This window comes from Carassius carassius, chromosome 42 (genome assembly GCF_963082965.1).
Source record: "Carassius carassius chromosome 42, fCarCar2.1, whole genome shotgun sequence".
Classification (NCBI taxonomy): Eukaryota; Metazoa; Chordata; class Actinopteri; order Cypriniformes; family Cyprinidae; genus Carassius; species Carassius carassius.
In genome coordinates, this window is record NC_081796.1 from 5,229,086 (window position 1) to 5,373,264 (window position 144,179).

Below are 144,179 nucleotides of genomic sequence, written 5' to 3' on the forward strand. Positions count from 1 at the left end.
TTGAGATGAGATGTAAAGATGGAGATTATTGATCAAATAACGTTTTACTTTGAATTAGGAATGTCATATAAAGACATAGTGCGGTCTCTTGATTTAAAACACGGGTACATTATAAGTGAAAGGCAAGTAAAGCGCATTCTTAAGTTTAACGGCTTTGCCGTCGGAAATTTGCTTACTTGAATAAAGTTCTCGAATTCATCATTAACCAGCTGAATGGTCCCGGTCTCCATGGATAACACTGGATGCATAAAAAATGCCTTGAAAATGGCTTACATGTACGAAAAGAAGATGTTCGAATAATTTTGAAAGAGCTGGATCCAGGGAGTGTATTACTTCGTCGTTGACGCCTTGGCTAAAGGCATTTGCCGGTGTTGTGCCCAATTTCGACCCCCTGCCGAATTATTACCCCCCTTATTCAAGTCACTACCTGATTGCCTAATTCCTAACCCCACCCCTAGTCCTATCCCCTCCCCTACACCTACTCCTAAAACTACCAATAGGGGGGGGGTAATAATTTGGCAGGGGGTCGAAATTGGGCACAACAACTGTTACTTCGTGGAAAGTGTACTGCAAACTGGAGGATGTCCACACATTGTGAGATGCGACCTGGGAACAGAGAATGTGATCATGCGTGACATACAGATGTTCTTCAGACGAAATGATGGTGATAAGCGGGCAGGGCCCCGCAGCTACATCACTGGCATCAGTTCAGCAAACCAAAGAATCGAAAGTTGGTGGGGACTGATGCGCAAAGAAGGGATTGAATTCTGGATACAGTTTTTGGACAGCTGAGAGACGAGGGACTGTTGTCTGGAGATTTTCTGGATAAAGCTTTGTTGCAGTTGTGTTTTCGAAATATTATTCAGGTAAGCCAAATAGTATTTTAAATGACCCATTAACTCTTTTTCAGTCCCCATGATTTATCTGCTGATTGATTAACAAACATTAGCTAATTATTTTGCATTTAATCACTTTTATTAATACAACTCTTTGTTTTGATGTGGCGAAATGCCTTTTAATTCTCCGCAGTGGGACTCGTCAACTCATCAACAATTATCACACTGTTGTAATTTACACTAGTAGATGACAATATCAAGTGTGTAAGTGACTTAGCAAAAACAAATATTGAAGCCTATTAGAATGCAGGAATTCCTATATAATTCAAACTAAAAGAAAAAATATCCCTATGTGAGTTTTTATTATTATTATTATTTATATGATAGGCTATAATAACACAAAAGAATCAGCACGTGTGCGTGATCGCAAATGTTTAATTTTATACAGCACTTCAACAGACAAAAAGTGTTACATTTTGTCTTTTTTCTTGTTTTGTAAATGAAATAGCTAACAAAGCAGCAGAGCTGTTGTGTATTTCAGAGCAACACTACGATGTTTCTTTCCTGAATTAATGTTTTTGAAGAGTGGAATGAATAATCTAATTGATTAGCCGTTTGAAAGAATTGTTTGAATTAAGTATTCAATGAATCATTCAGTTTTAGAGTCATTTATTCCTGACAAGCCTATATTGCATAGGCCTAAGTAACTACAGTAAAGCAAGGGACAGCAATTAGGTCACTTGGCGCACAGACACAAAGAAATTGTGTGCAGGCATTTGTGTGTGCATTGGTTTGATTGTGATCCTCACAAAATATATAATAAATATATATTATATAAATAAAATAAATAAAAGCAAAATTTTCAACATTGTGGTAAATCGACTCATAAACAATTAATTTAATAAAGCTTTAACATATATATATATATTTTTTTAATTAGACAATTTTTTTAAATAATTTGTAATAACAGGACCCCCTGCCCCACGATTGCCCTTGATTATAATTATTATTTTTTTTTTTACAATTTGATCAATCACTAAGTTATCACAAAAAAAAATAAATGACTGTCAACATGAATCAATTTTGTTATTTGTCTAATTTGATCAAATGTTGTCTTTTTTTGTTTTTTTTTTACTTTATTGTAGAGCAGGACAGTGATGATCTACAAACAGCCCAAGAGGCATGCTTGTTCCTGACAGCAGTGCCTCGTGATGAAGAAGTGTTTGATCTATGTACAATCCTCATGGAGGAGCAGCAGTTAAGCTTCACCAAAGACAGACTCAAAGCATTAGAGCTATATCTTGAACTCAGGGATGCAGTCTAGTGATGCGCGGGTCGTCTCATAACCCGCGGGTCGGGTTGGGGTGGGTTAAGAAATTGGCACTTTTTTTTTTTGCGGGGCGGGTTGGGGCGGGTAACAAAAAACAAAATTTTTAAAATCCATTTATGTTGCATGGAATTTAGTGGTGGAAATTTTGATTCTTTCAATAGATTTGTTGATTTTCAGTTCGTTCACCAAAATGATTCATTCACTGATTCGTTCAGTGACCATTTCTTCATATTACACAAATACGCCAGCAGCTGGTGAAAAACAGTGACTTATGTGTTATGTCTTAAGTCAACGAACGTATTTACTTGTGACAAAAACTGATTTGGCTTTATTAAGAGTGTTTGCATGATCGTATACATAAAGTCCAAATAAATAGTTCAGATGAACAAAGCACGAGGTTTTATCGGAGATTAAACGTGGAGTTATGTTCTGTATTCCAAATATGAAAACAAGCGTATATGTGCACCAATAACTGCGCTTTGTATCTGCTGATTGCTGATCAAGATTTACATGCTTGGCCGACTGACCCTGTACAGGTCCTTCTCAAAAAATTAGCATATTGTGATAAAGTTCATTATTTTCCATAATGTAATGATAAAAATTATACTTTCATATATTTTAGATTCATTGCACACCAACTGAAATATTTCAGGTCTTTTATTGTTTTAATACTGTTGATTTTGGCATACAGCTCATGAAAACCAAAAATGCCTGTCTCAAAAAATTAGCATATCATGAAAAGGTTCTCTAAACAAGCTACTAACCTAATCATCTGAATCAACTAATTAACTCTAAACACCTGCAAAAGATTTCTGAGGCTTTTAAAAACTCCCAGCCTGGTTCATTACTCAAAACCGCAATCATGGGTAAGACTGCTGACCAGAAGGCCATCATTGACACCCTCAAGCAAGAGGGTAAGACACAGAAAGAAATTTCTGAATGAACAGGCTGTTCCCAGAGTGCTGTATCAAGGCACCTCAGTGGGAAGTCTGTGGGAAGGAAAAAGTGTGGCAAAAAACGTTGCACAACGAGAAGAGGTGACCGGACCCTGAGGAAGATTGTGGAGATGGACCGATTCCAGACCTTGGGGGTCCTGCGGAAGCAGTGGACTGAGTCTGGAGTAGAAACATCCAGAGCCATCGTGCACAGGCGTGTGCAGGAAATGGGCTACAGGTGCCGCATTCCCCAGGTCAAGACACTTTGGGCTACAGAGAAGCAGCACTGGACTGTTGCTCAGTGGTCCAAAGTCCTTTTTTCGGATGAAAGCAAATTTTGCATGTCATTCGGAAATCAAGGTGTCAGAGTCTGGAGGAAGACTGGGGAGAAGGAAATGCCAAAATGCCTGAAGTCCAGTGTCAAGTACCCACAGTCAGTGATGGTCTGGGGTGCCATGTCAGCTGCTGGTGTTGGTCCACTGTGTTTTATCAAGGGCAGGGTCAATGCAGCTAGCTATCAGGAGATTTTGGAGCACTTCATGCTTCCATCTGCTAAAAAGCTTTATGGAGATGAAGATTTCGTTTTTCAGCACGACCTGGCACCTGCTCACAGTGCCAAAACGACTGGTAAATGGTTTACTGACCATGGTATTACTGTGCTCAATTGGCCTGCCAACTCTACTGACCTGAACCCCATAGAGAATCTGTGGGATATTGTGAAGAGAAAGTTGAGACGCAAGACCCAACACTCTGGATGAGCTTAAGGCCGCTATCGAAGCATCCTGGGCCTCCAGAACACCTGAGCAGGGGCACAGGCTGATTGCCTCCATGCCACGCCGCATTGAAGCAGTCATTTCTGCAAAAGGATTCCCGACCAAGTATTGAGTGCATAACTGAACATAATTATTTGAAGGTTGACTTTTTTTGTATTAAAAACACTTTTCTTTTATTGGTCGGATGAAATATGCTAATTTTTTGAGACAGGCATTTTGGGTTTTCATGAGCTGTATGCCAAAATCATCAGTATTAAAACAACAAAAGACCTGAAATATTTCAGTTGGTGTGCAATTAATCTAAAATATATGAAAGTTTAATTTTTATCATTACATTATGGAAAATAATGAACTTTATCACAATATGCTAATTTTTTGAGAAGGACCTGTATACTCTCATTCATTTCATTTACATACGAGATGTATCAGTTCATTCAACTCTTTCACCTACGAGAAGATCGTATTCGTTCACTATATTCAACAAGTCACATGCTCCGTCACATCGTGAGTAACTCTTTTTGACAGGATGAAACCGTTCACAGAGCTGTTCACGATCTGCGCATGCGCTGCTAATAGCGACATGCTCGCGCGCTGCTGTGGGAGGAACTTCATTGAACGAGAAATGAGTCTTTAGGCTTGTTCGACTTAATGGAGCTCTGCGCAAACTGATCGTCGGCTGACTTGAAGCAGTGCATGCCGGTTAGAAATTTTGTCCGACTTGATACAGCGCTGACCCCACGTGACTGTGTTGTGTGCCATCAAAGTACCGCGAGAGCGATTCGAGAGTAGCCGGAGAACTCAGCCAGCGCAGCTTCTGAAGAGCGGCTGCACAGGTTCTGATGACGACACAACTGATCCACGATTGGCTGGATTCACTGATGACACCGATGACGTGCGTTTCAAGTTTATTGGAGTCGACTTCAGTTTCAGAAATTCTCATATGGACTTTTAAAACAGTTCAATACGTTTTTATGCCGTCTTCATCTTATAAATCATATTTATTAAATATTACTGTATTTACTTTATTGTCAATATAAAGTTTGTGTATGTTTATTTTGCATGACTTTCTTTTTTATAGAGACCTTTTACAGTATTCAGCAGCATAACCTATTCAAATGAGCATTTTTAATAACTAAAATGTTAATCTTAAAAACATACAATCTAATGTGGTCATAAATGTATGCTCCTATACAAATGATATATTATACATTATGTTCCTCCATTTGTTTGGTTTCTTCATATTCTCTAGTTTATTTTGCTGTGTTTATACTTCACCTGCATGTGGTTAGCAAACTGCTAACAACTTCCTGTAACTTCAACTTAACATCTTGACAACATTCTGTTCACTTTCAAATAGTTGATCTAAATCACAATATAAATCCAACAGAATTGTGCTTTTCTGTGCATCTGTATATGAAAATCAGTGGTGTTATGTTTAAAATGTTAAAAAGAACTCAGCAGGAGGGTACTGTAAATCTTGTTGCTGAAACCTTCTTAAAAAACACATACCCACCAGGGAATTTTTTTATAGGTTACTTTTATCATTTTGTATTAGCAGAAACACCCATGTCATACTGCTAAAGTATATATCCAATATGTTATCTTGTTTTGGAAGACACCCTTCCAAAACACCACTTATACACACATAAACGCGATCAAGTAAGCAAACGCCACGTGATCTGCCATGACTGACGTAATTGCAGCAAACTACGGGAGCCACAACGTGTCCGGCTTCATATCTCCGTTTGCAGCTCCTCCCCACCTGCACGCGGCTACTCTCGCAGATCGGTTGCATCCAGCCGCAGCCGATGTCGAACACACCTTTTTTACTGTCTATGCAGGGGCGGATCTAGAAAAATATTGATGGGGTGGCGAGGAGGGGGCAGGGATTTTTGAGGGGTGGCATCATATGGCAGACGTAGCCTATATATACTGAATTTAGTCACAGTTATCACAGTTTGATGATAAATAGTACATTTACGCACTACAAAAGGGAACAGGCTGCCATTTACAAACTTAATCTCATGCAATCAATGTATTGCATTTGAAACAGTTCATACAAGGAACTAGGGTGACCACCCGTCCCGCGTAGCGCGTGCGCGCACAGCGTTTGAAGCCCAATTCATGCGTCCCGCAAATTGAGACTGTGTCACGCAAAATCAATGATTGCTCAAAAAAAGTTGATGGCTCTATATCCTCGAGCCCCAGGCAGCCAAACGAACATTACTTGACAGTTCAGCATGCTACTGCGAGAGCGGGAGCGAGCGAGTTTGAATGAAAGATGAAGTTTACATCTTTATTATTTCTGTTTTAACGTTTTTCCTACATTATTTATATTAAAATATGTTATGTAGGCAATAACTCAGTTTACTATTTGACTAATTTACTGAGGTGGCATCGTTGTTAACTTACAAAAATTATAATTTGGTGGATAATTGACATTTTTCCGTTAAGTGTATTCCGATGTAAAATTAACAGTCGCGTGTGGACGCTCAACAACCATCTTATCTGAGCTCAAAACGCTGCTTGAGCAAGTGTCAAGATACTAAAAGTAATAAATACATAATTATGAACGTTTATGTGTGTTTATTTTTGTTCTCAGTACGTTATTTTAATAGCAATTAATGATTATGAACATAAAAGCATATATATATATATATATATAATTATTATTACTATATACTATCGATGAAACCACAAAGCTGACGCGGGAAGTATGTATAACTGCAATATAAAGTAATTTTGAGTATTATTGCTATTAGTATTATTTTCTAAAATTAAGTAGATGTAATATAAAAGTACACATGGCAATGTTTTTGCAACAGCTCCAAGTCTCACGCGCAGTGTAGGTGTCACTGTCCGAATCCGTTCACTTATTTATTTATTCACTCCTTCCTGATATAGTGAACTGAACTGCCATACACTATATAGGGATTAGTGAATGAGTGAATCCCCTTCCCTTGAGTTGTGATGTCAGACTTTTTTTTTTTTTTTTACTTTTCCTGTGGTGTTGAGCAACTACAATTCATTTTAATCCTATAATTTTATATTATAATTTATTTAAAGTGAATAAATTGTAATGAAAAATTAATAAAATAGCTAAAGTAAATCGTAAGTGGAAGTGCATCTGTCAATTCTGTCATGAGCATACATCAGCAATTACACATGTTTAGGGGAATAGGGCATTATTAATATACCATGTAAGGTGGTATGTGCTAGAAATGGGTAAACCACTATCAGTGAGTCTGCCCAAGGGGTGTCCCACATTGTCCCTCAGAAACGTACCCCTTGTCCCCCCTTGGGCTTATTAGCAGGTGGTCACCCTACAAGGAACAAGTGATCATACTATGTGATCTCACTTAATAGAAGATAGAAGTGTGATAGAAGTAAGGGGCATTATCACAGGAGAGGCATTAAGGTTAAGACACAGGTGATGAGTGGCCAATGTGTGAGAAGGGAAGCAAACTGTTTAGCTGAAAATAATAATAAATAAACATTATAGGCACAAATACAAATGTACTTTTAGAAATTGTTTTTGAAAAATATGGTGTTATTGTTTTGGCAAGTTTAAATTAAAACCTCTAGGAAAACTTGGGTGATATTCCTTTAAAATAACGTTTTAGTAGATCTTTTATTAATTATATTTTACTGTGCAATTACTTAAATTTTTTTTTTTTCATTAATATCGAACTTTTATTTTGGTGGGTTGTAGACATTTGTAGTGGTGGGTTGTAGACAGAGTTTGTGTTTTTTAATAAACTATTTTTATTATTATTATTATTAGCTATTAGGCCTACTTGAAGTATAGCATACTCTACTGTGTAATAGTATTATTTACATTTAATCATTTAGCAGACGCTTTTATCCAAAGCGACTTACAAATGAGAACAATAGAAGAAGTCAGGTCAACAAGAGAACAACAACAGTATACAAGTGCCATGACAAGTCTCAGTTAGTCTAGTACAGAACGCATAGCCAGTTTTATTTATTTTTTTTAATAAATGAAAAGACAAGAAAAGATGGACAAGTGCTAGTATTAGTTGGTTAAGTGCTGGCGAAAAAGATGAGTCCTTAGATGTTTCTTGAAAATGAGTAAAGACTCAGCTGTACGAATTGAGATTGGGAGGTCATTCCACCAGCTGGGCACAGTCCAGGAAAAGGTCTGTGAGAGTGATTTTGAACTTCTTTGGGAGTACTATATTTCTGTTTAAATTTCTTCAAGTTATACCAAAATTCTATTTTGACAGGTTGTCGTAAAGACATTGCCGTTTCTGTCTGTGTATACGGTCCGTGCATCGTTTGGTCATTTGACTTTCTACTTAAAAAGAAATAAAGATAAATGAGAAACGGATTGGTTTTCGTTTTTCTGTTTTGTTTAAAAAATGGAAAACAAAAATTTTGCTGGATTTTTCATATTTTTGTTTATGGGTATAAAATGAGATTATGCTTTAATATTTGTTTGAATGTGTGCCGCCCCTTTCATCCTTCTGTTCTGCACCAACAAGCAGCAATGAGAGCTCAGTTCATCTTCAACAGCAGAGAAGCGGCAGACAGCAGAGCTTATTAATCCTGCCGAGTCTTTGCTAGTGGTGCTTGCAAGATAAAATAATAATAATAATAATAATAAATAATAGTATATTTTCAGGCTGCTGCATGTTATTGACAAAGCAGACTTGACAACTTTATTCATAAAACGCCATTTGAATTGTACTTTAGCCTGTGATCTACAATGACATGGAATAAAATATACTACAAATGTTTTGCCTACTTAATTTATTCTAGGCCATTCAGAAGAAAAAAAATAATCGGAAAAATCCAACCCACATTTATAATAAAATTTAAAATAAAGTTAAGTTTTCCCCATAATTAGTCTGCTTTAAATAGGCTATAACCTACTTAGAATTATGAACTGAATTCACGAATTCCGTAGATGACAGTATGAATATAGTGATGGTGTGACATAATTACAGATAATGAGTTCAGACGGGAAACACTGCACCTCTCTTGGTTTCATATGAATTACATAGGCCTAAACATAAAATTAGTATTATTACTTTTCTATTTAAATGGCTTATTTTAAAAGTAGACATGTCCAGTTAGACATGGTTCGTCTGATGCATAAACATGGTTAATTTCTGACGTTTCAGAAAGAAGTTCATGTAGACTGAGATGGCAGAAAGCACATCGTGTTGAGTTTTGTAAGGTTTTCATGTTATTTAGGGTGTCTTATGACCAAAACTGACGGAGCTGAAGCTCTTTCCTCTGTTATCGGGATGGAGAGTGTGGAGAAGTGCAGCAGACTACACTCTACAAGATAAAGCTTCAGTTGCTGTATGTAATAGTGAATGAAAACATGTTAGGCTACCTGTGAGGTCTTTCTTAAATAGGCATAGAATAAATTAGTAGGCTAAAAATCAGCTTATTTCATGTCGTTATAGATCATATAGGCCAGTAAAATTCAAATGTCATAGAATAAAGTAATTTCTGTTTTGTCAATAAAAAAATAAAAAATCTCTCTCTCGTTGCTGCTTGTCGGTGCAGAACAGAAGGATGAAAGGGGCGTTTCAGCGCAGCCCACACATTCAAACAAATATTAAAGCATAATCTAATTTTTGACCATAAACAAAAATACGAAAAATCCAGAAAAATTTTCGTTTTCCGTTTCTTAAACAAAACGAAAAAACGAAAATCAAACTGTTTCTCATTTATCTTTATTTCTTTTAAAATGGAAAATCAAATCACCAAAAGATACACGGACCCTAGTCCATATAGAGATTTGATTAAATGTACAGGCTAGTGGTGGAAATTATGATTCTTTCAAGAGATTCGTTCATTTTCAGTTCGTTCACCAAAATGATTCGTACTGATTCGTTCAGTGATCATTTCTTCATATAACACAAAATATGCCAGCAGGTGGCAAAAGAGTGTAGCTATTATGTGTTAAGTCTTAAGTCAACGAACGTATTCACTTGTTACAAAAACTGATCTGGTATTATTAAAATGTGTGCATAATCGCATTCAATATATAAAGTCTAATTAAGTTTTTCAGATGAACAAAGCACAAGGTTTTCTTGCCTAATTAGCATTTTAATTGTTTGGTCAGACAGTTTGTATTATATATTCACATTCATATAACAGCGCTTTGCATTTTGCTGATTGACATGCTAAATGGCAGACTGACCTGGTTTACTCTAAATGCTAAATGGTAGACTGACCCGGTTTACTCTCATTCATTTCGTTCACGAACGAGATAAGCTATGTACCACTTAATTTCATTCACGAATGACATGTATCCGTTCATTCAACTCGTTCACGAACGACATATGTGCCAGTTCAGTCATTTCATTCACGAACGAGATGTATTAAATTATTCAACTTGTTCACGAACGACATGTGTACCAGTTCAGTCATTTCATTCACCAACAAGAAGATCTCTCGAACTTGTTCAGTGAAGGGCGTATTAGTTCACTACATTCGACAAATCACATGCTCCGTCACATCTCATACTCGAAGGCTATTGGCTCGAGGTTGAGTAACTCTTTGACAGGATGAAACAGTTCACGAAGCTACCCGGTTCACCGAGCTGCGCATGCGCTGCTAATAGCGCCACGCTGCTGTGGAGGGAGGAACTTCAGTGAACGAGAAATATGAGTCAGTGGATTGCGTGATCGAGAACGATTCGTTCACCTAAAAGATTAGTTCAAAAAGAACGATTCGTTCACGAATGACACGTACAGGCCTACTTTTGATTTATTCAAAAATGGCCGAATTCCGTGACGTTCTGCTTTATACAGCAAGTTCCATTTGTGACTGAATTCCGCGATTCAATCCTTGTCGCTTTTCAAACACAGACGGGTGAATTTATGAATGAAGGTGTGAAAGTTCTGACACAACGAAGTTGTTACGTATCCTCGCGCTTTTTAAAAGTGGGTAACGTATCACGTAGTAGACTACACAACTATGCTAGCACTGTGCTTTCATTATAGCTTCATTTCTTGTTAGATAGATAATCCATTTTTACCTCTTTCCTCCTGTGTCTCCTCTCGACTCCTGGTTCCCATGTGTCGCGCGTGCTCAGAATGTTTTCCAAACAAATCGGTCTCTTTCCGCTCTGTCCTCTCGTGAATTCACTGCCATAACTTTTAATTCGTTCCTGCAAACTGGGGTGGCAGCAGGGGTGGCAAGGCTTTCTTTTAGGGTGGCATTTGCCAACCCATGCCACCCGGTAGATCTGCCTCTGTGTCTATGGTCAGTGGATTACGTAAACGAGAACGATTCGTTCGCCTAATAGATTTGTTCACGAACGAACCATCATAGTGCAATTACCTATAGCTTATTGATAAGGTTACGATACGAAGGTCTAAGTAGCAACGTAACTTCCGTGATGTCCTCGATGCGCGGGGTGGGTAAAGGAATTTTACTTTATTTGCGGAGCGGGCTGGGGCGGGCCAAATAATTTCCTAAAAGCGGGACCCGTGGGTTGGAAAAAACCCCGACCCGCGCATCACTGATGCAGTCCGATCCCAAATAACAGAATAACAGCCTTAAATTGGTTGGACAATTATGGTATTGAAATTTGCAAGTAACAGTTTTGAAATGATCCATTATCTTCCACTTTCCTCAGTGGCTTTATCACAAAATAAATGTAAATGCTTATGCAAACTGTAGTTGCTCACGTAGTTATACATGTAAACAGTTTTAACTTGGTAGACATGATGCACTGTCAAAGTTTTCCTAAGCAGAACCAGACTTACTGTGAGCACCCTGAATATATTTAAAGAGATAGTTCACCTGAAAATTCAGTCATCATTTATTCAACCTTCAACTATTCAAAGCATCAATGCTATTCTTATGGATTTTTCTTCTGTTGAGCACAAAATAAGATATGTTGAAAAATAATGGGGACAACAAAAAATCTCATAGTTTTAGAACAAGTGTAGGGAGAGTACAATTATGACAATAAACATTTTTGGGTGAACTATCCCTTTAATGTTGCTTTGTCTAAATAGTCTATTTCTACATGCATGTTATTCTACATGTTCTCATTTATTTTCTTTGAAGTTGATTGTTACGATCAAATAAAGAAGTCAATAAGAGAATGTCTGAATGATTTATACTTTAGAAACATGATAATTGTTTTTTTATAAACTGTTTCACTTAAATTGGTGCTAAAGCTGCTAGATGCTTGGTTGTCATCTTGGGCACTTTCATTCAACTTGACATCTGTTTAAGGATTTGTGACAGAGTTTTCTGTATTATTCTGTGTACTGATGCACTTTGTAAAAAGATAAAGTCTGAGAATTTTAACCTGACTTGTTTCATACAAATCTCCAATGGTACATTCCGATTCAATCATTCTGTGGGAGAAATCTCAAATCTTACAGTCCAAACTTTTTTTAGATCTAGATGTTTGGATTTACCATCTGGAAAAAAGAGACCCTCTGCTATTTCCTGCACATCTTTCATGGTTGAATTCACATTATTAGAGACATGACTGGTTACACCACCGTTTGAAGTCATTGTCTCTTGTATTAAAGTTCATCCAGCCCAGTTTCACACGCTTGGATATCTTCTTGGCATTTGTGTTTCCAGCATATTTTTTTTAAATCTGTCGTCGATGTTCTTCTTTGCCTCTTGGCCGTACATACTAATTTCCTTAATCTTTCAAACAAGTTACTTTTCCTGTCAGTATTTTCGATGGAATACTGTTTTTTTATTTTTTATTTTTTTGCATACAGAGATGTCAAAAAAAGCTTTATTTAACCTCAAAATTATAAGAGGTGGAATAAAAAAGTAAAACCTTGATGTACTGAAATAGGTATAGACCCTGTATAATTTAATTTCTTTCTAAGCTGGTTTTATGAAAATAGTAATAATACAGATTTTCTCTTCTCCATGCTTGCATGTGACCTTGATGCAAATAAACAACTCAAAGTAGGCCTAATCCAATTTAATTTAATTTAGTGTTGTTCAGATTCCTTTAAATTATTTATTTGATTTAGCTAATTTCAGAATATCATTTAAATTTACATTTAAAATGCAATTCACACAAAAGCAACTTGAAAACGCATCTTCTGAACATCTTTTAAGTTTAAAGAGTGTTTAAGTTATCCAAAGAATCTATGCAATGTATGGTTGCCCATCGGAAATCATAAAAAAGTACATAGGAGACTCAGCATGACTGAACAGATTTACATATTATTAACACCCCCCACCCAAAGATCAGTTTCGCATTACCGAGCTTTTTACCAAATGATTCAGTGTTTTAAACAAATCAGGTGAGTCATTGATTCAATGACCTTTTCATAAACTAAGACAGGCAATTGATTCATTTCCGTTTCCTCTGCATTGGAAATATGTATTTTATTGATTAGCCTACTGATTTTATGTGACTGATAAAGGCTATATTTTATCACATTGTCTTATTACGACTGAAATTTCGAATACAATTTAAGGACTTTGATATGACAAATGACAGTGGCTGTCAAGCCCTGCACATGTTTATAAAAACAAAAAATGACAACTATTTACCTTGTCTTGTTCAATTCTGGCTATGTTTGCCTCTTTGATGTTGTGTTCCCATAAAAATGTCATAAGATCTGTGCTGTGCTGATCCATGGAAGTCACGTTAACCTTCAACGATGTTCCAATGTAACTTGTGCAAGAAATTTTTGAAATACAGTGAGTTATTATGAAACAAAGAGACCATCGAATGCAATACAAAACACATGTAAAGGTCGGTTCCTTTAAAACAAAACTCGTGGCCATGAGAAAAATATGTCGTTCCCTCAACATAACATCTCGAGGCCATGACATAAGGATGTCGTGGCCACGACATAATATCACGTTCCCACGAGTTAATATCTTGTGGCCACAACACCAGTCCCAACACTGTCCTTGAAATCAGTGGGGGATAGATTGATAAGAATGTTGTTAAGTCCCTAATCCTTGAAAAATCTGGTTTATAGGAATGCTGTTCCAAAACCAACAAAGATGCTGATCCAGCAACATGTCTCACTTGGCAAAATCACAATAAGCCACCCAAAGCAATATACTTAAGTGACTAGGTCCAGGTCTATGATACAGTGAATTATAGTATCATCCTTCATGAAATTAATATAACCAAACACATCCATCACTTTTCTTATTAAATTAATTCCGCGATAGACAACACTCCTAGCCGAAACTAAAATACCAGAACACCCCTACACAAGAGCGAGAGGTTCACATGACCTCAGCTCCATACGCTGTGCACTTTATCTAGATTTATAAGGTTTGGCTGAAGCACACGTTTCAGAAATGACAGCAGTGTGAGTTTTCTTACTTGAATGTAATTTGTTTCCAACCTCCAGTTAACTGAGGCTGTATGTAAAGAATGTTTAGGGATGTGCTGGCATACTTGCAAACGAATTAACTATGTCATTCCTTACATATACAAACTTCAAGGAGCCTTAGAAACATCATACTGTATTGAATTTCCTGTATCAGTGTGTGAAGACCACACATTCAAACAGAGGTCCTAAACACATCTGTGCAAACAAAGCTTGAAGATAGTCTCCAGTGGAATGGGACACTGGGCACTGGATGAATGAAATCATGAAAATGATGCTCAGTCATCTACTCCAGCAAAGTTAACAAATGCGGAAATCTGTTCTTAGGTCTTGTCCACATGTGATGTGCTCCTGTGAGAATTTCTCAAATATTCGTGAAATGGACCATACAAATACTACTTAAAATGCATATTCCTCAAAAGGTTTGTCCTCTCTTTTTCCTCCGGGAAATGGAGATGGTCAGGGTGTATAAATATATCCGAGCATCTTATTTCAGGCTGGCCTCTCCAATGATCACTTTAGGTATTACTCTAATGAGAGACTGCTCATGAAGCTCACCCTGTATAATTAACTTAAAATGAAGAATTCTGCCAAGAGGACAACTAAAGTTGTCCAATGGAGCCCCTACTGGGACCCACCTATGTTTTAGTTCCTTTATATCCCTCTCTTTGGTCAAAATTATGGTGCCATTGTGTGACCATGTCTCGTACTGTCGCTGAAATGTATGGTTTAGAAAGAATTACAGGAAAAGTCATGCTCATGTTTTTCAAAATCCAGTTGAAGACAAAATGACATGTTTAGCAGAATGTTGATGCTGTTTATTAATTAAATCATACATTAATTAGAGATTGTCAAGCTCCACAAAGCACCAAAAAAGCACTAGAGTAGTCCATACTTACAAAGTAGGACACTAATTCTAAAAGTGCAACCGATTTAGTATGTATTTATGTATGTTTTAATGTACAGCATCTAGTCACTGTAAACTGAAGGGAAAAGAGCAGCATTAACTTTCTTCACAGTTGTTCATTTGTGTTCTACAGAGAAAAAAAACACTTGTTTGGAACAAGATGAAGGTGAGTAAAATACAAAAGTTAATTTATTGGTGAACTTTAGTAAAAAAAAAAATAAATAATAATAATAATATTGAGGTAGGCCTACACACTTTTAAAAAGGAGTACCTTTTGAGGATATAATATCCATCGATAGAAAAGTGCGAACTGAATGGAATGCTTTTTGAACACTAAAATTTATTATAGTTTTAGATTGAAGTAAGACTGATTTATACAAGCATTTATGATGAGCTAAAATATACTTTAATGTAATTTCATTTAAAACGTGTATAGCATGTATTAATTACAACTTTGTGTATGATTGCAAATATATTATTTTAAGTGCATTTAAAATATATTAACTAAATATATCAAAACATATTATTAACTTAATATTGCAATAACATTAATAAAATTACAATTGCTTATTTACATGTGCTTTAGTCTGTTAGTCGACACATAATACATGCACTTCTTTAAAGCATTTCAAAAGATTATTAACACTTAATGATTTAAAGTCTACTTTAATGTAAAACTTTTCCTTTGATGTGTGGTATGTTTTGAAGCAGTCATGAAAGTTTACTCTAAGTGGCCTTTTATGTCACTGATATAATATTATATGTAATTAAAGTTTTTATAAACCAAAAATATATCGATTTTAAGGACACTACAAGTACACATTCAATACAGTTATGCACTTCTTTTTCACAAGGATAGTCTTTTAATGCAAATTACATTTCCCGCATGCATGGCCAATAGACTCCATATATTCCTCCCTATATTCTTCTTTCCGATATGTCCGTGACCAACATGCTATCTGCCTGTTTTCAGTGTTGTGAAATGGCGCCATTGCGGATGCACAGATTGCCTCCTTTCCACCCATATGAATGATGGGTTCTTGAGGATGCTTATAGAGTAAGATGACAAATGTGTTTTCCTGGAGGTCAAGTTCTCTTTGTGATTTTGGCTGAAGTGTGGGATTTCCCATCTTAACTTGACTGAAACCAGTGCACAGATGTGAAAATGAGGTGGTCAGACTGACGGGGGTTGGTCTATCAAGAGGCACTGGTCTTCTATCGTTGCCAGTTTATAATTAACACGAAGTGGCAGGTTCAAAGGCACGCATTTGAAACAAAAAAAGCTATTATTGGAAGTAATTATAGCAAAGGATTCATCAGGTCCATGAGATCATGTCGTCGTGGATGGGTGACTCATCATCGTAATCGAGAAACCATTTGCCAGGCATTGCCAGTACCACAAATAGACTTGTATGTATTTTCAGTTTGCTCCATGGGAAGGAAAAGAAAAAAAAACTAGCTGGACAAAAACTTTTAGATTGTCATACTGTGTGATTCAAGACACAAGGTCTGTAAAAATGTTTAGTCTTGATTCATTTATTGGTTGTACTACTGCCTGACTCTGTCATCCACTGTACTAGACATTTTCGATGAATGGAAATATAGATCGAATATCATATTCAGCTTTATTGCCTGCAGACTTTGACATCTCTTCAAACTAATGCCTTTGTGTTTTAAGGAAACTGTGACAAACTTACACTTATAATTGTGTGTGTTCTCCCTTTTGGGGGAACATCATAAAATATTATAAAAAAGAAACTACCTGTAAAAGAAACCATAATTTATGTCAACACCATGGTGCTTTGCATTCAGATTTATCTCCATGACAATTATGCATATTTTTCCCCAAATTATTGTTACAGTATTGTTACAGACTTTTTTTGTTTGTGTTTTTGACTCATTATAATATTTTAATGTAAATATATATTTTTTTTAACTTAGCATAAAATACATGCTATATGTCATAAAATTATATATATATAGTGCTTTTTTTTTACTTTTTTTTTTAAACTTGTTATACTGGTGGGAGTTATGAAAATGTAATTTTCACAATGCAGAAAAATCTTGGAAATAAGCTGTTTTCTTAAAATAAATAATAATCTTTAATTACTAATAACCATTTTTTTTTTAGGCTGTTATGTTGGGTTGAAATATGAAATATGGTTTTGTGAGATTCACCCTTTTACCACAATAGTAAACAAAGCTTTTATTTCATTTTTCAGATTTTTCTGAATCATCGTCAGTCTTCTGCCTCTATTTATCAGCATATCCATTAGCTTCACTGCACTTTAAAGTTTATAACAATGTAAAAGCAATATCATACTGTACACTTGACTGCCCACACACTGGCGCTGACATTTTCTTGACTGTTTCTCAGTTAATAACCAAGACCAGATGTGGCAGATGAATGCAAAGCCATGTGTTTCTCACTGTATAATACAGAAGTGATTTCAGCTGTTCATGTTAATAGCCCCCGCTTCCATCCCCCAAACATGTCCAAACAATCCCCTCTGTCTCACAAAGCCATAAAATGCCTAGGGATGCATTGAGTATATCTGCCTTTATTTATCTCCACTCCTGTGCTTTGAAACATCTTCTATCTGCATTGACAAAGACTGCGACAAGACAATTTAATGGCCCACAGAGAAGCGTGAACCTGTGGTGAACTGATATTTTGAGTATTTGTAGGCTACTACTCATAGATACATGCATGAGTGAAACTGAAACTTGTAAAAAGAATGAATGGGAATACATTGGCCTCTGTGACTTCAATCAGTGGCTATTAAGAGTGTTGGACGTGAACCAGATTACCTCATTATCACACTATGTGCAAAAACACCATATGTCTGAAAGCCTGAGACCACAATAAATGCATAAATTGCATGGTCAAGATCCAACTCTGCCATATAGCTTTTGTTTGGCACAGAGGATCTTTCTTTTCAATGTACTGCAGTGTCATTGTGGTGTAGTAAATGGCCTTCAAGTAAAATTATACTTAAAAAAAATAAAAACAATAAGTACAGCAGTAATCAAGCGGTCAGTGGATGTATGTGGGCTGTTTTAACATGTTTGTTTTTCCAAGTTGGGGATTTTCTTACTTCTGTTGTTTTAATACTGAGTTACTATTGTATTGTATGATTATTTAGTGTGTTTATTAAGTTTACACTACTCCCTTATGAGGGCTGTTGATTTCCACAATGAATGCACTCATAAAATGAAACATTTAAATATCATCTCACTAAGACATATTATTGGGAGATATAGTGTGACAATCGTTAGGCTATGTACTGCATATGCATTTTATTTAAGTAGTTCTGCTATACTGTTATAAAGATCTCATTGATTTGCATTACAAGCTATCAGAATTTCATCTTATTTTTTGGATAAGAAAATATTAACATTTGTACCACATTACACAGGAAAGCTTGTTTCATGCTGAGCAAAATGATCAAAATTCTGACATGTTGGTGTTATCTGTCACTTGGATATTATGAGCTGCACTGAGCAAATACAGCTGGATAAAACGAAAAATGTGTATGTCTTCTGTCCAGGCTGCAAAGCAACAAAATGTGATTATTTTAAAGTGAGGTGATTTTTTTTTTGTCTAAACATATAAACAACAAATGGCTCCTTAAAGGGGGGTACAATGGTGTTTTGTGTATTCAGAGATGGATTCTCAGGCTAAACATGGCCAAAGTTTAAAAAAAATTATTTAGAAGAATGACTGAGAATTTCTGTGGGTTCTTACTTCTGGGTTGGTACAAATTTCGGCTGATTTTTTTCGATCGTGGATCTCATGACGTACACGAGAACGGAACTCCTTATATGAGCATTTCTCCCTGAAAAGCACGCCCCCGGACACACATTGACCAGAGGAGAGCGAGACCGCGCACATTAACACGCTTCAAAATCGTCGGCAGCGCTCCATAGGATTTGTTCGAGAATGCCTCCAAATAAGTGAATTTTGGATGTGAGGGAAAGTTTACCGTGTTCAGCTTCCCCAAGAACCCAGCGTTACATAAACAGTGGATGCAGTTTGTTTTTCCGGGGCAGCAACAGAGTGTATCAAGTGCATTTGTCATTTGAGTGATGAATGTTTTATAAAAAAGGCCCAAGTCGACGCTGGATTTGCACATCATTAAAACATGGAGCTGTCCCTGTGATAAAAGACCCCATTCATGTAAGTACAATTGCATCAGATTTCTATATTTTGTTGAAAATCAGCACATAAGTGAATATATGTTATTGGAAACAACATGAAACATCAGTATTATAGCTCCGCTCACGGCACGCCTCCAGGAGCTCGGAATTTTCCGGAAAGAATCGGAAAGCTGTATTTTTCTTTTATAAATATGATAAAACTGAAGACTTTTTGGATATATGAAGGATGCAATACTACTCTCTCTCTCTGTCTCTCTCTGTCTCTATCATATATCAGACTATAAAGGGTGAATTGCCTATTTTGGACATAATGCACTGTCATAAAAAGATATTTTTAATACGTTTTGCTAGTAAGTCACACACACACACACACACACATATATATATATATATATATATATATATATATATATTTTTTTTTTTTTTTTTTTTCTACCACAGTGGGTACTTTATACTGTATGTACCTTCCCTTTTTTACACTGAGCCAATTATATTTTCTGCCCTAAATACTACCATAACCCATTTTTTTTCATAACCCTTGTATTTCCATTAAAGCAATATTTAGTATGTTTATTAAGCTTTTTTAATTCTCACATGGGCTGTTGGCTGCTCCTCACAGGTGATTTCAGGTTTTACAGTCCTTGTGGGGACATTTGGTACACAATGGAAAACCTGACCCACCCACCACACATACATTACATTTGTTTTATAAAATTATGCCAGCCTCCCATTCTACCGGTAAATTACCCTCACATATTGCCATTTGAAAGGACATTTAGTTCATTTTAAAAGCTTTTCCTTTGGCAAGATTTTTAGGTTTTATATAGTCTACTATAGCTTTATCAGACTAGCTTTGACTTATTTTGATTTAAGAAATAAACAGTCATTGTAATAATATCCATTCAACTTATGTCACATATACAGTGTTTATTGTAACATCAAGGTATTTTTTTTTTCATGTAACTTGTCACATGCATGTGAATGAGGGCGGTGCCAGGGGGCATTATTTGAGGACTGCAGGAGGAGGGGTGCTCAAACACGGCTGTCCTTGTTCAATCATACTCACTACTGTCACCTTGTCTGGGAACATCAGGGGCACCATCACAGTCAGCTCGTTCTTGCGGGACTAATCAGCACAGTTATACTACTGATATTCACTAGAAATGACTTTACTTAGGTGATCTACGAGAGGTTTTATTGCTGACCCCGGGGCTTCTCGGACTCACCGCGCGCTGACCAGCAGCAACTTCGCAAACTTGTTCACATCGTCTCTGAGGACTTCACCGAAGCGGCGATGGAGCATCATCTGTGCTTGTACGCGCTTATTTTAACGCTGACGTCCTGTGTTCATTATTCCCTGAGCATGGAGAGAAATAAGGATATTCCAACAGGTAAGAGCCCGTTACATTGGGACCGCGCGCACTCTGCTGCGTCATTCCCAATGATCGCGACGCGACGCAACTGGTCTAGAACGCTCACGTTTGATTATATAAAATAATAATGATCTGAACAGTTAACTAGTGTGATGATAACACTTAATTAATAGTAATAAGTTGTTTTAAAGTGATTAACCAACCGATCAATAAATGTGCGTTCAAATGTTCATAAACTGAAAATATAAAGAAAAATCCATGCCATTTTGATTTGAATGAACATTAATGATCTTTAATATTTGAAAATTAAAATGTTATCTTTCCTTCTGCTCAGGGGCGGATCTAGTAAAATATTGATGGGGTGGCGAGAAGGGGGCAGGAATTTTTGAGGGGTGGCAACAGATGGCAGACGTATATATACTGAATTTAGTCACAGTTATCACAGTTTGATGATAAATAGTATATGTGCACACTACAAAAGGGCACAGGCTATCATTTACAAACTTAAATCTCATGCAATCAATGTCTTGCATTTGAAAGAGTTCATATAAGGAATAAGTGACCATACCCCATAAGCACCACCACACTCACTAATGCTTACAGTATGCATCGACATGTAATTATGAGCATTATAAAAGGTTCAGTGTTATCAACATGTCAATTTATTATAAGAAACACAAGACTTTAATAGCCAATGACATTTACAGCTGGGGAGGCTCAACTGATTTTCTACTGTTTAGTGTTAATCACCATCTAACTCAACCAGTCAAGAGCTACATTTAGCCTTAGATGTTATATGAATATGGTCCCTGAAGCATAGGTTTTATTAGCTGACAATAATAAATAAATAAACATTATTTTGTTTTTGAAAAATTTGTTGTTATTGTTTTGGCAAGTTTAAATTAAAACTATCTATGAAAACTTGTGTGATATTCCTTTAAAATAACGTTTTAGTATATCTTTTTATTTAGTATATTTTACTGTGCAATTTCTTACATAATTTCTTTGAGTTAGACCAAACTTTTACTTTGAGTTGTAGACAGAGTTTGTTTTTTTTAAATAAACTATTATTATTAGCTAATAGGCCTACTTGACGTATAGCATACTCTACTGTGCAATAGTACTAGATTTCTGTTTGAATTTCTTCAGTTATACCGAATATTTTGACAGGTTGTTATAAAGACATTGCCGAATGAATGACGATAGTTTTATCAAATGAAATGGTGAAATCCTCTCATAACGTGCTTGCGTGCACATGTGTAGCCTACATTATGCGTCAATATAGTGAAGAGCTGAAAACACCACGCGTGCTTCAGTGTGCGTGTAGTAGAGCACACATTCCCAGAGACGTGTATAACAACACCTTCAGGGCCGCCGCTGGCCAAATGGGTGCCCTAAGCAGGACTGTATTGTTGTGCCCCCCTTCCTGAAATATGATGATGAAAAAAACACCTACTATAGGGGTGAAAAAATAACTTTAATCAAATAAAAAAATAAAAATGAAAAAATTTTATTATTTACAAATTACAATTGTAGCTCTCAACATCTACCTATGGCTATCACTTTATTATGACTAATTTATTTTATAGTGTCAAGCATAAAGAAATAATGTAAAAGGAAATTAAGCTGTTTTACTATAAAACCATGGCTTATTTTTGTAAGGGTTGTGATATGCTCGTTTTTTGTTGAAGAAATTATAAAGGCTGTGTCATCTATAGCAACAAGGTGGCCAAAAATGAAAGATTAAGTGAATATTTGAACTAAATGTTTGGTCAGTAGCCTAAACAAGGATTTGATTGTCCTGTAAGTGTAACAGCAGCAGTTACATTTGGCTCCCTTTGCAGGCATTTGTAATAACGTACATACATTGATTATTTTGTATTTGCCTACATTATGTATTTTAACAGTGTTATTATTAACCAATAATTATTGCCTCATTGTTTTTTATATAATGCATTTTAAGTCATTTTAAAAGCTATTGATGGCTTAGGTCTGTTTTTATAGCAACGACAACATCAAAAAAATATTAAGGATGATTTGTGGTGTTATTGTTAAAACCATGGGTAATTTTCGTAAGGGAACCTGAAAAAAAAAAAAAAAAAACCTTCACAGGAATGTGCCTGAAAGTGATAAACGGACCTTGTTTTTACCTAAATGATTTATAATTTATTTTAATATATATTAAAAATTTATAAAATGTGCATTGTAGCTGACACCTAAATGAACACATTACAATTGTTTTATGACTGCAGGTCTTTCTCCTCAAATGCTATTGAGCTTCAAATTTGCGTTTGAGCCCAGTTGAAAAAGTAGCATAATTTACATATGATTTACAGTTTATTTTAATATCAAACATTCAATTCAATTGTGCTTTATAGCTGACACCTAAATGAACCATTACAGTTGTTTTTATGACTGTAAGAAAGTCATTCTCCTCAAATGCTACTGACGTTAGAAAAGTGTATATCAATATCGCATGTAACTTTAGAGACTGTCCCTAAATTTGAAACTCTCTAACGTCCAACGTCAAGCCAACTTTATGCCTGTTTTTTTTTATTTTTTATAACTTTCTTTAGTTTTCTTTTCTCTGCACCGGATTGCTGATGTCCTTTACCCGGGCATAGATGTTCATCCATCAATTATGAACATTCAGCCGAAAACATGAGGTGTTAGTGGTCGCGAGCACGGATAGATACAGACGGTTGGTCTAAGAACGCCCCGTCACGTGATGTGAATTTAGCCCGTGGGGGGAAACATTGCGTTGGCGCCAATTGAAATCATGCCAAAGAGGTGTTGTGTCGTTTTCTGTACCACCAATAAACTAACAAATTATGAAATGAAGTTCTACATCATTCCTAATAAACATACAGAACCGGAAAGGATGACAAAATGGCTACAAGCAATAAGTTGTGAGGATGATCAAGGGAAGTTGTGGAAATGTGTGCAGTCAGCATTCATCACAGGCAGGCTACGTTAACATTGTGTTCATTATTAACGCTATCAAAACTGTGTAAGGTTGTTTCAGAAAGTGGCATGTATATATAATTAGCCTTATCATTCTACCTTAAGCAAAACTATGTAACGTTAGCCTAGTGTCGAACATAAACACGTTTACCCACTTAAAAAAGCGTGGACACGTAACAACTTAGTTTTGTCAGAGGTTTTGTGTCAGAACTTTTACACTTTCATTCATAAATTCACCCAGTCTGTGTTTGCTAAACGATTGAATCGCGGAATCCAGTTAAAAATAGAACTTGCTGTATAAAGCAGAACGTCACGGAATTTGGCTATTTTTGAATGAATACATCTATATTAGGGCTGTAAAATGAATCAAATATCGATATGGACTTGTGTATATGAATATTAAAGTTAAAAGAGACTAAAACGGTTCTACGCGTCTCTGGGAATGAGCGCTCAATATGTGCATTTTTGTCATTCAGATACACACGATGTTCGCAGTGTTTTCCCCCACGCCGTTGGAGATTCGCGCTCGTAAATTTTCAAATTGGCCATAACTTTTAATTCGTTTCTGCCAACTGGGGTGGCAGCAGGGGTGGCAAGGCTTTCTTTTAGGGTGGCATTTGCCACCCCATGCCACCCCGGTAGATCCGCCCCTGCTTCTGCTACTCAGTCATTTACTGGAGACCGGGACTATAGTCACATGAGGAAGTTGTCACAAGGGGGTCATTTAGGACAATATTTTAGATAACAAGTGAACACACTTAAATGCTATAGTCTAAAAAAACTGAAAATAAATAAATAATAATAATAATAATAATAATAATAATAATAATAATAATAATTCTCTGAGACATATACACTCAAGTAAAAAAGTGTGACTACTAGCCCAGTTTCCTCTCTTGTTGAGATGTGAGGGATGTCAGGTAGACTTTTTTTTATTTCACACAGTCATGCTGTGAGGGAATATGAGCCTGTGAGATACAACACTATGCTGTTCAGTCTACAAAGTGTATAGCTATGCAGTGTAATAACTAAAATGTTATAAAAATTGGATTGCACACAGTTAATGCACACCCTGAGTTAAGCATTTCTTTGAAGCATAAGCATTATTATTATTTTTTTTATTGCTTTCTGGATTCCAATTAGGTTGTACATTGATTTATTTGCGATGGTAATACAGCCTAAAAGCATGCTTAAATAATAAAACACCTCCATGGTTAGTGAACAGTTGCTTGTGCTTGTTAGTGTACAGGAATATAAAGACTGTTGAGTGTCAACAAGCCTAGTAAGAGGGGGAAAAATATAACCTACACCGTTCTCATTCATTTTTGCATTCATCATTTCCATGCAACATGACTGCAGTAATCTTTATTCTCGACAGTTCTAGAATTGCATTTACATTGAATATACAAGGAATAAACCTAGCCCATCTATCAAACCAGCTCTAGGACAAAGTGATGCAAGCTTTACTATTTTCTAAATTTACTATTTTCTAAACAATCCTGTGTGCTCTGAATCATAATTAAGAATACAATCAAGCTGTGTTAATTTCCATGCATTATTTCCTTCACTTCATATGCCAGTGCCGTTAGTCACTGAGCAGATTAAAGTCTAAATGGGTCTCTTAATTGCCCCTGATTTGAGGTTTTGTGCACCTCCAGATGACGCATGCTGTCCTGAACACAGTGGATATAGAAAGAAATCTGCCTCTTGACTCTTGAGGTCGTCTCTATTAAATTTCTGTGGGAGAACTATCACCTCCTGTGAGTTTTCAATGTCTGCCCACGTTTAGACCTCTGTGAACACTTCACAATGAAACATTGGCCTATGAGTTGAACGGCAGTGTAAGAATTACGACTTCCGAGTACCAGTAAAAGAGAACATATACGTTTGTCTATAGTGTTGACTGCTGGACCTGGCAGCACTAGCCTGTAATCGGTCTTTTGCAACATGGTGTCATTCAACCGCACACTTGATTAAAGAAGTCTGGTTTATATAAGCAGTTTAGACAGATGGCAGCTGTATTTTTTTAAACCGTTAAATGCCAAAACACACAAACAGAAGTACAGTTGTATAGTCACATCCCCAACGTTTTGTTCTCTAGTCCCTGGTTTTACTTATTCTCTGATCAGGTTTTGCAGGCAGCTGCCCAGATTTGTCAGTGGCCTTTTGTTTGATTAACTATGAGATCTAAAGGGGGTACTTCAGCTAGTCTTTTCCCATAGACAGAGAAGCATGTCTGGGAAAGTTTTAATGTCCAAAGTAATTTTTATATGCATTATTTTATGCAGTTAAGAGGCCTGGTTTAAGGACTGGCATGGAGCAGATTTATCTGGCTAATCCTTTTTTTTTTTGGTGAAAATACAAAAAATGTTCTTTGGTGGGGTTTATGATATTCTGGTCACTAGAGCAGGCTTGTTTGTTCCTTAAATGGAAGTCTGTAGGATTTTACACCTGTTTTATCCATCAAATCAGAAAATTAATGTGCATCTCCTTAACTAGCCATACAGTTTGATGTATCGTGCATGCCCGTACCATGTGGTCTGGAACGAGTTGCTTGTCCAAATTTGAGTCATCACTTGTGGGAATCTTCAGTTAATTCCTATGAGAGCTGTGCAACATGCTCATGTGGGATAATAAGAGATTGATAGTGGCACAGAGAAAGTGTTGAGAGCGATTGAGAGCATCTCAAAGTTGAGGAAAGCTCAACTTTATGCAAATGAGAAGCTGGACTGTTGTAGGTAGTAACATCTGTCATGTTATTACTATACTTATTAGTGGGGTGGCCATATGCACCGTTCATATGGGACATGTCCCGGCCAAGATTGTAATATTGCCTAAAATATCCAGGTTTGGCTGTTTGCACTGTGCAGGTTGATCATTGTGTGATAGGCGGCTGCATATAAGAAAAAAAAAACCTAACCGTAAAAAAATTCTAACAAAAGGTTTCTCAGCTGTTTTTTGTAGTATTAGGTGTCCTTAATAACATACTAAAAGTTTACCAAAGTTTGACCACTAGAAAGGTGTAATTTTCAAGATGGTGTCCAAGATGGGCAGGGAGCCCTTAAAATATCCTAACTCCTTCATTATTTGACTTAGTCAAGTAATCTTGGTGTCTAACCCTATGTTTTCTGGGTCTATGAATCCATTGGACCTGTCTAAATTGCATTGACATGATTACATACTTATGGAATACATGATTTTGTGAGAATACTGTAAGGTTTTATCATTATTTGGGGTGAACCAGAGATGTAAACAATTTAGCCTATGTCATGTAACTCCTACTCAGTACGTGTTTTTTTGCTAAAACACAGACTTACATTCAATGTAAAAGTTATTGCACCCAAAAGTAACTTGAATTGGAGTTGTATAACTTTGATCATAACTTTGATCATAAACAACCCTGTATTAGCCCGAACAGAGGCCTGTGTGTGAAACCTCTAAAATGGTCACTCCTTTCAATTTTAATAAGGTAATATATGTAATGCATCCTCTATAGATGTTTTTCAATATAAAGGTGGCATTATACTAATCCCAACAGAACTAAATTCACAATTTTCAGCAATTCAGAAGATGGTAGAAGAGAATACTGACATTTGATATTGCTTGACTCATTGTAATGTTGTTGGCAGCACAGATATCATTTTGCTCAAACAAAATTCATCCTTGACTACTTAAAAAAAAGGAAAAGTTATTTATTTTTTTGTAATTTAATTCAAAAAAGTAAACTTTTGTATATTCTAGATTCATTGCACACAAACAGAAATATTTCAAGAGTTTTTTGTTTTAATTCTGTTTAGTATGACTTACAGCTTATTAAATTAAAAAATTCAGTATCTAAAAAAAAATTAGAATATTCCATTTTGAGCTTGATTAGTTTTATTAATTATGAGTATAAATACTGGGTACTTCCTGTGCTAGTTCAGAACTAGGGCTGTCGCAATAACCGCAATATTGTAATACCGTGCTATTGACACGTTAAGCCTTTTCCTCTCATAGAAAACCATCATAAGGCTTAACGTGTTATTAAACGACTTGCATTCATAATCAGGGATCATCTGTTTTTTTTATTTCTTGTACATCGTATACTTTATTAGTATAATGTTTAGTGAGTTTGGTTTTTAAAAATCACTGTCTTAGTACATTAAGCCACATTAAGCGTTTTCTTATAACGGTTTTCTATGGGAGGAAAAGGCTTAACGTGTTATTAAATGAGTTACATTAATATTCAGGGCTCATCTGATTTTTTTATAGATAGTATATTTTATTAGTATGATTTTTTGTGAGTTTGGTCTGTTAATATCACTGTCTTAGTACATTAAGCCATGTTAAGCGTTCTCTTACGAGAGCTCTCTCGTACTGCGTCTTAGCTAAGACGCTACGGGAAAAGTCTCTTTTCACGAAATACTGAAGCAAAAATTATCCTTAATTTTGTATTTTTGTAAAGCGCATTTGCAGCAGTACACAGCCATAGGCGAGACGGCTCGTTCGCTCATTGGCTTGTTCTGCGGCAACTGCATAGCCTATCGAGCGCAGGCTGATGCAACATCAGACCAATAAGGGCGCTTCGCGCCCTTCTTGCCACTTCCCGCCGAAACGGGTGTGGCCCAACCTATAAAAGGAGCTCGAAAAGGCTGACTCACCTGATTTTTCATCTCTTCAGCGAAGCTCACGCATCGCTGGATCAAGGAGGAAGCAAGCGCCGTCTGAAAGAGCATATCAGCAGGACGAGCCATTCTGAAGCTGCAGGCATCGCCGCCTTCCACTGCCGTTCCTGCTGCGCTATCTGGCGCCCATATCCTTTACATCCTTTATCTGTTATATCCTGTGTGTGTGTTCGCCCTGCGATGCACATTCACAAAAGAGCTGCGTCTTTTTAAAGATGCCCTCGTGCGGCTCGTGCAGAGCCCCGCTCAGCGAAGGAGATCGTCACGTCATCTGCGTCTCCTGTCTGGGTGAGGACCATGCAGCGCTCGCGCTCGCTGACGGTGGATGTTCTCATTGCGAGTTAATGCCTATGGTGACTCTGAGGACTTGCCTGGCATCCTTCTCGAAGCCTGCATCATCCGCTGCGCCGCAGCGCCGTAAGAAGCGCCGCTTGCAGCGCCTACCAGAACCGCCTCCAGCTCGGCCGAGCTCGCCGGTTCCCTCCGCTTCACCGGCCTCCCCTGCATCGCTTCCCGATGTTCAGCGTCCGCTGCTTGCCGACGCGTCATCTGAGGAAGTGGATCTCAGGCCCGCGTCGGAGGAAGAAGACACGTGCTCTCTGCTTGCTTCGGGTGCCCGCTTGCCTGCACACAAAAGCCGTTATCACGGCTACCCAGATGTTTCACAAAAAGAGTGTTTTTTCTGGTGTTCCGGCCATGGCCAATGGTGCTATAAATGTAGTGACGATGCCCACTCCTCAGTGCCCATCTCCACATGTAAGCACAGCCCTGCACACAGGGCCTGCACCCATAATGACGACTCAAGTCGGTCGCGCACACTGCATAGTAAACGTGCCCACCCCTCAGTGCCCACAATTACTATGTCACACGCGTCATGTGGTTTCTGTAAAAACGAAACCCGTGCACGCTCGTCCGGCCACGGCCGATGGTGCTATAAATGCAGTGGCGATGCCCACTACTCAGTGCCCATCTCCACATGTAAGCACAGCCCTGCACACAGGGCTAGCGCACATAAGATCGACACAGATCGGTCGAGCGCGCCGCATAGTAAACGTGCCCACTTCCCAGTGCCCACATACACTATGTCACATACGGCGCGAGGCTTCTGTAAATACGAGGCCCATGCACGTACATTCTGCACAGGCAGACAGCGAGTTGAAAGTGGTAAATGTGCACACATGCAGCCCACGGTTACTCGCAGATATATTGAGTCCCACGGGACCCGCTCAGCCTCCCCCCAGTCGGTTAAGCGCCGGGACGGGGTCAAGGAAGAGCGATCTGCCCGCTGTGATCAGCGCACTCCCCGCCTCAGATGCGCAGCACACTCGAGCGTCGCCGTTGCCCAGTCAACAGAGCGCGCTTCGCATCCAGCCCTTAGCCATTCATGCAGATGCATGGTCAGCGCTTCCAGGGGTTTCGGATTGGGTGCTAGGCATTATAAAGAGAGGCTACTCGCTACAGTATTCTCGACGCCCACCGCGCTTTTCAGCGCGCGTCGAAACTACAGTCAAAACAGAAGTAGCACACATACTTCGGGCTGAAATATCAAAACTGTTGAGCAAAGGGGCTGTAGAGCCTGTGTCTCAAGCTCAAAGCGAGGGGGGGCTGTACAGCAGATACTTTTCTGGTGCCCAAGAGAGACGGGGGTCTCAGGCCCATACTGGATCTAAGACAGCTGAACAAGGCATTGATGAAACGCAGTTTCAAAATGCTCACGACCAGGAAGCTCCTCACGCAGATTCGCAGAGGGGACTGGTTCATGTCAATAGATCTGAAGGACGCGTATTTTCAAATACAGATAGCATCAAACCACAGGCGATATTTGAGATTCGCCTTCGAGGGCCAGGCATACCAGTTTTCAGTCCTGCCATTCGGCTTGTCCGTAGCTCCTCGTACGTTTACGAGATGCATGGATGCAGCGCTCGCTCCTCTCAGACTCAGAGGCATATGAGTGCTGAATTATTTGGACGACTGGCTGGTTCTGGCCCAATCACGAGTGGAGCTCGTGGACCATAGGGCCGTTTTACTCGATCACCTCGAGAAGCTCGGCCTCAGTGTCAATTGGGCAAAGAGTTCGCTGAACCCCAGTCAGACGATCCTGTTTCTGGGTATAGTTCTGAACTCGTGTTCCATGACGGCGCGGCTGTCACCACAGCGCGTGATGGGCATTCAGCGTGCAGCGAGTTCTTTCCGCTGCGGTGCGACCGTGTCAAAAGATGCTGGGCCTCATGGCCTCAGCATCACCGGCTCTGCAGCTGGGCCGGCTCCGCATGCGCCCCCTGCAGTTCTGGCTGAAGGCTCGGGTCCCGCGCAGAGCGTGGGCGTCTGGCCGGCTGCATTTCAAGGTCGATCAGAGCTGTGTTACGGCTCTAGCACCTTGGACAGCGAACGTCTGGTACCGATCAGGTGTAAGCCTGGGGACTTCCCCGAATGTGAAGATGGTGTCGACGGACGCCTCCACTTTCGGGATGGGGAGCGCTGCTCGAGGGCAGACCGTCCTTTGGCCTATGGTAAGAACGGGAAAAGCTCCATCATATCAACTGCCTGGAAATGGTGGCAGTGGAGAACGCGCTGACGCGCTTTTGTCCCCATATCAAGGATCACCACGTCGTAGTCCGTTCGGACAACATGTCCGTGGTGTCCTACATAAATTGCCAGGGCGGTCTCGGGTCTCGAAACCTGTGCAGGCTGACGGAACGCCTCCTGGTTTGGGCTCAGCGCATCGTGCGCTCGCTGAGAGCAGTGCATGTGCCTGGGCTGCAGAATCTGGGTCCAGACAGGCTGTCCAGAGGTAATGTTCCTACGGGCGAATGGTCTCTACACCCGCAAACAGTCCAGCTGTTGTGGGAGAGATTTGGCAGGGCGGAGGTGGACCTCTTCGCGTCCCACGAAAACGCTCACTGCCCCGCGTTCTTTTCCAAGAACGAAAGCGCGCTGTCACGGAGATGGCCGTGCTGCCCGCTTTATGCTTTCCCTCCCGTCTCCCTCCTTCCGCAGGTGATAGAACGGGTGAGAGAAACGAGATGTTCATTACTGCTTGTAGCACCTCTTTGGAAGAACCAACCATGGTTCCCAGATTTGATGCAGTTAGCAGATGTCGCCCCGTGACCTCCGTCAGTCCCTATGTGGGACCTCGCGGCGGTTTTGGAGGCCTTGAAGGGTCCCCCTTTTGAGCCTATCCAATCGGTTAGCCTTCAGCATCTGTCGTTCAAGACAGTATTCTTGTTGGCTCTCGCTTCGGTGAAGCGTGTGGGTGATTTGCACGCGCTCTCGGTGAGCCAGTCGTGCTTGGAGTTTGGGCCCAATGACTCAAGGGTCATACTCAAACCTAGGCACGGTTATGTGCCGAAATCCCTCAATACACCGTTTCGGGCTCAGGTTATTGCCCTGTCTGCCCTGCCGGTGTCAGGGGAGGATGGAGACTCGAGTCTTCTTTGCCCTGTCAGGGTTTTAAGAGCTTATGTGTCTCGCTATGCTGCCTTTCGGCAGACGGAGCAGCTGTTTGTCTCGCTCGGTGGACGTTCCAAGGGAATGGCTGTTTCGAGACAGACTCTATCCAGATGGATAGTTGACGCCATAGCGTTAGCTTACGCTTCCAGGGGCCTTCAGTGCCCGTTGGGCGTCAGAGCACACTCCACAAGAGGTGTCGCTTCGTCGTGGGCGTATGTCTACTGGGATCTCCTTGCAGGATATATGTATGGCGGCAGGTTGGGCCTCGCCGTCTACATTTATCAGGTTCTATAACCTGGAGGTTCCCGCCTTGCAAGCAAGGCTGCTGTCGGTATAGTCGAATCAGGGCCCTGAGGGGAATTCTGAATTCACGAGCGCTATGCGCTGCCGACTGTTATATGGGCAGTATTGCGTAAGACCCGCATTGCCACATTGGTCAGGCCTTGCCTCGGCTGTGTGATGTCATATTGCCGCATCTACGGATACTGCTAGATATAGGACGGAGGGCTTTTTCCCTTTTCTGTCCTGGACTCTCTGTGAGTCCCTTAGGTGACTGTGCACTGTAAATCCTGGGCGTTGCTTCAGGTTTATTGGTGTGTGATCCCCGCGCGCACGGCGTTTTACATTGGGTTCCCGTAGCGTCTTAGCTAAGACGCAGTACGAGAGAGCTCTCGTAAGAGAACGTACTCGGTTACTAAACGTAACCTCGGTTCTCTCTAGAAGAGCGAACGAGTACTGCGTTCTCTGCCGTGCGTACGATTCACTCTGGTTCGCTTCGGCGATGAAATAAATCAGGTGAGTCAGCCTTTTCGAGCTCCTTTTATAGGTTGGGCCACACCCATTTCGGCGGGAAGTGGCAAGAAGGGCGCGAAGCCTGCGCTCGATAGGCTGTGCAGTTGCCGCAGAACAAGCCAATGAGCGAACGAGCCATCTCGCCTATGGCTGTGTACTGCTGCAAATGCGCTTTACAAAAATACAAAATTAAGGATAATTTTTTGCTTCGGTATTTCGTGAAAAGAGACTTTTCCCGTAGCGTCTTAGCTAAGACGCAGTACTCATTCGCTCTTCTAGAGAGAACCGAGGTTACGTTTAGTAACCGAGTACGTTTTTCACGGTAAGCGTTTTAGAGTGTCCCCTGTCATCCAGCGCAGCTGCCCCCTCAAGCATCAGGACGCGGAGCAACATCAAAAAGAACAGCTGAGACCGGCCGACAGTTAGGAGTAGCTGAAGCCTTTGCGAAATCTGTAAAATACAGCCGTGAAAGTAACAGGCATACCTGCTGAAGTCACGGACAACCTCCGCGTCAGTGCCCATACCCAAGAGAGCGTGAGCAGATAACAAGCTCAAACACGCTATCTGCTTGAGGAGTGCATCGACTCCAACACGAATCCACTGTCCTGGTGGGCCAGTGGTGGCGCGATAATCAGTCTAGATTTCCGCTGCTGTCCAAAGTCGTGCGCAAATACGTGTAATACATGTTAGAACTCTTTGATTTCTTAAAAAGAAAATGTATTGGAAAACACATGTTCTTGTTGCTGTTTGGCATTTAACAATAAACAAAAATGTTTTAAAACGTGTCTCTCTGTCAGTTAAAAAAGCAACAATATATGCTACATAACTCAATGATAGAGCTTTGTATGCAGCAAAATCAGGATAAATTAGGTATGTTAAAAAAAAAAACGGCGGTAATACCGCATATCGCGCTATTGAGCCACCCATAATAACCGGTGGGCAAATTTCTTAACCGCGACAGCCCTATACAGAACATGCAACCACAATTATGGGAAAGACTACTGACTTGACAGTTGTCCTGAAGACAATCATCAAAACCCTCCACAAGGAAGGTAAGCCACAGAAGGTCATTGCAGAAAGGGTTGGCTGTTCACAGAGTGCTGTATCAAAATATAGTTATAGAAAGTTGACTGGAAGGAAAAAAGTGTCGTAGGAAAAGGTGCAAGGTGCACAAGCAACAGAGATGACCACACCCTTGGGAAGATTGTCAGGAAAAGCCGATTCAAGAACTTGGGAGACCTTCACAAGGAGTGCACTGAAGCTGGAGTCAGTGCATCAAGAGTCATCACACTCAGACATCTTCAAGAAAAGGGCTACAGCTGTCACATTCCTAGAACCAAGCCACTCCTGAACCAGAGAATAATGTCTGAAGCATTTCACCTGGGGTAAGAAGGAAAAGAACTGGACTGTTGCTCAGTGGTCTAAAGTCCTCTTTTCAGATGAAAATAAATTTAGTATTTCATTTGGAAATCAAGGTCTGGAGTCTGGAGGAAGACTGGAGAGGCACATAATCTAAAGTCCAGTGTGAAGTTTCTGAAGTCAGAGATGATCTGGGTTGCTGTGATGACGCCTGTTGGAGTTGGTCCATTGTGTTTTATCAAATGCAAAGTCAATGCAGCCATCTACCAGGAGATTCTGGAGCACTTTATACTTCCATCTGCTGACAAGCTTAATGGAGATGCCACAGACAGTAATTGCAAAAGGAGCCCCAACCAAGTATTGAGTACATAAGTAAACCTACTTTGGAGATCTCGAACATTTCTGTTTTGTAAATCTTTTTTTGAATGATCTTTGAGAAAATATTCACATTTTTTGAGATACTGAAGTCGTAACCATCAGAACTCAAACAAAAAACTCTTTAAATATTTCAGTTTGTGTGCAATGAATCTAGAATATAAAAAAGTTTGCTCTTTTAAATTAAATTACAAAGAAATAAAGAACTTTTCCATGATATTAAATTTTTTTTTACATGTACCAGTACTTAAAGGAAATTGTACTTATTCTTCCCATAAATATGCTTGTAATCAATTGCTTTAATATATAATTGTACTTGTAATCACTTATCTATCATGCAAATATGCTAATTAGAATATTACATGGCCAAAACATGTATCAGGCACCAATATTTCTGGTCTAGGAGGAATACAAAGGAGTATTGGTCATTTTAAGGCCCTAGCGGCTGCCATTTTGAAAATGGGGCCTTTCTTGGAGTCAAACTTTGGTCAACTTTTAGTATGTTTTTAAGTACATTTGATACTACTGTAAACCACTGAGAAACCTTTTGTTAGAATTTTTTTGGGGTCAAGACATATTTGCAGCTGACTATGACATTCATGAGAGCTTTAGAGAACAGAGCGGATGGCTCCTTGTGCTTTTGAATCTCTTTCACACCTACTTTGGTGTCTTTTTTGATCAGTGCGCAGCGGCACTTCAAGTCAGTTGAACGAAACAAAAGCATGCGCATATTTGCATCGCTTTGATCGTTCCCTGTAGATCTCACTTTCTCACACGCAGCCCTACGATTGGTTGATTATGTACAATACCTGCATGCTATTGTTCAAACTGATTTGGATGTTTTAGGCAATATTAAAATCCTGGCGAGGACGTGTCCCGTATAAATATGGCCACCCTGCTTATTAGTATAATAAATGCATTTTTCAGATGTAGTTTGGATTTTTTCATTGTGAATAGACTGGTTGGGATAACAAAAGTGTATTAAATTGATTAATTGCATTTTGAGTAGCACTAATGACATGCTGACATGCACCATAAATCTCAAAGTATACATTAGTTTTGACATTAATGATAAGCGTATGCATGAGTCCAAGCTCTAAGGGTGTGTTTCCACTTGTAGTTTGTCTCTCCTGATTTTTCTGGTTCGGACCCATAAGTAAATTATATATTTAGTCCTGGTCATTTTAAAACCAAAACTAAAGAAAAAAACAATAGGCATAAAGATACAGTTCCAACCTGATTGGTCATCCTTTATGACTTATATTTATCGAACTCGCTGTATGCTGGGCTAACTGTGCTTGTTGCATGTGTGTACTTAATATGGCAGTATTTTAACAGCTGCTAACTCACAAAGAGCGTACAAAATATGTAAAGGAGTCAAACCAGCACCAGGAATTCATCCATTGCACACATGCTGTAATGATGCTGTAAGCAGGCGGTAGTTCCTACACCTGTACTGGACCTGTAATGGGCAACAGCTTCTATGATGAGAAGAACCAGTTATACTTGAGCATTCTGTCCTTTTTACGCCCGCATCTCATTATATCACGTACTGTTTTTGCTTTATGTAGAATTCTTCAGTTGTGTTTATATTTCAGTTGATCATGACCAGGGGGGTTTTGGTCCACTTAGGTTTCCACCAAGGTTCAGATGACAGTGTTCACACATATTCAAATGAACTGCATTAACAGAGCAATCGCCTCGGAGTATATTTTATTCAAACCAAAACTGCCAAGTGTAAACGCAGTCTAAGAATGACCAAAAGTGATAGCTTGCATTCGTATTTCATATCCTTGTCCAACACCTATAACTGCGTGTGGTCTTCAAAACTCGATGTTATGCGGGTTTAGAGAATCAAACAGAAGCTGCTCCCGGTTTGGCTTGTTTAATTGCTCTGGCCAGTAAAGCATTCCATCTCAAACGCAATGCTCAGCTCAGCTCTGCGCAGGAAGTGACCAAAGTAATTGCGAGCATTAGACGATGGCAGTTTTGGTGTTGTCAATCAAATGTCCCCCTTCTTTTTCACTGTTTTTAATGCTTGTTATTGTTTTTCCAGACATAGAACAACAAATAAGAGTTACTGGTAAGTTAAATACTCAACTGAACTATTGTGGCTAAGCCCATGTTTAACCAGATGCTGATGACATCATGCAATGTTCCATTCTAGAGGCATTTTAATATGCACTGGAGGGGTGCAATCGACACACACACACACACACACTTTTTTGTGAAAAGTGGGGACATCCCATAGGTGTAATGGTTTTTATACTCTACAAACTGTATATTCTATGGCCCTACACCAACCCTACACCTAACCCTAACCCTCACAGGAAACTCAAAAAAAAAAAAACTCATTCTGTATGATTTGAAAAATGGGGACATGGGTTATGTCCTCATAAGTCACCCTCTCCTTGTAATACCTGTGTCATACCATGTCATTATACAGAGTTGTGTCCTGATATGTCACAAAAACAAGAGCACCATTGCCAGTGTACTACTAGATTCTGGGGTTATAGACACAAGGGCATGTTTAAACAAGCAAGGAAATGTCCAAGCCCCAAAAGAGAAAGCTTTTCTATTTTAGTTGTGGACAGCTGAAATAACGTGTCTTTAATAACCCCACCACCATTTTCCCGCTAGTTTGTTCTGCGGCCAGATTTAAAATTTTGTTTCTGGTCCCAAAGTGGCTAAATCCACAGAGATTTAGAAAGTGTTATGGAAAATCTGCATGTCTGTGTTTATATTCAAGTACCTCATTGTCGAGTCACAGCTACCTGTTGTTACATATAAATTCTTCCGATGTGACGTTGGCCTTTGTTTTTGCAGTGTAATGAGGCATAAGTATGAGCTCTAGATATCTGTGTGTATATATGTTCTGGCAGTTGATTCTGGTGAGTTTGGTTGAGATTGTGTTAACATGCTCGTGTTAAGCGGGCTGTACAGGGTACACCCTTCACCAATTCAGAAGTGCTGGTCTAATGGAGAAAAACAGTGACATACTTATGGTAGGAATGAATGGGTGCTGTGGTAGAGTCTGGCTGTTGAGGGAACAGACCACCTAATGAGGTCAGTTATGTGACTCAGTAGTGTTTTCATATTTCCCAAAACTGAACTGAAATGAGATCACTTCACTTAGTATCTGACTTATTTGCTCCTGGTATTCGGTGCATATAGAAATTGTCTTTGCTTGAAATTGATTATTTAGTTGATGTTATAGCTGATGTTATGGCAGGAAACAAAAAAACAGACAGGTTTACTTGGCTATATTTTTATAGCATAAAGCCTCACTTCAACTATTCAATGGATTGGTTTCTTCTTTAAATAATAATATAAAAGTAAAAATATCCATGTCATTATAATGTTACACTAACACTAAAATTAAAACAATGGAAAAATCCTTAAGCAAACATCTTACGCACTCAGAATAACATGGACTTTGAACGATTAATTTCCGCTTTGATAAATTACATAATTGTGGCATCCATAGTTGTAATCGCAACATGAACATCTCTTTGTAAAAAAAATCTCTTACATTAGCTGCTTTTCCACTATCGGGCCAGTGAGAGCCAGTGCTTTATACGGGCCAGGTGGGGCTAATAGCCTCGGACCTGTAGCACAGAGGCCAAAATAGCGCTATGTTTCCACATTCCGGCCAGAAACTCTTGCTGCGCTTCACTAAAACCCACCCTTTACACTCCTCTCAGGAACAACTTCATGCAACGTCATCATTTCACCAACAAAAAGAAGTTGTCACAAAACTTATTAGAAATAAATCACTGAAACTAACGTGATCACAAAACAAACATGATAAAAGCAGCCATTTGTTTGCATGCTTTGTTAAATATTTAAATCCAAAAGTATAAATGTTTTACTATAATAAGTGAGACATTGATCATAATGAATACATTTTTCAGGATTGAAAATTAGTCACACAGAAATAAAGCGTTATGAACATAGCCAGCTAATTCAATCAAGTCTGTTTATGATCATTTGTAGTCACAGTAGTCTATATACATCACATTTAGAAAGAATGATCATTTATATATTTTTATAAAAGCTCCCGAACACGAAAACATTGTTATATTTTTATGACATAGGCTACGTGGAGCTAAACTCTCAAAACACTCTCCGGACACGGAGAAACTCTGCCTTTGTTCATAACCACTCCTCTAGCCCCAGCTGGTCCGCTTTAGCCACGAGGAAGCAACGGCGAGGCACGATCAAGCCACGGAAGTGACAGTGGAAACGTGACTGGCCCTGGCACGACCTGGCACGCCCGCTTTTGGCCCAACAGTGCAAACGCGGCTATTGATGGCATGCAGATTTGTATCACTTTGAATAGACACATTAAAATTAAAATGTTCATATTGTGTGAACAGACTTTTAGGCTGCAGTATTTCTGCAGTTGATGGGTTAATAAAATGACTGAGTGATTGATTGTGAAAGAGCCAGTGTTCACCTTCTTTTACAAAAACAAAAGCAACCATTGTAAGAACAATACCCCTGCAGCAATCTGGGGTTTAACATTTCTTAAAAAAGCACAAAGATTGTGATCTTATTAAGATTGTCATTCTCCTTTCCTACAGTGTCTTACTTTGAAAAGAATCATTGACTTTTGTTCAAGAATTACAAATCCTCAACTTATGAGCCAACCATTATAGCACATCCTTCAATATATGATGATGAGAAAACTAGATAAATATTATCATTATTATGTTATATATAGTATAGGTTTAGGTTTTTAGTATATGTTTTTTTTTCAAATGCAGCCATTCTAGCCAGTTCTGCTACCTATTCCTGAAAGAAACGTGCATTCTCTGACCTCCAGCTTCTGAGAATTATTTGTCTGCCAATCAATAAACTGGTTTGAACCAATGATTTTATCAGTTCTTTTTTTCAGTTCTTTTATTTCGTAGTTTGTCCAATGTCCACCCTATAAACAGAAAAGGACATGGTGAAATATTCAAATCTAAAACCAAGCAAATGTGTTCATGAACTCAAAAGCATAGAGCATGTGCTAAATCACCATCCTCAACATAACATCTCCAGAAATAAGGTGTATCTTTAACCCAACCCTTGCTTGCACAGTTCGAGATAAATGTGTAGCCTACAATACCCTCCACATTTAAGCAATCAGAATCAGCTTACAAAAACGAAAACTGTCTCACCATGCAGACAGTATGTTTAATAGGATGCTATTAGCGAGCACAATTGATCCTTTGTTCATTCACCCAGTATGATTTACCCACCTGATGTCTGTCAACCCACAAGAGCTGATCAAAAAAGTGTGAAAGCCCTCATGTTATTGTAGGCTGAGAGCTTTCTTAAACATACTTTGTCTCCAGAGTCCCAAGAATTACTAGGAAGATAACCTGAGAGGGCCACGGAGAAACCAAAGTGTGTTCTCTAGTTTCCAGTCTTTCACTTTTTCTTTGACTCTCCCACACTTGAGTGTTCTTTGTGGTAGAAGTTCTGAGTGTACAACGGTGGCATTCCAGGGCAGTGTGAGAGTTTACATAGACGGCCCTGACTGTGTGCCCAGGAACAATTTTAAAGCTCCTCTCTGAGAAAAGAAACAGCTTGACTGTCTGAAGCAGCATTCCTGAGGACCTCAGCAGATCACACCGATCTGTCAAACACTGTCTCCTTAGGTCGGCCCAGACTGTGTACTACATTAAATATAAACCATCTTTTGAAAATCCAAACTGCTTTTTCCACAATTTTTTGATTCAGTTCTAAAAACAGTGTTCCTACATCAAGGGGCGGAAAATGAAATTCTTCAGGGTGTTGGACAGTGACCTCTCTGTCTGCACTGAATGTCTGCTTGCACTACATTTAGCCCTATCTGTAGACTCCATTAACAGACATTATTGCCCTACAGGGTGCACACTTCCATAATATGATTCCTCTGGTTTTGTAATTATTTCAGTTTTGCGTATAAAGAAAATGCATCTTGATAGAGAGCATTATTTTCTACATTTTTAATCACAGCTGCTGAAAGTGATTACACATTGTGCGGTGGCTTGGTTTCTGTCTTTGAGAAGATACTTTAGAACCACTAATCATGTTTTCTGCTTAGTTGCTGTGAAGATGACTTTCTCCATATGGCAGACAAGTCAAGATTCAAGACATATCAATAGGCATTATTCATTACCATTTACCATTTCTAAAGTAGCTTTGAGAAAGAAATACGAGAAACAGCACATATTATCATCACATAAGTTTGAGTTATTTTATCAAGCATCACTATGACTGTTGCTTACCCTGACTCTAAAGGTGCAGTCAAAGTACTAAAATTTCAAAAATGTTTGCATCTTTGCAATCGCACATGAATGCAACTGCTACTACAATGCAGCACAAGCCATAAGACAAATCTTCTTGTCTAAGTCATGCTCGTAAGCGGAATGTCACCTGGTTATCTTCACACGATTGCAGACGGTGACGTTCGACCACCACAGCAGGAGTTGTGTGTCATCACATGCTTGTGTGTATATTTGTTGCCATAGCAACTGATTCTCTCTAAGTTTGGTAGGCTGGATCCAGCCCTCAATTCTTCGAGCACAAAGGAAGACATTGGCTAGGGCACATTTTGCCGGCACCCGCAGTTGTTTGTTTTTTGCTGTTGTCTTAAGGGATCAAGTGAAGGTCAGGTCACTTGCAGGTCAAAGCAATTTGTGTTTATTTGTTGGCATTAGGGGAAGACTAGAGAGACAATGTAACTGTCCACCACCAATCGCCCACACTCATCCATTACGCAAAAGTTTCAAGATGCTGGGAAATAGCCTCCAAATTTGGCAATAGAACAAAATAAATTAGGTTAATCTTTGGTGTGGCTTTTTAGATATCTACAGCCACAATGGAATAGAGTCAGATGGATATTGTGTTGTGATTGATTATACACTGAAATGGATTAGTGTGAAACGTATGATAAGTACAAGGAGAAAGTATTGAAAGATGCATGAGCACCTTAAGAAACACCAGTCCCAATGGTTTAATAAATTCGAAATTGGCAAAGAATGGTGTATATACAAATTAAACATTAGCGTGTCCAGAAAATAATGACATTTGGATGTGGATTATAACCAAGAAACATAGCTCATTGCATAGCTCATCAATCACTGATTTGTCTGTGATTTACAGATCCTAGAGGAAAATGAAAAAGCTTGCTTTTCAAAGCTTTAAAGATTTAATTGAGACCTTATGTTTCATTGAAGTGCATATATTGCATGAAATATTTATCCTGAAATCTCATAAGATAAATAAAATAGATACACATTGGATACTTTTTGGGAGACAGTGAGAAAATTGAGCTAAAAATGTATGTGACTATCATAGAATCATAGATGTGGCTCAAGAATTTTATAAGAAATGTCTGAGTTCATATTCAGATCTTTTGATAAAACACTTGGAATTTGACAAACCTGAGCACATCTTTTTTGAAACTCCTAAATATGCATTTGAGTTTACTGGGGTCTTGAGCAAGTCACTATGTGGTTACTATTTAGTCTCACTGTAAAAGAAATAAAGAGATTTGTTCTTGCCTATGGGATTTCACAATGATTAAAGACTCTTCAGATTTTCTTTATCATGACCCATGTTTAAGGCTGACGTAACCACTAAACGAGAACTATGTTAAGCCTGGCAGATATCACATTTCATCAATACTAGCAGTCCAGACATTTTCACTATATGGATTTTCCCAGCTGTTATTTTAAACCCATTCTGCTCACAGAAAGGGGCTTTCTCAGACAACAAGGCTCAATGAGACCTGGACATTTATAGGATGTTGTGAACACATGGCGTGACCAGCATGACTCTCTAGCAGCCTTCAGTTGGATATAATCCCGCGTTTCCACCTACGTAAATTACCCAGAACAATTGTACCAGGAACTTTTTTTTTAAGGAATTTTTTACCCAGAACTTTAAAATCCTGGTTGCTCTGGTGAAAACACACTAAGTACCAGCCCAAAGACCCTAGTTCCTGGGTAAAGTCCCAGCGGTGGAAATGCGGCTTAACATTACTGTCTTAATCATCCAGATGAGCAGATGAAACAATTCCAGCATGTTATAGAACAGCATATAGCAAAACCGAGCCTTTCTATCTGGAGCATAGACAGGAATCAGATGTATCATGCTCCAGTTAAAAAAAAAATAATAATACATGAAGCATTTTATCAGTCTCCAAGGTTTTGAGGCTTTTCTTGAGAAGTATTTACCCAGTGTTAAGAGTTCATGTTAGTCAGAACATGTTGGCTCTTTTCCTAAACCTTGACTCATACTTTATGTATGCTTCCATGGAAGCTGTGCATTTTGAGTGCGGATTATGGAGGCAATTCTTTAGTAGTATGGTGCAAGACCTCCTGAAAATATATGACCTGGGAGGCTGCCATCCAGGCCCGGCGCCAGAGGAGGGGCTGGGGGGGCCTGGCCCCCCAAAGATATCCCTGTGGCCCCCCTTCGGATGGAGGGAGACGTTCGGACTTGAGTTTAGCGTGTATTATAATCTTACTTATACAACTGCCTGCTGTTGCTTCTGATTGCTTTTAGATGGAAAAGCTGCCCATAACCCCTGGTCTAGGATCTGTTTTATTCATAATAAATAGATTTGGCAAACAATCCAGTGAAAGTGACTTGACATAAAGCCAAGTATGGTGACCCATACTCAGAATTCGTGCTCTGCATTTAACCCATCCAAAGTGCACACACACAGCAGTGAACACACACAGGGAGCAGTGGGCAGCCATTTATGCTGTGGCGCCCGGGGAGCAGTTGGGGGTTCAGTGCCTTGCTCAAGGGCACCTAAGTCATGGTACTGCCAGCCCAAGACTCGAACCCACAACCTTATGGTTGGGAGTCAAACTCTCTAACCATTAGGCCACAACATCCCCCAGAAGTTGTATCTGCCCTTTTGCTTTGGAAAGTGTCAAATGATTTGTGATGCGTTTTGCAGAGGTGAGCAATGTAGCCAATCACAGACATGTTTGTTGAGCGGCCACGTACGAAAGACAAGCACACTACTACACTATATAGAAAAAGATAATAATTTCAGAAGCAGAAATGTGATTCGAGCCTGCTCCAAATGCAGGATTTATTTAAGGAAATTAGGATATTATTTGTATTGGGCCAATACTATTGGCTGCCACATCAAATCATGCACACCTGCTTGCTTTTCTGTTTAATTTAACAGTGTTTTTGTGAACATATACATACTTTAATAACAAATAACTGTAATACTTTACAATAAGGTTAGATTAGTTAGATAATGTATTAAACTGTATTAACATGTTAGTTAATTATTTTAAAGCACTTACTAATTCATGTTTTTTTGTGCGTTCACTTGAAAATATTAACTTATTTAGCATGTACAATTAATGTACAAGTAGTTTTTATTCATTGGCATTAGCACAGTCATTGCTAATATAGAGTCAATGTAGTGTTTACTACAGTTGTAGTACAAGTTGTAAACTAAAAAAAAAAAAAATCAAGCAATACTTTTGTGTTTAAATTACACACAATATTAAGTTAATGTAATGATCAACATTATTATGTCAACTGAAGAAATTATTAAGTTAGAATTTTTAACCTGCGATAACAGGTCCCTGAATCATTGTTTTAGAGAGTACAAACATATGAATATTTCATGCTGAGCCACAGAATGCAAGCTAAAAGCAACAGGCACTAGGAGAAAGTCTCTGGACTTTACTTCAGTATTCTGATGTAAAACAGAATGTTGAAAAAGAAAGCTGGGGCTTGATTCTTTTCACATCCTCACCATCTCTACACAGCTGATGGTTGGACACAAAGTTTAAGGATGTTCTGTCCAAGAAATCGAATCGTAATTAGGCTTTTTTTCAATTATTTGTTAACATTACATTCCCATGCTTGGCTCGGCACATACTGAGTATTCACACTCTATAATGAAATGGTTCAGTTGAGCCATTTTATGAGGTGAGGAATCCTGTAGCTCCTGCCATAAATCCCCATTTTATTGCTAAATGTTTAATAAGGTTTTCCATTCAGACATGAATGAGGGAAAGACGCTGACCTGTTGTGACTTCCCGTTCTATCCGAGTCCAACCAGAGATATTTAGAAAATTACCCATGTTGTCCCTACCGTAGAGAAAACATTTCAAGGAGCAGTGTTTATTTTTTCAGTGGTAAAATATTTTCTTCTAACCCAGTTTAGTGTGCAAAGACAGCTCACATTTAGACACCTTTGGACTTGGGCTCTTCATTCTGTGTACCACTTTAAGTAACCTGAACCCCAAAATGTAAATCAAAACACTGAAGCATTTTATTATTATTATTATTTTATTTTATTTTTTTTCTGGGGGCCACACCATCACATGCAAGAGCAATTGAGGTTTTATTATACATTCTTATCATTTGTTTTTTTAATCTGTAAAAAACCTGCACTGTGTACAGATGACGAACACACATCCTGTTTCTCTCTCTTAAGTTTGTTTAAGATTTCTTTGGGGCTGTTTTCCAAACCCAAGAGATGACGGACGATTGAAGTTAACCAGCCCTTCACACCCCAGTCTGGAATTTATTTTCCCACACTGCTCTACTAGAGTGTATGTACCTGCTCAATGGCACGTCCAGCGGAAATGTAGTGGGTGTTTGCGACACTAAGGCCCCTTTTCTGCTAACTAGCCGTCAGCACCCCTGTTACCAGCATCATATGTAACATTACTACTCATTATATAACATATCCTGCCAAATCCATTTCAAATCATGGCGATTTTAACTTTACTGTGCATTTATTCTCACAAGAGGAAGGGATGATCTTTGGGTATCAGTTTTGCGAGTGTTGACATAGGTTTGAAGTTTGGTTTGGAGTAACAAGATACACTCTACATTATACTGTAAAGGAAATAAAACGACAGGATGTGTGACCCTACTTGGAATTAGGAATGTGGGAAGTGAACAAACACACACCGGGAGCAGTGGGCAGCCAATGCTGCGGAGCCCGGGGAGCAGTTGGGGGTTTGGTGACTTGTTCAAGGGTCTCACTTCAGTTGTAGTATTAAGGGTGGAAGAGGGTGCTGGACATTCACTCCTCCCACCTACAATCCCTGCCAGACCTGAGGTTTTTAGGTTTTTGAGGAATACAATCCAGGAATAGTAATGTTTCTACACTTAAACATTCCACGTTCTGAAAAAAAAAAATTCATACTGGTTTACTTTACTAGACATTTCCTCTTTTTTTTCTAACATTTTTTATTTCTCAATTTTCATGTCACCAGAAAAGCTACTTGTACTTACTGTTGCAACACAGGAGACGGATGGCTTCCACCGCTTCATGCAGTCAGCAAACTACTTCAAATTCAATGTGAAGGTAAGGTTTATTTCTCAATTTAACCAATCACACAAAGCTAGGTCGCACATGCTTTCATCCGATTGTGCAAGACCACTGCTTCTCGCCTGATGGATGCTTCATTTCGTCAAGCTGATAGTAGTATGTTTATTGAGATTGAGTTTGAACTGGTTCATTCTGAACGCAGGTGCTGGGGATGGGAGATGAGTGGAAGGGAGGTGATGTGGGTCGATCCATCGGTGGAGGCCAGAAGGTTCGACTGTTAAAGGAAGCCATGGAGTCTCTGGCTGACCAAGAGGACTTGGTGGTCTTATTTGTGGACAGGTAACGTGCTTGTCATATGAAGGGTTAAAAAAAATGTCTGGATGATCTTAAATGGCCATGAACCTGGTTTCTTTTAAAGGTCCCGTTTTTCGCGCTTTTTTGAAGCTTTGATTGTGTTTACAGTGTGCAATATAACGTGTTCATGTTTCGTGTGTAAAAAACAGTATTTTTCACACAATTCACCTATCTGTATACCGCTGTTTTCACTGTAATAAAAACGGGTTGATTACTTCCTTGTTCTATGAAGTCCCTCCTTCAGAAATACGTAACGAGTTCTGATTGGGCCAGCGGTTCCTGTGTTGTGAGCAAGCAAGTGGGCAGGAGCATGTGCTGGAGATGTACTTATAATCACAGGAGCGTTTTTACTGATGAGATGCGCATGAAAATCGCATTCGTTTTTTTGCACAGCCCTAACATCTAGTTAACAAAGCTAAACAGCGTTGCCCTTTGTGTAATAAGTTACAGAAACTGGTAAACACACCAACTTAAATAATAAAATACACCGGTTGTGGTCCATAAACAACGCCTTCTCCAGACAAACAGGGAACTGCTCCATCTTTCAAAATTAATCTTTGTGCGAATCCGTCATTAAACTGATTGAGATTGAGGAAGTTGTCCTCAGCAAGCTGTCCTCAGCAAAATGTGCTGCACATAGTTTTACATGTGGATTATAATTTTCGGGAACCAAGTTAAACATAAATTGTAACCATAAATCTCCAAGTACAGCGTCCCTGGGAAGCTCAAACAAAGGTGATTGGACTCTGAGATGAAAATAACAGCGTTTCAACGACATGGCGACAAACACAAAACGCAGCTCTTCCTCCTTCTCCGTCGGAGCGCAACAAGACCATGCCCCCTTTTTGTGAATTCATGTGGGCATAGGTTAGTCAAAAAACAGTTTTAGTGAAGTCATTACTGCAGGAACTAGAGGGATGTAGTCCAAACGGGTCGTTTTTTAAAACATGGGATCACGAAGAAGGGGACCTTTAATAGATTGATTGTTTTATAGAGGTTTGAGAACTTTTCAGATGGACAGCTAAACCAAATTTAAACCAGCTAAGACCACATAAAAAAAAAAAAGGGTAATCTGCAAATATGGCCTTTTTTACTTGATTCAACCCTTATTAAATTTAACTAGCTAGCTATTTATATTTTCTTCTTTTTTTTCAGGATGCTCAGCCAAGATATACAGCTGGTATACTTACCAGACTTCTCACCGCACTAAATCTCGGTTTAACATATTGTTTTGTGTTTTAAGCAACTGGTTTAAGAAACATTTAAACTAAATCTCTCACTTTTGGGTTAGCACCACTTTGGACTCTGTTATCAAACCTGTCATAACTCTAAACTGCACTGCATAGCAACTACCAATAGTGGGTTAAGTATGAACAGTCTGAAACATGCAGGATTATGATCGCCAGGATAGCCCAGGATTAAAAAACCTTTCTTAACAATCTCATGTGTGAAAAGCCCCTAATTTAAATGGATTTAGATTTTTACACGACAGTAAAATTACTGGTCTATACACCAGAGACTGAAAACAATCCAGTATTAATTTCTCTATGTGGAGACTAGCTGTGAATAGACTCTAATTTGCCACAAAATACATTTTAGTAATTTCCTGTAATTGAAAGTAAATGATGCCAGGAAAATATCTAGTCTAGAAATAGGCAAAATGACTGGCTAAATACATTGCTTTGTACAATGTAAAAAAGTATTTTTTCATCAGCTATAGCAAATGTGCCATGCTTATACTGTACATTTTCAACAGCCTCAGTTGGAGAATTCACTGCAAACTCAATGGGAAACAACAGGAATCTGTGTGAAGGCACACTGGTTGGGCATTTGTTCAACAATTTTACCTTTATAACCAATGCTCTTGTTGAAATAGTGGCTATTCACTCAATTTATGATAATCAACCATATTAAATGGCCTGTTATTTAGCTTCTTAATTCAAGGGGAATTATGGCATTTGAGTTAATAATGAAAGTAATTTTTTGTACTTATGGTGCAGGTCTGGGTGTGTTTTTCACAAATGAGCGATTATTATTATTAAAGATTAGTGTTTACTTCAAGTTAACTTCACACGTACATACCACGTTCAGTGCTATTTTATCAAGGGGTCATTTCTATAAAACACTTTGAGCTTTATATCAGCTATTTATACATACCCATATCTGGAATAACACATATTTCTAGGTCTCATAAAGAGTGTAGAGTTCAGAAAATTTAGAATAACAACATTTAGGGCTGCACGCAAGACAATACAGCCGTGCAAAGGCAAAAGACCGTAACTTTGATTTTTGTTAAAAATGAGTTATTGATATTTTTGGGACATTCAAGACGTCCTTTATCAGGTGTATAAGTATCTTGAGTCAATGTCATGGTTTTTCTGAGAAGTTAATAGGTCTTCTCAACCGTAACTTCGAAAAGCCCCAGAGAAGCCAATGCAGAACACAGTATAACACCAGTTACTGCTCTTTCACTTTGTTTGGAACGCTCAAATCGAGTTATGGCATTCAGACAATAATAAAAAAAAAAAACCTTAATATAGTCACATTACTACATGCAATAGCAAAAAGGAGACAGCCCATTATCACTTGATTTTATATAGGTGTTACTATAACGATTTTGTAAATGGTGATCAGCAACCAAATATTGATAATGTGAAAGTTACTGCCTTTTGCCTTGGTGTGAATTCTCACGTTTTGCTGACAATGCAAAGGCAGAGTACATTAACTTCAAAATAGGGGTAAAATTAAGTTTGAGCTCTCAATTTTTTATGTAGAACATTTTCATTACTAAAATATCTATATATCCTAGAGCTGTAGTTCAGACCATTTTGCCACATTGAAGCAGAGATTAATTCATGATTGAAAAAGGGAAATTAATCGTGTGAGAGGGAAATCATGGTGCCTCCCTCACAGTTTACTTCCTCTGATGACATTTATAGTTACTAATGTTACCAGACATATTAATAGTGTCTGAAATGGAAGACCTAGATGCCTATGAAGTGACCTCCCCTCCTTATTAGGAGTTTAGTTAAAATAGACATAGCTGGTTAAATAAACTCGTCGTGGATTAGTAAACATCGTCTTGGATGTGAAAATTGTTGATCAGCTGGAAAGTGCAGTGAAAAGGATAACTAATATACTCCTCCTTTTCCTTCTTCAGTTATGACCTCATCTTTGCTGGTGGACCTGAGGAGATTCTCAGAAAGTTCCAGCAGACTAATCATAAGCTGGTGTTTGCCGCTGAGGGAATCATCTGGCCAGATTCTCGACTGGCAGAGAAGTATCCTTCTGTCCGCAATGGGAAACGCTTTCTTAACTCTGGAGGTGTGTAAAAATGTGAAATACCAACTATATAGCATGTTCTGTTTTGATGTGAAAGTTACTTCATACTTAATACTCATCAAGGTTTTGGCCCAAATAAGCAATTGAGTTATTGAGATTTTAAACTCATTCAGTTCAGTTCAGTTCATTTTGACTTTAAAACTAGTCCCTGTTTTTAGACTTTTTTTTTTTTTTTTTACCATTGGCATGTTTTTCAATTGTAAATGCATTTTGTAAATGTAACATCTGAAACAAACCTTTCATGTATATGAACACAAATGTTTCTAGCTTTTATGCATCATTATCTTGCCACATTGGAGCAACAGTTAAAGACAATTTTGCTGAGCAAGTTAGTTAAATGGCTAGCGTGTATATTACAGGCTGCCTGAATCTGGTTTAAAGGCACTGGTATGTTAAGAATGAGCACAATTCATTTGTGCACATGTTTGGTTTTTCACAGCTTATAATACATAATGGTTTATAATCTTTTAGCATTCCATGTTATGTATACACATTCACATTTTTTCTTCGTGCATTTGGGAGTTCAGGCTTTACAAATTCAGCTCAGGCAGCATATCACTGGGATAGGTCATGGCCAGCTGCCATATTAGCCTTATCATCATAGCACAGTTTGCACCAGACACTTCTGAGTGTGTTTGTTTGGTCTGGTAGGATTTAGAACAATGCAAGCAGGGAGATTTAGGAGAGAGCAAAGGACAAACAGGGGAATTTCATTATCGGTACAAAATGATAGAGAAAATGTTTTTTGTGTAAACTAGCAAGCAGCGGTCACTCATCCAGTGGAATTTCCTGAGGGCCACCAGGCATAGTGCACTATTCATTCAGGGGTCTTCATGAATGGTGCTTTCATTTGAGTGTGTACGTGAGCATCCATCTTACGTAGTCTCTCCATTGAAGAACAGTAATGTCAGCCCCTCTTTACCCAAAAGCCCTGTAGTCATTGCTCCTCTAAACTCTGTAGTACTGATCCCGTCTTTTGATCTGGTCAGTTACTGCTTTTTCTGTGTTGGTCATTTTGTCTTGTCTAGTGTCCTGTCAGGATGTTGAGTCTGGGTTATTAAAAGGACAAGTTTGTTTGTGTTGGACTTACTGTTCTATGGTCTGTACAGGTTGAAGGTTCAACCTTTAATTAATACAAAATTTAAGGTTAATTTTATCCCTTCGGCTGCTCCATAAATTGCGGTGGCTACTGTTTTGTTTCGGTTGGACCAGAAATGTCATGTGGACCAGTGTGCTTATGGAAATAAAAAAGACTGCACGGCCAGTCTCTTTCCAATCATCCCTTACTTTGCCCAAATTCAGTTTTGTTGAAAGTAGCATTTTTTCGATCAGTGGAAAAAAATAAAATAAATAAAATAAGATTTTGGATTCTAGTTTAAAACCACATGTCAAAATGCTTTACATCTGGCTTCAACTATTGCTTTCTAACCTGGGCATTATGTCAAGGGTTTTGCTTTATTGCACTGTAATAAAACAAGATTCATGTCACCACATCTGAGGTGACTGCCTTCAGAAAAAGACCATCCACTAATTTAGTGAGTGAACTTACATTTAAATCATACTCGCCTGAAAATTGCCTTGTTTATCTTCTTCTGGCTCTTGGGGGACTGAAAGATCTCGAAGTCTAGATTTCCAGTAAAATCATTAGATGTGATAGTGCTTCTGAACAGATTTGTAATGTCAAGAATTCCTACTAAAGTCATTGGAAACTGTGTTGAAGATGTTTTTTAGATCAGCCTATGAATGTAGGCTATAGAATAAGGTTATTAGGAGTTAAAAATGTAATAGTCTAGTAACCTAACATAGTTCCTGTTTCCTGCCAAATGATGGTATCCTAAGTATCCAAGCCCTAAAGTTTTAATCTGCAGTCAGAGAAATCCGTAAGCAGGTTGCTACAGAAACACAGAGAGCCAGCACATAGCTGAGATCCTATACTGATTACAGTCCTTCGTCTTGAGTAGATGTAAAAAGTCTATGTCATTTGAGGTTAGACGTGGCCAGATGTGGCCACACGCAACACTTGTTGCTGGTTGGTCAGATGCTTCTGCCAGACATCAAACTGTTCTGAGGGTTTGAGGAACCACACCAAAATTGGAAGTGAGATTTAAACCTCTCAAAGGAGATGTAATTGAAATTGGAACTGTTGTGTCCAGGCATCCCATAATGCCAATGCTTCTCACATTCCATTACATCCTATACTTCATTTTACAACACACAGTCTGTAAAAACATTGCAATGTCTTTCACAGGCTTTATTGGCTACGCTCAATACATTCAGAAGATTGTGAACCAGTGGGACCTTCATGATAATGATGATGATCAGCTATTCTACACAAAGGTCTACGTGGATCCACTTCAGAGGGTGAGTGGAGAAAGCCTTTGCACTCTGTGAGAACATAAACATGCTTGTAACTTGACCGCATGTACTTATAAAACGCCTGCAAATGTATCATACCACTCAAAAGCAAACAAACTGTTTAAAAATACACAACTATAAACAGTCTACATGAGGGCAAAGGTCACATGGTCACTTTTACACAAACTTGAGTGTGTTCTGTTCTTTATTTTAGGAAAAACTTAATATGACCTTGGACCACAAGTGTGAGATTTTCCAGAATTTGAACGGAGCCATGGGTGAGTCAATCCAAAATGGTGTATAAATCTCGCTAGTAAACAACCCTTCCTTTTTTCATATATTGCATCATAACTGATGAATTAAGGGATGCCAAAGTGATTTATTTTTCATCAAAACAATTTTGATCTTAGTTTTACTTTTTCTTGGTAGGCAGGCATATAGGGATTTGAACAAATCCATACGCATAACTTATCGTGCACCTTTTGTACTGCAGACATGAGTGACACCTCAAATCATATGGCCTAGTCGAGGGGAAGTCTAGTCTCAGGGCCCAGACTTACAGTTTTTTGCTTGCCAAATAATAATAAAACACTAAACAGAATTATTCAACAGAAGTACTGAATGTCAAAATTTTCAAATCTTATTTTGAATTAAGATGAAGTTCTCCTGAAGTTTGGGACTGAGCGAGTGCGAGTGAGAAACACTCTCTACAACAGTCTGCCAGCAATTATCCATGGAAATATGAACACCAAGGTAAATGTTGTCTTTTTTATTTTCATCAATGAATAATGGAAGCAAGGAAGTAAACCTGACTCAAACTAACTTCCAATTTCTGTGTGCTTAATGTTATGACCTTGGGAAAAGACAAGCACAGATTTATAGGATTTATCTATTAGGACACAATATAACTAATACTGAGGTCCTGGAAGTCTTCTAAATGTAGATTCAGTGGGGTTTCATGTGGTAGGTAGAAGTGTCATTTAAATGAACGATAATTGTCACTAATATTGTAAGTAAAACACACATATTTCCATGTCTAAAATTGTGTATACATTCATTCAGTTCAATTTAAACTGAAAATGTTGTCATCTACCTTACCTCTTGTTGATCAAAACTGATTTTCTGTATTCTATCTTTCGCTAGAACACAATTCCAATAGCAAACTACAGAATTACTATCACTATACATCACTGACTTTAATTGTACAGTTGGTGATTAAATACTAGACAGTCCTTTGGCCAAAAATGTTGCAGTCATTGCCCAGTTGTTGTTGCCTAGCTGTAGAGTTTGACATTTTAGCAGGATGTCTGGGTGATAATGTCATCCCAGACCCGTAGAGTTTTTCCTTCTGCACTTCAGTGACGGATTAAACAAACACAGCACCGTGTGGAGTCATCTTCTCCTAATACTCAACCATCTGTGCTGTTTCTAATGAATAATCATCCATCCAGAGCTTACCCTTATGCTCTATGATTCATTCAAGCTGCCCCGTGTCCATCCGACAGGATTTCTCTGATCTCCAGCGTCTTTAATGTGCTCTAGGGAATACAGATGTTCTCATAAACACTCAAACAAGATCCAATAAAAGTAACAAGGCTTAAGGATACACAGTAGTAGCTTATGACCAGAATGTGAAGGCAGTGGCTTGGTTTATGGCTTCTCTTTATTTGGAATCAGTGAGAAACTGCTAATTTTTCTGTCAGTAATGTTTAACCAATTGACCTCACAGCACTTGAGGTCACGACCTGCATCTCCAAGAGGTTATCAGTCCTAGCAGCCAACTAAAATGTTAAATTCTCTAAAACTATCTAACATGGCTGAAAATTGGGATGAATAAGAAAGATAGCATCTGGGTACCATGTGGATGTGATTGAATTGAAGATCTCCTCCTTTCGATTACATTCTAACTTCCTGTAATCGAAAACAGCATGAGAGTGTGCACAGCTGTTCTTCCAAAACCTGGATCTAACAGCCAGTAAACAAAATAACAGGGAATACAGACTTGTCTTCCAGGAAACAAAAACTAGGCAATGGACAGTTCTGAATTAAAAATAAATAAATACATACATAAATCATATTATCCTAATATTCATGACAGTATTCTTCTGTTTGTGTGTTACAAATGTAATGAACGGGCAAATATAGTCTATTGGTGTAAATAATATTTGGTGTGGTGTCCCATGGGCTTCACAGAGGGGGAGTCCCTGGAAAATGCACACCTTTATCGCATAATTTAAGATAAATACTTAAGGCTTACTTTTTTGGCAAAATTTGAGGCAACCTGTTTATGGTAACAAGTAATTTTGTTTTAGTGTCCTGATCTAAGATAAAAATAGCTGTTGTTTCTTATAAGCTAATATGCTTTTTCAAGAAAAAGAACATCATTCCCTGCGGAACAGTTAATCTGCTTGATCTGTCACACTATTTAAATACACAATTAACATCAGATGCAACATTTCCCTCCCTGCAACGTTGTCCTAAAAATTCCTAAATGAGATACAAAACTCATTCTTTGATGTATGTTATGTTATAAATCTAAAGTAACAGTCCAACAATAATTACAGTTTTTTTTCTGTAGGTCATAAAAATTTTTGGCAGCAGGATTCATGTTTGGTTTGTTGTCTTAAGCAAGACTGAATTTATCTACTACAACCTGGGATTGAATATGGGTGTACATTTCCTGTTCTAGACCATAAATCATGTGAATAATAATTGTTTTAAAGGCTATTTTAAGGTGTCATTTTATTTATTTATTTATAAATATTATAAAATTTATAAAACTTAATACCTAAAATGTAATTTTATTTTCTCCCGCAGATATACTTCAATTACTTGGCCAACTACATCCCCAATGTTTGGAACTATGAGCAAGGCTGTACCATCTGTGACCAAAACATGGTGGATTTGTCTCATCTTAAAGTGAGTCATCCAATAAAAGCCACAGTAAGCACTAGAATGTTATACATCATTGATCATCATTATCCTTTTGAGTTTTCATTTAAAGATAAGCCAAGAGAAAGTGGAGCTTGGAAGTTTTGTTCCGTATGCGCCCTATGTCATTTTACACATTCCTTAAATTATAAATGCCCATAAGGAGCCACTTGAGGAAGAGGAAGTTGTTCACTACTGTGGTGCAGGAAATGGCTTTTGGTTTTAGGACGGTTTCACTTACTGGGGTGTTGCTGTCAACCAGACCTCTCTTTAGCGGGCTGCTCAGTGTGGGGTTATATCCACAGGGTAACTTAAAGTGGTTGTCCTGAAAATTTGTTGTGGGGTTCAACTAAGGTTGGCAAAAATGGCTTTGAGTTATTTCCAATAAGATGGAGTTACTGATGTGGAAATAACACATTTCTGCTTGTAGTATTGTCAGGGCAAAATTCACTGCAATGTTGAGCTGACCATTTTTCTTTTATAATGAACATTGATGTTTATCTCTGCTAACACTTTCTGAGTGGTTGCTAGAAACTTATTAAAGTTGTGATGAAATGAAAGTAGCGACAATTTCTTTCATATCAATAATAAATTAACTGGTTGTTTCAGGCTGGCTGACTGGTGTCGTTGCTAGTTGGAAAAAAGGTATAATTGGGCTATATCTTACATTAAAGCACAAATGGAAGAATCTTTCATTTTGGTCACTGGTAAAACCTCAGATGACTGGTCAAGTGAAACAAAAAAGCCTATTTTTTTAAACCATTCATTTCTAGGAAGCATTGGAAAGGATGATGAGACAAAACCCAGAGTCTGTTGTTTGTCAGGACGATAGTGGCTAGGTCGTACCAGTCTCATCTGCTCAGTGGTTTTGGGTTGTTCTTGAAAAAGGAACACAAGTAGGGCTGCAACTAACGATTATTTTGATAATCGATTAATCTGTCGATTATTTTTACGATTAATCGGTTTATGTACTTATATTTTAGTTTTTTCCATTTTTTCCTCAAGTAAATTATTAATAAATGGTCTTTATCCTTCAGCATATATTTTTAAGAGATTTTAACCATTTTGCACTGTCATATCCTCATCAAAAATATACCTGGAGTTGTTTTATTATGTGTTAGTAATCCTTTTGTCGAACTCTTCTGCAATCAAAACACTGACCCATACTCTAGCAAATTTCACAAGGAGATTTCAAATAATGTTTTCACCATGGCAGTCCTTAGAGCTCGTAAAGTAGTTTAACATCCCGAACAAAGCTTATTAAGGAATCTTTCAGAACATATTTTCACGAAGAATAAGGATAAAACAGAATAAAATTGCAGTGCATTGTATTTTATTATTTACTGGGAAACAGCTTTATAGCTTTTGCTGTGAAATTGTAAACAATCCTTCGAATAAAGTGCCAATGGCATGAAACCTGAATGGAACTCACAATTTAAAGTAAAATCCATCAGAAGGTTGTCCAGAAAAAAAAATTGGACACACACAAAAAACCTGCTGTGTGAAAAAGAACAGTGAATACTTAAAAAAAAAGTGCATTTCAAATATCTTTAAAACTTACCTCTCTCATTCAGTCATAATTAGGCTGCACGAGTGAATTTTGAACTGGTAAACGACAAACTGATCACAGAACATGTTTGTAAAGCTTTAAATGTTAACTGTTAAAAAGCAATGTTATCAGCTTTTACGACTAAACATTTGCAAACAACATTGTTCTGGAGAATCTGCACAAATGAAAGTCTTAGGGGCCGTTCACAAATCGCGCCTAAAACGCGTGGAAAACACTAGGCGCACCGCTTTCTCCTCCTTTCCAAAGCGCTCGGGCAGAAGCGCCCCTGAGGCATCTGCCTTTGCTAAGCAACCATGACGTGCTCTCTCCTTGAAGACGCGGAAATTTCAGCAAAGTATAAATGGATTTGCAGCTCAAAAAATCGCTTGCAGTAGCTCTGCTACTAAATTTATTTCAAAATGGAAATCCATATACAACTATGATCAGCAGTTCCTTTCATCTTGACTGAGCTTTTAACGTTGTTACGGGAAAGGATGAAGCTGATTGGTTAGTTCTTGTCACATGACCCGCGGTGCGCTTGCGGCATTCTGAAAAGTTGAAATGTTTTTAACTCGGTGCGGTGTTTGAAATAACGAACTTGAGTGCGCAAAATACGCGATATGTGAACGTCCCCTTAAACAGTTCAGTAGTGCAGAGTTTACAGGTTACTCTTCTCTTTTGAAGGCTCAAAGTAAAGTACTCCGTCTCCCACATCACGCTGAATGCTGCAGAGACGCTGTTTGGGAAGCATGTGACATAAAACGAGGCCAGCTATTGGCTATTCGCTACTTCTCCTGCTGTACTGGCTGAGTAAAACCTCCGGTGGCTCATTACTGCCACACTTTGGTCACCGCAGATTTGAAATATGCACGAAATGAGCTGCTTACGGCAAATAAAAGTTATTTAGCAACGAATCGATGACTAAATTAGTTGACAACTATTTTAATAATCGATTTTAATCGATTAAATCGATTCATTGTTTCAGCTCTAAACACAAGTTTACATTCTCACACTGCTTATGCTGAGGTTGAAAAGGCCCCGTTAAAGGAAACTGTCCCGGTTTAGACTCCGCAGAATCCCCTGTGTCTCCTGTTTAGTCCCTGCTCTTCTGTCGGTAACAATTTAAAGACCTCTGGCTCGATTCTAGGACACTCCCTTCAGGAACCCAGAGCCAAGGTCGGAACTAGGAAATTAGATGGTGCCACTCAGGTCCCGTTTCATCTAGTGAGCTGTGTAGACTGGTCAAGAACCACAAAAGTAGTGGTGACAGAACTGTGTAACCTTAAGCTCAATGTCATGGGAAAGAAGCTTGTACTTTTTCTCAGACCTCCAGCAGCGCTTCTGGCTATGTGAAAAATAAGACTGGATGGTATGTGTTATTTTCTATACCATTTTTAACCATGCTAGATATATTCATTATCCCATGTACACATTATTCACATGTGAGAAAGAAACAAGTAATGTGAAAATATACAAAACAAGCCAATCACTGGGATATGATCTGAAATTCCCAAGACCCTACAGAGAACAAACTCTTTTGAGAATGGATGGATGAACCTGGTCACTAACATCTAAATAATATTTAGTTGGGCTCCCATCAAAATATGCATATTGTGATACACACTTACTGTGCAATAAAAAGAGTCCTACAGTAATAATTTTTGGGGGGTTATATCCCCTACCCTAGGTGAAAACATTGTGAATAATTTAACTGCGTGCAAAAGTATTAATGTTTGACCAGACTTTTCTCTTTATCTAAACAGGAGTTTCCACAAGTGACTGTTGGTATATATATTGAGCAGCCGACTCCATTCCTGCCAGAGTTCCTGGAGAGGCTCCTGAGTCTAGATTATCCCAAAGATAAACTGAATGTCTTTGTTCATAACAGTGTGAGTGTCTGGCTGACAAAGCAATGAGAACCATTTGACCGTTTGGATTTTAGCGTCTGTCTTTGACCGTGCTTGTTCCATGTCTTGTTCTTCAGGTGGTTTACCATGAGAAGCACATACAGAAGTTTTGGGAAGAGAACAAGGATGTTTTCCACAGTTTTAAAGTCGTTGGCCCCGAGGAGAACTTAACTCAAGGAGAAGCAAGGAACATGGGAATGTAAACATCCCTTTAATTTCAGAGTCACTCTCAAAAATATGCAAATAATGAAGTAAATTACAATGCAAATCTGATGAAGCTCAAACTCCTGATCAAAGATAAACGCAAACCTTTGCCACATGTCAGCAAACTTTTCAACTCCTTACAAAAAAAAAAACCCAGAAGCAACATCCGACTCGCCACAAAGCAGTAAATCTTCCCATCCTTTAGAAATGTACCAAAGAAATACAGAAGAAGCTCCTGTGAACCCTTTTATTTGCTCTTAGTTTAGCACTCATCAGAACACTGCTGTCTTCAAGATTCCCATGCCAGCTTCAAAACGAATCCACTTGTACATGTCTGCTTTCAAACATTTTCCACAAAAGCTATCACAATATCAAACCAAGTGGCATCTGCAAACACATGCTGCTAGACACGCTCACTTGATTTCTCTGAGCTATTTTTACAATTACTTTTAACTAGCTGGTTCAAATATTAATTATTGCTGCTTATTTAAGTGTCACTATTACTATCTTTTATACTTAGGGTTAGTAATTTAAATAAACCCCTAACTCCACATATTAAACTTCAGTGTGTGACTTGTTGGATTGGGGATGAATTTTGCACAGACAACCAAAAATAACTGAGATCTGTAAGATTTTAGTGGATAAATGAAGTTATACTATCACATTTATTAAGGCGTATACAGGATGTGCAGTAGACATGTTGATTCTCTGGTCCTGGTGCTGTTTTCCTACTGCATGTCTGTGTTTGGCATCAGTAGCTGTTGACATGGTGATATCACTCAAGTTGTTTATCTTAATTACTAGGTCCAATAAATGCTGGTTTGCATAAGACGTCAGAGCAGACATTAAAAGATGTTGGTTTCAGACGGTTTCCATTTCGCTTCAGAACAGAGCATTCTAAAAAAATTTAATTAATATTAGGACAGTGATGCTCAGAATCACATCACACAGAATGATATTCAGAGGAACATTATATTACCCAGATATATATACTTTCATAGCCAAGGACACAGCTATGTACTTTATCTCAGATGTACTACAGATGGGCTCATGCAGTTTGTTTTTGGGCGAATAGGATACGAAATGTTTGTGTTAATAATTGGATCTCTGACATTTGATTACACACTTTGGTATGTGCAGTTTGTCACCTTTCAGGAAATAAAAAGTTTAGCATTAACATTTAACATGCCCTGAATTTTGCTAGAATTAATAATGACACCCTTACTATTTTCTAACAGTGATTTGTGCCGGAAGGATCTTTCTTGTGATTATTACTTCAGCATTGATGCAGATGTGATGCTCACCAACCGACAGACCCTAAAACTCCTCATCGAACAAAACAGGTAGTTTCCCTTTAATCAAAGTCAAACATTTTTAAAAACCTGGAATCTTCCACAGTAACCATTTTGTCTGAGGAAATTAACTTGAATCTCTCATGTGCTAAAACCACAGGAACATTATAGCAGACTGAATGCAAATCCCTCAAGGTTTAAAAATAAGCACTGGTGGCTTCCTGTTTTCCCATGGTGCATAGAAACAGTCTGCTCTTCATTGCATGTACTCTTATAATGCCACTTGACTTTAAATAAGAAACAAGTCTGAACTCAGTCACATTTAATATGAGAACCTAAAGCACTCTTTCGCATGACTATGGAGGAAGCCCTTTTCAGATATTTTAAGAATGCTTGGGAACTCTCTCTGCTGGCTTCTGGCTTGTGGAGTGAAATTGGTACCAGTAACCGTACAAATGTGGAATTTTACTTGCTTTCACATTGTTGACCAACACTATAATTTCCACTAAAGTGTTTTGAATGGCATGTTTACCTCAATGAAGCGATATTCATGGTTAGTTGAGTTTAAGCTCACAAGAGAGGTGAAAGACTTGACTATGTTACTCCAGGGTCACTCTCACGATTATAGGAACAATACCATATAAAGCTGCTCTCATGTGCCCAGATAAAAAGATGCCTTCTTCACAATCTCACAAGTATAAGTTTTCACATAGGTCATGGTAACCACTCATGTGGTATAAACTTTCATTAAACCAATCTATTCATCCCAACTTTTTTCCAAACCACTTACCTCTCTAGCTTCACGGAGATGCTGGAGCCTTTTCCAGCAACTCGGGCTGCATTCAGGGTACATCCTGAATGTATCATAAGGCTAACACACACACACACACACACACTCTCATCTACAGGCAATTTATTTTGTCCAAATCACCTATACTGCATGTCTTTTGGATTGTGCGTGAAACCAAGAGCAGTGGTTTTCAAACCCTGGGTCGCGTCCCTTGGTTTGGGTCACCAGGATGATTTGAGGAAAATGTATATACAGTATATTAGGGTGACCATATGTCATATTTTCCCCGGACATGTCCTCTTTTTGGACCTAAAAAAAAAATGCGTTGGGTTGGGATTTCTTAATTGCCCAAAATGTTTGGTATTCAGCTGTTTTCTTGATCTCGCTCCTCCTGAATTTCTGACCATTGCCACCTGCTAGTGCAAAATGTGTTTCACTTCCGCAATTTTGTGTCCACTCCTTTAAACATTCTAATATTGTATAAAATGTTGTTGAATCAGGGATCCGCTCTCAGTATGCAGAGTATTAAAATCTCTTTTGAATTAGCATTCACGCTGTTCACTTTCGATTTAACTCTGTGTAAAGGGAGCACATCTTACAAGATCAGATATTTGTCAATGAGCTCAGGATCTGCTAAATACCCCAGCATGGTCTTGTCCACCATCTCTTCATATTCTCGACCTGAGATCAGTCAGATCTGACTCCTAGCTCTTTTTGGATGCAGGGCTGCCAAGTCCAAGCAGCTGAGCCCTTAATAATTTTAAAGAAACGGCTGAAAATACATCTCTTTCATCTTCATTTGACCCTCACTGTCTATTCTATTTATATTCTAACTACTTGCTTTATTTAAAAAGAAAAGAACATTTAACACTAGCATTCTCTATTCTTTCTCTATTCTTTCTACTTATTTTATTTTTATTTAGTATAAATAATAACCAACTAGCTCAAGCATTATTTATTATTTTTCTGGGGTGCGTTCTCCGAAAATACCTTAACGCTACGTCGTTCTTAAGTTGTACCTTAAGAAGTACCTTATCGTTAATACGTGGTTTCCGAAACCTTCTTAGTTAAGTATACCTTCTGTAAGTCATACGTTCGTAAGGTTGGTCTGGAGCGCTCTTAGCTATACCTTATAGCTGCTGACGGTTCATACCGCTAGTGGCCACCACTACGCAAAAAGCTTTTTTACATCGCAGTTTAATTACACATAGAAAATTTTATATGAACATTTAATATAAAATCTGATTTAGTATTAAAATTACATTTTTACTTTAAATTTTTACACATACAATACTTAAGTTGTTATAGCCTACACCCAGTGTATGGAAGTGTTTTCATTAATAAAGTTTCCATACACTAATGGTTGTTAGCTTTTTTAATTACTATCCTAAGGCACATCAGCTGGCGAACCATTTGACAGAAAAGGCTTAGGAGTCTATAAAGAAAGATGAGTTTACACAAACTTTATAGCTATGGCAGCGAGACAGCGAGTACTTGTTTTAAATCAAAGACGGCGCCGTCCGCGGAGGCAGTTAGTGTATGTCAATTACTTTATAAGAGAACACTTTAGTCCACTGACTACCATGTCAGAAGAGACCATTGTAAAAAAATTTCGCCTGCCACGGGAGCAAATTCTGCAGCTCTTGCATCTTGTTGGCCCAGATTTGTCAAGACAAACTCGACGGAGCTACCCCCTCAGCCCCGAAATTCAGCTGCTGGCGGCTCTTCGTTTTTATGCCGTGGGGAGTTTTCTGGAGGTTGTTGGGGATGGATATGGGCTGAGTAAGACCTCAGTGTGGCTGTGCGTTCACTCAGTCACAAACGTACTGCTTCGCCACGCCACTGATTACATACGTATGCCTTTCACAATGCACGAAGTGATGGAGACACATCAAGGCTTCCATGCCATTGCGGGTATCCCGCGAGTAATTGGCCTTGTGGACGGGACACTTATTCACATCTCCAACCCATCAGCACTCGACCAGGCCTTCATTTGTCGCAAGGGCTTCGCGGCTATCAATGTCCAAGTGGTAGTTGATCACAGGGGAGTGATTACAGACGTAGTGGCAAAGTGGCCTGGTAGCACACACGACAGCTTTGTGTGGGCCAATTCAGCGGTGGGTCAAGACGCAGAAAGAAGAGTTTTTGGGCAGAGCATTTTTTAGGAGACAGCGGCTACCCCCTAAGAACATACCTTCTTAATCCAGTCACCAACCCCACCACGCAGTCTGAGCACAGTTACAACGCTGCACATGCTCGTACCCGCAACTTGGTGGAGCGCTCGATTGGGTGCTGGAAGATGCATTTCCGTTGCCTTCATAAATCTGCTGGAGGGTTGCGTCTGAAGCCACAAAGATGTTGTGCAGTAGTAGTAGCTACAGCCATGCTACACAACATTGCAGTTACTGGAGGTGCAGCTTTGCCAGAAGAGGTGGAAGAAGAGGAGGAAGAGGAAGCAGGTTTCCACAACCCACCTGAATTACGAGATGCCCTACACGCTGCTGGTGTGCAAACGAGGCACCAAATGATTCACTCTATTTTTGGTTAATATTTTTTCAAGCAATTTCTTTGTTTAAATCGACCACTCAGGTTCCTCATTTATTTGTGTTTCTCTAATAAATTGAAGTTGTGCACACAGTTCATTTGTCACCTATTCCCATGCCATTTCACTTAAATGCTGAAACCCCAATCACCTTATTTTTTTACTTTAGTACTTCAAAAGGTGGTGTCACAATACCTAGGCTACCCGATCTCCTTGCGCTGTGTACCTACTATATACTGTAGCATGTGTGCTATTTGTACTTACAATTGGCTTTGCATGCATATATATAAAAAATAAATAAAATACACAGCATTAACCTCGTAGTGAAAATTGATGATGTGGATACGGGTATATTATATACTTGGGGAAAAGTGTCACTCATAAGGTGCTTTTTGCATGCCTAAAAACACCCCAATTAAAAGTAATGTAAACTTCTTACACACACTTTCATGAGATGGAAAAGGATATTTCCTTTAAAGATGATCTGCAAACCCAACATTGATGACAACAGTTTTGCTTTTAATCGTGTTTTATTTGAAAATACTTTTGAAAGTAAATTTGAAAAGGCACACCACAGAAAACAGAAAAATGTGAATAAGCCTGTTACTGGGTCGGCGATGGTTCACCTGTAACGTAAAAGAATAGTTAGATTAAAAACAACACGACACTCATAAACATCATAAAACCTTACCTTGATCTGGGAGTATTATTGGAACGGAAATTGATGGCCTTTGAAACTGTGCCTCGGACAAAGCATACTGCTTTTCCATAATATGAACCTTTGCCTTTTCCACCTCCAGCGTGGCTCGGGCGATGTCGTTTGCCTCTTGTAGCCCTTGCTCGATTCCCCGCAGAAGTTGTAGCTTCTCTTTTTCTAGCTTCACCAGCTCATCACTGCAGTCGCATCGGATTAAGGGACGCCTTCTGGAGCCGGATTGCTGGTGCTGGGCTACCTCAGTCAATGGTAGTGAAGGTGCGGACAGGTGTGGTGACGCCGGTGCTGAAGAAGCGCTGTCACTGCTGGCAGGGGAAGAGGGTGTGTTGGGTCGAGGAGGTAAAGATGAAGTGCTCTGCGGCAATGTATCCACACCTGCTCTCAGATCAATCCCCCCTGAGATACCCTGTGAGGCCGCTTCTCCGAGGATTGCCAGGGCCCTTTCCTCATCGCGACTGAGTGCAGGCACAGAGCTGGGTCCCCCACCAGTTCTTTCCCGGTCTCTCCGGACTGCTGCACCTCTCGCTTTGGCAGCGCTGGCAAAATCGTGCCAATTTTTTACGGATCACGTCCCACTGTCTCAATGGGCAGGAACCAGACGCTGCCAATTTCATGGCTATGCTTTCCCAGAGTTCTTTTTTTTTTTTGTTGGAGACCGTTGTGCGGAAACTAGCGAATAATACACCTTTGTGGTGTTCCACCTCATCCAGCAGTATAGACATTTCGGCAGCAGTGAAGCTGGCCGATCTCTTTTTGCGGACTTTTTTTCCCGACATAGTGAATGTCGGTATGTCTCTCATGTTTGCGCTTTTATTGAGGAAATCATCCAATTACACAAATGAGCGATTTACGCCAATAATGTGATACGGCTGGTGGATAATCAGCATACGTTGTGGAGAACATTAACACACTTATGGCCATGAGGGTTTGGGATTGCACACTTGCTAAATTATAAACACATACTCATATTTATTTCTGCATGTATATTTCAATGAGCCCCGATAAATGCAGTTTGTACTATTTCTAAATAATACGCTTCTTTATAAAGAACATTGTTTTCTCAATACTTTACCTATACCGCTGTGAAGGAAAGAGCGCACAATCGATCATCGAGGCATCGATTTCAACCTATTCAGCACCTCCACCATGGACAGCACCTGCTAAGGTCGAACTTAAGAAGGTTTACCTTAAGCAACATCCTAAGGTATAGTTCGGAGAACACACGTAGGAAAGGTATACATGTAGTTAAGGTGTACCTTTTGAGTCTTCGTAGCGCGCTAAGAGACAACGTTATCGGAGAACGCACCCCTGTTCTATTCTCTTAAGACCCGAGAAAATAAGTTTTAGGATTTTTTTTTTCATGTCTTTACATTGTTTAGAGCATTAAAAATTATGTAAAGAAAAAAAAAAAATATATATATATATATATATATATATATATATATATATATATATATATATATATATATATATATATATATATATATATACACAGTACAGACCAAAAGTTTGGACACACCTTCTCATTCTGAAGGCATCAAAACTATGAATTAACACATGTGGAATTATATATGGAATTATATACATAACAAAAAAGTGTGAAACAACTGAAAATATGTCACATTCTAGGTTCTTCAAAGTAGCCACCTTTTGCTTTGATTACTGCTTTGCACACTCTTGGCATTCTCTTGATGAGCTTCAAGAGGTAGTCACCTGAAATGGTCTTCCAACAGTCTTGAAGGAGTTCCCCGAGAGATGCTTAGCACTTGTTGGCCCTTTTGCCTTCTGTCTGCGGTCCAGCTCACCCCTAAACCATCTCGATTGGGTTCAGGTCCGGTGACTGTGGAGGCCAGGTCATCTGGCGCAGCACCCCATCACTCTCCTTCTTGGTCAAATAGCCCTTGATGCCTTCAGTGTGACTCTACAATTTTCATAGTCATGAAAATAAAGAAAACTCTTTGAATGAGAATGTGTGTCCAAACTTTTGGTCTGTACTGTATATATTTCATTCATAAGTTATGCTATGTCCTCGGTAGAAGACATCGGAACTCTATTTCTTCAAAAAAATAAGAAGACATGAATGAACATGCAACAACTGATTTTTTTAATCACCAATACATTTTTAGCTTTGAAGATTATTATTATTTTTTTTTTACCAAACTTTGTATAAAGATGATTCTCAACTATGTTATAACATAATTATTCAGTATAGCATCTTTCTTTCTGCAAAATGTATGTAAAATGGCCATAAACAGGTTTTCTCATTATATACAACGTACCTATAAATGAAATCTAATTTGCATATTAATGTGTTTTTGTGGCAACTTGTAATTAAATAAGAATTTTAATAATGGGAGTAATAATTGACAAAATTTTCATAATTATATATAATATTTCATAGAATATTGAAATATAATTTATTTCCCTGTCCATTTGTTATGTCTCCCAAAATGCGTAATAAACATGCTTTTAGTCCCGGTGCCCTCATACAGTATGTCCTCGTATTGTATCAACATCCTGTTTCGTAACAGAAAGTCATATTTTGATTTGAAACCCCTTAACATTTTCCTGAGAAGTTGATTTATGCTGCCCAATAGTGTCATCCTGAAAACTTAATTCAGTACTACAACGAATCTTTTGTGGTCTTAAAAAGTCAACATTGAATTCAGTTTTCCTAAAGGGCCTTTTGTGGTGGCAAAAAAAAAGTAGCTTTGTATCTTGCATAGTAGGCCTATCATAGTACATTTATTGACTGTTGCTGGTTTCTGTGCTGATTTTTTTTTTTTTTCGACCACAGAAAAGTAATTGGCCCTCTTGTCACCCGTCATGGAAAACTGTGGTCCAACTTTTGGGGAGCCCTGAGCCTGGATGGTTATTATGCGAGATCTGAGGACTACATTGACATTGTGCAAGGAAAGCGTGTGTGAGTATCTTAGAGGATGTGATCCAGAAGTTACTGAGATCTGATATTTCACTGTATATAATCTTACTGGAACATTACGGAATTGCATTTATCCTCCTCTGAATCAAAAAGAGTACTCTGTTCAAACTCAATGTAAATTGCTAAAAAGTAATATGCTCTATTCAAACTCAGATTACTTTGTAGCATGTCGATTGCTCACCAGGACATGTCTCTAACAAAGTATATTTTAACATTGTATTCAAGTATGATGCCAAGCATCATTACTGTTTTTACATATTCTTTTGTCTTTCCTTGTGTAAATAGTGGTGTGTGGAACATCCCCTTCATGGCCCACATCTACCTCATAAAGGGCCAGACTCTGCGGAATGAGCTCAAAGATAAGAATGTCTTTGTCTTGGAGAGATTGGACCCCGACATGGCCATGTGCAGGAATGCCAGAGACTTGGTATGACCGCTGAAACACAAAGTTGTACAATTATAGTAATTATATATATCTAGATCAGCAACGATCATATACATTTTTTTTAATAATAGTCTAGAGTTTTAATTAGTTAGGTGTGCAATGTATTTTAATGTAATTTGTTGTTGTGTAATTGATGTAAATGTGTAATTTATTTAATGGAATTGTTTATTAATTAAAAAGTATTACAATGTAAGAGACCAGAAAACTGTTAAAATACAGTATATACTTAATGTTTAAAACGTATTGTCACAAAATGTCATGGATTCTGATGATAAAGCTGAATTTGTAATAAGGGAGGAATGTAGGAGAGTAAAGTAGATATGGAAGCCTGTTTCCGCCACTGAAAAAAAAAAGTGATGTTTTACAATACAGATCTGACTTTTTTACAAGTTTACATCTCGCAACTTCTCTTCCCAGAATTGCATGATATAAACTTGAAATTATTTTTCTCAGAATTTTGTGAGATTTAAACTTGCAATTGTGAGTTATAAAGTCCAATTCTGAGGGAAAACTTTAATTGCTGTGGTAACTAACAACCTCAGTTCCCTGAAATAAGTGAACAAAAGTTGCAATGTATACTATAGGCAAACTCCTGTTTTCTCTGAATACTGAAGCTTGATTTGCTGGGCCGGAGGTGGCACAGGCTTCGCAGACTGCTGGCAAGATGAAGCCTTCTGGTGACCTGTACCAGCCACCAAACTGGAGCGTTTCTGGAGAGAGTGACGCATGGCCTGCGATGACTTGTGTGCTGCCATAAACCGCTCAGCAAATCCATCCACGGCAGGGCCGAACAGAGAGACAGGGAAGTCGAAGTGTGAGGGAAGGTGATCTTCCACCACCAGGTTGGCCATGGACTTTTCAGTTGCCTGTGCAGTGGCCTTTGTAGTGTGCTGAGCCAGGTCAGTCACTGTGCACAGCTCCTTGAAGGCATTGGAAGTCTGGCTGGACTCGGTGCGGAGAAATTTGGAAAAACTTTTCCCTGAAAAACACTGACTTTATGTGAAGTGCTGAGCCAGCCTGGCCAGCCATAGAATAAGCACTGCCTGCCAGAGTGGAGGTAGTCCAGCAGGGCTTAGATGGGCACGCTGGGCCTTCAATCCCAGAGATGATTGAGGGTAGAGATGTGGAGCGGAATTTTTCTTCAACGCCATCAACAGTGGTGAGAGCGGCAGAAGAGGAGGAATGAACATGCTGAGTAGGTGGTATGCCACATCCTGGTTAGTTCGCCGTGAACCCCTGTGAAGACCAGGGCGGGCCATTGCAGAAACCACTCGTCTAAGTTGCCATGTCGGTGGGAACAGTTAAAGCCGAGGTCCTCTACAGCCTTAAAGAGAACACAGATCAGCTTGCTGTATAAGCTGTGATATGTTGGTTGCTTTGGGGTTGCTGGGTCCTCGCCAGAGCACACCCTCTCTTCAGCATCTTAAGCGTCATCAGCGACAACTTCCTCCTCACTCAGGCCGAAGGAGATCAACCAACTCACAGCCAATGAGAGAAAAGGAAAGGGAAACTGACTTAGAAGTGTGAGTTTATATCACACAATTCTGACTTTGTAACTTTTAATTATATTGCGCAATTCCGAATTGCAAAAAAAAAAAAAAAAAAAAAAGAACAATTATGATATAAAGTCACAGTTAACTTTTTTATTCAGTTGAGGAAATGGGCTTCCCTAAGTAGATCATCAAGCAATTCACCTCTAAAAGCAGAAACTGTTCTTTATTAGTTTGCATATGACAATTTAGCCTGATTTCTCAATGGTTTGAAACATCTGCTGCATCTCTGTGAACAAGATGTAACTGGCAAGTATTCAAAGTTAATCAATGTGCTATCGTGAAGGCATGGCATCTCCATTCATTTATGGCAGCCTCTGTGATGCATTCAAATTGTTCTCTGCCCATCATCCTTTACCTCTCTTTCACATCCATCATGTGACCTTGATCCAATGGGAATGTCTGGCTGGGCGATTTTTATTCCTCCTTAATATAAACACCACTAATAACTAACTATGAGGTTCTTCTAACTGTCTGCAGCTAACTTCTTATGACACCTAAAGGCAGCATATACTGTAGCCCTTTTCTGAGCAGAAAATCAACAAAAAAAAAAAAACGTTGATACAAGTCCAAAGGCATCTCTACCATTCTGGTAGAGTTTATTATTGTACATGTGCTGTGTCCCTATCTTCTCTAATATTCTAATTTCTTAATATCTCCCTCTCTCTCTCTTTGTATCGTACTCTGTTTATGTCTTGTTATATAATTTACATGGTGCTTTTCCTTCATTTTAGACAGTACAGAGAGAAAGAGAATCTCCTTCTCCGGAATCATTCCATATGCTCAGACCCCCACAGGTTCCTCTTGTTTTGATTATTCTATCGTGCATAATTTAAGATTCACATTTTTTAAAGCAAGGCATCACTTTTTCAAATGGTTATAAAGTGATATTACAACCATGCATTAATAAATGTAGTAATAAATGCACATTTTTCAAGAGAAAGGTCTACTAACATTTAATATGTGCTTGCTTTGGGATCATTAGAGTATGTACAAACATAAAATCACAAGCAGTGCTGTCAAAACATATAATCCCAGAAGATTTGGTGAATCAATTTTGAGATGAATTACTATACATGTGGAAAAACCATAAACCTCCATTTCAAACTCAATGTGGTTGTTTTGTGGTTTTTCTATTCCATAAATGTATGTGCATGTGCTGATATGCATTCACACATTTGATTTAAAATAATATCCATTTAAAATGCATCTTCCACAGACAGATGTGTTTAGCTAACAAGCGGAACCCTTTGGAAAAGTGATGCTATTGAGTTTGATAAGCTATCTGCTTTTTTTCTGATGGGGTTAACCTGGACAAAGCACCAGATATTATATACTGTATATACACTGAACCATGAATTCTCCACACTATTCTCCACAGTGGTGGCAAGGCCAATTATGTATCTAATAGATTTACTGCATTATAGTTTTCCCTGCAGTAACATTAAAATCCAAGAGAAACCCCCCTCCATGCTCACTAGTACCAGTAACATGAAACGTACCATCACTACCTCCATGACTTATCTCAGTCTAGGTATTTATGTAGCATTTGCTACCTTTGTATGTTTGCATTGCTTTGAGCAATTAGGCTAATATGTTTGAGATTGGCGCAGGACATGTTTTAGTAAAGCCTAGACTGAGAGCAAGTCTTGACCCTCCTAGACTTAGATGCAAGAAACCTTGTCCCTGCTTCTAGTAAAATAAACAGGAATGTTGATTCCTGGAGTTGCACTTTCCCCAGCACTTCCCTGTGTTCCCGTTCCATCCCCTCTAACAGCCCTTCCCAACATCTGTCCTCCCATTGTTATTGATTATCACATTATTACACATTATCACAGATTATGCTGTTTATTTGTGATTTGTTTTGATCGACTTAAAATTATTTGCATGATGTGTTTTTTTCTTACTCATTTTACATTGTTTATTTTTTGTTAACATTGGACTTTTTATATTTCAGAACAAATTTGTAGTATCTAACTACCTTTTCTTTGTCCACCACAGGGAGTTTTCATGTATGTTACAAATCGTCATGAGTTTGGAAGGCTTATTTCGACTGCCAACTATAACACATCTCATTATAACAATGACCTTTGGCAAATATTTGAAAACCTACTGGTGAGTGAATGTTTTCTGTATACAAAGTGTCTGTAATAATTCAAAAACATCGGGTTCCAGAAGTGGTCAATTTAGTGCTACATTTGTCATCAATAATGAAGCAGAGTGCTGACAGGGTAAACATACGTCTGTGTTGACCTCCATCTAGGTTTTAGTCTGCCATCCGGATGAATATAGGGGAGCTAATCACTGTTTGCAATGCAGGTCACTCATTGGGCTAAAGTTCTAATCCTCTTTCTTTTTCACAGGACTGGAGAGAGAAATACATCCATCCCAACTATACCCGAATTTTCACTGACAACATCTTGGAGCAGGTTAACAAACATTTTTTGTTTATTAATTTAGCAGGTTCTGTTTTTTTAGAGTAGGAAAGATCATTCCGCCATGGAGGTTTAGTAAAGTTAATATTCCGGATAAGGAAATTAATATTCCAGAAAGTTTCACTCACTTACCAACCAGACTTGTTGTATAAGGATACATTTACTCTTGGTCTGATTGAAGACCAAGTGAACAACCATACATTTGAAAAATTGGCAGAAGTTTGATGAGCACTGCATTATTCCAGAATCTAGAGTTGACTGAACAAGGAACTATGCAGGTTGCCCAGGTAGAACCTGATCTTCTTGATAAAGTACAGTGCAAATCTACATGACCGGGCAGCCTTTACAATGGTCTGTGAAAATGAACTGGTCACCAAATACTACCTGCATCTTCTTGTTTGATCTAGATGTGGTGTTCTCTGACACGCCTTGCTGAATGTGGGCTAGCTAGAAGACAAGGAGCTCTGATTTTGCTAGGCTGAGTTGTGAAGTTTAGTTAAGAGTTGACTTACTTTAAACCAGGCCAAGAAATCCATGGGTCTTTGATGGGTCCAAGCAATGTTGTGAACATTGAGAAAAAGAGGAGACAAAGTGCTTATCCTTGAGTCACCAATGCAGTTCCTTGATGTAACTTGGATACAGTTCCTTTCCATGATACCATAAGCAGGGGTCTCCAACCCTGCTCCTGGAGAGCTACCATCCTGCAGATTTAAGCTCCTTAAAGACACCAGAACCAGCTAATCAAGAGGTTCATGGTTACTTGATAATTACAGAGTGGCGTGTTGGAGCAAGGTTGGAACTGAAATCTGCAGGGCGCTATAGCTCCCTAGAGCAGGGTTGGAGATTCCATTCTGTTTGTCTTGTTTGCATCTTTTGAGACTATAAACCCGCCGATCCTTCAGTCAACCAAGGCAGTAGATGGGGGTTGGATGAGGACGGGGGTTGGAGATCCCTGTCCTAAAGAATCTACATGGGAGGCAGGATTAAAACCAGTAGTTTCCAAGATGTTGAGTTGTTGATAAGGATGATTGGAGGATATGTGGATGGACAAAAATGCAAACTAGTCCAACTGAATTAGAAAATCATTAACTATCATTAAGTATAAGTCCACTTAGAATTTTAATCAAGTTACATGCACCAAAAATAACTGCAACTTAGCTTTATATTGGAATTGGGAACATTCTTTATCTTCTCTCTGATCCCTATATTAGCTGTTTTTGCTTGCCTTTAGACTTCTATATGTAAATTACTTCTGTTATGATTGTCAGAGAAATATGTAAAAGTAATGGAAAGTACAGTTTTCCATGATGTCACCTTTGAAAAGAAAAGCATTTGTTCTTTGCATGACACTCCCATCGATGTTTGTATGAGTTAGGATTTTTTTTTTGAGTGAAAATGTGTTATGCTGAAATAGCCACATTTGTGCTAGGTGTTAAGGCTAAAATTTTACCAGATACTAAGCACCTGTTTATGTTTCTACAGCCATGCCCAGATGTTTTCTGGTTCCCTGTGCTCTCGGAGAAAGCCTGTGATGAGCTGGTGGAGGAGATGGAAAACCATGGTTCATGGTCTGGTGGAAGACACAAGGTCAGATAAACCCGCCGACCTTAAACAGTCTGCACACTTTGTACAGGGATCAGCCATGAATTAAAAAATGTATAAATACAAAAAGGAAACAGATTTTTATTCTTAATAGACAAAAATGTATAAATATTTTGTCAATTACATATGTAATCCTTATTTTTCTAAGTGGAAATTACCTTTTAGTAGACTTTACACAATAGCACAATTGCTGATAATAATTTAAGGTTTTTACCATTGACTTTTTGCCCAGTCATTTTGTTGTCCTTTGCAGGACAAGCGTATCACTGGAGGCTATGAGAGTGTCCCGACAGATGACATTCATATGAAACAGATCGATTTCGATAAGGAATGGCTGCACTTTATCAGAGAATTCATCTCCCCTGTCACTCTCAAGGTCTTCTCTGGCTATTATACCAAGGTGAGCAAGTCTGTCTGGGTCTGGACCGAGTCATAATTTAGCTGTTATATGTCTAAGCATGTGTTAAGGAATTTGTATTTTCTACGTCAACCACCAACAACCAAGGCATTTTGTAATTTAATGTTTGCTAGGGTGAAACCCATGTAGACCGTGAAGAATATGGTTATATTTCACCCCCAAATCAGAATATTTTAAGATTTAGGGTCATTATAACCATTAGGAACCAAAGAAAATGTTTTGTGAAATTAAACACAGATGGCATGTTCATCTTTTTCAACAAATCATTTACCTACTAAAAAAAATAAAATAAAAAATAAAGTTTGGCGTTCCAAACCCGTAAGACCTCCGTTCATCTTCGGAACACAGTTTAAGATATTTTAGATTTAGTCTGAGAGCTCTCAGTCCCTCCACTGAAACTGTGTGTACGGTATACTGTCCATGTCCAGAAAGGTAATAAAAACATCTTCAAAGTAGTCCATGTGACATCAGAGGGTCAGTTAGAATTTGTTGAAGCATCGAAAATGCATTTGGGTCCAAATAAAGCAAAAACTACGACTTTATTCAGCATTGTCTTCTCTTCCGGGTCTGTTGTGAGCGCGTTCACTGCTGTGCAGTGATATCCGGTTCTCAAACGAATCACTCGATGTAACCGGATCTTCTTGAACCAGTTCACCAAATCGAACTGAATCGTTTGAAACGGTTTGCATCTCCAATAAGCATTAATCCACAAATGACTTAAGCTGTTACATTTTTTTAATGTGGCTGACACTCCCTCTGAGTTCAAACAAACCAATATCCCGGAATAATTCATTTACTCAAACAGTACACTGACTGAACTGCTGTGAAGAGAGAACTGAAGATGAACACCAAGCCGAGCCAGATAATGAATGAAAGATTGACTCGTTCTCTAGTTAAGAACCGGTTGCATCGTTTTTTGGATCACCAGTAGTCATGGGGTGTTCGGTTCTTTTCCGAAAACCGGTTCTTTCGGACAGTTCAATTCAATAAACTGGTTGAAGAAAACGTTTCAGTTCCGAATCAATCACCAAAAGAACCAGTTCTGTTCAGACACGCTGTGTGGTAGTCTGCTTCACGCTGAATCACGCATGCATAGTATCATCAGCTCCTCGGTTCTTGAATCAGACGCGTCCGACAGAAACGCTTCTTGACTAGAGAACCATTCAGTGTTTCGTTCGTTATCTGGCTCGGCTCGGTGTTCATCTTCAGTTCTCTCTTCACAGCAGTTCAGTCAGTGTACTGTTTGAGTAAATTAATTACTCCGGGATATTGGTTTGTTTTAACTCAGAGGGAGTGTCAGCCACATTAAAAAAGTTAACAGCTTAAGTCATTTGTGGATTAATTCTTATTGGAGACGCGAACCGTTTCAAACGATTCAGTTCGATTTGGTGAACTGGTTCAAGAAGATCCGGTTACATCGAGTGATTCGTTCATGAACCGGACATCACTGCACTGCACTGGAACTGCAGTGTTGTGAACACGTTCACAACAGACACGGAAGAGAAGACAATGCTGAATAAAGTCGTAGTTTTTGCTATTTTTGGACCAAAATGTATTTTGTACAAAATGTTACCTCTGATGTCACATGGGCTACTTTGATGATGTATTTCTTACCTTTCTGGACATGGACAGCATACCGTACACACAGTTTCAATGGAGGGACTGAGAGCTCTCGGACTAAATGTAAAATATCTTAAACTGTGTTCCAAAGATAAATGGAGGTCTCACGGGTTTGGAACGACATGAGGGTCTGTCACTAATGACATAATTTTCCTTTTTGGGTGAACTAACCCGTTAAGGCCAGGTGCCAGGAGTGTGAGGATTATTATTTTTTTTTTATATTGTTTAATTATTGAATATTTAATTTCAGATTATGCATGTCAGTGTTCCCATTATTAGTTTGATTTGATCCAGTTTGAAAAATACTTAATCATCAGACACTACCATGAATCATAGTAAATGTACAGTAACTTTCAAAAAAAAAAAAAGAAGAAAAAAAAATGCTTTTATTTTCTCTTTGTGGGGTGAAATATGAACCAGACATGGTCTTGATAGGCTTCCTGAATTTTATCCAGTGATTCGAATCATGGCTTTACACAGTCAAATGCAATCACTGAGCTGTTGCTTATTATAAGCAGGGCATTTTCTATAATTTGCACAGTTTATACTTTTTATTTTATTTATTTTGTCAGCCAACGGGATCTTTTTAGTACAGTGCACATCTGCATGATTTCCGAAGGCTTATTACAGCAGCCAACCAAAACACAGCTTGCCAGATGAGCTTTGTTTGGTTTTTGGTTGACATGAAAAAAGTCATCTTTTTTTCTCTGTAATTTTCGACTTTCCCGTACACCATTATGTTTTCAGTGGAAATTTAGAAGAATGTTCACCAAGTTTCAACAAAAGTTCAAAGTGACCAAGTCTGTTAAACATAGCATATACTCTAAGTAGTCCATGCTGTACCATTCTAAGTCATCCAAAGTTACATAATAGTTTTATGTCAGGAACAAAAAAGTCATTTTAACTATGATCTGTCACTGTATGCAAAATAACTACATGAAGGTTCTTAGCCAATTGTTTGTTCCACAGAAGAAAAAGTTGCACAAAACTGCAAGTAAATCTGTCACAGATACTTTTGGGATTTGGGTTTTGATTGTGTCTCCCTTTTTTCAGGGCTATGCGATTTTGAACTTTGTGGTGAAGTACACTCCAAACAGACAAGCCTATCTAAGACCACATCACGATTCCTCAACATTCACCATTAACATAGCTCTCAACAACAAGGGCTTAGATTTCCAGGCAAGTTGATACACTGGTCTTACATTTTCTAAAACAGGTTTTAAATAATTCATGCGAATAATCACATTTTGTTAAACTCATTTCCTTCTATTTCAGGGTGGAGGTTGTCGATTTCACAGATATAACTGCTCCATAGAATCGCCTAGAAAAGGTTGGAGCTTCATGCATCCAGGTAGACTCACCCACCTTCATGAAGGACTACCTACAACCAACGGTACACGCTACATAGCGGTGTCCTTCATAGATCCTTAGACTCCCACATAGTTCTAGTACTTCTACACTAGGAATTTACTAGCCTTGATATGTTTGTGTAGTGCCAGCTGTTTGTCTGTTTATACTTATTTATTATTGGTTTATGTGTTGTGCGGCTGTTTGTATTTGCTGTCTTTTGAAAAATGTACTACTGTCGAGAGAAAATGCTGTTCAACATAAGTTTAATAAAGTCGACTGATGCATACACAAACATAGCACGCGCATACACTTTGGCAGACTTTCATACATATAAACCTTGTTTCATTTTTCAAAATAATATTAGAGATTTGACCATAATTTTTGTACTTAAGCAAAAAAAGAAATCAGGTGAGGTCAGTAACTCTTCTTTTAAACAACTTTGATTCAGGGCGTTTATCAATAGCAATCATTCTTAATAGCCCCACTAGAAAAAAATCCTTTTTACCAGTTTGGAAATTGTAATTTTGAAATGATGTGCATTTAAGTCATTCTCATTGGAATAAAATGGACACCAAATTTTTCTCGTTTCTTTAACATTCCAACAAAATTCAGAAAGCTTTTTAGTGCCAGTGCAACAAAATCAAGAGCTAATGATGCACATTATTTGTGTAATTGTTCTTTATCTTTAAGAAAATAATGATGAAATAATTAATGAAATTATTTGCTAAGAATGATGCAAACTTTGAGCAAACCTGTTACCCTTATAAACCCTATGAAGTATTACTTTCTGGCAAACTTTAGGATTATTCTTCTTCAGCAGCACATTAAATGTCTAAACTGTACCATCAACATTTAGAGTTAAACCTCTTTATGACCAATATCAATTTGCTCTCATTGGGATTCTCTAACTGACAAACCCACAACCCAGTGTGCACTCAGGTGCTCTAAGGTCATGATTACCAAAGGAAGTTGGTAAAAATGAAGGTGAGAAGTACTGTACAAAAATCTAGATTTCTACAAGATCAGAGAGCTGTTAGTGGCAATGAAATAACATATGACTTCAGTGGTTCTTCCATGTAGCAGCTGAGCAGCTGACCATGTTTTTAAAAGACATGAAGGTAATTATGTATACTGTCAACAAAATAAGTATAATTTTGTATGTTTGCACAACAAGAAATGGCGAAATGCTAAAGGTGTTTTTATAATGTCAAATGTTTTAATTTCTCTTGTTCTAAATGACTCAGCCAGGTCAGTCTCTTACCTTATTTTGAAATTTGTTGAAATAATAAAAAATTTTAAAGAGAAAAGGCTTTTATTATTATTATTATTATTATTATTACAGCTGAAATGATTTTTGCCAAAAATATGATCAAGACAAATACATATTGGGTAACAATCCAATAATTTGTTAAATAATCTGTTTAATTTAAACAGTGCAGTTTGAGAAAATTATAAACATTTCCTTTTTACACAATCAAATATGACATGCCTTTTAAAATTCACATTCTGATAGTTATACTAATGTAATATAGAACACGTGTGAACACTCACATGCCCATCACATAACATCTGACCTATCAAACCTGGCAAGTCTCCTTAGAATCAATCAGCACAGCTTAGAATTGTTGAAAGAAGAAGTGTTGCAAGAGTGAACATGTAAACAAGAAGTAGATTGCAGATTGACGCAATCTATGATGACACATACTTGAACTCTCCTTTCACTGAAATTGATGAGATGCTGGGATTTTAACACAACAATTAAAGGAATGTACGGGGGAGTTGAAACTGTAGTTCCTCATACAGCTGGATGATTTTAAACTGGAATCAGAGATAAGGTTATAAACTTTAAATTAGGACTGCAAAGTCATAATGGTCCAAGTGAGCAAAGCAACATAACTCACTCTTTTTTAATCAAACAAATACAAGTCACATTTACAGTGATTCTTGTATCTTTGGATTCTGTCTCTCAGATCAACTCCAACTGTCACTGAAAATAAATAACTATGGAATTCTTTGTAACAGTTAATCACTGTAAATGTGAACTCGCCTTCAGTTAATAAAGTTTTACAATTGCAATAGCAAAAGAAGGTGGCAGATATGCCCTCTGAAGTGTGAGATCTGTTTATTTTCCTTCATCTTTAGTCTCTTGGTTGGGGTTTACTGGGAAGAACTCCCTGACTTGTTCAATGTTTCCGTCTGGGTCTGCGGGTTTGAGAAGCTGCTGAGAAATGCAGCGAAAGAGGGAGGCATGTAGGTCAGAGACAGGAGTGCAGCAGCAAGCTACAGAAAGGTCCCTTTGTGGCCGCTCTCCCCCCTGCTCAAAGCTCTGAAAGATGACATTGATTCAGAGCAGTGGCACAGGAAGCACACAAGGGATAATAAACTTACAGGTTTGCTGAGGATAACTTATCAAACAAAGCTGAGAGGGAAAGCTGCAGTCAAGATGATCAGTATGAAAATGTACAGGAAGTGTGAAGTCAGATCAGGCCACTTGGCTAGATTTATTTATTTTTTCTCTGCATACCCAATCCATTTGAGTATGTAGTCTGGCTAATGAATATCAAAAATAATATAATTCCTTAGTCATTTGAGAATAACGTATAGCTTATATATTAAAATGCTGTGTTTAGTGAAAGTGACGTGGCCAAGTATGGTTACTTTAAAAATTACGAATGTACTGCAAATGCTCTAAAGAATGCTGTAGGCACATATAAATAAGATATACAGCTCTTTGTTTGCAGCGCATTAGTCAGAAAAGTGAGTGAAACACACACACACACACACACACACACTCAGAGCAGTGGGCAGCCATTTTTGCTGTGAAAGCACTGTACATTCACTCCCCCCACCTACAATACCTGCCAGTACAAGACTCAAACCCACACACCCCATTGCACTGACTATTCTGAGACATACCACCCTAATAATAATTTCCGGGATGCGGAAATACAGTCTGGTTCGTAGAATCCAGTCATAAAAACGGAATGCCTAACGCGGACGGAATATCCCACATTTTGGATGACTAAATCAAAAGTAGGTCAGTACACTTGAATCAAAACATGACATCGACTAGTGTCTGTTAATATAAAGCCCCAAAAATGCAATATATGACTTGCACATTCTGCGTGTCTGTGGAAATCAGGCGCGGACTGGACACCGGGAGAACCGGGACAATTCCCGGTGGCCTGGCAGCCGATTTTGCCCCACTATTTAATATCATTATTGTAAAATTGCCTGCCGAATGTACTAAAGCGATCATTTGCGAATCCGCCATTTGACAATTAAATCTCTAATAAATCATGAATTGTTAGTCATGACTCGCGCGCTCTCCGCGCCTCCGCCAAACGGTTTGGATCAGACTCAGAGTAATCAATGCGAGAGAGAGAGAGAGAGAGAGAGAGAATAGAGTGGACTGCTGGAGCAGAGAAGCAGAACTCCTGTTCAGGGTTTCAGGTCAGTTTCATCTGTAAAGATGCTTTTTTGTCTTTGTTTTTTTATTTATTTAATCAAGTAGCAGCACGTTGCTCATCAGTCATCACTCAAAATACTACAACCCGAATTCCGGAAAAGTTGGGACGTTTTTTAAATTTTAATAAAATGAAAACTAAAAGACTTTCAAATCACATGAGCCAATATTTTATTCACAATAGAACATAGATAACATAGCAAATGTTTAAACTGAGAAAGTTTACAATTTTATGCACAAAATGAGCTCATTTAAATTTTGATTTCTGCTACAGGTCTCAAAATAGTTGGGACGGGGCATGTTTACCATGGTGTAGCATCTCCTTTTCTTTTCAAAACAGTTTGAAGACGTCTGGGCATTGAGGCTATGAGTTGCTGGAGTTTTGCTGTTGGAATTTGGTCCCATTCTTGCCTTATATAGATTTCCAGCTGCTGAAGAGTTTGTGGTCGTCTTTGACGTATTTTTCGTTTAATGATGCGCCAAATGTTCTCTATAGGTGAAAGATCTGGACTGCAGGCAGGCCAGGTTAGCACCCAGACTCTTCTACGACTAAGCCATGCTGTTGTTATAGCTGCAGTATGTGGTTTTGCATTGTCCTGCTGAAATAAACAAGGCCTTCCCTGAAATAGACGTTGTTTGGAGGGAAGCATATGTTGCTCTAAAACCTTTATATACCTTTCAGCATTCACAGAGCCTTCCAAAACATGCAAGCTGCCCATACCGTATGCACTTATGCACCCCCATACCATCAGAGATGCTGGCTTTTGAACTGAACGCTGATAACATGCTGGAAGGTCTCCCTCCTCTTTAGCCCGGAGGACACGGCGTCCGTGATTTCCAACAAGAATGTCAAATTTGGACTCGTCTGACCATAAAACACTATTCCACTTTGAAATAGTCCATTTTAAATGAGCCTTGGCCCACAGGACACGACGGCGCTTCTGGACCATGTTCACATATGGCTTCCTTTTTGCATGATAGAGCTTTAGTTGGCATCTGCTGATGGCACGGCGGATTGTGTTTACCGACAGTGGTTTCTGAAAGTATTCCTGGGCCCATTTAGTTATGTCATTGACACAATCATGCCGATGAGTGATGCAGTGTCGTCTGAGAGCCCGAAGACCACAGGCATCCAATAAAGGTCTCCGGCCTTGTCCCTTACGCACAGAGATTTCTCCAGGTTCTCTGAATCTTTTGATGATGTTATTCACTGTAGATGATGAGATTTGCAAAGCCTTTGCAATTTTATGTTGAGGAACATTGTTTTTAAAGTTTTCCACAATTTTTTTACGCAGTCTTTCACAGATTGGAGAGCCTCATCTTTACTTCTGAGAGACTCTGCTTCTCTAAGACAAAGCTTTTATAGCTAATCATGTTACAGACCTGATATCAATTAACTTAATTAATCACTAGATGTTCTCCCAGCTGAATCTTTTCAAAACTGCTTGCTTTTTAGCCATTTGTTGCCCCCGTGCCAACTTTTTTGAGACCTGTAGCAGGCATTAAATTTTAAATGAGCTAATTAAGTGGATAAAAGTGTAAAATTTCTCAGTTTAAACATTTGCTACGTTATCTATGTTCTATTGGGAATAAAATATTGGCTCATGTGATTTGAAATTCCTTTAGTTTTCATTTTATTAAAATTTAAAAAACGTCCCAACTTTTCCGGAATTCGGGTTGTATATAAAGGACATTATTATTATCTGTTGTAATGTTACAGTAGTAATTTAGCTGAAAAAAAGTTTTTCTTTTTATAGGTTTAGAGGGGAGCTACGACAGACAACAACACAACCCTTACGAAAATTAACATTTTAATATTTAACTATAAATCCAGAGAAAATGATTACTATTGTTTAACTGTGATAAACAAGGTTATTTTACTTTTATATAGGCTAATAAAAGCATGGTAATTTTTTGTAAGGGAAAAACATGACTCGTGTACAGTATTAGGATTTTTCTATAAAGATATTGTAGTATTGTAGAGTATTGTATTGTAGAGTTTTGTTCAATCTTGAGTATTAAAGTCATGAGAGAGATGGATAACAGGGCAAAATAAAGAGACTGAAGAGAAAAATGGAAGTGAAGGTGCAGTTCAGGAGATAACTTTTAATTATTTAGCATGTCCCCAAATTAAAGATTTAAACCTTTTTTATGTGAGGTCCATACAAAAAATAGTTTTGTCCATGAATTTGTTTGTATGACTTTGAATTTTCCAGTCTGAATTTTTTTCCCAGTCCGTTCCTCCTGTAAATTAATGGCAAAGACATGGTTTCATTTACTACACACAGGCCTACTGAAGCTCGCAGTGTTTTCAACCTCTGCCATCTCAATATAGGAGTATACACGAGCACATAAACATAATTTCTAGAACTGCTCTGTGTCACTTCATGTGCATTTTACTTATTTTGAGAAAACTATCATCATATACAGAGACAGCAGTTTCAAAAAAACACCAATGTTTTAGCAGTTTAGTACACAGAATACGTCACATGCTTATTAGATAACTGTATTTAAGTTGATGTATATGCTTTTATTTATTATTCTTTAATTTTCACAAATTTAGAAAAGTAATCAAAAAGTACTCAAAAGTAATTAGTTACATTACTTTAATAAAGTAATTGAAAAAGTTACACTACTATTACATTTTAAACAGGGTAACTTGTAATCTGTAACCTATTACATTTCCAAAGTAACCTTCCCAACACTGCCATTAGGCCACATCTTTCCGACCGTGACACCGTTGTAAAATGTAAAACTTTGTATACATTTTGGTCTTTAACAACAATGGTGTTTTAGAGTCTGCAAACAAAAGCATTTGAAAATTGGTTTCAAAGTGTTAGTTTTTGAAAACTATACTCTTAGTGTCTCTGTGTGAATTACGAAAATATACATGCAAATACATAATGCACATGAATATTACAAGTTCAGTCTGTAGGAATACATGCGCGCAGGTATGTAGTGTTTCTTTATAAAGTGACATTGCCAACTACTTGGCCTGGCATGCATAATACAGTGTTTTTAGTAATTTAGGGTGCTTTCACACTTAGCACTTTTGGTGAGCACCCGGGTTTGATTGACGTCATAATGTGGTTTGTTTGGATGATGTGAACGCTGTCTCCCAAACTCAGGTGCACACTCTTGAACCGTACCTGTGTTTGCTTAAAAATGGTGGTCTGGGGTACAGTTCATGTGAACTCCAGAACGGTATGCTGCTGATGTGAACGCATTCGTACCAAATCGCGGAAGTGAACCTCTATTAATATTATTTGCTAAAAATGCATGTTTTTGTGTGTTTCACTCACTTTTCTGATGAGCGCTGCAAATGGAGAGCTGTACATTTTGAGACAAGATTATATGTTTGTCAGTGGTACTGAGGATCTGTAAATCATTTGCCATCATCCTCAGTCTTCTCTCCTTACACATACACAATGTGAGGAATCATTAATTGCTTTCCCTTATAAGGATTCATGCTTCGGGCATACCTCCACCAACCCAAAATTTAGGCAATTTAAAACTCCTGACCAGGACATTTCCAGGAAAAAGAGGATGCATGGTCACCCTAGGGTCATCTCTGATAAATAAGATTCCATGGCTGGTTTACAAAAATAATAATAATAATCATTATTTCCTAAAAACTGTTATTAAAATTTTTACATTCATGGTGTCCATTTAAGGTCGGAAAGAAAATCATAGTTTGGTAAAGGGAATACCAGAGAGTCATTGTTGAATGTCTAAATCAACTGACGAGTCCGTCTAACTGCAGTGGCCACTGTCAGGTAATGACTACACAGTGCAGGCCTGACCACATAAGGAACTTGGCCACTCATCTGTTTATGTCTAAGAAGAAATCCAGTCTCACAAATACCCTTTCCATTTCTCTAATTACACTCTCAAACATTTATTATGGGGCGGTGCAGAGGCAAATCCAGGTCTCTAGAGTCATCACTGTGTGGAACCACCCTGTATTCAGAGGCATCTGGGTGGAGTCTTTTGTTTAACAGTTGGCGGAATGAAAGCCAGTGCCCACAAACCAGTGCCAAACATCCAACACAGCAGATTTACCAAACACTGTGTGCCTAGAGGCTGGAGTTTAGGTATTGCAAATATTCTACAATTTAACAGCTATTCATACCAGTAAAAAAAAAAAAAAAAAAATTCTACTTAAAAGGTTAAGATAGTAAGTAGGTCAATTTTATTTATATAACACATTTAAACATAGCAAATCTATACAAAATGATGAACAATGTAAAATGTAAACACAGAAAAGAAACAAACAATACAGAAAAATGTAAATTATATTGTGTTATACACTGAAATTAAAATGCTAAGGAGAAAATATACGTTTTAACCTCAATTTAAAAAAGGTAATGGAAGGTGCAAGACGGCAGTCTAGAGGTTAGAGTTTTTTTAGTTTTTGATATCTGCGATACAATCCGGCAATGGTTTTAAGGAAATCTCCAGCTTTTAGCGGGGTATCATCAGCATATAAATAAAAAGAAACATTGTGCTTCCTGATAATGTCCCTCAGAGGGTGCATATATAAGTTGAAAAGAAGGGGTCCGAGAATAGAGCCCTGTGGTACTCTACTAATAATTGAGGCAGATGATGAGGAAAACTGGTCTAGCTCTACAGAAAAATACCTATCTTTGAGATAAGAGCTGAACCGTTGTGAGGCTATGCCCCTGATACCAATCAGATGTTCTAAACAGCAAAAAAGAACATTATGATCCACAGTATCAAAGGCAGGTGTACGATCCAGTAGAATTAATACCACATTTTTACCGGCATCAACTGCAACCAAAATATCATTACACTTTAAGCAAAGCAGACTCTATACTGCGATAAGTAGTGAAAACAGACTGAAAATGTTCTAATAATAAGCTGCATTTAAGAATTTGATCAGCTGTAATTGCACAACTTTTTCCAAAACCTTTGACAAAAATGATAAAATTGTTAAAGCAACTTTAATGCAAACCTTGTTTCTTAAGCAAAGGCTGAACAACTCTGGCCCTCTTCGTTTAGGAGTCACACTTACCTTCTTTGCGGTCAAAAGTGACAGAATCCTTGAAATGTTACTTTTTTTTTTCTTCAGGAAAACCAATGTAATATATTTTTATTCAATAATATTTTTTAGAGAATCTTATGATACTATGCAATATTTATACAATTTTAATGAGCTATTTTCTCCATTAGAATTAATATATATTTTTTTATCTCTTTATTTATTTACTAGTTTTAATAAATGCAATAGTTCACATTAAAATAGGGTGAAAGCATTTCAAATAAATTTTTTGATGTGAGAATTGGGCAATCTGGAGGCATTAAAAAAAGTAAAAACTTGTGTAATGTTGCGTAACCTCTTGTATTAGCACCCTATATAGATATATACAGAGGCTTTTGGATTCCCATAGTGTTTTAGACCTCATCTCTTCGTTTTTTTTAGGATTTGCATGCAGATCTATATCTAGACATTACAAAAGATTACTTTTTGTCAAGGTTTCGATATTTTTGGTTAGATAAGTATCAGGTTTTACATTATAATTAGAGTCAAACATTAAAATCTTGTTAGAAAGGTACTCAGTATTTGATAATTAAAAAATCTACCAAAATAAGGAATGAAAAGTGATCATTCAAAACACTATACAAACATTTTGTAATTAATTTATATTTTATTCAATGTACTTAAATGTTAGAGAGAGAGAATGATCAAAAATGACCAAAGAGGGCCAGAGGGTTAAAGCAGTTCGGAACCACACCAGTGTCCAAAGATGATTTAATCAACATTGAAACACTGAGGCCAATTACTGGAAAAGCTGTTTTTATGATCTCAGAAGGAACAACATCCAGTAAGGATTTAGTAGACTTAATTTTGTTAACAAGATTGTAAAGTTCTATTAAAGAGATGTTGAAAAGGACAAAATAAAAATGGACTAATCAAATGGACAAATCAGATTAATTACTGAATATATTGTGGAGAATAAAACCCGAGGTCTATGACAGTGTGCGGTCTTCAGTTCTGAAAAAAAAAAAAAAAAGATTTAGCTGACTTAGCAGCGCTCTGAAACAGACAAACTTTAAAAAGCTCAAGAGACACAGTAAGACAATCATGCTTCCATCTTCTCTCTGCTTTATGGCATGCCTGTCTAAGAGAGCGAGCGGTTTCATCCAACCATTCATAAGATTTTATTTTTGGTTGTTTCATTTTAAAAGGAGCAATAGAATCTAGGATATTAGAACAAACTGTGTAAAACAGATAAATCAAATTGTCAGGCCTTTGCAGCATGCAAGATAGATTTTTCAACAGCATTAGCTAGATAGTCTTCATTGAACTGAGAAACAGTGAATCAGTGAGTTTATAAAACAAGAATAAAATGACCTAGCATTCACTAAAACGTGAGACAGAGAGACGGCAGGCCGGGAACACTGGCACAATCTTGGAGGAACAGAAAGAAGTGATCGCACTGGTGCCTCAACATGTTTTGGATACTGGTCTACTGTGTTGTGGTGTTCCTATTCTTAGCAAACTAACTTGACAATATACAGTATATGACTATATCCACACCAGCCTCAACCACTACGGAAATTTGTACTGGTCTAAACTGACTGGTCTTTGTTAAGAGCTATCCTTGAATTCAATATCCAATATAGAAACAAAAATAAAACCTTATATATATATATATATATATATTCAGAAATGAAATTAAATCAGTGACCATGATTGGGCATGGTCTTAGTTAATTTTGTAAAAGTGGATGAAAACGTACAGATCTCCCTGGTTTGGAGAGAATGATCAGAGGTCTGCAACTGAGACATGACATCAGGCATCTGAGATGAGCAATGTAGACATTTCAGACTTCTGAAGAACAGCTCACCATCTAAATGAGACCTTAATTCACTCAGCTACCCTCTAATGTGATTGGGGATGGTAAGTGTGATTGGAAGGCCTTTGGTCCATCTTAAGTGAAAGAGACATTGCATTATAGCTGGACAGGCATGGAAATCTCAGGGGAAAAATATGAATCAGTGAGTCAGTTCCTATTTTGACACATGGAAAAGTACTTATGTGAAAAATGATGAGTAACAGAAGGTAAGGACAAGATCTCAAGGAGGTGTTGTCCTATTAAAGTAGTGAATGTTAATGTGCCTGACACATTAACAGAGGGTCACTGCAGTCACCTGGATCCAGTACGTATCCAGACCAGATGGTGGATCAGCACCTAGAAAGGACCTCTACTGCCCTGAAAGACAGCGGAGACCAGGACAACTAGAGCCCCAGATACAGATCCCCTGTAAAGACCTTGTCTCAGAGGAACACCAGGACAAGACCACAGGAAACAGATGATTCTTCTGCACAATCTGACTTTGCTGCAGCCTGGAATTTAACTACTGGTTTCGTCTGGTCAGAGGAGAACTGGCCCCCTAACTGAGCCTGGTTTCTCCCAAGGTTTTTTTCTTCATTCTGTCACTGATGGAGTTTCGGTTCCTTGCCGCTGTCGCATCTGGCTTGCTTAGTTGGGGTCACTTCATCTACAGCGATATCGTTGACTTGATTTCAAATAAATGCACAGACACTATTTAACTGAACAGAGATGACATCATTGAATTCAATGATGAACTGCCTTTAACTATCATTTTGCATTATTGACACACTGTTTTCCTAATGAATGTTGTTCAGTTGCTTTGATGCAATGTATTTTGTTTAAAGCGCTATATAAATAAAGGCGACTTGACTTGACTTGACACATGTGTGTGCGCATTTGTGAATGTGGTATAGATGGTGCTTTTGGTTGTTCAATAAATATTTTATGTAAGGTAAATTTCAAGACAAAAACAGACTCTTAGGTTCTACCCATGCTAAGCATTTAGGTTTATGCTGTCTTCAGTCTTATGAGTTTGTAAGTAATAGTTACCATGTGATGTGTGCTCAAGTGATTTTATTTTAAATAAAACAGTAATTTAAGTGAAAACATTGCATTTTAGGTGAATAATTTAGGCTTTTTATACAAGTATTTTAGCATTCTCAAGTTACCTGGCAAGTTTTACCACTACTCTTCAACAGTACACAGAATGTGTACAATCTACTTGCATTGACAACTTTCACAATTAAAACTTACCAGTTCATTAAAATGTAAAAATCACAGTTTGCTTCTGACATTATTCTTAACTTGACACAACCCCAATTAAAACATTTCTGGGCTCAAAGAAAATCGTGAGGTTCCCCAATAGTTTTTTTAAGAGAAACTTGGGTTGTCTCTTAAAATCCTAGAGAACGTCTCAGGTTACGAATGTAACCATTGTTCCCTGAGAGGGAACGAGACACTGGGTCCTCTAGGGGGGAACACCTCATCGTGACCAGTGTCTGAAGCATACTTTGAAAAATGCCGTATTTTGAAAAACGGTTAGACGGCTGTCCATGACATTATCCCTTATGGCCAAAGGCCTAAGCTACATACCCAACTTACCTGAAGGGCCTAGGCCCGGGGTAGAGCTGAAGGCTTGGAATCACGAAAGATTCCTTTAAAGGGATAAGGCTAAGAACCTAGCATGTTCTTTACCAAGTCTTGCCTGTCACACAGGGGCTACCGCTAGCTTTCACAAAAACTTGCCGAAAGAGCTGTCTCAACAGTTCTCTAGTAGCAACGCCCTGTTCTAGATAGGTATCAGAGGATACCTGGGTGGAGTGGCGCCCAAGATGAACGGGGCTTTAACCGACTCAAGAAAGGGCACGAAGCAACCGCACGAAGCCCTCACCATATAGGATTTTAGAAAGAATGCAGAGTACTAGCGTGCGAACTTACCACGGTGTGGATTTCAGAAAGTGTGCAAAGACTTCACGTGCACACTTACCATAGCATGGATTTACAAATACTGTTCTAAGGAGGGGCTCTCGTGGCAGTCTGATAGAGCAGCTCATAGATGGAATGGCCCGGGAGCAGAGCAATTGGAGGAAGAAATGTACAGATGAAGCCTCGGCCACGCCTGTAACATGGCGTCCAGCCCCAGTGGAGCTGGATGAGTCAGAGGAAGCCAGAGGGGATAGTGTGATGCTCTCTCGAGTCTCAAACTGATCCACCCAAGTCTGGCCAACCTCTCCAACTCTGCTTCATCACCTTGGTGCGAAGGCGCCATTCCCCGAGCCTCAGCCCCTGCCTCAACAGGATGTCTGCTCTCACAGTGCATCTCAAAAACAGTATGTAGTACTGGAACGCTTTGGTGAAAAAAACGAGAATTCAGTCTCATATGAGAGGAGGACTCCGAGCTCAGAGTAGCACGCTCATAGGCGACCCTTTTTCTTTTGGAAAAGGGGAGCGCTGCTAAACTACCACGAGAATTGCCCAAACAGCCTCTCATGTTGAGGGAAGCGATTCTTGAGGTGTATAACAACACACTGGCTGAATGAAGCCCAAGGAACCCAGGGCGAATCATCTTAAGAAAGGGAACGAAGCGGAGTGCGTAACCCCTAACGTACAGGATTTCAGAAAGTGCGATATATACAAGAGTCTTGCGTGCACACTTACCACTTACATTGATTTCAGAAAGTGCGCAGAGTCTTGCGTGCATACCTACCACTTACGTGGATTTCAGACAGTGCGCAAAGTGTTCACGTGCACACTGACCACCATGTGGTTTTGAGAAAGTACACAGGCTTAGTGAGTGTACTGAAAGGTTCCTAAGCATCGCAGAGGCGCTGGATTGCACGGGAGAGGCCAGCTCCAATCTTCCAAACCTCAAGCGAGGGGAGCATCACCTGAGGCAGTACATACAGGAAGACTTCCATAAGTACCACCTCCACCTTCCCACTGGACGTCGCTAAGCGGTCAGGAGGCCCCTCAGGGTGACCTGGCCGGATACCTGCCGGATGCGCCAAGCAGCCAGGCGGCCCCTGAGGGTGACCTGGCTGGACATTCATGAAATTCCCTGCAGTGCTGCAAGGAAACTCACAGAGTTTGTTAGTAGACATATAACCACCAGCAATATAGCACCCATAAGCATATAAAGAAAGGGTTACATACTCACCCACCCTCCTGTACCGGAGTCCCGCTTACGGGGCGCCCCCTTTTGGTCCGGACCATCAGTAAAGTGGTTACTATGAATATAGGACCAAACAAAAACATCATAGGTCCAGCATAGGAGACTGTTATGTGAGAAATCTTCCACCTAACCTCGATCAGGTGGAGAGCTGGTGGTTACAGGGGAATTAGGCAGGGGAGGATAAAAGCAGAAGTTAAAAACATCCAAAGGAAGTGAGTAACTACTTAGGCATCGCTCCGATCCGGACGAGAATGCTGCCTCGTCTGAATCACATCCCTCAGGTCCTGCTTACCTCTTCTTGACCCACGATTCCTCTTACCCCTGCCCTTAGGTGGGGGAGGAGTGCGAGTCGCGACACTAGCCTTCTGTGCCCGTCTTTGATCCTCAGATCGAGATGGGCCAGGACCCCTTTGTTGTTCGGGCTCAGACCTGGACCTTCGTGGAATGAAGGATTTAAAGGCAGCTGAGCGCGCCCTTGCCTCCCTGAACTTTTCGACCACCATCTCGACGGAGGTACCGAAAAGCTCAGAAGGCGAGACCGGAGAATCGACCCCCTTTCTTCCCTCCCGATGTCTGCCAGGTTCACCCACAGATGTCTCTCCGTTACCACCATGGCCGCCATAGACCTACCCATGGCGGAGGCGGCCTGCTTGGTAGCACGGAGAGAGAGGTCTGTGGTGCGGCGCAGCTCGATATTAGCATAACTCATATGCTGAAACTGATGGATGCGAGAGGAAAACGGCCTCTTCCATTCCTTTTCGACTTCTGCATGTAAGTCAGGCAAGAATGGAAGGCTCACCTGGGCTGGAGGGCTATGGTCAGACAAATAACGCTCATCGAGGCAACCTTGCGGCGTCACTTTTCTGGCACGCTTCCATGACAAGTTTAATTTTGCCGTGGCGCGATCCACAACCTCTAACAGCTCCCCATACGCAGGGCAGGATGATTGAGAAGGCTCAGCCTCAGCTTTTTCGCCACTCTCAGATATCTCCTGCTCTTTCTGGGTAGAACCCAGCAGAGCACTAACGTAGTATCAGAATGGGTTAATGACAACGCATCTTCCTCCAGAAGTTCACTCTCGTCTGCCGCCGAAGAGTGTGAAAGGAAAAGTCCCCCTCTACACTCCTCAGCGAGATCCACCTGTGATCCCCACGAGCTCATTCTCCTCCGTGCCTCAGCAACGGCGGGTCTTGAGCCGCAGGAACCAGATGGCTGTCCCTCTTTCCTCGAAAAGAGAGACAAACGAGAGCGGAGCTTTTTCACAGAAAAACGCTCGCAGTGCACGCAGATTGCCCCCTCAAGGACATCTTCGCCCAAACAAGAGACGCAAAGACTGTGAGTGTCATCAGGTGTCAAATAACGCTGACATGGATGCACACACTGTTTAAACGCCTTGCTAGTGGATGCCATGATAACAATGATAGATCGCTCTTACCGTTTTGGTCGTTTCTCAGATGCACGCTTCAAACAAAACAGTAAATGAAGACAAAGAAGATAAGTGCAGGTCCTATCGGCGCGTATTTATAGTCGCGCCGGTAGTGACGTCAGAGGCTGTCGCCAGCCAACACGTTGGCGTTTTTCAAAGTATGCTTCAGACACAGGTCACGACGATGTGTTCCCCAAAGCGACCCCTAGAGGACACAGTTCGAAGTTCCCTTGACAGGGAACTGACTCACTGTCTATTGCTTACATGGAAAGCAGACTACATAAACAGCATCCTAACAGAACCTTGCAGAACCGTATCCACTTTATTTTAGAGAGTTATTATTTATTTGAGAGTGGTCATAGCTTTTTGTAACTTGAATCCGTAAGGTTTTCTGATGTCAATTGCTTCCATTTATTTTAGTTGTATAAAAAATACTTTATATTACAATCTGATTTTTATAACCATTTTAGTTTAATTTAATCACACTAGTTTTAAGCACAACTAGTTTAGCATTTACTGCACTTTATTCTTCTTTAGTTATTTAATTATAGTAGTTAAACAGAAGTCACCAGAGATGGGACCAAGTCACACATGTGCAAGTCTCAAGTAAGTCTCAAGTCTTAACCTTCAAGTCTCAAGTAAGTCCCAAGTATTTTTTTCTTGGGCAAGTCAAGTCAAGTCAAGTCACAAGTTATGTCAAGTCAAGTCAAGTCAAGTCAAGTCCTGTAGTAAGTCAAGTCAAGTCCAAGTCAAGTCACCTTATTATTGTAATTTTACCTGCAGAATCTGATCTTAATAAAGTTAAAAGACAAGATATAAGTAACAGTAAATTAAAATAATTTGGATTTGCATTGTAAATACTCATGTTCAGTAAAATACATCATGGAATCAAACAAAATTGTAACTTCATAAAATTATTTATTTTTCACTTCTGCCAACAGAAATGTTTTACATTTTCAACATTGAGTCCATAAAACAAATAACAGCTAAACATCCAACAGAATCCTCTCTGAACACCCCCCTCTCTCTCTCTCAAACGACGTGACGTGACATGACATTCGGCCAAGTATGGTGACCCATACTCAGAATTCGTGCTCTGCATTTAACCCATCTGAAGTGCACACACACAGAGCAGTGAACACACACACACACACTGTGAGCACACACCCAGAGCAGTGGGCAGCCATTTATGCTGCGGCGCCCGGGGAGCAGTTGTGGGTTCGATGCCTTGCTCAAGGGCACCTAAGTCATGGTATTGAAGGTGGAAAGAGAACTTTACATGCACGCACCCACAATTCCTGCCGGCCCGAGACTCGAACTCACAACCCTTCGATTGCAAGTCCGACTCTCTAACCATTAGGCCACGACTTCCCCTCAAACACAGTTTACATACAACATTAAACTTTCTTACATTTCTCCTCTCTCTCTCGCTCAAGTTCAAGTTGCTTTATTGGCATGACATTTGAGTTACAGTATTGCCAAATTTAGCATTTAGATACAGAATAAAATATGATTACAATAAAATACAATACAATAAAAATAGCAGCAGCAGATAATATTTCTAATATTAATAATAGTAATTATATACAATTAAGAATATCAAATAAAACAGTTGAATATAATAAATTATCCCTTTCGTATGGTGTGTATGGTGTATAAATATTTAGCAGCTATTGTGACTGCCGTCTCATTCTCTCCAAGTATATAGAGTAGTTTCTCCGAGTCATTTAGAGACAAGAATGAAGGATTCAAAGCTTCAAACTGTGGGAAGAATGTTTTCTCTTGTAGTGCTGAATTTGGGACAGACAAGAAGGAAGTGTTTCTCATCCTCTGTTTGATTCAGCTCACAGTGTTTGCCTCTCTTCTCTCGGTAGCCAGGATCTTTTATGTCTACCAATCTCTATTTCCAAATCATGATCACGGAGTCGATATTTTGAAAGGATTTGTCTTTCTTTTAATTGCTTGAGTGATAAGTAATTTGCCAGTTGTGTGGTTCTGTTTAGGGCCGAATGACACTGGAGTTTGGTTTGGAGCTCAAATTCATTTTTTCAATTTCAAAGATTTTTGTCAATTAGTTTCTGAATGTTGGGGTTGTGATTGGAGTCAGACTCAGTTTGGGTTTCCTTCATCAGGTGAAGCACGAGTGTGTCTCTCTCTCTCACACACACACACACACACACACAATCTCTCTCTCAGAGTACATCCGTAAGTCATTACCTCTATTACAAGGTATTGCACTTGCAAAATATAAGATTCGAGAGTCTTGTCTGCAAGCCAAGCACGATGTGGCCTATCCCACCATGTATGCGCCACCGGTATGCGCGCTCATAATGGAAGCAACGCGGTCGCGACGCGCACGCGGTGCGACACGCTCGACGCCTCAGTGGCGCAACTGTCTGAGCGCTTTGGAAACAAGGAGAAAGCGGCGCAACTAGCGATTTCCACGCGTTTTTAGGCGCGAATTATTGACGACAAAAGCGATGACCCTCGGTACCCCTCAAGCTGAGATGTTGATGTGATGTGATATCTGATCTAAGTGGGCGTGGTGTGCGTAAGGTACGAGAGGGCGTGACTGATGATAGTGTCCTGGTCCAGTCATGACAACGCGATTCTAAGCCTGCACTCCAGCTGAGTAATCAATTTTATTTAAAAAAAAATAATAATTTATATATTTTATATTCAAACTGAAAACATAATGTGATTAACACTCAAGTCATTCAAGTCATCGTGTCTCAAGTCAAGTCAAGTTCCGAGTCTTTAACTTCCAAGTCCGAGTCAAGTCTCAAGTATTTTATTTTTTGTCAAGTCAAGTCACAAGTCATAAAAATAGCGACTCGAGTCGACTCGAGTCCAAGTCACCAAGTCACAAGTCCCCATGTCTGGAAGTCACGCACATTTATAAAAAAAATGCTAACTTCTGCTAGCTGCTTAATAATAATAATAAAAATTATATATATATATATATATATATAAAATATATATATATATATATATATATATATATATATATATATATATATATATATATATAAAATATATATATATATATATATATATAAAATATATATATATATATATATATATATATATAAAATATATATATATATATATATATATAAAATATATATATATATATATATAAAATATATATATATATATATATATATATATATATATATATATATAAATGTGTGTGTGTGTGTGTGTGTGTGTCACATCTATATCACATATAGTCATCACACTGATTTTCAGATGGTTTAAAAGACATTCAGACTCTGGGCAACACTGCCAACACCCCATTAGTCTCGCATAGCAAGACATTCAGATTGACGGCTGAAGGGTCTGGAATCTATGGCAACTTTCATTGGCCAAGGCCCGCCAATGAAGCCGTTTGACCGACATGTCAAACAACCAATCACAGTTCATTTCGTTCAGCTTCACGTTTCGGGATTTCTGTAAATCAACCAATCCGATGATGACTTCGACACTCCTGAAGTGTTTCCACTTTCGTGTCCCATATGCACGGTCCGTGGGTGTGACGTCTGAGGCTGAGACTAACAACCCATAAAAGTCCCCTTTTATTTTATTTTTTTTAGTGGGCAGTGAATGTTGGCAGCTGCCATTTAAAAATTTCCCCCCCAAAAAAGCTTGCCATTCACATTTCAGACTACTCATTGCCATAGAGCCAAACACAGACACCCCAGTGTGCAAAATATATGTGTTAAAAATGCCTACTGCCCTAATAGTTAAGATCAGTCGTTTGGTGCTAACGCCTAGAATCATTACTACTTTTTCAGGTGAGTGGTATATCCTTTCTCCTAAACAGTAATTAGAGCTGACTGTATGCTTGTGAATGCATCAGCTTATTTACTTTCCAGCCATGAGATCCTCAGCTGGATTGTTTTAAATGCAGGGCAAACCCATCTAGATTAAATTACACAGCAACAGTCTGGAAAAACAATCTAAAAACTAGAACACTCCCATACCTTTATCCGTCAACTTATGGAAAGACACAAAATGAGATCTTTATCCCAAACAGTTTCATGAGCAAGGGTGCATTTTACTGTCTCAAAGATATCTTTTTTTTGTTTGTTTTTTATAGCTACCCCTCCCTCTCAAGTGGATTCATGAGTCTTGTTGAGGGTAAAATGGTCGCTGGCAAAGTTCCTATTTGAGAGCTAAGGGTTTATGATGTTGACACTGGGGTGTTTGTGGAACTTTAAAGAGACCACATGCATGTGTGTGTGTGCAATCATAAAGGTATGATGCCTACAGGTCCAATATATCAGTATGCTGTGCCAACCAAGGCCAGACACTGAGTACATAGAAAATCAGTAAAGTTTGTGTGTCAAACAGTCTGCTCTTCTGACATAGACACAAGATTCATGTGGTTTTAAAGGATGAATGGACCCAAGGAAGTCTTTTGTTTCACAATAGTGTTTAGAGAGGAATATTTCAGGGTTGATTTAATGTGTTTTTCAAGCTTGAGCAGTGAACCGAAACTCTCCTCCATCAAATCTGATGGCCTGAGTCAATAGAGTCTTATAACTCCACAAAGTGAACCTCGGCACTCCTTTCTACCCAATTTGGACTTTGTCTATAAATCGGACCACATGTGTTCAAGCAACTACAAATGACAAGACAAAACAAAAAAATCTAGTCCTCTGTACTTCAACAAACAGCCTGTTGGAGAATAAAAACTGATATTTCAATCAAGACAGCTATGTCCAAACAGGTGTATGAAGGTTCTATGAGGTATGCAAAACATGTGACACTGAGAAATATAATCAAATGGAGTAAATCTTTTTACCTGTGCATAACGGTGGGAAACATCTGCATGCATTGGCATCCCTGTCATTATAGTTTGCAGTGCTGTCACCTTGTGTTTGTTTTGATGTCTTGTGTCATGGTTATCTGCTCAGTGTTTACCGGGTTTTGAACAATGAGTAGGCTGAGAAATTTCATCATATCAGTTAACTTCAGGGGGACAGTGCTCACACCTGAGTAGTCAACCAAATCTGCTGTAGCATCTGTGACTAGTCAAAAGAAGTGCTTATAATAGACTAGAACTATACTATACTAGACTAGAAGACACAGTGGGCACATGCTGAGAGTTGGGTACAACCCTGGGCTTTTTGTTGCAGACTAACGGAATACATGGGTGACTAGCTTTAGGCTTGAAATGTTTGCTTGGCTAAAGATAAATGTATCACATGTATCAGCTTCCTCTAAATTTAGTAAATAAAATGGCTGTTGAGTTCTCTGGCAAGAAGAAATAGAAAGTTAAAGAACAGTTGGAATAATTGTTGTAATTAATCAAATATTTAGCATTAGTAATTTAAATGCAACATACAAACTCAAGTGATAGAGTATATCATCAAATTGTTAGATCTAGCCAAGAAAACCTCATGGAAGTGCAATTACATTACAACCTCAAGGCATATAAGATTTTGTACAAACCAAACAGTGAGTCAACCCTATATTTGGGATGCTAATCATGGGTGTCCATGATTAGAAAGGAAGACAAATTATCTCACTGTTAGAGAGAGAGAGAGAGAGAGATCCCACACAGGTAGACTGAAATTTGCTGCTGCTGTGGTTTAAATCAAAGCAGACTATCCATGACAGCGAATAACCCATTCAATTAAAACCTACCATGCACCAATTCCTTAGCTTCTTTTGGCTCAGTGCTTACTTCATTGGCTTTAAGCACTTCTTCAAGTTCCCAGCTGCATGAAGAAGCAGAGTTTAGGAAAGAAGAGTAGATTTGGAGCTGTCTACTTGAACCCATTACCCTTCCTTTTCCACCATGAAAATTGAGTAATACAGCTCAACTCTGTGACCACAAAGTCCCGAAGCTCAAATCTGGCTGAGCTGTGTCCCAGTGACTTTGACACCAGAATCTCCAAAGAGCCTAACTAAACATTCAAATATACTGGTCCTAGATTACTCCTTTTGTATCTTTTTTTTTTTCTTTTTCTGGTGTATATTTTATGAATTGCTTGCGTGCCTCTAGAAACCATTACAACTGTTGATCCTCAACAAAATACTGAGGTTCTGTCTCATGGCAAGTATAATTTACTTTTGGGCTATGCGTCTTTCCCTTTCCATTCTCTCTATCTCTTTGTATAAATGTACAGTCTTGGTGATGAATGCATAGCGTGAACCGTATTGCGTTATGCCCGATTTAACAACAAAGATTTTTTCCACAATAACCATGCCATCCTGTATTCTTACTCTTTGTCCCTTCCAACTCTCTGTCAGTTGGAAACCTCTTATTTTAGCCCCATCATTACAGCAAGAACAGAGGCACTGGGTTAGTCCTCTGCTGTTTTTGGATTTTGAAGAACACACTACCTAATGGCAACCAGCAAGGTCTTCCAGGAAAGCAGCCACATGGGGAGGAAAATGAGCTGAAGAAAATCAGTCAGACTAAACAACAATGGGTTGCCACTTCAGACAGACAAAGAAAATGGAGATAAAGCAACTGAATTATTTGGCTGTTCTGATGCACCATCTCTTTCTGATGTTGCTTCTTAAAACCTCCTTTTCCCTGAAAACCAATAAAAAAAACAATAACTTCAAACTTCACAGAGATATTCTTGGTCTTGGGCAGAGATATTCACAGAGTTGGGCGGGGCCGAGAGCCGTGGGAACGGAGCGAGGCCGGTGAAGTGATTGGAAATGAAAGACACATGCGACACTCACTGGTCTCGAGTCCCACGGAGGAGATGGAAGGATATAAAACTGGAGCGACGACAGTGAAGGACGAGAGAGGACCGGGCCTGGGTTTCAGTTGCGTTTTGGTTTTGTTTGTGCACTGCTGTGTTTTGCCTTTATTTTATTATTAAAGTATTTTGATTGTCCGCCGGTTCCCGCCTCCTTCTTCCCACGAAAGAACATTGTTACAGTGGTGCCGATGACCGGCAGGAAGGAGTGACGCGCTGCCGAAGATCCCTCGCCGCTGGGGTGAACCCGCGGTGCCATCGAGCGGGCATAGCAGTCGGGCGCCGTGGATGCTCGAGGCAGTGGGCTGGAGTGAGTTGCAGGGGACGGACGAGCTCGGAGTTGAGCGCAGTCTCGTGAGTACCCCCCGGCCTGCGAGGGGCGATGGAGGTATGTGACGAGTGGGGCGGGGCCGAGAGCCTTGGGAACGGAGCGAGGCCGGTGGAGTGATTGGAAATGAACGACACCTGCGACACTCACCGGTCTCGAGTCCCACGGAGAAGATGGAAGGATATAAAACAGGAGCGATGACAGTGAAGGAGGAGAGAGGACCGGGTCTGGGTTTTAGTTGTGTTTGGTTTTGTTTGTGCTGTTTTGTCTTTATTTTATTATTAAAGTATTTTGATTGTCCACCGGTTCCCGCCTCCTTCTTCCCAAGAAAGAACATTGTTACATATTCTTAACCACAAGATTTGCTTTTTCTTACCCAAAGTTTTAAACAGCTCGCTCTCCTCCATTTAATCCTTTCCCTGTTCTATTGCTCCTGCCAAACACTGTGATATTGGGACTAATGGCTGCTTCTGATGGTGGGCTGTTTTTCCTAGTGAACGTGTAAGTAGTGGACTCTGACTCTTCCGGAGCAAATTCTTGGCAGCTCTCTAATTTCCATTACCATCCCTGTTCACATTCCATGATGTCATTACCTTGTGCAAGTGGAATATTCTCCACCAAACTCAGCACTAACCACACTGAGTGATGTTTAAAGGATCAAGCTGTTCTCTACCCTCGGCTCTGGAAATATTACTTAAAAGCATTTCTTTCCACCGTATCAATTTGGATAGAATTTTCCTGGAAATTGCTGGACGTTTTATGAGAAATTAGTGTCATAACTGCTAGGTATTGACGCAGACTTTCCAAATCAGTACAGGTACAGGTTGATGTTGAAGAAGCACATATTTTAAAACCAGTGTTTTAAATTAGCCAAAGAGGACTTGAGCAGATCAGGCCTAGATTTTCTCTGTTGTCAGGTAAATGAGCAGAAAAGCCATACATTACATGAAGGGATGAACCAACCAATAATGCATAGATGATTCAATCAATTTAATTTAAATATTAATTTCCTAGATGTGGTTGTTATATGGTTCATATTTACAGATCCAACAAATATAGGTCCAAGGCCTAGCAAAATTCAGACTAATGAGGTATATAAAATTATATTCAGAAATTCAGATGAATAGATTTTCCACTGTTAGGCCAAACTTAAATTTAGCTTTACAAATTAGCTAAATTAAGGATCAATGTTTATTTTGGCATACTGACACCATTTCAAATATAATGAGGAAATAAGTTTCCCAGCATTTGCAAAAACCCATTGCTAAGATGTTGGGCTGGTTTCTATGTCATTGCTAAGAAGTTATGGGTTATGGGTAGTTGATAAGGGATTGGAAATGCATTGCTAGGTAATTGATTACTGCCCTAAGTCAAAAGAGCCCTCCTGGAACTTTATGATGTTCTGGTCTTATATAGCTGCTCTGTCAGTTGAATTTATTGGTTCCTCTTCAGGAACTCGAGCTGCGTCGAGAACGTTTGGAGAACGCGTCCAGCGTGACGTCTCTGAATAATGTGTATAATCAGTCCAAAGGAAGGGCGAGACATCATAGGTGGGTGACCAGGAAGCATAAAAGCATGAGCGGCGAAGCCGGTAAACAGCCTTGTGTCTTCAGCAAGCGCTCTGTGTGTGTGTAAGTTGCTATCTGTTTGTGAGTCTTATTTAGTGTTGTTTGTCCACTGATAAACTCCACTGTCAAAGCTTCAATCAAGAGAAGTTTTGGGCGAGAGCAGGCAGCGTTCAGGCTGTGCGTTTTCCCTGCCAAAAAAAAAAAAAAAAAAGGTGGGGACACACGCAGCTCGTGTGTTATCTGCTTGAGAGTGAAGCGCACAGTGTCAGCTCTCGAGGGAGTTGTCGGCTGTGATGCGGAGCCTTTGCTTCACTCTCAGAAGGCTCTCTTTGAGGAGAGAGCTTTCACTGGTGTTTCTCGCGGTGCCAGCCCCACTTTCGCCGAGGCGGAACGGTGGTTGTGCTCGCAGGATTCGCTTTCGGATCTGCTGGAAGGAATGTAAGACGGGCAAGTCCCTATCTTCTTGCTTAGCCACCAGATCCGGCGCCCGCGTTTGCGGTACTTTCTCACCGATGAGAGGGCGCGACGCGCTTCCTGTCTTTCTCTGAGGAGACTGATGTGGAAAGGCGTCGATGAGCTTGCCAGTTGCACAAGCACCAGTCACACAAGCATATTAATATTAACATAAGCAGCATTAATGAAGAGTGGAGCTCGCGCAGTCAGCTCTCGGGGGGCTGATTGTGCTTTTCTCGCTGTTAAGCGCTCCGCTCTCGCCGGGCACGCTACGAGGAGTGTGTCCATGCATGCGATCTTGCGGTCGCGGTTTCGCTGGTGCTGAGGCACGGCGGCGACCGCGATAGCGGGAATCGCACATGATCTGGCGAACGGGTTGGAGACGGCTCTTCCTATCTCCACCCGTGTTCACTAGATCTTGAGCTTGTTCTCAAGGCTTGGAAACCAGCGCAGCAGTTTCTTCGCCCTCTGAGACAGCTCGCTGCTGCTGCTGCTGCATGCTCTCTCGCCGGGCACGCTCCGAGGAGTGTGTCCGTGCATGCGATCTTGCAGCTGCGGTCGCGCTGTTGCTGAGGCACGGCGGCGACCACGATAGCAGGAATCACACATGATCTGGTGAACGGGTTGGAGACGGCTCGTCCTATCTCCACCCGTGTTCACTAGATCTAGAGCTCGTTCTTGAGGCTGGGAAACCAGCGCTGCGGTTTCTTCACACTCTGAGACAGCTCGCTGCAGCATCCATCTTTCTCTGAGGAGATTGATGTAGTTTGTGTGACTGAGTAGCATTAAATATCTATATATTTATAAAAAAATAAATAAAAAAAAGACATGAGCGCTGCCAAAGCAATGCGTGTATTACATTGTTTTATTTTTATGTGAGTTTTTTCTACACCAGACCGTGTTGACTAGTCTGGTTGCTGACTACATTTAATTCTAAGGAATAAAATGACATATTTATCTGACTATGTGAAGTTAGATGTACAGGGGCTCTAGGGATGTGATTTCTTGTGTGAGAACAAGTGTGTACCGCTCTTCCTCTGAGGAGGTTGAGGCGGTCAGGGGCTGCTGGGCGGAGCAGTCCCAACCGTGTTCCAGCCCCACGTGCCGGGGGTGTCACTTTTGTACTCTGCAGACGCTAGAGTCAAAGTGGTACTCCCAGGCCGAAGGCTTCTAGTGGAAAGCCGTTGTTTTTGCTGGATAGCCTTCATCATAACGTCCTGACGCCTAGACCTAGGACGTTTTGAGGGCCAGCTCCCTCTGTGGAAGAGTGGTGTACACCGCATTACACGGTGCCCGTCTCTCCTCAGTGCCCTCAGGAGATCATTCTGCCAACCCTGCCGGTGTTCCAGGGAGCAGCGATCTCCAGCGAGCACTTCTCTCAGTTACCGCCCGGAAACATAGCGTTACTGAGAGGCTCGCTACCTCTATGAGGGTCTCTAGAGCAGCTAGTACGGTCGTCCCCTGCCGGTCCACCGCTTCAGGGCACCGAGCTAGTGGCTCTAGGCGCACCAGAGGCCAATCTCGCGAGACTGGTTCCCTTAGGAGGTCACATGGCGGTGTGGGAGCCCCTGCCAATGTACTTCACGGGGTCCTGCCCCAAGCAGGCTCTGGTCTAGTCTTCCTAGCAGACGATGTGGGTCTGAGGACCGTCGTTTTTAGGAGACTTCAGCTATGAGAGTCCTGATGCTGCGGCTCAGGACCTCGGAGGGCAGGCCCCTCTTGGGAAGAGCGGTTTACACCGCATTACACGGTGCCCGTCTCTCCTCAGTGCCCCCAGGAGATCGATCTGCCAACCCTGCCGGTGTTCCAGGGCACAGCGGTCTCCAGCGAGCGCTTCTCTCAGTTACCGCCCGGAAACGTAGCGGTGCTAAGAGGCTCGCGACCTCCTGGGAGGTTTCCAGAGCAGCTAGTTCGGCCGTCTCCTGCCGGTGCGCCGCTTCAGGGCACTGAGCTAATTGCTCTGATGCAACCAGAGATCAGTCTTGAGAGGCTGATTTCCTTAGTAGACAATATCGCAGCGTGAAAACTACTGCCAAATGTGTCTCAGTGGGTCCTGCACACTGTAGTGAGAGGCCACAGAATCCAGTTCTGGTGGGCCACAAGCAGGCTCTGGTAATGGAACAGAAGTAGACTCTCTCTGAGGATGGAGACCATCGAGGTGGTCCCTCCTTGGGTTGCAGAGTCCGGGTCCTACAGCCGGTACTTCACTGTTCCGAGGAAGGATGAGGTGTTGTGTCCTTTTCTAGATCTGTGCTTTTGAACCTCTCAGTCAGGGGACTGAAGTTTAGCACGCCTTTACAGGCCAAGTCCGAGGACTGGTGTATCACGATCTATCAAAATATGCACTTATCTCCATCCTTCTTCATCGGAAGTTCCTGAGGTTTGCTTTTGGGGTCAAAAGCCTACCAATACGGATCTTCCACTGGCCTTGCTCTCACCCCACACTTTCACGACTCAACCACATTGACGATTGGTTGATATCAGCTCAATCTGAGCAGATGACGGTTCGGCACCGAGGTGTCGTTCTCACTCACATGAAAGAGCTGGGGTTAAGACTTAACGCCAAGAAAAGTGTGCTTTCTCCAGTTCAGAGAACCACTTATCTGGGCATGGTGTGGGATTCGACCACGATGCAGGCATGTATGTCACCTGCTCGGATCGAGTCGATCCTCACTGCAGTCGCGAAAGTGAGAGAAGGCCGGTCACTCACTGTCAAGCAGTCACGGAGATTGCTGGGTCTGATGGCAGCTGCGTCCAACGTGAATACTATTGGCCTGCTGTACATGAGACCCCTACAGTGGTGGCTCAAGACCAAGGGGTTCTCCCTGAGGGGAAACCCACTTCGCATGCTAAGGTCACGCGGCGCTGCCTACGTGCCTTGGATATGTGGAGGAAGCCTTGGTTCTTGTCCCAGGGCCCGGTGCTGGGAGCTCCTTGTCGCCGCATGATGCTAGCGATGGACGCGTCCCTCACCGGCTAGGGTGTGGTCATGAGTGGCCACCCTGCCCGTGGTCTGTGGAGTGGTCACCATCTGACATGGCACTTCATCTGCCTGGAGATGCTGGCCGTGCTTCGTGCACTTCGTTATTTTCTCCCAGACCTAAGCGGTCACCATGTGTTGGTGCGCACCGACAGCAACAGTGGTGGTCTCTTACATCAACCACCAAGGAGGTCTGCACTCACGCCGTTTATACAACTAAAGTACCAGATCCTTGTGTGGGCCCAGGATGAATTCCTCTCGCTCAGAGCAGTTCACATTCCTGGGCATCTTAATATGGGAGCAGACTTCCTGTTGAGGCAGGGGCCGAGGCCCGGGGAATAGCGGCTTCACACTGAGGTGATGAAGCAGAGTTAGAGATGTTGGCCAGGCTCGGGTGAATCTGTTTGCGACTCGAGAGACATCGCACTGTCCCCTCTGGCTTCCTCTGACTCATCCAGCTCCACTGGGGCTGGACGCCATGGTACAGACATGGCCGAGGCTTCATCTTTAAATTTTTCCCCCGATTGCTCTGCTCTCGGGAGTTCTGGAGAGAGTGCGGCAGGACGGAGTCCGGATGCTGTTAGTAGCCCCGTTCTGGACGGGCCGGGTATGGTTCCTGGGCCTGATTTCTCTTTTTGACAGCACTCCATGGGATGTTCCCGTCAGGAGAGATCTCCTCTCGCAGGCGGAGGGTGCGCCCCCGCATGGAGCTTAGAGGCTGTAGGTGCTGTCTCTGAGGAGGCACAACTCTTAGCTTCCGGTCTCTCAACCGAGGTTGTAAGACCGTTCTCCAATCCAGAGCTTCCTCAATGAGGAAACTGTATGCCTTGAAGTGGAAGCTTTTCACTTCTTGGTGCGGAGACCGCCAGCTCGACCCAGTTAACTGCCCGTATGGTACAGTGCTGGAGTTCCTGCAGGCTCTCCGCAGGGTTGACCCACTCTACCCTGAAGGTCTACGTGGCGGCCATGGTGGCCTACCGTGCCCCTCTTGGTGGCCAGTCAGTGGGCAGAAACCCTCTGGTTACATGTTTCCTCCATGGTGCGCTGAGGCTGAGGCCTCCGGCCAGAAGAAGCTTATGCTAAGTGGTGATCAGGATGTTATCCTAAGCCTCGAGTCCTCTGATCTCCCCTCTCCTGGGGGTCAAGACTCACTCCTTCTGAAGTTTGGCCATTGGACGGGTTGTCCCCGAATTCTGTCAGGCTCCTTCTCTTGCTTTAGCTGTGCTCTTCCACACTAGGCAGAGATTTGAAAGTCTGGCGGCGTGGGTTTTCTCGTTCCCCAAACGTTCTCGACGCAGCTCGAGTTCCTGAAGAGGAACGTCTAAGGTTACGTATGTAACCCTGGTTCCTCGAAGGAACGAGACGCTGCATCGCAGTGCCACACTTCCGGCATCTCTGGCCGGAGCTTGCTTCATCCTTTGAGGCTGTTTACCGGCTTCGCTGCTCATGCTTTTATGCTTCCTGGTCTCTGACGTCACCCGCCTATGACGTCTCGCCCTTCCTTTGGACTGATTATACACATTATTCAGAGACGTCATGCTGGACGCGTTCCCCAAACGTTCTCGACGCAGCGTCTCGTTCCTTCGAGGAACCAGGGTTACATACGTAACCTTAGACGTTTTCTCAACCATTTATCAAAATTCTAAGATGTGCAATATAAATATTCCACACAATTTGATGTATCATTCATGTCTACAGCACAAATTGTGCAGTAGAAATTTAGTATTTGGAGTTGACAGCAAACCCTAACACAAAGTATGAGCAATATTAATAATGATGATTATAATGAACCTTTTTTTGTTAGAGAGTTGGTTTGCAGGAGATTTAATTTTCTTCTAAACTGCACAAACTGCATAATGTAAAACCACATTGGATGGTGAACAGTAAGAAGACATTGCTTATTACAAGTATAACAAGGGCTTTGGTTTTCTCGGCGTGAACTGTGAACGAGCAAGTAGAATATTACCCCTCTGGTCTTTCAGCAGGGTTGATTCCAACCACTGCCATCCTGTGGGAGCCAAGTGTGTCTACTTTGATAACAGAAAAAACTGTATTTCCTGTAATGTATTTCCTGACTGGTGTTCAGTTTCACATAACAGTATTGACCAAGTGGAATGGATTCTGTAAATGTAAAGAAGGAACGGCTGTGAAATCCATTAGAATGAATGATCTTACACCATATTTCTAATCTGAGCTTTGGCCATTTTGGCCAAATAATTTTACAATATAATTTTTCTTTCCCCTATTTTCTATAATTGTATTACCTTGTCATTAAAAGCAGAGCTGGACTGTAACGGAGTACATTTACTTGAGTACAGTACTTAAGTACAATTTTGAGGTATCTGTACTTTACTCGAGTATCATTTTTGGGGAGTACTCATGACTTTACTCAAGTACATTTGAGAGCCAAATATTGTACTCTTTACTCCGCTACATTTCTATCCATGACCGTGAGTACCAGTTACTTCTTCAGCCCCGTCCACACAGAGACGGAGCTTACCCCAATCCGATCTTTTTATTCCCTCGTCTCAAGAGATATCCGCGTCCACATGAAACTACAAAACTATGTAGTATACATGCCAGACCAGCATGTGGCACTGTAATTCTGTCCACAAGGAGACGGAGCTTACCCCAATCCGATCTTTTTATTCCCTCGGCTCAAGAAATATCCGCGTCCACATGAAACCACAAAACTATGTAGTATACATGCCAGACCAGCATGTGGCGCTGTAATTCTGCCACAGAGATACACTTAAAATGGAGAAGAAGACATGGACTATGCTCATAAACTATGTGTGTGGTACACAAACGAACATGAAACAATACATTTATTAATTTGTGTTAATGTTAGTTAATAAAAAGATAATCGTTCAGTGTTTGTTCATGTTTTTATTGCTGTTACGAGAAAATAAACGGATTCGCCGTCCAGACGAAAACGCAAAGGCGGCGTTTTCAAATTTATCCACTCTGGGACCCGGTTTCAAAAAACATCGGTTTCACTCTTCCAAAACGCCGGATCCATGTGAACGAAATGCCTATCCGATAAAAAATTTGTGCGTATTCACAGAAACCCGTCTCCGTGTGGATGGAAAAAAAGGAAAAAAATAAAAATCTCGGAACCCCTCAAATTGTTGTTTCCCTCTCAAACGTGATTGGATTGTACAGGCGCCACTGATTGGGCAGCCTATCAGCTTTCCGCCAAAGACTTCATTACTTTTCATTGAATTGAAGTACAGTACACACAGAGAGAGTTGTCACACACATATTGTGTGTGTTTGAGAATGGTGTTATTGAGCTGAAAGTATTTTCTCCTGCCTTTGCCTGTATGTCAATGTAATGGGAAAGGGGCTTAATACTGGCACTCAAATTAGCTGAATTTTATTTTTCGTTTTTCGTACACTGATCTAAACACGGCTGATTAGCTGATTTTCTTTAATCATTTTTATTTTCTCTTCTATGCTGCGTTTATAACACGGACAGGTTCAGAGGTGTGTCAGAACATTGCTATATTCCCTTCTTTGCTGATTTATGTTTATTGATTTGATTGATGAAAAAACAGAGAAACTCACATGTACACACAATTGTTAGCTGAATTTACTTTTCTGATATTACACATTGATGTAAGCATAGCCAGTTCAAACAGTCAGGTTCTAATGTGGGTGCAAAAATCCATTGAAACTCTGTCAGAGGTTTCTCAGAGCGTTGCCATTGTGCCATTGCCTTGTGGGCAACATGGTAAAAAGATGAAAATGACTTGATTTTACTTTAAATTCCTTTTACATTCTCCAAGGTATTAACATTAACATTTTTCATAACTCCATGTAGGACATTTCTGTACATAAATGTAAGCACTGTGGCAGAAGTAATGCAATATTTAGAAAATGTAATCTTGTACTCAAGTACTTTTAAAAACAAGTACTTCAGTACTTTTACTTAAAGCGATAGTTCACCCAAAAATGAAAATTATGTCATAAATAACTCACCCTCATGTTGTTCCAAACCAGTAGGACCACCATTTATCTTTGGAACAGAGTTTAAGATATTTTAGATTTAGTCCGAGAGCTCTCAGTCCCTCTATTGAAACGGTGTGTACAGTTTACTGTCCATGTCCAGAAAGGTAAGAAAAACATCATCAAAGTAGTCCATGTGACATCAGAGGGTCAGTTAGAATATTTTGAAGCATCGAAAATACATTTTGGTCTAAAAATAGCAAAAACTACGACTTTATTCAGCATTGTCTTCTCTTCCGTGTCTGTTGTGAGAGAGTTCAAAACAAAGCAGTTTGTCATATCCGGTTCACGAACGAATCATTCGATGTAATCGGATCCCTTTGAACCAGTTCACCAAATCGAACTGAATCGTTTTAAACAGCTCGCGTATCCAATACGCATTAATCCACAAATGACTTAAGCTGTTAACTTTTTTCAAACTGTACACTGAATCACACATGCGCAGTATAATCAGTTCATTGGTTCTCGAATCGGACACGTCTGACAGAAACTGTTCTTGACTCGTGAACGAGTCATTGTCTGGCTCGGCTCGGTGTTCATCTTCAGTTCTCTCTTCACAGCAGTTCAGTCAGTGTACTGTTTGAGTAAATGAATTACTCCGGGATATTGGTTTGTTTGAACTCAGAGGGAGTGTCAGCCACATTAAAAAAGTTAACAGCTTAAGTCATTTGTGGATTAATGCGTATTGGAGACGTGAACCATTTAAAACGATTCAGTTCGATTTGGTGAACTGGTTCAAAAAGATCCGGTTACATCGAATGATTTGTTCGCGAACCGGATATGACAAACTGCTTTGTTTTGAACTCTCTCACAACAGACACGGAAGAGAAGAGAATGCTGAATAAAGTCGTAGTTTTTGCTATTTTTAGACCAAAATGTATTTTCGATGCTTCAAAAAATTCTAACACCCTATGATGTCACATGGACTACTTTGATGATTTTTTTCTTACCTTTCTGGACATGGACAGTATACTGTACACACAGCTTCAATGGAGGGACTGAGAGCTCTCTGACTAAATCTAAAATATCTTAAACTCTGTTCCGAAGATAAATGGAGGTCTTACTGGTTTGGAACGACATGAGGGTGAGTTATTAATGACATAATTTTCATTTTTGGGTGAAACAACCCTTTAAGTAGACATCTGACTGTAGTGCTTTTACTTGTACTTGAGTAAAATTTAGTAAGGGGTATCTGTACTTTTACTCAAGTAATGAAGCTGTGTACTCTGTCCGCCTCTTGATTAAAAGATCTTGTTAGTTCCCTCTAACAATATCTCCAAACACAGTGTTAACATGTGCAAAAATACAACCCGAATTCCGGAAAAGTTGGGACGTTTTTTAAATTTTAATAAAATGAAAACTAAAGGAATTTCAAATCACATGAGCCAATATTTTATTCACAATAGAACATAGATAACGTAGCAAATGTTTAAACTGAGAAATTTTACACTTTTATCCACTTAATTAGCTCATTTAAAATGTAATGCCTGCTACAGGTCTCAAAAAAGTTGGCACAGGGGCAACAAATGGCTAAAAAAGCAAGCAGTTTTGAAAAGATTCAGCTGGGAGAACATCTAGTGATTAATTAAGTTAATTGATATCAGGTCTGTAACATGATTAGCTATAAAAGCTTTGTCTTAGAGAAGCAGAGTCTCTCAGAAGTAAAGATGGGCAGAGGCTCTCCAATCTGTGAAAGACTGCGTAAAAAAATTGTGGAAAACTTTAAAAACAATGTTCCTCAACGTCAAATTGCAAAGGCTTTGCAAATCTCATCATCTACAGTGCATAACATCATCAAAAGATTCAGAGAAACTGGAGAAATCTCTGTGCGTAAGGGACAAGGCCGGAGACCTTTATTGGATGCCCGTGGTCTTCGGGCTCTCAGACGACACTGCATCACTCATCGGCATGATTGTGTCAATGACATTACTAAATGGGCCCAGGAATACTTTCAGAAACCACTGTCGGTAAACACAATCCGCCGTGCCATCAGCAGATGCCAACTAAAGCTCTATCATGCAAAAAGGAAGCCATATGTGAACATGGTCCAGAAGCGCCGTCGTGTCCTGTGGGCCAAGGCTCATTTAAAATGGACTATTTCAAAGTGGAATAGTGTTTTATGGTCAGACGAGTCCAAATTTGACATTCTTGTTGGAAATCACGGACGCCGTGTCCTCCGGGCTAAAGAGGAGGGAGACCTTCCAGCATGTTATCAGCGTTCAGTTCAAAAGCCAGCATCTCTGATGGTATGGGGGTGCATAAGTGCATACGGTATGGGCAGCTTGCATGTTTTGGAAGGCTCTGTGAATGCTGAAAGGTATATAAAGGTTTTAGAGCAACATATGCTTCCCTCCAAACAACGTCTATTTCAGGGAAGGCCTTGTTCATTTCAGCAGGACAATGCAAAACCACATACTGCAGCTATAACAACAGCATGGCTTCGTCGTAGAAGAGTCCGGGTGCTAACCTGGCCTGCCTGCAGTCCAGATCTTTCACCTATAGAGAACATTTGGCGCATCATTAAACAACAAATACGGCAAAGACGACCATGAACTCTTCAGCAGCTGGAAATCTATATAAGGCAAGAATGGGACCAAATTCCAACAGCAAAACTCCAGCAACTCATAGCCTCAATGCCCAGACGTCTTCAAACTGTTTTGAAAAGAAAAGGAGATGCTACACCATGGTAAACATGCCCCGTCCCAACTATTTTGAGACCTGTAGCAGAAATCAAAATTGAAATGAGCTCATTTTGTGCATAAAATTGTACACTTTCTCAGTTTAAACATTTGCTATGTTATCTATGTTCTATTGAGAATAAAATATTGGCTCATGTGATTTGAAAGTCTTTTAGTTTTCATTTTATTAAAATTTAAAAAACGTCCCAACTTTTCCGGAATTCGGGTTGTAATTTACTGTAACATACACAGCAGAACTTGAGGTTATGATCACTTGATATTATGTCGCAGTTTAGATGCAATGCTGGAATTTTGACTTTTTAGATCCATATTTTTACGATCATTAGCTGGAGTGCCCATAAACTCCAATAGAGGGCACTCCACTCAGGACTCTGCATATTTGTTTCCATTCCCTTTTTCAAACTCCATTTCCCATCATTCCTCATTCTTGGTACTGATTGCACACACTCACCTGCAGCTAACACATACACACACTTAAGCCACACAATCAACATTGTGTCAACCCTATTTTTGGGATGCTAATCATGGGTCTCCATGATTAGAAAGGAAGACAAATCATCTCACTGCTTGAGAGAGAGAGAGAGATCCCACACAGGCAGACTGAATTTTGCTGCTGCTGTGGTTTAAATCAAAGCAGACTATCCATTACAGCGAATAACCCATTCAATTAAAAGAACCATGCACCAATACTTAGCCCAGTTCTGCGAATGCTGCACATCTCTGATTGTATAAGGTAATTGCATGCTTCTTTTGGCTCAGTGCTTACTTCATTTGCTTTAAGCACTTCTTCAAGTTCCCAGCTGCATGAATAAGCAGAGTTTAGGAAAGAAGAGTAGATTTGGAGCTGTCTACTTGAACCCGTTACCCTTCCTTTTCCCCCATGGAAATGGAGTAATACAGCTCAACTCTGTGACAACAAAGTCCTGAAGCTCAAATCTGGCTGAGCTGTGTCCCAGTGACTTTGACACCAGAATCTCCAAAGAGCCTAACTAAACATTCAAATATACTGGTCCTAGACTACTTTTTCTTTTTTTTTTTCTGGTGTATATTTTAAGACTTGCTTACGTGGAAAAAATAGGGGGAAAAATTATATTGTAAGATTTTTTTGTTACTAATTCATAATGACCAAAGCTCATGCACTCAGTATGTTCAGAAACGCAATAATGATAATAATAATATAAAATAAAAATTATATATATATATATATATATATATATATATGACATTCTGGATAAGCTGGGCACTCATGACTTGCCGCATGATTTTGATGACCTTATCAATGTGGCATTGTGAACTGAGGGTTGCCTTTGCAGACGCCATCAGCACCTGGTAGTTCCCCCATCCTAGAGAGTGGAAGAGTTGTCTCTTGTTTCCCCTACAGACTCCTCAACCATTCCTTCCACTGAGCCAGAGCCTATGCAGGTGGGACGCCTTCTCCTCACTCCCCAACAGAAGCAGCCACTTCTCTCCCTAGGACTGTGCCTGGTCATTTTGCAGCAGGCTGTCCTTTAAAAAACAAGGCTCACCAGTAAAGAAGGGGATCCTGGTGAGCGCTACCCCTTTGTTTCATGACCCCTTCTCTCGTACTCCCATTAATTTTTCTATTCAGTTTGATAACATTTCAAACTCTTTTTTTGGCTCTGATTGAGTCAGGAGGCGAGGGCAACTTTATGGATAGTTCTCTAGCCACCCAATGGGGGATTCCTGCCATTCCTCTTCCTGAACCTATTCCTGCCCTATCAGCTGATTTACATATATGAGGAAGATGAGTGGAAGAAAGCTTTCAACATATCCACGGAACACTTTGAGTACCGGGTCCTACCGTTTGGTCTGCCAGCGCCAAAGCTGTCTTCTAGGCCCTGGTTAATGATGTGTTGAGAGACATGGTGAATCATATTGTCTTTGTGTATCTTAGTGATATCTTGACATTTTCCCTATCTCCACAGATACACACTCAGCATGTTCGACAGGTGCTACAATAGCTGCTGGAGAACCAGCTTTTTGTCAAGGTGGAGAAATGCATCTTCCATGCCCAGTTGGTTCCATTCTTGGGGTTAATCATTTCTGCAGCAGAGATCAAATCGGGCCCCTGTGAGGTAAGGGTCATTGCCAAGTGGCCAGCTCCTGACTCTCGTAAGGCAATGACAGCGGTTCCTGGAGTTGGCCAACTTTTATTGCCATTTCATCCGGAACTATGGTCATATTGCTGCGCCCTTAACCTGTTAACCTGACCCCACATTATGGGACTCACAGCTGAAAGTGCTCTACCTAACTTAAAATTGTAACAGTTTCCTGCTTCAGTGTGTTATAAAACATAATTGTGGTGTCTTTGGAAAGAAGACCCTTTGGGGTTTACTTTTTATGAACCAGATTTGATAATGCTAAAAAATAAAAAGTTATAGACACTGAAGTGCCTTGAATTTTTTTACCACACATAAATATTTTTTATTTGATATAAAAATACATTAAATGAGTCCTGGAGCAATCTAAAAAAAAGTAATAGGTTGAAACTCACGTCTCATGAGTTTCTATTTCAAATTTGAATAAGATATCATGAAAAATTAGACCCATGCAAATATTTTTATTCTATGTCTACACCCCCACCCCCCCAAATATATAAAAACAAATATTTACCAACTGTATTGAAGGCTTCTACAAACTATTTAGTCATTAAACATACCACTGCATGGATTTTTTTTCAATTATAAAACACTAGATAGAAACTTAGACATCATATAAGTGATTTATTTGAGCAGTGCATCATGAGCCGTCACGAGAGAGCACGAAAAATTCAAATATACTATCTTTCGCCTTTCTTTCATTCACTTTTTTTTCGGTGGATCACCTCATCATATTTGAGATGCTGTACGCTGCAAAACCATGACGTGTTTTTTTTTACTACCAAGACACAGTTTCTTAGCGTGAGTTATTCGATAACGGACACAAACAGTTCTGTAGCTGAAGAACTGAAACATAAACAATGGAATTATGATCCATATTACAACCGTATTGCTTATTTGGACTAAACGTGCTCCATGAGAGGTCGTTCAGTGGACCCTTACCTTTCTAACTAAACCAGGATTTATAGCTGTGGATGTGTTTATGACTCGTTATTACGACGAATCTGGTATGTACAGCGTTTCCATTGTTCATGTTTTTATGTGTACTGCTTACATAATGTAGCAAATACAATCTTTATAAGCTTTCCATTGAAAAACAGTGAACTGTCTTTGGAAAAACAAACACAAACACAATTTCAAACATTTTGAAGGATTTTATTTTAAACATTTAAATATTTATATTTAAACAGAACATCATCACAATCAAAACATCAGTAAGGAACACATAACAGTTCTTTTTGTTATCAAGGATTGCAACATACATAATGTGTGGGGTCAATTTGACCCCAAGAAAAACGTCCTAGGTTACGTATGCAACCATGGTTCCCCGAAGGGAATGAGACGCTGCGTCCGAAACGCTATGGGAACGCCCTTCAGCATGACCAGCTCTGAATAGTATGTGAAATCAGTCTCATCAATAGGTGTGACGTCATAGGCGGGTGACGTAGTGACCAGGAAGCTACAAAAAGAACGTAAGGTGGAACAAGCGTCAGCTTCTAGGAAAGAAACGAACTCTGGCAGTGATGCCGGAAGTATGGCTTTGAGATGGAGCGTCTCATTCCCTTCGGGGGACCATGGTTACATACATAACCTGGGACGTTCCCCTTCAGGAACTCAAGCTTTGTCCGAAATGCTATGGAAACGAGAATGCCCATGCCGCCAGACTTTCAAGTCCCTGCCTAGTGTGCATACAAAGAGCACAATTAAGGCAAGTGAAAGAAGAGTTGTGAGTGGCTCGCAGATCTAAACCATACAATCTGATGAATGTGAGGGGCGTGGACCGTCCTGTATAGACAGACCTGACAAGAAGGCCTTGGAGGCTGCCCTACTTCGGTTCAAGTGAGTCTTGACTCTCAATGGTGTGGGGAGATCAGAGGACTCAAGGTTTTAAGATAGCATCCTGATCAACCACTTCTTCTGGCCAGAGGCCTCAGCCTCAGTGCACCGCAGAGGAAACATGTAACTAGAGAGTGTCTGCCACTGAATGGCCACCAGGAGGGGCGCGGTAGACTGTAATGGCCGCCACGTAGACCCTCAGGGTAGAGTGGGTCAAACCTGCAGAAAGAAGGGCCTGCAGGAACTCCAGAACTGTCCCAACTAGGCAAATAACTGGGTTTTGCTGGCAGTCTTCGCACCAGGAAGTGAAAGGTTTCCACCTCAAGGTGTACAGTTTCCTCATGGATGGAGTTCTGGATGATCTCAGCAACCTCGGTTGAGAAACCAAAAGCTACAAGATGTGCCCCCTCAGGGGCATATTGCATTTTGCCCTACCAGTCTCAGCATTCCAAAGGCATGCTGTTGCTTCTCCTTTTGCCTTGTAGACTCCTGCCAAAATGAGCAACCCAATATAGGCTTTCAAGTCAGTTACATCAAAGTCTTTCCAACCATCCCCATACACACGCCTACCCTCTAAGTCATTTCAAGTACATCCTTTTCAGTTGATGGTGTGATGAAAATATGAAATGCTGATTTTATATCTTGGACATGGCTGACAGCATATCTAGTGGGCCCTGGAACCATTTTGATGACATTAGCAGCACTAAGTCTACCCTGTTGTTCAGGTGGTGAGTGGGACCATGATAACTTTCCATTTTTGGAAGGTTATGGGTTTGTGGGTGGTTGAGAGACAACAGTAGGGTCAACATTAGGAGTCTCATTCTCATCTAAGGAGGATGCCTCATAATCAGGGTCCTCAATATTATCATCGGTCTCAGACACATTCTCCTCTATGTCACTTTCACTGTCAAAAACCTGTGACAAAATCTCATTGACAGAAAATCTTTGTTTAGATGTAATTTTCAAATGAGAGAGATGGAGAACATAGAGATTACACAGAATGGTTTAGAATGCTTCTGTTCATGCTTTTATAATGTTTGCTCCTCCCCTTTGTTTGGTAAACCATGGAAATTAGGTTTTTCTTTCCCCACGGCACAGGAAATATCAAACTTCTTGCAAAAATGATGTTTTCCCCTCCCCTACGGCATGGGAAACATCAAAGTTCTCATGAGAATTATATCCCATGTCATGTGGACTACTTCAGATACGATTATGTTAGGTTAGAGCCCTAAAAAAGAGGGAAGTTTTTTTTTTATATATAATATTGAATATGTAAAATTATAATGAACATTATATAATTATAACATGTTATAGTGACCTCAAAACAATCAAAACAAATGTGTGTAAAATTGTTATATTTCTTATGTTTTATACAGCTAAAAGAGCCTGGGGTCAAATTGACCCCAAGGAACACCGATGCTACAAAATGTGTACAGGACATTGAAAAATACCTGCAGGTTAATTTTATGTTTACAGAGTTGTTCCCATTAAGTTAAGAAAATTCATTAAATCTGAAGAAAAAAACAAAATTTTAATAATGTATTTACAGACGTTAAATACTGAATGGGGTCAAATTGACCCCAAAGTTAATAGGAGGGTTAATGGAGCTTACATCGTGACCCCCCTCCCCCACCTCGGACAGTCTGATCACCTTTCTTTGTTTCTCACCCCTAAGTATTCACCCCTCATCAACCGTGTGAAGCCATCGGTGAGGACCATCAAAGTGTGGCCAACTGGAGCAGACTCTTTACTTCAAGACAGGTTTCAACACACTGACTGGAGTATGTTTGCTTTTCAGGCTGCCTGTGGCTCTCACACGGACATTGATATCTACAACTCCTCTGTACTGGATCACATCAACTCCACCATTGACAGTGTTACAACAGAAAAACAGATAACAACATACCCTACTCAGAAGCCATGGATGAACAAGGAGGTGTGACTTCTGCTGAAAGCCCGCAACACTGCCTTCAGGTCAGATGACACTCAGGCGTACAGTAAATCCAGAGCTAACCTGAAAAGGGGCATCAAAAGGCCAAGTACTGCTACAAGCTGATGGTAAAGGAACACTTTTCCAACTCTGACCCCCGACGCATTTGGCAGGGCATCCAGATCATCAGTGACTACAAGTCAAGCAACTCCACTCCAACGGTCACGGACGTCTCCTTCCTTAATGAGCTAAATGACTTTTATGCTAGCTTCAACAGCGACAGCAAGGAGACTGCCACCAAAATTACACACTCAGCAGACCACCAACCTCTCACACTCACCTCCACAGATGTCCACACTGCACTGAGCCGGATCAATGCACGCAAGGCTGCTGGCCCTGATGGCATTCCTGGACGTGTGCTTAGGGCATGTGCAGAGCAGCTTGCAGGGGGCTTCACAGACATTTTCAACCTGTCCCTCACCCAAGCAACTGTGCCAACATGTTTTAAGTCCACATCCATTGTGCCAGTACCGAAACACTCCTCCCCAACGTGCCTTAATGACTATCGCCCCGTAGCACTCACACCCATCATTATGAAGTGCTTCGAGCGACTGGTCCTAGCACACCTCAAAGACTGCCTCCCACCCACACTGGATCCACACCAATCCACACCAACACCAATTTGCCTACCGCAGAAATGGGAGCACAGAGGATGCAGTATGCACAGTGCTGCACTCTGCACTCACACACCTGGACCATAACAACACGTATGTTAGGATGTTGTTTTGACCACAAAACTTGGAGACCTGGACATTAACACCTCCCTCTGCAACTAGATTATGGACTTTCTGACCAACAGGCCTCAGCATGTTCGGTCAGGCCACACCCACTCCACCACCGTCACACTTAACACTGGCGTACCACAGGGCTGTGTGCTGAGCCCATTACTCTACTCCCTTTACACCCACGACTGCAAGCCTGTGCATGGATCCAACTCCATCATTAAGTTTGCAGACGACACCACGGTGATTGGCCTCATCACAGACAACGATGAGACTGCCTACAGGGAAGAGGTACAGCACCTGGCCACATGGTGTGCTGACAATAACCTGCTCCTTAAAACCAATAAGACAAAGGAGCTCATTGTGAACATCAGGAAGAAGAAAGGAAGCACGCATGACCCCATCCACATTAACGGGATGGTTGTTGAACGTGTCTCCAGCTTCAAGTTCCTGGGAACCACCATCTCGGAGGAACTTTCCTGGGCCACAAACACCTCCAGCCTGGTCATGAAGGCTCACCAGCGCCTTTTCTTCCTCAGGACACTGAAGAATCCATCCTGGTGAACTTCTACCGGTGTGCGATTGAGAGCATCCTGACCAGTTGCATCATAGTCTGGTATGGGAACTGCTCAGTGGCTGACCGCAAGGCATTGCAGAGGGTGCTGAAAACTGCCCAACGCATCACAGGGACACCACTTCCTGCTCTTGAGGACATCCAGAGGAAACGCTGTCTACGTCGAGCTCGCAGCATTCTCAAGGACTCCTCTCACCCTGACCATGGACTGTTTAACCTCCTGCCCTCCGTGAGGTGGTTCAGGAGCCTCCGTCAAGAACCACAAGATTCAGGAACAGCTTTTTCCCTAAAGCTGTCTCCTTGCTGAACTCTGCCCTCTGACACGCCTCAACACCCCCCACACCACACACACAGACTCCTCCCCCTCTTCAACACTCTGACTGATTTATTTATTTATTCACAACAGCAAAAAACAGTAACTTGTTATTACTTGCACTACTGTCTGTTCATCCAGGAACACTGAATAATCCATTTGCACACTGAAATATTTTCTATGCACTTTACTGTCCATTGCAAGTGTAATTATGTTCATATGTTCATAGTTCTGCCTATAGTGTACATACACTTTTATATAATCCATCTGTATAGTATGTTCATAGTACACCTATCTGTATATCATGCTAATACATGTGCAGTGACAATAAAGTTGAATCTAATCTAAAAGTTTCAAAGTTATGTGTAGACTACGTTCTGTACAATAGCCTAATTGCTGCAGGCTGCTTTACGTTTTTTCTTTATACACTTTTTTTTTTTGCTTTTAATCTGTACTTTTGTTTGTTTGCATGCATTGTTAAAGATTTTCAGCTACAAAACACGATGTGTGATGTTCAAGCTTATTGTGTGTAAGCCTGTTCCAAATGACGGAAACAATAAATGTTGCAGAAAAATAACATCTCATTAAACTTAATTTAAATAAACGAATATTCGAATATTGTTTTTTTGTGAGCTCAAATATTCAAATGTGATATTTGCGGAAAACGCCCATCCCTAATTCAGATGGAATGTTGGTTGCTGCTCCTGTCTTGTCGGAGTAGCCACAGTACTATCACAGTGGTCACACCAGAATGGGAAGTTGCATCCCTTTGCCAGTCCCCCAGAATGTAATTTCAACCTAGGTAATTAAGAGTTGTTGGCTTTTGGGGAATGGTATCACTGGTTGGAGGGTGCAACTCGGCTCTTTCTGGTCTGGACAGATCATAAAAACCTCACAAAAAATATCCATTCAGCCAGGAGGCTGAGCTCCCCACAGGCTCGGTGGGCACTATTCTTTGGCCAACTCAATTTCACCCTGTCTTTTTCACCTGGGTCCAAAAATAACAAGCCTGAAGCACTTTCCTGTCTAATTGAGGCCCCTGGCTAGTAAGAATCAATTGACACCATTTTGACCAAAGAGGTGGTGGTGGCATCCCTCTCCTGTGCAATTAAAGGCCATCATTCAATTTAATTGTATAACTTAATTTATACAGAATCTTGTATGAAAATGATAATTTAAAAAGACATACATAAGAATACATATGTTTTACAACACCCACGGGCAGAAATTAAGAAAAAAAAGTGTACCTATTCTAAGGCCCCATTTACACGATGGGAAAACGCAGATATTTCCCTGCGTTTTGGCCTGTCATTTACACGAAAACGCAGTTTTTATCCCTGAAAACGATTATTTCTAAAAACTCCGGAGTGGAGATTTCTGAAAACGCCGGTTATGTGTTGCCGTGTCAACTGGGAGAAACGGGGTTTTAGGTTCTCAAACGTCACATTATGCGCCAGAAAATGCTTAACGTCATGTGAGCGCCCTATGTTTGGGTTTGTTTGGGTAACGTTACTGTTTGATCATGGATGCTGTTAAGGTGGTACTCATTTTTACGTTTGTGCAAACGCTTTTGGTCTGTTTGCATTTGCAAACACAACTGCTGTATTATATCATGTCTGTGTTGTTTTGAAAGGAACAGGAAGTTGCTCGATTTTGAGGATTCTGATTGGCTTGCATGGCATTATCCTTCTCCCTACACTGCCGCCCATAGGTTTGGCATAGTTATGATGGCGCTCGGCGGCGTATTTATGCGGGTTGATGTAAACGACAACTTTTTTGAAAACAATGTTGTGTGCACGATGTTATTTTTGAAAACGGAGGGGGGGAAATATTCGTTTCTCTAAATTCTCATAAGCTACGCTCCAAAAAAACGCCTTTTCCCAGAGAACGCGTCATATGACGTAATGACAGGCAAACATAGGCGCTGCCGGCCTGGTTCTCAGTGTGGGTTTAGGTCATGGGTGCCCAACCCTGCTCCCGGTGATCGACTGTCCTGCAAAGTTTAGCTCCATTCCTAATCAAACACACCTGCCTTTAATTTTTAAGTGAGCCTGAAGACCTTATTTAGTTGCATCAGGTGTGTTTGATTAGGATTGGAGCTGAACTTTGCAGGACAGTCGATCGCCAGTAGTGTTGAGCACCCCGGGTTTACGCAGTCTGAGAGGTGGTAACAGAAAAGAGAGTTTGTCGTTATCTCTATTATAGTAGGTTTTTGTAACAATTAATATATTTACATTAACAGCATATTCCCGTCCTAACCGGAACACTAACTGCTTTCATACACGTACTCCGCAGTACATGTGAGCTCATTTATGTAATGTCCATCGGAAAATACTAAGCGGGGAGTAGTATAACAGCCGGCTAAGTTCGGAATTCCAGCTGGCCAGTTATGTTGTTCAGATATACGGCCCAAACGCTTGACATCTGCAGAAGCAGAACATGTGGACACCTAGGTCTGTAAGCAGTTACTGATTAAAAATCAGCTAGCAATTTCTACAAAATTTCACGATAAACTATGTTGTGCAGAAATGCACAGCATTTCCATCCCTGTCCAGACTAGCTGACCGTCACAGATGTAAGCTATAGCCTACAGCATTCATTTAAAATCTGGGTTCTAAATTAAAAATTTTAAGACACATGTTGCTGGCATAGATGGTGACAACAAAAGTCGACAGCAATATTGCTAAATATGATTTATTAAAGATACTGCAATGTGATAAACATGGAGCCAACGTTAGCCACAGTTAGCTATAGCCTGTGGCCACTCCACCGATTTTCCTCACACCACAACTCTATCTCTCTCTCTCTGTCCTCTGTCCATTTACCCTTCCCCTTAACTCTGCCTGACCCCTCTCTCGCCTAGGCGGCTCATAATTATATGGCAATGGCCCATCGTAAGAGTTGACATTAACCCAAACTGCAACCTCTTCACTGTCTGACTCCATTACGAAGAGATGAGATTTACCGCCCGTTGCGTCACTTCCGATCAGAGCATTTTTGACAGCGGAAGTAATTTTACTCACAATTTCTTTTAAAAAGCTTTTTTAATGCACATTTATGATTAATTTCTTCACGCAAATCGAGTTCATACACTATTTACCTACACGTTCATTCACAGGGATCTTCAACTTGAAAGATGGGCTTTAAAAAATGTGTAGATGAGGCTTTAATTAAAAGCCCAGTTCCGAAGGGGGTTCCAGCAGGCACTCGGTTTGTTCCATCCAAACTACTATCTGAAGTATCCAGCAGGTATTTTACCTAGGAGTCCGGAGGGACTTCTGCCATCCATTAGTGAATCTGGTGGCCATACATGGCCAAGGATGTCAGGCAGTTTGTGACTTCCAATGCACCTCCCATTGGTCTACTCCACCATTTGCCTATCCCTTCCTGCCCCTGGTCACACTTGGCCCTTGATTTTGTCACTGGCCTCCCTGAAAAGGGCAACACTGTCATCTCGATGTGGTAGACCATATCTGCAAGATGGCCTATTTCATTCCCCTTCCCAAGCTCCCCTCAGTCAATGAGACTGCACAGGTGGTGGTTAATCACGTGTTCCGGATTCATAGTCTTCAAGTCAATGTGGTCTGTGATAGGGCTCCCCAGTTTGTCTCCCGGTTTGGTAGGGAGTTCTGTCGGAAGATCAGGTCCTCTACAAATCTGTCATCAGTATTCCATCCCCAGACCAATGGGTAGTCAGAGCGGGTAAACCAGGATTTGGAACGTTCTCTCTGCTGCCTTGCATCCCGCTATCCGAGCCCCTGGTGCCAACAGCTATCCTGGGAAGAGTATGCCTATAACTCCCTTCAGTCGGTCACAGGTTTCCTCTCACGCTTAGTCGGGTGCACCCTGTTTTTTTTGTCTCGAGGGTTAAACCTGTGTTATATTTAGGGCTGTCAAAATTGCTCAAAATTGACGTTCGAATATTCCCTCTAAAAAATACACGAATATTCGAACTCTTCGAACATCTGGTTGCGCATGTTGTCAATGACGTGCATTACGTCAATAACAGGCTTAAATAATACAAAGAGACATAAATACTTGTATTGATAGTCTATTTAAGTTTAAACATATATGACAACGTATTACCTACACAAAAACAAGGAAATCAACTAATGGCCAAGACTGCAGACCTCACGCTCTCTCACCCTCACGTTCTCTGCGCATAATGGTTTAAATGAACAAACAAATTTTTGTGCAAGCAATTTAACGTCGCGACTGTTGTCCCAAATATAGCAGGCTTCATTCAGTGATTGAAACAAATATTATTAATATTAATTGAAGTTTTACAGCATATAGAACTGACATTGAATGCTCCGAGCGAGCTGTGCTGTGGTAAACATGGAACTTTTCCTTGACATGAAACGATAAATAATCAAACCTCGGATCCATTGCTTGACAGAACTCCCCGAAGCCTGCCCCATCCGCGATACTGATCGGTCTCATGTCCTTACAAATGAACGAAATTATCAGGCGCCTTATTATTAATTATTATAACCCTCAGGCGCGCTAGCGCGCCCACTCGCAAAGCAGACAACCACGCCTCTACTACCGCGGGCCTTTTTTTCCACATTTTTTTTTTATTTGAATATTAATTTTCACCTTCGAAATTTGTTTTTTTAAAACTATTCGAATACATTCGAATTTACAATATTCGTTGACAGCCCTAGTTGTATTCCCCTCTTGTTACCTCTAAACCAATGGTTCTCAATTCCAATCCTCGCGCCCCCTTGCTTTACATATTTTGAATGTTTCTCTTATCGCTTCAGATGTTTGTTCTATTTGAACATAAGTGCCCTGAGAAGTGGACATCACAGGATATTCTGCCTGCATTTTAGTTCAAAGCAAATATATATGTTCCATTCAAACTGCATTTAAGTGTACGAGAGTCGAGACATGATTTAACCTTTTCAGTCATGAGTTTAAAATATTCTAGCGGTCCCTCCAGAGTGAGTTTTTTTTAAGACGACAGTTATTTTACAACGTTCCTTTTACTTTTTCAATGGCGACGCGTCAGGTTTGTCATGTGACACACCACGTCTACAATAACACTGTGTAACTGATGGATCTCTTTCATTTCGTTTTTCCTTTTTTATTTAAAAAATTCACAAAATTGCATACCATGTCATGAACAATCTGATATTCCAATTCATAAATATGAGTAAATGAGTGTGTTTTGTTGTTTAAAAACCTTTCTGAATGATCTTGATTGCGATCTATAATGTGAGATATGCGCAACCATGTTTGTTCATGGTTCGTTCACTGCGCTGCAGTTCAGAGTCCTGTCAGTCGGATTTACAGCAAGTGAATTCATAAATTTCTCCCGAAATACAAGTAATAAGTGGCCGGTGAACTGGGTGAACAATATAGTGAACTTTATAGTTACTTACACTGTGTGTATTTGATATGAAAAAAAAACATCTGCAAATTAAATTTGAATGTATTATAATTGTAGCTTCCATAGACATATGCGTATATTTTTCAAACTAAATGTATTGTTTTACTAGTATTTATGTGTATTTAAATGTCTGAAACCTAAAATGTCCATAATGTGGTTAATAACACTGCATAGTGATAATATGACAAAAGCAGTGCACGTCTGTCACGCGCAAACCACAGTTTGAATTTGGCAGTTATGCAACGTTGCCGAACATTCTAAATCCCAAATGTGGGACCATACTCCCAGGGGCACGGAAATAAGAATCCCATATGTGGGACCGTACTGTTAAAAATGTTACATTTTATTTATTTACCGAGGTATATGATGTCACACTTATGTGTGTGAAGACATTGCGCAGCACAAATCGATGAATGAATGTTCCGAAGTGAAGTAAAATTCATTATTTTAAATGAGTCCACCCCCCAAGATTACTGTTATAATCATGAGCCACGTCCAAAAGGCAAAGGCGGAGGTGTTGCTTCAATTTATAAGAATGTTTCCAGGATTTCTCAGAGGGCAGGCCTAAAATATAACTCATTTGAAGTAATGGTGCTTCATATAACATTATCCAGAGAAACAAATGTTAATGATAAATCCCCTGCGATGTTAGTGCGAGTTAGTGCTGGCTGCAGATAAAGATTTAATATTTGTTGATTTTAATGTCCATGTTGATAATGAAAAAGATGCATTGGCATCAGCATTTATCGACATTCTGAACTCTATTGGGGTTAGACAAAATATCTCAGGCCCTACTCATTGTCGAAATCATACTCTAGATTTAATAATGTCACATGGAATTGATGTTGATGGTGTTGAAATTATGCAGCCAAGCGATGATCATTATTTAGTTTTGTGCAAACTTCATATAGCCAAAACTGTAAATTCTACTTCTTGTTACAAGTATGGTAGAACCAGCACTTCTACCACAAAAGACTGCTTCTATCTAAAACATCAGAAAAACTTGATGATGATGACAAAAACTATGGACTCTCTCCTTTCTAGCATTTTTAAATACAGTTGCTCCTTTACGCTTAAGGAAGGTTAAAGAAAACAGTCTGACACCATGGTATAATGAGCACACTCACACCCTAAAGAGAGCAGCCCAGAAAATGGAGCACAGCTGGAGGAAAACAAAACAAGAGGTATTTTGCATTGCTTGGTGGGAAAGTAACCTATCCTACAGAAAAGCATTAAAAACTGCTAGATCCAATTACTTTTCTTCTCTTTTAGAAGTAAACAAACATAACCCCAGGTATTTATTCAATACAGCGGCTAAATTAACAAAAAATAAAGCATCAACAAGTGTTGACATTTCCCAACATCACAGCAGTAATGACTTTATGAACTACTTTACTTCTAAAATCGATACTATTAGGGATAAAATTGTAACCATTCAGCTATCAGCTACAGTATCGCATCAGACAGTGCACCATTGATACCCTGAGCAACAGTTCCACTTATTCTCTACTGTAGGAGAGGAAGAATTGTATAAACTTGTTAAATCATCTAAACCAACAACATGTATGTTAGACCCTATTCCATCTAAGCTCCTAAAAGAGGTGCTTCCAGAAGTCATTGATCCTCTTCTGACTATTATTAATTCCTCATTGTCATTAGGATTTGTCCTCAAAACCTTTAAACTGGCTGTTATTAAGCCTCTCATAAAAAAAAACACAACTTGACCCCAAATAACTAGTTAATTATAGACCGATCTTGAATCTCCCTGTCCAAGATACTAGAAAAGGTAGTATCCTCAAAATTATATTCCTTCTTAGAGAAAAATGGTATCTGTGAGGATTTCCAGTCAGGATTTAGACCATATTATAGTACTGAGACTGCTCTCCTTAGAGTTACAAATGACCTGCTCTTATCATCTGATCGTGGTTGTATCCCTCTACTAGTGCTATTGGATCTTAGTGCTGCATTCAACACTACTGACCACAACATTCTTTTGCATAGACTAGAACACTTTGATGGCATTAATGGAAGCACATTAGCATGGTTTAAATCATACTGATATAACCGCCATCAATTCGTAGCAGTGAATGAAGAGGTATCATATCGATCACAAGTGCAGTATGGAGTACCTCAAGGCTCAGTACTAGGGCCGTTACTCTTCACGCTTTAAATGCTACCCTTGGGAGATATCACCAGGAAACATGGTGTTAGCTTTCACTGTTATGCTGATGATACTCAGCTCTATATTTCTTCACGGCCCGGCGAAACACACCAATTTGAAAAACTAATGGAATGCATAATTGATATAAAAAACTGGATGACGAGTAATTTCTTACTGCTTAATTCTGAAAAAAAAACAGAGGTGTTAATTGTAGGACCTAAAAACTCTGCATGTAATAACCTAGAACACTCTCTAAGACTTGATGGCTGTTCTGTCAATTCTTAGTCATCAGTTAGGAACCTAGGGGTGCTATTTGATAGCAATATTTCCTTAAAGCCACATTTCTAGCATTTGTAAAAACTGCATTTTTCCATCTCAAAAATATATCTAAATTACGGCCTATGCTCTCAATGTCAAATGCAGAAATGTTAATCCATGGATTTATGACCTCGAGGTTAGATTATTGTAATGCTTTATTGGGTGGTTGTTCTGCACGCTTAGTAAACAAACTACAGTTAGTCCAAAATGCAGCAGCAAGAGTTCTTACTAGAACCAGGAACTATGACCATATAAGCCCGGTCCTGTCAACACTGCACTGGCTCCCTATCAAACATCTTATGGATTTTAAAATATTGCTTATTACTTATAAAGTCCTGAATGGTTTAGCACCTCAGTATTTGAAGGAGCTCTTGTTACATTATAATCCTCCACGTCTGCTCACTCTGCTGCGTTCTCAAATCTCAGGCAATTTGATAATACCTAAAATATCAAAATCAACTGCGGGTGGCAGAACCTTTTCTTGTTTGGTGGCTAAACTCTGGGATAACCTACCTAACATTGTTCGGGAGGCAGATACACTCTTGCAGTTTAAATCTAGAATAAAGACCAATCTCTTTAACCTGTCTTACACACAGGGGCGCTGCACAAGATCCTGGGCCCTATGCATAGGCAGTCCTAATGGGAATTTTTTTTAGGTGCATCTACGCTGATATTATTCTGTTTCTATATTATTTTCCGAGGTCACCGTAGCCACCAGATCCAGTCTGTATCCAAGTCAGAGGGTCACTCCAGTCACCCAGATTCAGTATGTATCCAGACCAGATGGTGGATCAGCACCTAGAAAGGACCTCTACAGCCCTGAAAGACAGCGGAGACCAGGACAACTAGAGCCCCAGATACAGATCCCCTGTCAAGACCTTGTCTAAGAAAGCCTGGAATTGAATTGCTGGTTTCGTCTGGTCAGAGGAGAACTGCCCCCCCAACTGAACCTGGTTTCTCCCAAGGTTTTTTCTCCATTCTGTCACCGATGGAGTTTTGGTTCCTTGCCGCTGTCGCCTCTGGCTTGCTTAGTTGGGGTCACTTCATTTACAGCGATATCGTTGACTTGATTGCAAATGATTGCAAAGACACTATTTAAATTTAAAATTAAATTAAAAATTAAATTAAAAATTTTAATTAAATTTATAAAAAAAATTAATTCCATTTAAACTGAACTGAGATGATGACATCACTGAATTCAATGATGAACGGCCTTTAACTGTAATTTTGCATTATTGACACACTGTTTTCCTAATTAATGTTGTTCAGTTGCTTTGACGCAGTATATTTTGTTTAAAGACCTATATAAATAAAGGTGACTTCAACAGATTTCTCCTGCTCAGGGAGCAATGGACACTGTGCAGGGACCATGTCAATGGGAATACAGTTCATGCACGGAGCTCACTTCTAACGAGCTAATTATCTGAATCAGGTGTGTTAACAAAGGGAGACATACAAAATGTGCAGAGCAGGGGGCTTGAGAACTTGAATTGAGAACTGCTGCTCTAAAATATATATATATTTTTTTTTTCTTTCGTTTACCATGTGCTCCTCTGTGGCGTTCCTCCCTGCCTCTCTTTAACACCCTTACTGCTCATAATTGTTTGATTTTGCTCACCTGAATTCAATGTTTTGTTCATCTCTCACTCTATTTATTCCCCTCTTGTGTATCGTCTGGTGCCAGATCTTTGTTCACTAGTTTGCCAATTCCAAGCCGCTTCGTCTGGTCCTGTTTGTGATTTGGATGTTACACATTATGAAGTCCAGGTCAAGGCTTGTAAAAGTCTGTGCATTCTCTGGACAGGACATAATTTATGGAAGGCATTTTCTGCCAAATTTAAATAAATGAATGAAATGATTAAAATTAAAACCAGATTAACGATTTCATTACAGAAAACTGTACGCAAAATATGTGACAAAATTGAGAATGAAATTAAATGATTTCATTTTCACGGTGACATACCTGTCAAATTGAAAAATAAAATGCAATTGGTGATTTCACATTTCATTTTCAATACAGTCTCGAGGCAAGACTGCCAATATTAAAATGAAAAGCCAAACGTGAAAAAGAAACTACACATACAGTTTTTACAAAGCTCTTTATTAACGCTCACGCAATGATAGTGACACAATTAAAATTTAAATGTAAATTTTACTTGTCATTTTAATTCCTCTTTTATTGCACTGTTTTCATTTTCAAAGACAATCTGCATGCAAATTATATGTTAATGAGTGGGTGTGGCTCAATTACGTTGTTACGTGGAGGAGCTATAATGGCGGTTATGGCCAGTATAGCAGCAGAATTAAACCAGCTAGCAAACATTTCGGATGATAATGACTTCATTTTGCTACGAGTTGAATCTATCTTGGATAGGGGTGCTCCGATCACGAGTTTGTGACGGGTTTGTGACGGCTGCAAAGTGTCCAAGTGTATCCAAGATTAGGGGTGCTCCGATGCGGCCGATCGTTAATGCGCATCTCGTCAGTAAAGCCGGTTCTCTAATCAGCGGTTAATTCCATCAGGTGCGTGATTTCACATAGAGCAGCTGTTACTACACAGAGCCATTGTTAACTGAGAAGATGCGTAAATCCACGTTCATTTTCAGCGTTTATTGGCGCATCTTCTTAGTTAACAATGGCTCTGTGTAGTAACAGCTGCTCTATGTGAAATCACGCACCTGATGGAATTAACCGCTGATTAGAGAACCGGCTTTACTGACGAGATGCGCATTAACGATCGGCCGCATCGGAGCACCCCTAATCTTGGATACACTTGGACACATTGCAGCCGTCACAAACTCAGCAGACAGAAGATTTTCCGGGGAGTCTCGTGGAGGCTCAGGCCGAGGAACTGCAGTGGGTCGAGGGTTTGACGCATGCTGGTCAGGCTGGTTGTTTCTTCCACGTTCTAATGCTGCAGCAGCTTCCCGCAAAAGCTCACTAACAGATTCGCCATGTCTCGATTACAATATATTCACATTTTAATGTCGTTTCACACATTGTTTCAACCACCATTCAACTCATGCACACGAGACTTCGACGATTGTCTCTAGCGCATTTACTTGAATAAGCCACACCCACTCATTAACATATAATTTGCATGCAGGTTGTCTTTGAAAATGAAAACGAAAATGAAAACCGTGAAATAAAAGAGGAATTAAAATGACAAGTAAAATTTACATTTAAATTTGAATTGTGTCACTATTATTGCGTGAGCGTTAATAAAGAGCTTTGTAAAAACTGTATGTGTAGTTTCTTTTTCACGTTTGCTTTTCATTTTAATATTGGCAGTCTTGCCTCCAGACTGTATTGAAAATGAAATGTGAAATCAGCAATTGCATTTTATTTTTCAATTTGACCGGTATGTCACCGTGAAAATGAAATCATTTAATTTCATTCTCAATTTTGTCACATATTTTGCGTACAGTTTTCTGTAATGAAATAGTTAATCTGGTTTTAATTTTAATTTTAATCATTTCATTTATTTATTTAAATTTGGCAGAAAATGCCTTCCATAATAATTCAAGCAACAATAGATAAATAAATAAAATAGATTACTACTACTTATACCAGATATGGGTGTCATGCAATAAAATATTTTTGTGAATTGAATAGAAACATTGTAAATTTACTAATTATAAAACTTTCATTGTACAGAAATGAAAGAGCATTGACATTATCAAAGAACATTTTAAGCACTCTCAAAAACTCATTATTAACATTATTATCAATGAAGCTGTTTAAACTTTGAAATAAACTTGAATTTAGTAGCCGATGCGGTGCTACACTGTACGTTCTAATAAGGACTGTGTGATTGTGTGTATATATATATATATATATAAAATATTAAAAATATAATTTGGTCATTTTTGTCTTTTGGAAGCTGCATTCAAAATCCACTTGGCTCTAAATGGGCATGATGCCTCTGACCCTATCTGTAGAAGTTCTAACAATGTATTTTAAATAAATAAATAAATAAATAATTTTGCTAAAACCAGCAGACCAGTCTGACCAACAAAGCAGCATGGTAAGAGTTGCTGAGCAGTTGTCCACATACTGTAGGGAAGTGCACATATACATTTGGAAAGGCTACAATAAAACTCTCAACCACCCTGCCTTACTCCTTCAAAATTAAGCAGACATCCACAAGGTGTCGCTATATATACAGTGTAAAACACAAACAACTAGACACACACATTTCACATCCCCATCCACATTCTGCCCCCTTGAGGATAAGTGACAGAAACAGATTATAGCATCAGAATTAAGACCATGTACCACATTAATCTAAAATCATCCTTGCGGTACAAAATAATAAAATATAAACAAATAAACTGTCTTTTTTCTTTATTTTTTTTATGAACACCACAAGGAGGAAGCAAAGAGCTTTGAATGAAAACGTTTCTAACTTGTTCAATTAGTCATGTTTGCTAATGCAGCATTAACTGTTACTATGTCTCACACTTGGGGTAACAAGTTTGAAAGAACAGTAGTAACCATATAACAATGCCCTAGCAACCGCCAAAAACACCCGCACAAATGTGCTAAAAACTATTCTGAACATCTTAGATACCAAAATAACCACCCACAGCACCCCTATCATTTGTGCCAAAGGCTCTGCACATAGCCACTCAAATATAAATAAGTATATACAAGTATGCACACGTTCCTTTTAATACACTAAAGCTGTGATGCTTATACCAGGTAAGAGTAAAAAAAAAAAAAAAAAGGAGGGTAAACCTTGGTCGAAATGTTATGGTCTAATGATTTGTATTGTTATTTTTGTATATATATTTTAACTTATGAATTCATTTTAAAAGAAGACAACAGAAAATGTATGATTTTTCCTTAATTAAAATTTACAAATATTCCCCTGACATAATCTTATAGGAGAGCTGACATTATCGACTCATCAACCATGCAAAAAACAAACAAAAACACGTCTTGAGAGTCCAAAAGCATTTAATGCCTATTAGAATACAGGTAAAAAAAAAAAAAACTTATAATTCAAACAATTAAAGAAAAAAATACCCATGTATGACTTTTTATGTTTATATATTCATTGCACAAGCGATGTACTTTTCTGAATATCAGTAGGCCTACATGTGCAAGCACAAATGTGCCATTCATTTTATACAACAGTGCATAGTAACACGGTTTTGTTCCTTGAAAGAATCAGTTTTTAAACAATTTGAGCCAGTGATTCAACGGCCTATTCAGATGGACACTTTCCCTGCATCCAAATGTGCATACTATCCAGCCTATCTTCCCTAAATAGTATGAAAAATAACTAATAACACATAGAAATTAGGATGGATATTATGCACATCGGAACACGGGCTTGTTACATTTCTAATTGAATCAGCCGTTTTGACTGATTTTTTATGATTCGATAAATCAATTATCAAACAAGGGCTTCCTGCCATCTACTGGTGGCTATATTGTCATCATTATTTATCCATGATGGTCCTAAACCAGCCAAGGTTTTAGCACAAAAACTAATCTAGCAAAATAGTATTAAATTATCAATATTAACAAAAATTCCTCCATTTCAGTCCCAAGAAAACAAAAAAGCTTATAAATAATAGTTCATTTAATAAGGCTATTTTTCATTAAATAAAACCCTTTTTAAAAAATTAGACTATTTTTAGACACATTTTGTAATCATTATGTAAAATTAGCTACAGGACCCACATACTCTTTGCACTTTTCCTATAAACAATAAAAAAAAAAATGCTCTGAAATTTCCTGTAAAATCTGAGCTTCTCCAAGGTTCTGCATGATCCTCTTGTTCGTAAACTTTTTTTTAGGGTCTGAATCGGGCTCGAACTGGTCACAACACACAAGGTCAGCTAACCAATCAGAGTACATTTTATATTTCAGAAGGAGGGGCCTAATCGAAACAGGAACTAAACAGGTAATTCGAAACGGACTGGGAGGAGGTACTGCAATAATTTAATTCTAATAATTAAATAATAATAAATTATTTGTGAAAAATAATGTGTTTTGTATATTCTAATAGACAGTTTTGTATGCACATGTGAATTATGTAAAAATTGTGTAGTGTAGACTAAGAAAAATAAATTCATGAGTGGATGAATAGTGTTGTGTGTTCCACTGTTATTGTCACTAGTGTTCGTCCTTGTGTGTGAAAAATAACCTGCTTTTGATCAGGGACACAAGATTGATGACCATGGTTGACTTCTGCCATGTGGCTCGTCCTGGTCTAATGGAATGTCAAAGATTATTTCTGTGGAGGCAAGTTGTCTAGGGCCTGAGATGTCCAGCCAGACAGCCTAAAATGTGGAAGATGATTAGGAAATCATTGGAGAACTCACTAATCTTTTCACATTACAGTCCAGAGAGACAGCACAAAGATGCACACAGCACCAAATGCCTCTGTTCCCTTTTTTGTGTGTGAGGGTGTAAGGTAAAATGTGACAGCTATGGGATTTCACCATAATAACCTCTCTAAGGTCTCTGATATCTGTGTCACTTTCCAAAGCAGTCCACAAAACTGCCCAGAGAACAGACCACTTCTATACGAGTGGGAAGATGTACTGTTATATAATAAAGGAAAGCAACAGGCAAGGCCATGCGTTAAATACAATTTGCCATTGTGCCGTAACCCTGGTAAAATCACTGAATAACAACCTTAACTCGCTTATTTGTTTTAGAAAATTACAACAACTGTAATATATTAAAGACATCAATTGTCAATATTATTATATTAACAGTAAATATTATATCAATTTTGACAAGTTATATTGTTCATTTGCCTAGAACTTTTCATGTGTCGTGTCAGTGTTTCAGTGCACTTATCAAGAGAGAAACCTTTGACCTACACATGAAAAGCACTGCATATAGTGTTGTCACAGAAAAATTATTTTACAAGGCTGCTAGGAAGCAAAATAGAGGGAACTGCACACAATAAACTGCGACAGCTGTGAAAGAAAAATAAAAAGGTAGCATGCATTTAAACTTATAACATGAAACAAGTTCTATCAATTACTTACCAAAAAGAAAAAAAAAATGTTGTTAAGTCTCAACACTAGAGTTGTGTGGAGTACAGGTGAATTATGCAAGATTTGCTGTTATTTGCTGGTACCATTTACTTTTTTCAGTACTCTTCAGTTGAGCTTCCAATGAACCATTCCGTTAACAAAATGTGTAAACTCTGCTGATCACTAATTGGCTGGAGAGAATCATCACTACCTGCGTGACTGAACTTGCAACACAGAGACACAACAGAGGCAGTAGAGGTGGTGCAACTATAATGTTGTGAATAATCCCGCCCACTCTAAAAACGGTACTAAACTGCTGTGGAAACTGTGTGTAAGAGTAAAATTATTATGTATGCTGATGATTCGGTGCTATATGCACATGGTAAAACTGCGGAAGAAGTCACTCACAAACTGACCAAAGAGATGAAGAAAGTTTCTTTGTGGCTGAAAAACTCATGCCTCACTCTAAATTTAGATAAGACTGTTTCTATGTTTTTCACAAATCGTTTTAAAATACAAATTTACCCTAATATTTTAATTGATGGACAAATCATTTCAAATCAAGAACAGGTAAAATATTTAGGTGTCATATTGGAACCAAATTTAGGCTTTAAAAAGCATATAAAAAAGTTAACAAATACAATATAATTTTATATGGCACAGTTCAGATACATTCGAAATTCCTTTACAATCGAGGCCTCAGGGGCCTATCTAAATGCAATGATTGTTCCTCATTTTCGATATTGTATGACAAGTTGGTCACAGGCTACTAAAACTGCCCTCAAGCCACTTGAGTCATTATATAAAAGCGCTCTAAAGATTCACGATAAGAAAAGCAGACGATTCCATCACTGTCATATTCTTGTAAAATACCAGTTTCTCATCTTTCAAAATCTGATAATTCACACCAATCTGTGTTTGATGTATAAGATACTTTATGACAACGCTGCTCCTCCACTAAAAGAATTCATATCTTTGGGCTCTGAAACAACAGCTCGAGCCACAAGATCTACAGTGCGAGGTGAATGCAGGATCCCTAAACGCAGGACAGTATTTGGAAACTCTGCTTTTCCTTGTGTGGCCGCTCGTCAGTGGAATATGTTGCCTACAGAGCTAAAAAAAGCACACATTTTTACACCTTCACACGCCAAGCAAAGAAATGGCTTTTATCAAATCAAATTTGTCCCCACATGTGACCAGATATGTGTATGTGTGTAAGTGTGTGTTCTAAGGTCTAAGTATATGAAAGGTGTGAACATGGAACTTTTGTACAATTTTTATTTTATTAAATTTTTTGACAAGTGTAAATCTTATTACTCATGTATGTTTTATATATTGTAGCTTAACATCAGCCTGCCCAGGGACTACGGATGAAAATTAGCTCTTGAGCTAAAACCCGGTACTATGCATCTCTCCCTTTGAAGTTAATGTTTATTGTACGCTGTCCCTGTTTCTTTAAATAAAGAAGTAAAAAAAAAGAAAAAGAAACGCAAACCGAGCCAAGCCGTGCCATGCTGTACTGAGCATTGCCGAGCCGAGTCATACCATGCAGTGGAAAAGTGCCAATAGAATCTCTCGAGGGTCTGTACATATAAACTTCCCTTGCACATGTCATGAACTGGAACACCCTTAAAAATGACAGGGATTCCCCTGATGGGAAGTTTACATGTTGGTTGAAATGTACCCGGAAATAGGAAATCAAATCCTCTAATGAGATTCAATCTGATTGGCTGGATGTCCACAACTTCGGTCACACAATTGTTTTTAATCATTCCATCAATGATACAAGTGCTTTTGAGGATCAAATAATTAGTGGAATTGACATTCAGGTATTATTAAGATGGTGCAGCAAATGACCGCCACAGTGCTTAGCGCTCCAGTTGTTTTACTGTTTTTGTTAGTTTTCACCAAGGATGAACTGCCAAATATTCTTCAGAACACACTATGCAATTGTCACAGGTCGGGGTGGCCAAGCCTGACTGCACCCACCCCTGAAACCCAGGATCACCTCGGGGAGCGTACCAGAGAAACCAGACAGACGAGAGAGTATAAAAATGAACAAAGTTTTATTTAGTTAAAAGCATTTAAAAGTCTCTGTACTAACTCTATGTCTCCCAACCAGACCGGGATCGGACCTCGGACGCCGGGAGGGCGTGGAGTCTTCGGGCAGTTCGTGCCCCGAGGATCCTGCGATCTGCACAGCAGAGTAAGTAATCACCGTCGGTATGTGTTCTTGAATGAGTGGTGGGCTTACGGCTGGGAGATACTTCGGTTAAGACTGGGGGAGGAATAATTCTTGGGTCCACCTCTTTTCACAGGGACATCACTTGCGGCGTTCGGCCCAGAGGATCCTGCGATCTGCACAGCAGAGTAAGTAATCAACAGCGGTATGTGTTCTTTAATGGATAATGGGGCTTACGGCTGGGAGATGCTTCGGTCGAGACCGGGGAAGGAATAATTCTTGTGTCCACCTCTTTCCACAGGGACATCACATGCGGCGTTCAGCCCAGAGGATCCTGCGATCTGCACAGCAGAGTAAGTAATCAACAGCGGTATGTGTTCTTTAATGGATAATGGGGCTTACGGCTGGGAGATGCTTCGGTCAAGACCGGGGAAGGAATAATTCTTGTGTCCACCTCTTTCCACAGGGACATCACATGCGGCGTTCGGCCCAGAGGATCCTGCGATCTGCACAGCAGAGTAAGTAATCAACAGCGGTATGTGTTCTTTAATGGATAATGGGGCTTACGGCTGGGAGATGCTTCGGTCGAGACCGGGGAAGGAATAATTCTTGTGTCCACCTCTTTCCACAGGACATCACATGCGGCGTTCGGCCCAGAGGATCCTGCGATCTGCACAGCAGAGTAAGTAATCAACAGCGGTATGTGTCCTTTAATAAGTAATGGGGCTTACGGCTGGGAGATGCTTCGGTTGAGACCGGGGAAGGAATAATTCTTGTGTCCACCTCTTTCCACAGGGACATCACATGCGGCGTTCGGCCCAGAGAATCCTGCGATCTACACAGCAGAGTAAGTCATCAGCATGTACACACACAAACTTCCCGCAAACAGGGAGCACGCTGAATGCCTGGGTGTTGGTTACGGCGATGGTGGTGGGCTTTCGGAGTGGTGAGCGTCCGGCATTAACTCCATATATATGTTCCCCACACTCTGTAACTTCACTTCAAACAATTTATTATGTAAACCCACCACTTCAGGCACGGCACACCCACTCTTCGTGCAATTAGAGCCAGCACTCACCCAACGATTGCTCCGTCCACTTCACAACGTTATTAATCCCAGTACAGGTGTATACAATTTATCAAAGTCCCAGATCAGGTCACTTATCTTCCCTCTGATGATGATGGCGCGGCCTGGTCTTCACTTGCTTCCCATAACTCGCACCCTTTCCGTCCTTAATATCTCCACTCGATCGCTGATATATCTGTTGCACAGCCAGATAGCCGAAACCCCACAATAGTCCTCAACTACCTTCACACGCCAGCCCAAAACGTCCAAGGGATTCACCTCTCCCAGGGGAACACATCCGAAGAGAAGAACAACATCCGGGGAGAAGACAACGAGGAAGAACAGCCGGGGGAACGAACAGCCAGTAGGAAAACAACAACAACTCTCATGGTCTCTGTACTTCCCTTTTTATATGGTTACTCCGCCTCCATAATCCTCTCACAGATCGCCACATCAAACTCTCCACACCAGACGTCAATCTGTCATTAGCGCTGTTATTGTGACGTAATGCGCAACCCGGAAGTGGACCGGTGTTACCGCGACACCGTCCCGGGGGGAACACAATTCCAGCGGGACTTAGTTCCGCTTCTCTTTCGTCACCCCGTGACACAATCTTCTACTGGTTTTCAATTATTCTGATGTTTTGCTGGACATAGTTGTCAGAGCAGCAGCATTGTTCAAATGCTTAAAGACGTGCAAGTGTGGGAAGCGACTTCAGAATAGCAAAGCAGAGCATTCATCTGGCGAATCTCCACTCTGAACCCAACAAAATGGACAAACTTTTCCTGCTCTCCCGAATGAATAAAGATTATTCAAACTCTGCTGCTCTGTGTTTCACTGAAACCTGGCTGAATGAAGCCATTCCGGACATTGCATTACATCTGCTGGGCTTCCAGCTGTTTAGAGCGGATCACGATGCAGAATCAATAGGGAAATTGCATGGCAGTGGGACATGCTTCTACATCAATGAACGATGGTGTTCAGAAATAACAGCATTGAAAAAGATGTGCTGTCCTGATCTAGAAGTGCTCTTCATCTACTGTAAGCCTTTCTACTCATCGTGGGTGTTTTCCTCGTTTATTCTCATAAGTGTTTACATTCCTCCGCAAGCATGTGTGAATGCAGCTCTACAATAGCTGGCTGATCAGATCGCAGACTCAGAGAACCAACACCCGGACTCTGTATAATCATTCTCTGGGACTTTATTAAAGCAAACCTCACACGTGAACTGCCAAAATGTAAACAACATGCCCTACCAGAGACAAAAATATTTTGACCACTGCTACACCACCATAAAGGATGCATATCGAGCAGCTTTATTACTCTCTGACCACTGCCTGGTTCATCTTCTTTCAATACAATAACCAAAAAAATTAAATCTGCTAAACATGTCTTAAGAACTATAAAGAGAAGGACCAGTGAAACAGAGAGAGATTTACAAACCAGTTTTGACTGCACTGATTGGAATGTTTTTGAAGCTGCTGCCACTGATCTGGATGAGCTCACAGATTCTGTAACATCATATTCATTAGTTTCTGTGAGGATATGTTCATTCCTACCAGGATTGCATTTCTCGAAACCTTCTTTACGCTACATTGTTCATAAGTTATACCTTAAGTTGTAGAGCTCGACTGATATTTTATTTTGCCGATACCAATACCTAGGTTGGACCACACTGGCCAATACCGATTAATTAACCTATAGTTTTTAAAATGGATACTGAACAAAAAACTAAAAATAATTTATAAAAAAAAAAAAACAACGGACTGAGCCATACTAATAGTAGTAGTAATAAAAGTAATAATAATAATAACAGTAATAATAATAGTAAATGTTGAAATTACCACACTCTAATAGGGCCCTATGAAATCGGTTTAATTGTTTCCTAAATTCCATTTTATTTATTTCCAAATTCCGTTATTTAATTTTTCTGGATTCTGGATTCTGGATTCTGTTTTTTATTTTTTTATATGACTCCACTCCTTTTTAATTGTTAAATTAAAGTGTATTAATCATAAAGCAAAGCCGTGTTTCCACCGCAGGAACTTTACCCAGGATCTAGAGACTTTGGCCTGTTACTCTGTGTGTTTCCACCACAGGAACCAGGAACTAAATAAAGTTCCAGGTAAAAAAAAAGCCCCTCAGAAAGTCCCTGCTGGCGTGGTAGTACTTTTTCAAAGTTCCAGAACTTTCAGGGGTGGGACTTGGGTGCTAAACATGCTGATTGGTTGAGTTCAGCATTTTTTACCACCATTTATTTGGATCATTTTTAAAATATTACTGTTATTGAGTCATGAAATGTAAATTTAAAAGTATTTCTGGCGAGAATGTAGTTGTTTAAAACTCAAATCTGTGGTTTATTTATAAAGACAGTGCCTATTTAAAAATGTGTTTCGCCGATTTCGGAGACGTGAGAGATCCACGTGATCAGCGGGAGCTCAGTGATCATGTATCTGCCGAGAGCAGCCTCACCTCGGCTAGACCTTCTGATATGTGCTGCTGGCTCTGATGTATCTTTAGTGCAGGGGTTCCCAACCCTGTTCCTGGCGATCGACTGTCCTGCAAAGTTTGGCTCCAACCCTAATCAAACACACCTGCCTTTAATTTTTAAGTGAGCCTGAAGACCTTAATTAGTTGCTTCAGGTGTGTTTGATTAGGATTGGAGCTAAACTTTGCAGGACAGTCGATCGCTAGGAGCAGGGTTGGGCACCCCTGCGTTTAGTGGTAAAATATTACATATAATTCATTTTGGGTAAATCTAACAGGTAATATTTGGTCTGTATTCAATTTATCTATATGTTAATATGAAAATAAAAAAGGCAAATTGATATATTTCGTTTCATTGTAATGGCTGTATATATACACATTTCCCTGAACGAAGTACATTTCTGCAGCTATTATTATGTTCAAATGAAAATGAAAGGAGGCAGTGGTATTTGATATCCTATTTCGTTTTATTGTAAATATACAGTGAGGAAAATTGCAGTAGCCAAGGTGAGCTGACTGTTTAAATTTACTATTAAAATTAAAACATGGAAGAAATGTTGTGTTGATTATTCCTTGAAAAATAATGTTTGTTTCATTTTAGTAGTAGTAGTAGTAGTAGGGTATGTACATTCTACTGAAAAATAGACTTCAAAACTGGACTTTTATTTTGATGGTTTGCCTTGAATACCTTTACAATTCTGTGCATGTGATATGATGCTTTTGCTCAAATCAAACGGTCAAATGCTCATGAAGAGATTCTCAGAGCAGGTCTGGAGATGTTGTTCATGTGTTTTCGTCCTCATTTAGTGAGACGGCAGACACTGAAATCAATGCGAGCGTCACATGCGCTAAACTGTGAATTCTGTTTTTATGAATAGATTCCACAATTCCGTCCGCGTTTCCTGCATTGTGGAAATTATAGGGTCCTACATTTATCCCAGCACAATGTATACTCTCTCACTTTAACTGCTTTTATCCTTGAACACTTAATGATTATCTAATCAAAATAAAAGAGCAGCGCTGAGTCTAGGAGAACTCACTGGTATCACACACACTCCGGACGCGCCGCATTCAACTCGAGCAGCGGTCTAAAACAGTTTATTTATTCACCAAAGGGTCACAAGTTGACTTCAAGAATGAACAATGAGGCAAATATAAGTTTTAAGCTTAGTGTTTAAAAATGGAGCAAAATCTATATATCGGTCGACCTCTATTATGTTGTATCTTAATGTTAATACGTATTTCCCGAACTGTTCTTAGTTAAGTATACCTTCTGTAAGTGATTTGTTTGTAAGGTTAGCTATACCTTATCACTGTTCACAGATCACTCTGCTAGTGGTCACCACTGTGCAAAAAGCTTCTTCACATTTCAGGTGATGCTATTGTAAGTCTGTGGCAAGAAAAAGTACAGAACCAAATAAATATTGCAATTTTAAAGTTGTAATACACCCAGTGTTCAATTAGTGTTCAATTAATTGAAGTTTTTTTATGAAAAAATAAAACTGTCATTATAATGATGGTTGTTAGTTTGTCCATTATACTATTCAAAGGCACATCTGCTGGCAAAACATTAGCCAGCACATAGTTAGGAGTTTATTTAAAGGGAATGAATGTGATGGGGAGTTTGGTCAAACAAGGCAGCGAGACACCGAATAGTTGTCCTAAGACGGCTGTGTCCGCGGAGCCAGTTAGTGTAGCCTATGAACTGCTTCATAATAGTGTCAGAATAGATACAATGTCAAAAGATACAATTCTACAAAAAATTTGCCTGCCACAGGAGCAAATTCAGCAGCTTTTACATCTTGTTGGTCCAACTTTGTCGAGACAAACTCAATGGAGTTACCCCCTTAAGCCCCGGCTCTCTGTTTTTATACTGTGGGGAGTTTTCTGGAGGTGGTTAGAGATGGATATGGGCTGAGTAAGACCTCGGTTTGGTGGTGCTTTCACTCAGTCACAAACATCCTACTCCGTCACACCACCGAGTTACGTGATCAGGACACAAAAATCTAGTAACTGCAATCGGTTACAGTTACATAAAAGAACTAAGTATTCAGATTACAGTTACATTTTGTAAAAAGTGGGAATACTATCAGGATTATGGTTATTTAATTTAAAATTAAATAAATTTGAACGTAACGCTATATATTTACATTGGCATTGCATAGTTCCTGGTTCTGTTGACATATGTTGACTCAAGTGAGCTGCCTGTTGGTGTGTGAATAAATAACACTCATCTACAATTATCCTCTTCAAACGCAGGATGAGACGTGCTACATTTAAGTAATCACAGTACTTACTGCTGGGAAAAACATTTTCATGCCTGGAAATTTCAGTTATTTTGTCTTCAAAAGGAAATAACATAGTTGTACAGCATAAGCTATGCATAAAAACCCAACCCAACCAACCAACTTGAACATTTGTTGGTACGACTAGCATGGAAATCATCATATTAGCTAAAATGTAGTGTTTGCTAGTTATTTAAAATGGTCTGAATGACTGCAGTTGTGATTAAGTTTTTGAGCTGGGAAATGAGCTGCAAAATGTAGAAATTAACACGAGAGTCAACCGAGGATCTGTCAGTGAAATAAAGAAAGATCATAGCATTTCATATAAATTTCAACAAGTAGACTTATTTTTAAAATAGACTATGTACATGGTGTACATTTTTTATGTTGTGTATAAACTATATACTGTGTTATATATACATATACATATATTTGTGCAGTGGGGAAAATAAGTATTTAGACAGCCACCTATTGTGCAAGTTCTCCCATTTAAAAAGATGAGAGGCCTGTAATTTTCATCATAGGTACACTTCAACTATGAGGGACAAAATGTAAAAATAAAACCTGAAAATCACATAGGATTTTTAATGAATTTATTTGCAAATTAAGGTGGAAAATAAGTATTTGGTCAATAACGAAAGTTTATCTTAATACTTTGATATATACCCTTTGTTGGCGATGACAGAGGTCAAACATTTTCTGTAAGTCTTCACAAGGTTTTCACACACTGTTGCTGGTATTTTGGCCCATTCCTCCATGCAGATCTCCTCTAGAGTAGTAATGTTTCTGGGCAACACAGACTTTCAACTCCCTCCAAAGATTTTCTATGGGGTTGAAATCTGGAGACTGGCTAGGCCACTCCAGGACCTTGAAATGTTTCTTACGAAGCCACTTCTTCGTTACCCAGGCGGTGTGTTTGGGATCATTGTCATGCTAAAAGACTCAGCCATGTTTCATCTTCATGGCCCTTGCTGATGGAAGGAGGTTTCCACTTAAAATCTCACGATACATGGCCCCATTCATTCTTTCCTTTACTCGGATCATTCGTCCAGGTCCCTTTGCAGAAAAACAGCCCCATAGCATGATGTTTTCATCCTCATGCTTCACAGTAGGTATGGTGTTCTTTGGATGCAACTCAGCATTCTTTCTCCTCCAAACACAACAAGTTGAGTTTTTGCCAAAAAGTTATATTTTGGTTTCATCTGACCATATGACATTGTCCCAATCCTCTTCTGGATCATCCAAATGCTCCCTAGCAAACTTCAGACATGTACTGGCTTAAGCAGGGGGACACGTCTGGCACTGCAGGATTTGAGTCCCTGGCGGCATAGTGTGTTACTGATGGTAGCCTTTATCACTTTGGTCCCAGCTCTCTGCGGGTCATTCACTAGGTCCCCCGGTGTGGTTCAGAGATTTTTGCTCACCGTTCTTGTGGTCATTTTGACCCCACGGGGTGAGATCTTGTGTGGAGCCCCAGATCGAGGGAGATTATCATTGGTCTTGTATGTCTTCCATTTCCTAATAATTGCTCCCACAGTTGATTTCTTCACACCAAGCTGCTTACCTATTGCAGATTCAGTCTTCCCAGCCTGAAGGTCTACAAATCTTCCCTTCCCAGGTCTACAATTTTGTTTCTGGTGTGCTCTGACAGCTCTTTGGTCTCGGCCATAGTGGAGTTTGGAGTGTGACTGTTTGAGGTTGTGGACAGGTGTCTTTTATACTAATAACAAGTGGAGGACAGAGGAGCCTCTTAAGGAACTTGTTACGGGTCTGTGAGAGCCAGAAATCTTGCTTGTTTGTAGGTGACCAAATACTTATTTTCCACCATACTTTGCAAATAAATTCATTAAAAATCCTACAATGTGATTTTCTGGATTTCTTTTTTACATTTTGTCTCTCATAGTTGAAGTGTACCTATGATGAAAATTACAGGCCTCTCTCATCTTTTTAAATGGGAGAACTTGCACAATTGGTGGCTGACTAAGTACTTATTTTCCCCACTATATATAGACACAGTTTGCAATAGTTTCAAATAATTTTTACTATAGTTTGTATTAATATTAAGTCATTAAAAGTCAGAGTTAAATAAAAGTACTTATATATTGCTTTTTTTTTTTTTTACTTTATTTCCATATGTTACTTGAAGTAATCCAAAAGTAATCCGATTACATTACATTTATATTATTACTTGGAGTATGTTATTGAATACTTTTTTAATGAAGTAATTTATAACTGTAATGGAATATATTTTAAAAGTAACCCCTCCCAACCCTGCTCATTTAACAGACAAAGAAGACAAACCATGGTTGACAGCTTCATCAGACCAAAGTGGATGCATACAGAAGTGGGGACAGAGTATTGTACAATCAGGCCAGAAACACACTGAATAAGGAGATTAGAGTGATTAAGAGGAGTTATGCTAAAAAGCTGGAAAAACAGTTTTCAGCTAATGACCCTGCTTCAGTGTGGAAAGGTCTGAAAGACATCACAAACCACAAGAAACCATCCCCAAGCACTGAGGCGAATTAACAAGTTGCTGAAGAGCTGAATGAGTTTTATTACAGATTTGAAACTACTGGCCAACATCCCATACCCACCCTGACATACTCTCTACACAGCCATCAACACCTCCAGCAACTGCCCTCCCCCACTCCTGCACTTCAAATAAGTGAATCAGAAGAGAAAGAAAGCACCAGGTCCATTTGGTGTTTCATTAGCCTGTCTGAAATCCTGTACTGGCCAGCTGGCCCACATTTTTCCACCGATCTTAACAGATCATTGTAGCTCATGGAGTCATTTGAAAGACTGGTGTTGGCTTATCTGAAGTACAACAGCTGGCCCTGGACAGTAGGCACGGATTACCCCACCAAGCGGCAGTGCTTTGTGGGTAAAGCTGCATCACAATAGCGCATTCAACTTGGGGGATCTCCACATACCCCTTAGCCGCCCCGCCATCGAGGGTAGTGAGGGCAAGCATATTGTCAGCTCTGGATCTGACTCGGGCAATGCCGCTCTCCCAGGAGGAGACAACGCAGCCGAATTCTCATCTCCAGAGCCTAGCTCATCCCCCGATGCAGTGATCGACATCTGGTCATCTGCCGGTGGCCCAGATGAAGTGCTGAGCCCCGCCCTGTCTGAGGCTTCAGCATCCGCATCCCGGTATACCAGAGGGTACAATGCACTGGATAAGTGAAAGGCCTGTGGGGACTCACTTGGCAGGGAAGCCCTCACTGTAATCCTCAGATCACCCTGGCCATGAGCTGAAGTAGTCCTCCTCTGAGCGGAAGAACTAGAAAGGGCATTTGGAGGGGGACTCCTCCTCGTTTGCCGATGTGGAGCTGTGATCGCAACATTGCAATGGTCAAGTTCCCGCAGTGAGAACATGACTCACTAGGCCCAGGCACGCGATGCAGCGATCGTGACCATCAGATGGAGCCAGGAAGCGACCACATCCAGAAATGCACGAGTGGAAAGACATCTTTAGAAAGATGCCACGTCACTCGTGGAGCTCTTTTGGTAACTGCTCTTTTAGAATTGCTCTTTAAGAAACACCGAAGTGTTGAAGGGCCCAGGAGGAGTTGCAGCATGACTGCAGAATGGGAAGCTGCAGCACGCCAAGATCAAGCAGCACTGGCAACTCCCGCTGATGCACCGTAACACCAACACTCATCTGTCAACAGGCTGTCTTGACGACACTCTTGCTTGGTAGCTGAAAGGCTTGGCTCTGAAGCGAAAAGCTGAATGTGCAACTGCATGCGCTCTCCTTATATACATGGAAATCTTGCATGCCAACATTCATTGGCTTGTTTTGTTAACACTCGAAGGTGACATAACATTGAACGTGACTAACTGAAAGGGAACTGTGGTTACTGAAACCACTCATTCTTTGCGTGAAGATTTGGGTGGCATTACGCAAATATTTCCACATAGTGATATAGACAAGTGTGGCCTGAATATAATTTAACTTGGTTTAAATTTGTTAATTAAAAAGAACTGACTCAAAAGAATGATTCACATATCGGCAATCACTAGTTCTTATTAAAATCAGCTGACAGAAAATGTGGATGACACAGGTGTTTCTATTAATTTGCCCTGTGGCGCAAGCAACAAACAAGTCAGTTTCATGAACAAGTGACTCT

The 144,179-nt window shown here is 39.7% G+C and overlaps 1 protein-coding gene across 2 annotated transcripts; it reads left to right on the top strand.

The window, feature by feature from the left end:
• Positions 1–20,311: 20,311 nt before the first annotated feature.
• Positions 20,312–77,204, top strand: LOC132124051 (procollagen-lysine,2-oxoglutarate 5-dioxygenase 2-like). 2 transcript variants are annotated; one of them, XM_059534810.1, is made up of 20 exons: positions 20,312–20,664; positions 45,500–45,591; positions 45,758–45,894; positions 49,070–49,233; positions 51,500–51,612; positions 51,821–51,884; positions 52,262–52,359; positions 54,424–54,525; positions 57,850–57,975; positions 58,071–58,192; positions 59,436–59,540; positions 66,334–66,459; positions 66,763–66,904; positions 69,207–69,269; positions 70,474–70,587; positions 70,836–70,901; positions 72,390–72,494; positions 72,763–72,909; positions 75,601–75,726; positions 75,823–77,204. In XM_059534810.1, the coding sequence occupies exons 1-20, from the start codon at positions 20,568–20,570 to the stop codon at positions 75,976–75,978; spliced, it is 2,265 nt and encodes a 754-aa protein (XP_059390793.1). In that variant the 5' UTR covers positions 20,312–20,567; the 3' UTR covers positions 75,979–77,204. The 2 variants fall into 2 exon arrangements, with proteins under 2 accessions (XP_059390793.1, XP_059390794.1); XM_059534811.1 differs by lacking the exon at positions 69,207–69,269.
• The last annotated feature ends 66,975 nt before the right edge of the window (positions 77,205–144,179 follow it).

Bases quoted from the DNA above. Each gene is read 5' to 3' on its own strand.
- LOC132124051 (XM_059534810.1), top strand. From the start codon at position 20,568: ATGGAGCATCATCTGTGCTTGTACGCGCTTATTTTAACGCTGACGTCC. The intron at 45,895-49,069 runs GTAACGTGCTTG...TTCCTTCTTCAG, and splicing joins GTGGTCTTATTTGTGGACAG to TTATGACCTCATCTTTGCTG. The intron at 75,727-75,822 runs GCAAGTTGATAC...CTTCTATTTCAG, and splicing joins ACAAGGGCTTAGATTTCCAG to GGTGGAGGTTGTCGATTTCA.